Source organism: Panicum hallii, chromosome 3 (assembly GCF_002211085.1).
Source record: "Panicum hallii strain FIL2 chromosome 3, PHallii_v3.1, whole genome shotgun sequence".
In the NCBI taxonomy this organism is placed as follows: Eukaryota; Viridiplantae; Streptophyta; class Magnoliopsida; order Poales; family Poaceae; genus Panicum; species Panicum hallii.
The window spans coordinates 6,057,110-6,191,705 of NC_038044.1; the positions used below are offsets into that span (position 1 = coordinate 6,057,110).

At 46.5% G+C, this 134,596-nt stretch overlaps 20 protein-coding genes, 1 non-coding gene and 1 pseudogene across 35 annotated transcripts; 16 read left to right on the forward strand and 6 right to left on the reverse strand.

Moving 5' to 3' along the window:
• Positions 1-11,251: 11,251 nt before the first annotated feature.
• Positions 11,252-13,720, forward strand: LOC112886575. 2 transcript variants are annotated; one of them, XM_025952522.1, is made up of 2 exons: positions 11,252-11,543; positions 12,464-13,720. In XM_025952522.1, the coding sequence occupies exons 1-2, from the start codon at positions 11,436-11,438 to the stop codon at positions 13,226-13,228; spliced, it is 873 nt and encodes a 290-aa protein (XP_025808307.1). In that variant the 5' UTR covers positions 11,252-11,435; the 3' UTR covers positions 13,229-13,720. The 2 variants fall into 2 exon arrangements, with proteins under 2 accessions (XP_025808307.1, XP_025808306.1); XM_025952521.1 differs by lacking the exon at positions 11,252-11,543 and adding an exon at positions 12,053-12,306.
• A 3,670-nt stretch (positions 13,721-17,390) lies between these two features.
• LOC112884420 lies at positions 17,391-18,679 on the forward strand. Its single transcript, XM_025949801.1, has 3 exons — positions 17,391-17,888; positions 17,979-18,279; positions 18,572-18,679. The coding sequence occupies exons 1-3, from the start codon at positions 17,391-17,393 to the stop codon at positions 18,619-18,621; spliced, it is 849 nt and encodes a 282-aa protein (XP_025805586.1). The 3' UTR covers positions 18,622-18,679.
• A 713-nt stretch (positions 18,680-19,392) lies between these two features.
• Positions 19,393-20,461, reverse strand: LOC112885076. Its single transcript, XM_025950755.1, has 2 exons — positions 19,820-20,461; positions 19,393-19,717 (listed from the first exon to the last, which is right to left on the reverse strand). Exons 1-2 carry the CDS (start codon positions 20,459-20,461, stop codon positions 19,646-19,648), a joined length of 714 nt encoding a protein of 237 aa, XP_025806540.1. The 3' UTR covers positions 19,393-19,645.
• A 1,084-nt stretch (positions 20,462-21,545) lies between these two features.
• LOC112885078 lies at positions 21,546-22,286 on the forward strand. The gene has a single exon (XM_025950756.1). It carries the CDS (start codon positions 21,546-21,548, stop codon positions 22,284-22,286), a length of 741 nt encoding a protein of 246 aa, XP_025806541.1.
• A 1,819-nt stretch (positions 22,287-24,105) lies between these two features.
• Positions 24,106-25,025, forward strand: LOC112884011. Its single transcript, XM_025949296.1, has 2 exons — positions 24,106-24,840; positions 24,951-25,025. Exons 1-2 carry the CDS (start codon positions 24,172-24,174, stop codon positions 25,023-25,025), a joined length of 744 nt encoding a protein of 247 aa, XP_025805081.1. The 5' UTR covers positions 24,106-24,171.
• A 685-nt stretch (positions 25,026-25,710) lies between these two features.
• Positions 25,711-30,630, forward strand: LOC112888105 (UDP-galactose/UDP-glucose transporter 5). The gene is made up of 11 exons (XM_025954456.1): positions 25,711-26,161; positions 27,064-27,177; positions 27,256-27,348; positions 27,437-27,502; positions 27,932-28,030; positions 28,553-28,632; positions 29,121-29,233; positions 29,386-29,474; positions 29,800-29,886; positions 29,977-30,045; positions 30,123-30,630. Exons 1-11 carry the CDS (start codon positions 25,997-25,999, stop codon positions 30,234-30,236), a joined length of 1,089 nt encoding a protein of 362 aa, XP_025810241.1. The 5' UTR covers positions 25,711-25,996; the 3' UTR covers positions 30,237-30,630.
• Positions 30,631-31,092: 462 nt separating this feature from the next.
• On the forward strand, positions 31,093-31,551 carry LOC112885079 (suppressor protein SRP40-like). Its single transcript, XM_025950757.1, has one exon. The coding sequence runs from the start codon at positions 31,093-31,095 to the stop codon at positions 31,549-31,551; it is 459 nt and encodes a 152-aa protein (XP_025806542.1).
• Positions 31,552-32,436: 885 nt separating this feature from the next.
• Positions 32,437-37,082, reverse strand: LOC112884789 (protein-tyrosine-phosphatase MKP1). 3 transcript variants are annotated; one of them, XR_003227174.1, is made up of 4 exons: positions 36,902-37,082; positions 34,543-36,817; positions 32,869-33,035; positions 32,437-32,756 (listed from the first exon to the last, which is right to left on the reverse strand). XR_003227174.1 is itself a non-coding variant. In XM_025950352.1 (4 exons), exons 2-4 carry the CDS (start codon positions 36,784-36,786, stop codon positions 32,976-32,978), a joined length of 2,196 nt encoding a protein of 731 aa, XP_025806137.1. In that variant the 5' UTR covers positions 36,787-36,817; positions 36,902-37,082; the 3' UTR covers positions 32,437-32,975. The 3 variants fall into 3 exon arrangements, 2 of the variants coding, with proteins under 2 accessions (XP_025806137.1, XP_025806136.1); XM_025950352.1 differs by having other exon boundaries at positions 32,437-33,035; positions 34,543-35,122; positions 35,231-36,817; XM_025950351.1 differs by having other exon boundaries at positions 32,437-33,035.
• A 1,632-nt stretch (positions 37,083-38,714) lies between these two features.
• On the reverse strand, positions 38,715-45,565 carry LOC112885080 (beta-hexosaminidase 1). The gene is made up of 16 exons (XM_025950758.1): positions 45,465-45,565; positions 44,171-44,717; positions 43,985-44,071; positions 43,095-43,130; positions 42,734-42,845; positions 42,550-42,620; positions 42,338-42,468; positions 42,182-42,198; positions 41,957-42,005; positions 41,496-41,596; positions 40,425-40,484; positions 39,935-39,968; positions 39,705-39,803; positions 39,545-39,604; positions 39,171-39,421; positions 38,715-39,082 (listed from the first exon to the last, which is right to left on the reverse strand). Exons 1-16 carry the CDS (start codon positions 45,563-45,565, stop codon positions 38,907-38,909), a joined length of 1,932 nt encoding a protein of 643 aa, XP_025806543.1. The 3' UTR covers positions 38,715-38,906.
• Positions 45,507-48,046, reverse strand: LOC112884534 (13S globulin seed storage protein 1-like). Its single transcript, XM_025949937.1, has 3 exons — positions 47,711-48,046; positions 46,095-46,824; positions 45,507-45,963 (listed from the first exon to the last, which is right to left on the reverse strand). Exons 1-3 carry the CDS (start codon positions 47,904-47,906, stop codon positions 45,813-45,815), a joined length of 1,077 nt encoding a protein of 358 aa, XP_025805722.1. The 5' UTR covers positions 47,907-48,046; the 3' UTR covers positions 45,507-45,812.
• Positions 48,047-49,159: 1,113 nt separating this feature from the next.
• Positions 49,160-52,272, reverse strand: LOC112887710 (probable glutathione S-transferase DHAR1, cytosolic). The gene is made up of 6 exons (XM_025953967.1): positions 52,112-52,272; positions 51,896-51,986; positions 50,811-50,957; positions 50,044-50,161; positions 49,650-49,790; positions 49,160-49,558 (listed from the first exon to the last, which is right to left on the reverse strand). The coding sequence occupies exons 1-6, from the start codon at positions 52,167-52,169 to the stop codon at positions 49,472-49,474; spliced, it is 642 nt and encodes a 213-aa protein (XP_025809752.1). The 5' UTR covers positions 52,170-52,272; the 3' UTR covers positions 49,160-49,471.
• Positions 52,273-56,260: 3,988 nt separating this feature from the next.
• LOC112883805 lies at positions 56,261-62,183 on the forward strand. The gene is made up of 6 exons (XM_025949037.1): positions 56,261-56,576; positions 56,692-56,774; positions 57,070-57,162; positions 57,273-59,150; positions 61,100-61,283; positions 61,372-62,183. Exons 1-6 carry the CDS (start codon positions 56,276-56,278, stop codon positions 61,986-61,988), a joined length of 3,156 nt encoding a protein of 1,051 aa, XP_025804822.1. The 5' UTR covers positions 56,261-56,275; the 3' UTR covers positions 61,989-62,183.
• A 1,521-nt stretch (positions 62,184-63,704) lies between these two features.
• Positions 63,705-66,384, forward strand: LOC112886788 (G-type lectin S-receptor-like serine/threonine-protein kinase At2g19130). The gene has a single exon (XM_025952785.1). It carries the CDS (start codon positions 63,760-63,762, stop codon positions 66,250-66,252), a length of 2,493 nt encoding a protein of 830 aa, XP_025808570.1. The 5' UTR covers positions 63,705-63,759; the 3' UTR covers positions 66,253-66,384.
• A 1,319-nt stretch (positions 66,385-67,703) lies between these two features.
• On the forward strand, positions 67,704-70,238 carry LOC112887450 (annotated as a pseudogene).
• Positions 70,239-71,876: 1,638 nt separating this feature from the next.
• Positions 71,877-74,548, forward strand: LOC112887057 (G-type lectin S-receptor-like serine/threonine-protein kinase At2g19130). The gene is made up of 2 exons (XM_025953137.1): positions 71,877-74,284; positions 74,377-74,548. The coding sequence occupies exons 1-2, from the start codon at positions 72,109-72,111 to the stop codon at positions 74,394-74,396; spliced, it is 2,196 nt and encodes a 731-aa protein (XP_025808922.1). The 5' UTR covers positions 71,877-72,108; the 3' UTR covers positions 74,397-74,548.
• Positions 74,549-75,913: 1,365 nt separating this feature from the next.
• On the forward strand, positions 75,914-78,521 carry LOC112886875 (G-type lectin S-receptor-like serine/threonine-protein kinase At2g19130). The gene has a single exon (XM_025952894.1). The coding sequence runs from the start codon at positions 75,914-75,916 to the stop codon at positions 78,425-78,427; it is 2,514 nt and encodes an 837-aa protein (XP_025808679.1). The 3' UTR covers positions 78,428-78,521.
• A 20,075-nt stretch (positions 78,522-98,596) lies between these two features.
• TRNAR-UCG lies at positions 98,597-98,670 on the forward strand. Its single transcript has one exon. It is a non-coding gene; the product is annotated as a tRNA-Arg (tRNA).
• A 138-nt stretch (positions 98,671-98,808) lies between these two features.
• On the forward strand, positions 98,809-102,729 carry LOC112888074 (nudix hydrolase 9). Of its 3 annotated transcripts, XM_025954425.1 has the most exons (10): positions 98,810-99,048; positions 99,461-99,535; positions 99,634-99,690; positions 100,223-100,305; positions 100,469-100,527; positions 100,884-101,032; positions 101,706-101,843; positions 102,018-102,176; positions 102,262-102,307; positions 102,396-102,729. In XM_025954425.1, the coding sequence occupies exons 1-10, from the start codon at positions 98,959-98,961 to the stop codon at positions 102,407-102,409; spliced, it is 870 nt and encodes a 289-aa protein (XP_025810210.1). In that variant the 5' UTR covers positions 98,810-98,958; the 3' UTR covers positions 102,410-102,729. The 3 variants fall into 3 exon arrangements, 2 of the variants coding, with proteins under 2 accessions (XP_025810210.1, XP_025810209.1); XR_003227712.1 differs by lacking the exon at positions 102,396-102,729 and having other exon boundaries at positions 98,809-99,048; positions 102,022-102,176; positions 102,262-102,306; XM_025954424.1 differs by having other exon boundaries at positions 102,262-102,683.
• Positions 102,730-103,557: 828 nt separating this feature from the next.
• Positions 103,558-112,048, forward strand: LOC112887171 (pre-rRNA-processing protein TSR1 homolog). Its single transcript, XM_025953279.1, has 21 exons — positions 103,558-103,869; positions 103,955-104,040; positions 104,504-104,581; positions 104,678-104,809; positions 105,139-105,189; positions 105,287-105,427; positions 105,512-105,634; positions 105,736-105,813; positions 106,620-106,709; positions 106,781-106,900; positions 107,045-107,128; positions 107,369-107,467; positions 107,551-107,739; positions 108,698-108,773; positions 109,402-109,505; positions 109,634-109,890; positions 110,617-110,703; positions 110,812-111,039; positions 111,248-111,326; positions 111,409-111,472; positions 111,584-112,048. Exons 1-21 carry the CDS (start codon positions 103,788-103,790, stop codon positions 111,691-111,693), a joined length of 2,358 nt encoding a protein of 785 aa, XP_025809064.1. The 5' UTR covers positions 103,558-103,787; the 3' UTR covers positions 111,694-112,048.
• A 1,997-nt stretch (positions 112,049-114,045) lies between these two features.
• On the forward strand, positions 114,046-122,032 carry LOC112885766 (E3 UFM1-protein ligase 1 homolog). 3 transcript variants are annotated; one of them, XM_025951405.1, is made up of 21 exons: positions 114,247-114,380; positions 114,594-114,741; positions 114,854-115,165; positions 115,568-115,834; positions 115,914-115,961; positions 116,288-116,353; positions 116,438-116,541; positions 116,930-117,023; positions 117,090-117,146; positions 117,269-117,707; positions 117,796-117,950; positions 118,203-118,268; positions 118,369-118,437; positions 118,667-118,756; positions 118,936-119,001; positions 119,847-119,893; positions 119,965-120,028; positions 120,294-120,371; positions 120,468-120,530; positions 121,269-121,361; positions 121,622-122,032. In XM_025951405.1, exons 3-21 carry the CDS (start codon positions 114,878-114,880, stop codon positions 121,724-121,726), a joined length of 2,259 nt encoding a protein of 752 aa, XP_025807190.1. In that variant the 5' UTR covers positions 114,247-114,380; positions 114,594-114,741; positions 114,854-114,877; the 3' UTR covers positions 121,727-122,032. The 3 variants fall into 3 exon arrangements, with proteins under 3 accessions (XP_025807188.1, XP_025807189.1, XP_025807190.1); XM_025951403.1 differs by lacking the exon at positions 114,594-114,741 and having other exon boundaries at positions 114,046-114,380; XM_025951404.1 differs by lacking the exons at positions 114,594-114,741; positions 120,294-120,371 and having other exon boundaries at positions 114,046-114,380.
• A 1,432-nt stretch (positions 122,033-123,464) lies between these two features.
• Positions 123,465-129,257, forward strand: LOC112887694 (cilia- and flagella-associated protein 298-like). 8 transcript variants are annotated; one of them, XM_025953943.1, is made up of 9 exons: positions 123,465-123,728; positions 123,801-123,895; positions 124,559-124,688; positions 124,962-125,059; positions 125,135-125,243; positions 126,735-127,127; positions 127,745-127,917; positions 128,020-128,391; positions 128,633-129,257. In XM_025953943.1, exons 1-5 carry the CDS (start codon positions 123,572-123,574, stop codon positions 125,171-125,173), a joined length of 519 nt encoding a protein of 172 aa, XP_025809728.1. In that variant the 5' UTR covers positions 123,465-123,571; the 3' UTR covers positions 125,174-125,243; positions 126,735-127,127; positions 127,745-127,917; positions 128,020-128,391; positions 128,633-129,257. The 8 variants fall into 8 exon arrangements, with proteins under 8 accessions (XP_025809728.1, XP_025809724.1, XP_025809727.1 ...); XM_025953939.1 differs by having other exon boundaries at positions 128,020-129,257; XM_025953942.1 differs by having other exon boundaries at positions 127,748-127,917; positions 128,020-129,257.
• Positions 129,258-129,283: 26 nt separating this feature from the next.
• On the reverse strand, positions 129,284-130,267 carry LOC112887693 (probable membrane-associated kinase regulator 3). The gene has a single exon (XM_025953937.1). It carries the CDS (start codon positions 130,233-130,235, stop codon positions 129,315-129,317), a length of 921 nt encoding a protein of 306 aa, XP_025809722.1. The 5' UTR covers positions 130,236-130,267; the 3' UTR covers positions 129,284-129,314.
• Positions 130,268-134,596: the final 4,329 nt, after the last annotated feature.

Genomic DNA, 134,596 nt, shown 5'->3' on the forward strand with positions numbered 1-134,596 from the left:
TGGAATAGCACACCAAATCAAAGATGAGAAAACATCCCCCTTTCTTCTTCCACCTGCATGTAGGTTGGTCGATCTGGACCTCCCATCCATCCACCATCTTCCTGCCTGCCTCCATTGAACAGTCGGTCAGTTTTTGGCACGAGATGCTACTAATCAGCAGCTTTGACTGCCGCGCTGCATTTGTGCTGCTGAAAGCGAGGGCATTCCATGACTGAGATTAGAAAGATGCATGAGCGGTTAATATAAACCACCAAGTTTTGGCCTGCCATTTTTTACCACCCGACAATGACCTGGATGGATGGATGGATGGCGACCTCTACCTGACATGACGCAACTTTACCCGGGATAGCAAGTTACCCTGCTGCGGCCTGCGCTGAACAGAACAGTAGCTTCTTTTCAGATTCCAAGATGCGTGGCCAGTGGTCTTGATTCTTGAACAGCAGTCTTGATTCCAACTACTACTGTGCATCAAGTTCCATACTTCCATGCAACAGACTGACTATTGTTCACCTGAAAATTTCAACAGATTTCATCAGTAGCTCAGTACTAACTCGTAGTCGACCGAGCCAAATGAATTCCTCTGCACAATCGAACATTAGGAGACCCAAATCCCGGGATAAAACTAAACCATTTCTTCTGGGGGAATACCTGAGATGTGACTTCAGAAGTGTGGGCATGCGACACATGGTGTGGATTGGATGTCCAAGCTAGCAGCAGGGATGATGTACGTAGCAATCGACCGTGTATTTGTATACGCCACAAATCTTGTGGATGGATGTGTATATCGGTGCGAGAATCCATTCGGAATGAATTTCTTGATGCAGTCCACACCAATTCCTTTTGCCTCGCTCCCGATCGACCGGCCTCCCCTGGCGTGCATGCAGTGGTCCTCCGTCCGCTGCTGATGGCCTCTGATCGACACCGTACCTGCATGCATGCGTATCATTGTATCAAGCTAACCTACCTATAGATAGCAGCAACTTTCAGGTTTGTGTCAGTGGTATTAAGTTTGTCGCCGAACAACTGCTAATTACAAGCACACGATCAAACCAAATCTCAATCGACTGAAAAATACGGCATACTTTTTCTTGAAACAAAATAAAATAAGGCATCCGACTACTCATCTTTGCCGGTGAAAATAGGCAATATCGTTAAAAAAAAAACAAAACAAGGGTTTTCGATCTGCCCAAAAAGAAACGAAATAAGATCAGCAAGGACAGCAACTCCTGTACTGTAGCGGCCGGCTGCTGGGCGGTGGTCCAGCAGTACATTGAGCAGATCGACAGGGCGACGTGCAGGAGATCGAGCAGATGAAGAAGCGAATTTAATGCATGATCGTATGGAGAGCGGGTATATCTTCGGCGCAACCCCTTATCCAAATTGAAAACAAATCCTTTAAACATGTGGCGCGCATCCCTGGTCCATGCTTATCTTCTAGTAGAGTACAAGCATCATTTGGTTCCCTGCTTCAGGCAGCAGCAACAATAGAGGAATGGATGGACCAGATGGATATATCCATTTGCATGCTGCCCCCTCTACTACTCTCTTCGCATTGCAAACTATAAGGTGATGTTTTGAAACATGCATGCAACTTTTTTGATATGTGGTACAGTATGATCATAGAAATAGGGACAGACACGCTAGTAATTAATATGGTCTAGAAAAATCAAGCTGGTAATAAGTTTCTGATTATCTAGTTAAAAATTGCAGCTCGATAAAATTTATAGACAAGCAAACAGCAAACCATGTGAGAGTAAGGCAAGGGGCAGTACATGGAAAAGAAAAACGCATCCACTTTTCAAGGGGAAAAAAGAGAGAAAAGAACCGGTAAACAAAGCTCATAAAATAAACAAATATATTATATATAGCTAGGTTTGATTTTCCCTGTCCTCTCTCTATATTATACTGTGGGGCTGAAGCTGGACGGCGACGGGCATGGCCCCTGGTCTCGGCCAGGAGGAACAGCACGCGATGCAAGCTGCAGCAGGCACCCACGTGGCCGCACACACCACCTGCAATGCGAAGCTATGAATCTGAGATACATGCATGAAATGAAATGAAACCACAACCAGGAAATTGAAATGGTAAGCTAGCTAGCACCCATGAGAATGAGAGGCCCGAAGTCGCAGCCTAAGCGGCTAGCCCTACCCCCACGGGCGTTAACTTCCTTTCAATTTTGCGCTGGTCGTTGATTTGGACGCCACGACTTGACACGAGATTAATACTTTGCCTAGAGTTAATTTGAAAAACGCAGCACGCTGTTTCAAGTGTGTAGAGTATATCTTCATGTGGATCTTCGATTACTAACTAATAACTTCATGGATCAAACATTCAAACAGATATGAGCACAATTAAGTGCTACCTCTCTTTTTTCCATGTTTGCCGGGGTACTTAATTTCTCGGTTACATCAAATCCGACACGTTGGATCTAGATCCGGCGGCTCAAAATTCAGGTGCAGTACATCAGACTAAAGGAACACTTGGTTTTTTGGACTTAATTCAGTTGAGATTAAAAAATAACATCTGTGCTATCATTGGTTATTAGCAATAGATACTCTCCTCTTCTTTTCTAATATAGAGATATTTCCCCTTTCTTCTACGACACTTATTTATATGCTCTAAGCCTCTATCAAATTGCAAAGAACCCAACGACTTGGACTATGCAGGGTTTGTTTTTGTCGAGAGCACACATAAATATACATGATATATGTGCAGATATGCATATTTTGTACAGTCCAATGGACGTATGTATCCCTGTACATAAATAAATTAAGCAAGATATCTTTTGCAATTAATGGGCTAGCTAAGCTAGCAGACTCAATGATTAGCAGCTGGCCAATCGTCGCAAGTGTCTACATGTCGATCTCCTATGTTTATCCCAATTAATTAAGGGCAAGTATGCTACGGTTATGGTGTACGAATGCGTCGGCCAGTATGCAAGTAGGGGATCCAAGTACGTGCGTGGCAGAAGGTCGTGGCTCTCATGTGAAACGGCCTTTGTTTAGCGACGGCTGCGGTTGCCGGTTCTTCGCATGTAGCCCTAGCCCCTGATCTCTCTCGGCCAACGTCCTCTTCTCATCTTTATTTTGTTCGTGTACTCTGAACGAAAATGAAAGAGGAGTGCATTGATTAAAAATTCCATCTGTATATTGAAGGGTCGACATCTTTCTTCCACTCCAAGCTTTTCTTAATTCGGGATTGTATTAGTCAAAAAGGTGCTGCCACTTTTGTTTGTTTTTTTCAAATTGGTCTGTGGATCCAGCAGGTAGCCAAGCTAGCACAAATGCAGCTGGGGCTACACTTTAATTTTCATGTCTGCCTCCTCCTATGCTCTACTTCGGAGCAAAAAGAGGAGCATTTTAGAATTCAAGACAGAACTACACTGTACACTCCCTCGGTTCAAATACTTGTATTTTAGCTCTTTTATTACAATTCTCGAAACGCTCGTCGTTATGCAACTTGTAACAATTTTTGGCCTATCTTTCCTCATTATTTCCAAGCAAAATACCCAACTCGAATGCTCGTGCGTGTTAACCCGCGGAGAGGAAAACTTGTGTTGCCGTGGTGGTGCCTGGTGTGCACCGGCGGTGGAGGTCTCCCGCCGGTCTCCAACGGCGGCGACCGCGACACGTGGTGGCGACGCCCCGACCTCCCCTGTCGTGTTGCGCGCCGCACGTGTACGAGCGGTGACACGTGGGCCAATGGGGCGCGCCAGGCCCGGGGGCAGGCCCCACCGCCACACATGGGGGCCATGTGCGCGGAGCGCGCCGCGAACACGACAACAGCGTCGGGCGCCGCGCGTGGGCCCACCACCCCCCTTCTTTTTTTTCCCTCTCACAAGCAAACGTCTCCGCAAGAAAAATGCTAAGAACGCTAATCTAATTAATTTAATTAGGAGTTCATCCTTCTCATTAGCCCTTGGTTGTTGCAGTAATTAAGACACGTGGCGGTGGTTCGTATTTCACCGGCCTGCTGTTAGGCACGCGGTATTATGACACATATCCTAATCAGCCCGGCCTCGATATGTTTACCATGTTTAATCCCCTAAGGACACAGATTGTGAGGCGGACAAAAGACATATCCCGTGTACTGTATATATTGTTTGAGCAGTGCTGTATATTTTATAAAAGAGCATCCTGAACCGCAGGGTGCGGCCCATGTTCTGAGAGGTGTGCGTGGCAGTTCGTGGAGCGTTGCTACATGTCTTAATTTTTATTCCTATTTTTTATATGTCCAGTCCAAGTGATCCGCTACATAAGAATTTGTGCTATACAACTATCCATGTTTTTTTCTCTCTCCGTATTGTTTTTCAATGAAGATACAGCCTCTACGAAGTCAATGGGACGCGCAAAAAAGAAATTACCAATATTTTCTAAAGTCCGGTGTGTTGAAGAGAACGGATCCATCGAGAGTAGAGTGGAGAAAGGAGCATAGTACCTCGATCCCAAAATATAGTTACAATTAGATTCACTAGATTTTTTTTAAAGTCAAATATTTCTAGTTTTGACCAACAATATCTTCAAAATTAATTCATTTCAAATTTAAAATAGAAAAAGGTTATATACTATGATAGTTGGTTACGTGACAAATCTTCTAACTTTATTTCTATGTTGTAAATCATAATAATATTTTTGCTATCCTTAGTTAAAATTAAAATTATTTAACTTAGAGTAAACTTAATAATGCAGCTATATTTTACAACGAATGGAGTACCGTGCTAACTTAAACCTCCCCAAGGATGATGAGTCACTTTGCTTATAACTATGCCACATCATTGTTTTTACCCATGTGGAAGAGAGAGAAACAAGGGCTATCTCTTGTTTAAGAGATAGTCTTAGGCCAGTCTCAGTGTACAGTTCAGGGCACAGTTATCAAGACTGGAAACTAGATAATTATGCTAGATGAGTTTCATGGTGATGAATATAGATAGCCAAATGGGCCGCCCGACTCAGCACGACACGGGCCCGTCTTGGCACGGTACGTTCGCTACGGCCCAGTCCGGCACAAAAACGTTAAATGGCCACGTCGGGCCGCCCAACGTGCCGCTACAATGGCCCAGGCACGACCCAAAGGCAAGTCAATCTTGTTGGGCCGGGCTAGCGAGCACGACGGGCCGGCAACGACCTGTGCCCCCATGGGAGGCCTGTGAGCGGCGGCATGGGGAGGCCACGGCGCGAGGAGGTTGGAGGGGCGGCGCGAAGAGGCCGGAAGGGCGGCAGCTGGAGGTGCAGAGGGCGAGCGGCCGGAGGGGCGGCGCGGGAAGGCCGCCGGTCATCAGACCAGGTGCGTGTGAAGAGAGAAGAAAGAGAGAGGAGGCAGGTGGCAACCACCGGCTGGGGAGGTTGAGAGAGAGGAAGCTGAAAATTAGGGTTGAGGGAGAGAATAGAGTATATGACAACTTGTGGGCTGTTAATGGGCCGTTATCGAGCCTGAACCTTAGTCGGGCCGGACCCAGGTTGGTACTACGGGCTAAAGTGGCGGTCCAGGCACGGCCCGCTTGATCGTGCCGTGCCGGCCCGGATACTATGGAAATCGTGCCAGGCCGTGCCTGGGCCGTGTTTTTTCGAGCTGTTTTTCGGGCTGCCCATTTAGCTCGGCCCATCTGGCCATCTATAGTGACGAAGCTCCTCTCACATCCTATGAGACTCTCGCCTTCTCTCTCCTCATCATGTCAGCAAAATTGATGATGTGGTATAGAATTTAATACCATAAAAATCTTCGTGAAACTTCCATTGAGACTGGCTTTATTCATGCACACCAAGATTGATATGAGTACCTAGAAGGTGTACGAGGTTCTGACTGTTGGAAGATATATCTTTTACCTTATCTCTTAAGTACATAAGCTAGCGGCTGGCTCTAACGTTTGGAGGAGGCCTTGTTTACACAATTGAGCACATATACGTATTCTACGTCTAAAGATAAACCTAGTGGCTAATGGTAGCTGGTACTAGCAGCTAGGCAGGTAGCTGGAACTGAAATCTTGGAGGCGAGTGGAGGGGCATTAATGGCGGTGGGGTTTTGCGCCGGGCAGTATGGCCGCCGCCCGCCGCACATGATTCGTTTTGACGGGTAAAGCCGTTGGCCGGAGGGCGTCGTCGTCGTTGGAGTAAAACCACGGGAAAATAAAAGCGAGCACTAGCAGGGCCACATTCCCTGGTCGCCTTGTTCCCCGACGAGCTCCGGGTTTCCTTCGGCGATCGTCGCCGCTGCTGCCTTTTTCCTTGGTTCAATTATACAATTTGTTTCGTCAAACGCAGGGATACTGTATTGAAAATATATTATTTTCCGCCTCCATCCATCCCGTCTGGTCGCTCGGTCTCCCCATGGATCGATCTCGACCGCTAGCCTACGACGGCGTACATGTAGCATGCACGAGCCTAGGTGTACGTGAACGTTATCTTATCTGCGTATGTACGTACACGCACATGTGACATGTACGTATGGGTAGTCCTACGTTGCGACTCCTATCCTACGTGGCCAGGGATGATCCATCCCTGTGGAACACAATTTGATTGTCGTCGTCGTCAGCTCGTCATCGCTGACGACAGAGATGATAGCACGGTTCTTAATTATTTGCACGAGAATTTCCCGTATCTTTTTGTACATTGGTCAGGTTTTACATGGCAAGAGCGAATGGAATTAATAAGTCACGCACGCATCGGCAGGGCATGCATCCACGTCGCATCGGAGGCAGTAACGCGTACCCATCACCGCGCCCTTTAGTCCTCTGGTCCAGCGCTTGACGTGCTCCAGCATGGAAATGCTGCTTACATGGTGTACCGCCTCCACTGCTCAACTTGTAGCTAGGTTAGCTTTCGTGTCGTTGAACCTCGAGATCACACAGGAAGCTCGAAATAAAGAGCTGGAAAGAAGATGGCATGAGACAAGAGCAAGATAGGAACTAGCAAAAGACCCCACAAGTGTAAGTTAAGCATATATATTGAGGGGGTGCTAGCTTCAGCTACGCCTTTTCTTCCCTTGTTGATGGCTTGATCTTGATGCACACACACAGTGCCCTAGCTAATGCAAGAAAAGGCAAAGCATGTAGGAGCCGACGGGGGCCAGGGAGGCCACTACCTGCTGGCCATGCCCCCATAATTGCATCGCGCTGCCTTGCCATGGGATGGGTCCCGGAGCCCCAGCAAACAAGTCCCAATGCAAGAACCCTAGACATGCTAGCAACCCACGCAGACAGAGAGAGAGAGAGAGAGAGAGAGAAGATGCATGGAGAAAAAGAGCGCATGCACGCGGCGGCAAGGTTGAAAGAAAAGGCGATCGCTTTATCACTGTGCATCGCCCAAAGCCTAGAAAAAACCCAAAGAAAGAGACGGACGGACGGATGGATGGATGGATGGGGTGGGGAGATCCAAGGTACATGACCCCTCCGGATTGTGTCCCCCACGGCCATTGTCTTCTTCCTCCTCCCTCTCCTCTCTCTTGCAGGTGGAGGTGCCGCCACAGGTGAGCACAGGGAGATTGAATATAGCCATGGTGGCCCTCCTTCCTCCTACCAACTATATTACATGTGTGCTCTTGTTAGTTGTGTGCATTGACTTGCTACCGGACGATTTGTGTAGCAGTTATTATATATAGATAGCTACTCCACGGCCCCTGAAGCTACTCAGCCGTCCTATGTGGCTATGCCTGAGTATGGGTTGTGTGTGTCATTTGGCTCATCTTCTGTCTCGATCCAGCTTAATGGCGCTCCCCGTCGTTTAGCTCGCTCGTTAACTAAGCCTTGATTCGGAGCATGAGGTTGGTATCTGTGTTCGCCAAAGTGCAAGGGTCCATTGCACGTGAAAACTAGCTTAGCGATCGAGAGTGCGACTGGCTATGGTAAGCCTTGTGCTCCCATTTATACACCTGAAAAAAAAACCTCCTGCCGTTCAAAAAAAAAATTCCTCCTGGGATTGCCAGCCGCGAGGCAACCCTAGCGGCACTGCGCGGCAGCGGCCGCTTGGGCGCATGCATGCTAGTCGTAGGTGGCGGGGAAGAAGGGAGAGATCCGGAAGCAAACAAGCAAGCTCGTCTCGTCTGGTAGCCGCCGCAAGAAGCAGCAGCGCCGGCGAAGCAATAAAAACTCGGCACCGCACCGCACCGCACCGCCGCGCTGGAGACGCGTAGCCGATGGAGCCCGGCGCTACAAACAAACGAGGGGAGGTTGCATCGGTTAGTTGCATTGCTTGCCGGCGCGGCGCGAACAGGACTTACGTAGTTTTTTCTTTCTAGGCGCGGCGCGGCCACCGCCGCGGCGCATAGCGTAGCGCGTAGCATAGTTTTTTGTTTGGGCAGCTCGCCCTTCCGGCGGGTACGTTTGGAGTGGACTTGCGGTTGCGGCTGAACCCACCGAGGCGAGGCGAGGGCGAGGCCGCGGCCGCCGCATCGATCGCGTGCAGCCGGAGCCAGTAAAGAAAGGCAAAGGTCCACCGCACCACATGGCGCCCTTCCCCATGCAAACTTTTGTCGCCTCCCCTCCCTTTTCCTCCTCCCTCCCTCCCTCCCTCTCTCTCTCTCTCTCTCTCTGAATCTCTCTCCTCCTCCACATCAAGCTCAGACTGTCAAAACACAAACAAGGATCTTACCAACAAAAAGAAACACACAAACAAGGAAACAAAACACCTACCATTTTTACCGCGCATGCACTCCGTAGACTCGCATTGCAGTGCATGCATGCACGGTTGTCAACGTCAACTGTTCATACATGCACCGTACCACGCCGAGCATTGATCTTTTTTCTACATTACTTTGATTTGTTTGTGGCCATTGATCGATCCTCCCCTCCACCTCAGCTTACTGCTGGCGTACGCGCTGCCTTGTGTTGTTGGGTTAAACGTACGTACGTACGAGTATTGGCTGGTCAAGGTCAACTCTGCCCGGCCCTGCATGCGCCCGCCCGTGAACTGAAAACGAGCTGCAACTGGCGTCTCAGTCCCTCGGGCCTCAGCTCAGAAAAACCACAGCTTCTCTCGATCACATTGCTCCTGCTGGCCAGGGTTTCCTACTTTCCTTTGTCGTTTCTTCTCCTAGTAGTGCCGCCCTATTTATTTTCATTTTTTTCTGCTCGCTGGACCCATTGACCAGTTACAATACATAGTGTATGGCATATATGTACACGTCGAGGTACCGGTAACCTTGGATCAGCTCATCTGATCCCTTGTTTTCTTTTCCCACTGGAACAGCCATGCCCTGACAAAGCTCCGCGGCCGCGAGGACACGAGGCAGGCCATGGCAACCCCATCATCATTGTCCTCACCTCAATCTCCAACTCTATTATAATAATACGGTATTATTCTACCTCAGACGCATACCTTAACTTCTTTTTTCTCCCGTGCATGGACGTTAAGCGTACCTGGACATGAACATATAGTAGTATTATGTTACTAATTTATCTTCAGATTCATGGTTGGTTTCTTTATGTAACCGGCCGGGAATGGACAGCGACACCATGTCGAGTGTGCATGTGTGCACCAGGTGTCCACCTTTATTCTACAAGAATATACAAAAATATGTCATGTCAAGCCATAAACACCACCAAATAGATGCAAAGATGCACAAAAAAGCATGTATAATTGTATACGAATCAAAACCATTATTCTACATTGAAATATGACCACCGTATATGTACAAATACAGATAGATATAAAAGCATGTTTCACGGCCTGTTTGGAAACAACGTAGAAATAATAGCAATGTTCATTATGTACATGGTAATACATGCAAGTTGTGCTCAACGCTTCTATATGTGTGTACTGGCTTGAGATATGCCTCCTAGATAAAGCTACGAGCATCTCTAAGAGCCTCTTTATCTTTAATAAATTAGCTAAAAAGGAGAAACTCCACCAAAAACTAGATCCAACAGCATCAGTATCCTCCTCGCTAATCTATCCCGCTAGCTATCCCATCGACCTCGCTCAGTAACTATACCGAGCCCATCCGCCTCGCCATCCTGCGCCCCCTGCTCCCTCCCTTTGTCGCCCTCCCGCTCTCCCGGCCCCACCCTCCCGTGCTCCCCTCGCCGACGCCGCCGAGCGCCTCTCCTCCCTTCCCGAGCTGCACTGCGCCCCCTCAGGCCTCCACCGCCCCGCAACAGCGCACCGCAGCAGCTCCTCGCTAGTGGCCATGACCGCTGCCGCCATTCCCCACGTGCGCCCCTACCTGTGCCGCTCACCCACGCCCGCCGAGGATCCCACCGGGTTCACGCTCTCCTCCTCTTCGCGGTGGTGCCGGCCCCACTGGCAGCCGCCGCCGTACCTGCCGCGCGGTGGCCGGCGACCACCGGTTGGTCTTGTTGCATTGGCCCTGCCCCACCTGCAGAGAGGGAAAAGAAGGAAAAGAAGGGGGTTAGGATAGGGCTGGGTGAAAAAAAAGAAAAAACCAAAGGAGAGGTCCTACATGTCAGGTGTACCAAGAGTCTAATTTGACTAGATTGTTAGAGTGTACTAAAATATAGAGAATAAATTTATTTTTTCCCTTCCAAAAAAAGGGGAAAGGAAACAGGCCGGGCACATATAAATCAATAACTTAACCATTTGAATAAAATACGGTTTCTCTGAACCGATTAGAGATTAGTAATTCTCAACAAGCCTGTACCGCCACAGATCAAAGCCACCAAAATTATGGTCGCCAACCAGGCATTCATTGTGCATGGAACCTAAATGGGAAGGAACAGATGATTCATTCCAGCAGGGGACCCAACTCATTGCCTAATGATGGTGGTGGTGTAATTAGCTAGTCCGGTCAAATTAACATTTGAAACGAGCCCATATTGAACTCAATTTTGGAGGGAAGAGGAGGCCACCGGGTGATGAGTTAATCGGTAGAGTAATTACTACTACTCAAATTGTTTTTGTACTGTATCCTGTACTCCACTAGCCTTGAAGATAAAATGCTCCAAGTTTTATCTTTTCCATCAAAGCTTTAATGAAACACTACTCACAAAAAAGAGGTTATGCGCATGGACTTGGACATTTGGTTTGTCACGATTTGTGCCGACTGAATGAACCCCGGAGGCTTGAAGAAACGAAACGAAAAGAAAAAGAAAAAAGGCAGAGACTTTGTCCAAGGGAGCGAAGGCCAAGGTACACAAGAGGACACAAAAGTGGTTGGACCCACGAGAGAGAGAAGAGAGAAGGCCGTGATTTGTTTTCAAATGTTTTTCCAACCGGTGGGTGGCCACACCAGATGGCAGGAGATCATAGGCCACTGCACATTCCATATAATTAATCCCTAATTTCCTCCCCCTTCCCCCTCAACACTCCCAAGTTTCCATATTATTTAGCGTCCAGCAATCTGCCATCCTCCTCTCCCTTGCAGCCTTCGCTATATATATTTCTCTTTCCCCCTCGGAGATTTCCCCTCCCCTCTCCCCTCTACATACACAAGACGCCAGAAGCAGCAGCAGCAGCGATCAAGCCACAGCCGAAGCAAAAGCAGCCATGGCAATGGAACCACTCCCTCTCTTCATGGGGGACGGCACGGACGCCGCGCTCTTCTCCGCCTTCTGGTCCTCCTTCCCGGACGATCTGCAGCAGCCCCCGCAAGAGGTAAATTTAGCCAATCTCTTTCTCCCCCAACCGAATCGAACTCGATTATTGATTTGCTTCTCCCATTCGCGCCTTCCTCCTGCTCCGAACCACAACTCCCTCTGCTCCCGCCGCCGCTGCATTTTTCTTCTTGGCTGGCCGCCACGGCAGGGGAGGCGGCAATGGCCTCCGCCGTGTGCGCTGTTGCGGGCCCCCGCACGGGATCTCCCTGCCCGCGTGACATTTACTACCGTGGTCAAGGGGGGTTAGGCAGCCAGCGAATTAGAGAGGGTTCCATCCAGACGCCTTGACACTTCTCTAGCGTGGTGGAATTCTTCTCCCTCCCCTCCCTAATCTCAAGGTCCTGCATGTTCGGCTTGCCTCGTGGAAAATTTAACTTCGCTACTAGACGTGTCTTCAGACTTCTCCTTCCGTTTGGTCCGGTTTGGTTCACATTTCTTTTCAACCAGAAAGCTTGCCACTGTAGCGAGATGCTGTTCAATGATGGTGCTGTTCTGTAATGCCCCCCCCCTTTTTTTCCTTTCCCTTTTCGATGTATGTCCAATTGTCTTTGATGAAGAAAAAGCTTTGGTTTTTGGAGGAGCCCAGCATGGGCTCCCAGGTTCCAACTGACATGAGTAGTAGTGGTTGTATGATGCAATCATTTGCAGGAATCCAAATCATTTGCCCTCTAGATCGTGCTGCCATGTCCCTGTCCAGCCATCACCTTGTGTCTCGCGACCGTTCTTGCATCCAGCCGTACAGTAAAATTAACCAGATTATCGTTAGTGATAGTATCAGTTTTAATTCTGAATTTCTGATACTGTTTTTTTTTTGCATCCCAACTTTTTCTGCACCGGTGATTCTTGAATCTTGCACACATCAACAGGAAGAAAGAAAAAGGAGAACTAATCATCTTTGATTTCTTGCTGATGCCGCAGAGCGTGGCGGAGCTGAAGCAGAGCCTGGTGGCCACCACGCTGGAGCTGGAGGCGGCCAAGGAGGAGCTCAAGAAGAAGGAACAGAGCATCGCCAAGCTCGCCGACCTCGTCCGCCAGGTGGCCAAGGAGCGCGATGACGCGCGCGACCAGCTGCAGCAACTCCGCCTACTCGCCGCCGCCGCGCCGGCCCCCGCCGCCCCGCCGCAGCCGCTCGTCACGTCCAGCGTCACCGACTCCGACTGCAGCCTCGTCTCCTCCCCCGTCGACCCCTTCTTCGACCCCGTCACCTCCGCCGACAGGCGCTGCAAGCACAGCCCCGCCACGCCGCCGCCCCCGTCGGCTGCCGCCAAGCAGCAGTGCCAACCCGGCCCCAACGTCGTCGGGTCGGCTGCCGACGCCGTGCTCGATATGCTCGCCAGCAAGAGGACGCTGCCGCAGAAGGGGCGCCTCCTGGCAGCCGTCATGGAGGCCGGGCCGCTGCTGCAGAACCTGCTCGTCGCCGGGCAGCTCCCGCGGTGGCGCAACCCGCCCACGGTGCACGCCCCGGACACGCTGCCCCTCGGCGCCCGCGCCGGCTACGTCAGTGCGCCCATGGCTGCTGGCGGCGCCAACGCCGTGGCGGCCGCCACGACGCTGGGCTACGCCGGCTCCAACGCCTGCATGAAGCGGCCAATGATGACGGCGATGCCCATGCTGCCGCTGACGCCCATGGCCGCCGGCAACAGCTCGTCGGGGTTCATCGCCAAGCGGCAGAGGCTGCATTGACCGCAACCCAGCTGCGCGGTGGTTGTACGCCTGATTGCCTATGGGTGGGTCCACTTGTCAGCGACAGGGGATTCACCATTCTCCATTGATTGTTCAGCAAAACGTTTCAACAAGTAATGGTGGTTTAGCTGCTAACTGCATAGTAGTGTTATGAGTCATAGAAGTAACTTACTAGAAGTATAGTCAGGTGCTTATGATAATGTGAATAGCAGGGTTTCACAGTTCCTTCTGCTGCTGCTTTTTTGTTTTCTCTTCCATTTTTGAGCATTTGAGTGTCTTAGAATGAGGCTGTTCTGTTAATAGCTTGACATGGGAGTATCAGAGCCAACTTCTCTTGCTTTGTGGTGAGGATCTTGGTTCTTCTGATTCCATGTCACAGCCCATGGCTTGGCTTTGGAGTTGCAATTTACCTATATATCCTTCAGCGGAGAGCTGCTTCTTGATATGTTCTCTGCACATCAATATATGCTACAATATCTTTTGGTGTCAAAATGTCCAGATATGACTTTTAACTTGTTCAATGTTTGAGATAAACAAGCAATTAGTCTAGGTGAAAAACTGGACAGTAGCATCTTCAGAGTTCCCTGTCAGACTTGACGGAAAAACTTAATTATGCCTTGTTCATCAGACTAGCAATGTCACAGACTCGCAGTACGTGCCAAAGTTTGGCTGGAGTATTCCGTCCATTAGCAAAAGAATATTCTAAGCAGAGGAAACAAGTGTTTATCCTTTGCTAATGTTTGTCCTCGAGACACGAAACTTGTTCTCGTCCCGTTACTTTATTTATTATGTAATTGGGCAGAACATGGGTGACGAACCTGCGCCGAATTTAGGAGGCGTTGAGCGGCTAAATGCATTGCATATCCCAACACCACCTTTTCAACACTAAGAACACCCTCCAAGGAACCCACACTTCTTGACTGTGCCAATTCTTTTTTCGAGAGCCACCTCTACTAACTGCTCTCTTAGATTACTAGTATAGTTCTTAATCTTGGTCGATTAGCCTGGTAGGTCTCACATGAGCAGATAGAGAAGGGGGTTCTTGCTTCCTACTCATCATGACCAAATGCAAGTAAACTCTTGAGAGTATACTATGACAAATTTCATCCAACGTGACTGCACTACAGAACAGAATGCCGATATCTTCACAGAGCACATACAGTACACGAACGGAGAAGCAATAGCTCATTCACAAAATACCTGGAATTGGGAGTGCAGTGCACTGCAAACAAGTAGCATACTGCAAGCTCCAGAATTTTTCTTCTTCCCTGAAACTTGAAATGAGAAAAGCATATTCCATTTCACTAGAGGCAAACTTAACTGATTTGCTTCAGTACATAGATCATGAGCCTTTTCATATGAAAAGCAATATGAACATAGAAGGAATCTACTTACAAGTTATTATGTCGCCACTAAATGCTACTTTCTTCAGTAACCTTTAAAAGAGTCTCCTATGTAATGATCTGCATGCCTGCAGCATCTGAAGAACAATCATGGCAAAGCAACATCAGCAAGAGCATGCTGCTCCCTGTGACTGTGAGTAGAGACTGAGTAGAGTGTAAAAATAACTGTTGCTTGTATTGGTTAGATATTTGCATCAATTCTATTGCCATTTTCACTGTGTTGGGGATCCCCACCCAAGAGGAGGCGTCGCCGAAGGTTATGCCCAAGGTTTCGAGTAACCTTCGGGCAGTACAAAAGGCACCTTGATTTGATTTGCAGGACTAACCCTCTCAGTGATGCAGTGACGGTCGATTTCAGTGATAGTTGAAGGTTTGCTTCTAGCCGAACGAGCAAAGGTTACACCGTGACTTTTGTGTTAGGATGAACCACTCGCCTGGGGTCATGATCAGCACATCGGGGTTAAGACCAACCTCCGACGATGACAAAGGAGTCGGTTGTACAATCTTCGACAACGCCAAGACCTCAGGCGGAGGATCGAAGGTTGCTCGGATCTTTCGCCATCACATGTGTAGCGTGATCACCCTGTAGTGAACAATTTATATACGCCAACATCCGGAAATGACTCAGGAACCGAAATAATATTCCGGGTAGGTAGGGGCGTAACTGGAACTATGTAACGAAGGTAGGAGGTATAAATACCCTCGCTTTTATTATAACTGGGATGATTTTTTAAGATCTTGAGAGTGCATATAAGATTATTCCGTTAAGTCAGAGTACCATTTTCTACTTTTCTATTTGGAAAAATATCATTCGGATTCCAACGCACTGGTCTCGCAGGCACGAGACCAAGTTGGAAGAAGCAAAAAAAAAAAAGAATTGTGGAGCTAGTCTACGTGAAGCACCCCTCTGTTCCAGAGTATGTGAATGGCTAACCGACCAAGCTTGTGAGTTTCGAGGTGACTAGTTGCTAAACAGAAAACTTTCATCAAAACCAGCTGGTGCAACTGCATATTTACACTAATGTAGCATGTAAAACACTATAAGAAACTATTGCTGACTAACTTCACAGACAAAAATGGTGCATGCTATTTCTAGCAGCGTTGGCAATTTTGGAGGGCAAGTAGAAAAATGATGAAGAGTTGGTCCATACAAAGAAAGAGGCAATGCGTTTCCTTCCTGTTCGGTATTGAATGTACCGGTTTTATTTTTCTTTTAAAAGATGCACGGACGGAAGAATGTTTGCTGCAGTAGTGATGGTGACAGCACCAACTAGAACAGATAGTAGTACAGCAGCATAAGTAATTCAGCATCGTTAAATCTGAATATGATGGTATGCACTGACAAAAATAAGTGTTTGTGTATATACAGTCCCAATACCCATATACTGACAGTTCACCACTATTCATGTCAGAACGTAAATATTGAGACTCCATGTTTACTGAAGCATTCAGTGTAGCCAGGTGATGCGGATTGAAGGAATGTATCACTGTAAAAATTGTCACAAGTAAATGCTCCTGGAAAGAAATATCTAAACTTTCTCAAGTGCATTCATTTTTAATTTTTTTAATGATCAACGTATCCCCACCTGAATTGTATTAAAACGGTATGGCAGATTACAGATCAACGACCCCAATTTTTAGGGGAAACGGGGCAAAATCCTACACCGCTCAGTTAATATAATGGTCAAAAAGGTCATTTGTGGTCTTCGAACTACTGCTGGTTTGTAAACACTTCAGTTCCACCTAAGTTAAACAGCATTTTAAACAATTGCATGGTGAATCTCGCCTAGAACCATTGAGGTGACAGAAGGGATATGAGCCTGTAGTAAGTGACAGATAAGTATGGTCGTTCCTGTCAGAGAAAAGAAATCATTTTAACTTTGCAACCTTCAAATCCCTATTTTAACTAGAGACTGCATGATACTAACGAATGGCGTGACTGCCACTAAAATACACTACGTAAATTTTGGAGAAATCAAACTAGCAACAGAAGCATTTGTAAAATGCACATATGCTACTCTGACAATGCACAGAACAGGAACTGTAAGTCTGTAACGCCTGATGATTATAATATTATATTTTTGGCAATCATGTATACTGTGTCTGTATGTAGTAGGACTCAAAACGTACTAAAGAGAACAGGAACTGTACATTGAGGAATGAGGATCTTCAGTCAGGTCTTTCCACGAGTAACAGAACGGAGAAGGATTCAGGGTTCGCGTCAGCTTACCGCGCGTGCGGGCCCGCTCCTCGGCTCCACCGCCCGCCGTCGGAGGCGAGGCTGCTCCTGTGGCATCGGCGTCGAGACGCACCCTCCTCGTTCTCCCCGGCGGCGAGGTCACCGCGGTCGCGTAGGGTTACGGCGACCGACCAGGCAGCCAGCGTCAGAGACTCGGAGTCTGGAAAGGAACAGCGGTTATCGTCGTCTCGCTTCTGGAGTCCTGTCAGGACGTGGGCCCGCTCCCGTGCACCCAAGGAGGGCCCACCTTGTCAGCGGCCTTCAAATATACTCGCGCCTTGGCGCCGACCACCCTGGGGTAACCATCTCAACGAACTCGCCCTCCCTCCCGGCCCGGCCTCTCCACTCCACGCGGCGAGGGACCCAAGAGCCCGACGGGTTCTCTCCCCACCCTCACGATCGCCGGCCGCCGCGAGGAAACCAGGGGAAGAGGGAGGAAGCCTAGCGCGAGAGAGACACCCCGGGCGGGCGGGCGCGCGTGCGGTCGCGCCTCCCGAATCGGGGCGCGATCGGACGATCCATGGACGTGTTCAACGGGGTGCGCTTCGTGCGGCTGCGGTGCTGCGCGCGGCGCGGCAAGTACCTCGCGGCGGACGTCGACGGGCTCAACGTCTGCCTCTCCGGCCAGCGCGGCGTGCACAACGTCGTGTGGGCGGTCCACCACGCGGCGGGCCCCGACGGCGGGCCCTGCGTCCTCCTCCGCGGCGCCTACGGCCGCTACCTCCTCTCCACCAGCGTCCAGGCGGGCACGGGCCCCTCCCACGGCGTCCTCACCACGCAGGACGACCTCGGCCACAACCCGCCGCCGCCCGGGATGCTGTGGCAGGCGATTCCCAGGCGGAGCACCTTCGTCATCCGGAGCGGCACGGGCCGGTACCTCCGCGCCAACGGCCGCTACCTCAGGTGGCGCAGGGCCGTCACCTCCGCCGGCGACAACGGCAGCACCATGATGCAGTGGGACATCGAGAACGTCCCCATCAGGATGACGCGGCCCTGCATCCTTGATCCAACCTACCAGGTAAATTGGTGACCTTGTTTTCGAGAAACGATGAGGATTCCGTAATCCGTCCTTGCTGACAAGTTACTGCGTATGATCGGCGATGAACAGCTGACGCATGCGCGGCGTCGCCCGCTGACGGAGAGCGAGGTGGCTCGGCAGATCCGGTTCGTGCGCGGCGAGACCAACGGGACCGTCAACGAGGGAGCCTGGAGGACGATGCGGCTCAACACGAACAACCTGATGCAGCTGCGGCTCACGCTGGCGTGCCGCCTGGGCGCCAGCAGGGACGTCACCCGCACCACCCTCTGCATCCGGGCCGGCCGCTACGGGCACCTCAGCCCTCTGCTCGTCGACCTGCCCATCGGCACCAACCGCATCGACATTGTCATCCTAAACCACGGGACACAAGGTGAGGTTCACCTCAGCTGAGATCAGGGTTTCTCCATCTTTTCCTTTCCTTCTTCCAAGTGCTCTCTGCTAAGTACTTGACTGAAATTGTTCGTCCAAATGTCTCATATGTTGCATGTGCCATCGCTCTTATTACCAAATGCTTTCTGAATACTTGGCTGAGACTGTTCAAATATGTCACAACCTACATGTCATTGTTCTTATAAGTACATAATAGATCGTGCAAATGGTTCAGAAGAAGCTTTGTGTCAATGCTCTTATTACCAAATGCTAACTTATCTCTCTATTTTCAGCGGACAATGATTTGCGGTACCCAGATTTGAATGCTCCATCCATAGAATAGCAGCAAGGTCTCCTGAGAAAAGGACATCAGACAATGATCTGGGCATCTTGCAGAAGTGATATGCCAAGGAATTTTTCAGTTCTCTTGAATAAGAGTAGAGGAAGTAGATCAGTTCTCACACGTCCTCAACTAGGTGTCCTGAACTCGGTTCTATTCTTCGGAGTCCATTTGCTCTGCTCAGAGTCCTGGAAGCAGGTAGAAACTAGTTACTGAAGATACTCGTAGAACACAGGTAGAACATGGTTTTGACAGAGGATACTGGCTGAAAAGTACCAATCACTTGCAATGTGATTCTTCTGCTGCAGATATGTTACTCTATCAAGTGATCTGTAAAAATACAATTTTGCTGAGTTCTGACAGAGAATGTCTTTGTGAAAAATGTGAAACGGCACTCAGTACTTGTGATAAGTAACTTTTGCTTTTTCTAATGTTCTAATGAAACGAAAGATGTTTTTTTAGTAGCAATTTCCTAATGTATTTCCAGCTGACAGTAATAGGCTCCTTGCGTAGTTGTGATTTCCTGCAAAATATCTGTGCACAGACTTAATGGCGATTTCTAATAGCGAAATTGGTTTACATCTGTTATCTGCAATGCATTGGGATGGAATTATCTTTCAGAAGAAACAATTTTTTTGCGATATTCTGTAAGGTAATTGTCTGTAGAAGGTAGCATGCGCAAATACAAGTTTGTTCAGCATCAGTTCTCTTTTTGGAGAATTTGACGTGCATCTAAATGACGGAACAAATTGCTAGTAGCATGGCACATGATCATTGGAACACATACGCTTTCGATAACCAAACTCTGAACATGGCATTCATATAACAGAACGTCTGATCAATTAAACAAGCCTTCGTCCATCTGAGCAGACAATGACCAGTATTAAACTAGAGGAAGCACAGGCAGAAACTGAAACACGATACGGTAGTAAAACACGATAAGCAGAATGGTAGCCCAAGGACACAAGGAAACTGAAGCAGCAGAATATCGTCCAAGCATCGACTTGGTGCGTCGCCCAGTTGGGCATCACTTCTTCCTGAGGAACACGTCGGAGAGCACGGTGTCCGACCGCAGCGCTGCCTTGAGAAGAGCCAGCCCCTGACGGACGTTGGGCGGAACGACACAAAAACGATACAATGTCAGAAGAGGGCTGCTCAGAAACAAGATGGTTCGATATTGAAGGGAGAACGACGCAAGAACCTCGGCCGTGCCGACAGTGACGAACTTCTCGGCGAGCTCGACGTCCTTGCCGGCGAACTTGTTTATCATCGTGATGCTGGAGATGGCCGACATGGGCGTCACCTCCAGCCCGTCCGTCACCATGTAGGTGACCACCCCCTTGACGTACCCGCCGCTCTCGTCCGAGGATGAGGACGACCCCGCGGCCGCCGGCGCCGCGAACGGCAGCACGAAGGCCACCTCCGTGGACATGGCCAGCTTGCACTGCGGGCACGTGGCCTTCGCCTCCATGGTCGCCGTGGCGCAGTACCCGGCGCAGGTGTACAGCCTGAACCTGGCCAGCGCCGGCTCGCCGTCGCCGTCGGCGCCGCCGCCCTGCAGCAGCAGCAGCTCGCGGGCGTCCGGGTGCAGCACCTTGGGCTGGAGGAGGTCCGACTTGTCGGTGCCGGGCTGCAGGTAGGACGTGCCGATGAGCTCGACGCTCTGGTACAGGCGGCCCACGCTGCCGTGCATGGTGCCGGCCGAGACGAGCTTCGCCACGGCCCCGATCGGCAGCGTCAGGAGGCTGAAGACGAAGTCGACGAACTCCTTCCCGGCCTCCGCGAACAGCACGGTCTTCGTCTTGGCGTTGACCAGCAGCTTGAGGGAGATCTTGGAAGCCATGGGTCGATTTGGCTGTGCTCCTGTCTCGAGGAAGTGGTTCTGGAACCGGTATTGGGAATTTGGGATGACGACGTGGTCGTGTATTTGTGGATTTATAGTCGTGGGAAGGTGAATCGTTTGCGTTGGTAATTAAATTAATTGCAGTCTCCTTGGCTTCTGATGAAAAAATCAATGCAATGTGGAAACAACAGCGACAATTGAGAACCAGCCGTGCCCCGTGCTAGTGGAGTACACAGAGCTTTTCGTCTTCTCAACGCTCTGTCCCAAGGAAGCGCAACATTATTAATGGCCCACGTTCTCCATTTCTTCGAGCGGATGAGTATTTTTTTTATTTGTAGCTTACATATATATATATATATATATATATATATATATATATATATATTCCTAGGGTGAAAAATAATTTATTAATAAAAAGTCACGGTAGAGTAGCCAATGTTGTCCCTCATCTCTTGCCCTGTGGGATGTTAGTTCCTGTGAAAATTACCGTTTTCCTAGAAAGTTCCTAAACCAGGGGGCATGGCCACCTCTGACCGAAATTACTTTTTAGATGCTGGTATAATTTAGGGTTAATTTATCTATTCTAATAATAGTGGATGTAGGTAATTTAGATGCAAATATAGGGTTAATTTATATTTTTTATAATTTCATAGATGGGCAAGTTAAATTAAGACTTAGGGGGTTATTTGCATAATCACAAAGGTGGATGATTTAAATATAGACTTAGTGGTTGCTTAATAATATTTTTCATAATGAGAGAGGTTGGTAATTTTGTAAAAAATGGAATAAATTCAATACGGATTATTATTACCAGGTTCACACGGTTGCGTCATTTCGTGAGTTCGAAGTATTGCAAGGCTGCTGGCTGTCACAATCGCCACAGTGCACTGCATGTTCAGAAGCCAATGATACTGCAGTTGAAAATGCAATCGATTCAGCTGTTGCATGAGAAACTGATGGAACCTCTCCATCTTACCCACCATCTGTTCATCTGGCATCTGCTCCTTGCATAAAACCACCGCACGCAAGCATCGCCAAGCACCTGACCCGATCGCTCACGCTCAGTCGAACCATCGATCCACCCATGGCTTCCAAGATCTCGCTGAAGCTGCTGGTCGAGACCAACTCGAAGAAGGTGCTCTTCGCGGAAGCCGGCAAGGAGTTCGTGGACTTCGTGTTCAGCCTGCTGACGCTGCCGATCGGCGCCGTGGCGAAGCTCGTCTCCGCCGGCACCATGCACGGCAGCGTCGGGCGGCTGTACCAGAGCGTGGACCACATGGGCGCGTCCTACCTGCTGCCCGGCGCGAACAAGTCGGAGCTGGTGCAGCCCGGGGTGCTGCACCCGGACGCGCGCGAGCTCCTGCTGCTGCCGCACGCCGGCGGCGGCGACGGCGAGGCCGAGGAGCAGCCGCGGCTGCCCAAGTTCAAGCTGTACACGTGCCCGGGCCAGTGCGTGACGGTGACCATGGAGCGGGAGGCCGCGTGCCCGCAGTGCAAGCAGGCGATGGCGACCGAGATGGCCTTCGTGCTGCCCTCGGCCGCGCCGCGGTCCGCCGCCGGCGCCAAGGGCGGCGGCGCGGCGGGGGAGGAGAGCAGCGGGTACGTGAAGGGGCTGGTCACGTACATGGTCACTGACGGGCTGGAGGTGACGCCCATGTCGGCGATCTCCAGTATCACGCTCATCAACAAGTTCAGCGTCGGCAACGACGTGGAGCTCGCGGAGAAGTTTGTCAATGTGGGGATGGATGAGGGGCTGGGCCTGCTGAGGGCGGCGCTGAGATCCGACACGGTGCTCTCCGACGTGTTCCTGACGAGGAAGAAGTGAAGTGAACGAGATCCTGATCCATGCTCTTCAGAGTTACTGATGGTAGCTCTGCAGTTTCGCTGCCAATATATGCGAGTCCACGTTTCTTGTGTTCAGCTTGACAGTTCAAGTGTGTGCTGACACGCTGTGTCCGTGTCCGTCTCGAGCCAAAGTCCAGTTTAGTTGCCACTGCAGTGCTGCATATCCTGTTCAGCGTAGTGTGGACTGTGGACATCACCAGTGTCCCGCATCCACTGGAGTATAAAATAAATCAATAAACTTTTTTTTTACTAATTCAGCTACAACATTAGAGAAGGCAAGGCATTCAGTTCAGAACTTCTGAATATTAGGCCTGATTCTGAATTTGACAGAGAGAACTAAAGAAGGAAATCGGCTCTCTTTGACAGAACCTTGCTCTACCTGTAAATGTTACTCTAAGGGCAACTCCAACATGAAGTTCTAAATCTGGATCCTAAAATTTGTATTAGAGTCTGATTTGTTTAGTTTAGGACCCAAAAAAATTATTGATCTCCAACCCTCGGGTCTCAAATCCCATCATTTCCAACTAATTCAGTTTTGTTGTTGCCTCCCGCGTTGTTTCCCGCCTACATTTTCACTCCCGCTCATTTTTCCTTCCTCTCCCGCTCAAGTTTGCTCCACAATTCTATTCCCACACCGATGCCATCCATGCATACGGCACCAGGTACCTGTCCCGGGTAGCCGGCACCACCGTCGGCCCTTCCGGCAGCACGTCGCCGTCCTCCGCGCAACCGACCGGCGCCGCGTTGATTCTGCCGGGAGCACATCCGCGTCCTCCGTGCAGCCGGCCGGTGTCGCCATCGATCGACGTCGTGGGTCCTCCGGCAGCAGCTCATCCCTGTCCTCCGTCCAATCGAATTTATTGACATAAACAGAAAGAATTGTACCTATAACCACCCATCGGTGCCAAGGGTTCTTGGTACATTGCCGGCGCCACCGAGGAACGAAAATCACCACCGAGGAATGAAAATCGATGTTGTCTGCCGTCGTTCGATGTCGAATAGCTCCTGCTTCCAAAGCTTGGGGATCTGCAGCAGCTCCGGGGACCAAGAGAAACCTTCGCGCATCTGGGCGAGCAGAGGCAACCGTCGACCTTCCAATGGCATCTAGGGCCGTCGCCATGGAATTCCGTCTGGGTTTAGCTGCCGAGCGTAAACGAGAAAGAGAGGGTGGCCTTCCATCTATCTCCACGGTCGTGCTTCGGTGGAGGCGCGGCGAGGCGAGAGAGGCGGCGACTTGGGGAGAGGAAAAGTTCGGGAGGTTGCGCGGGCGTGTGAACATATATAGGACCGCTGGTTTCGAGTCCTTGATTTGGGGCCAGTTCCGTCCGGGTCAAAAAAATTTGATGATTGTTTATAAAATAGGACCTCCGCTGGATCAGTTATTTTAATGTTGAGTTCTATATTTTAATTTACAACTCATTTTAAGACTCCTGTTGGAGTTGCTCTAACAAACTTTGTTCAGACAGAGAGGAAATGGAAATTGGACGGCAACGGGTGGTTTCAGTACTCCTGACAGAACCAAACTAATTTAAATCAACTTTTTTCTTTTTCCATGACAACATTAATTTCGCTCTGAATGACCCCTTAATTTTGCGCATCTTCCCGATGCAAGTGTTGAGAAGATCAATGGTTGTTACGGTTGGCAAATAATGCATTGATTTCTCGCACATCTTCAAGCCAAGGAGACCTCCTGCACATCTTCAAGTCAAACGATTCAGCTTCCCAAAACCGAAAGCACTCCAGCCACCATGGCTAACTGGTCACTGCTATAAAAAGCACAGGCGACCGTGGGCACCCACTGCTCATTCGAATCAAGAAACCCACAAACCAAAGAAGCACCAGCCAGACCGAGAGCAGCTACAGCAATGGCTTCCAAGATCTCGCTGAAGCTCCTCGTTGACAACAAGACGAAGAAGGTGTTGTTCGCCGAGGCCGGCAAGGAGTTCGTGGACTTCGTCTTCAGCCTCCTCACGCTGCCGATCGGCGCGGTGGTGAAGCTCATCTCCGCGGGCACCATGCATGGCAGCATCGGCCGGCTGTACCAGAGCGTCGACAACATCAGCGCCTCCTACCTCCTCCCGAACACGGACAAGAAGGGCCTGCTCCAGCCCAAGGTGCTGCAGCCGGACGGCGGCGAGCTGCTGCTCCTGCAGGGCGCCGCCGGCAGCGACGGCGCCGACGGGTCGCCGCTGGGCAGGTTCAGGATGTACACCTGCCCGGGTCAGTGCGTGACGGTGGCGATGGAGGCCAGGGCCGTGTGCCCCCAGTGTAGGCAGGCGATGACCACGGAGATGGCCTTCGTGCTGCCGTCCGCGGCGCCCAAGGCCAGCGTAGGCAAGGGCGGCGCGGCGGGGGCGTCCGACGCGGAGGAGCGCGGCGGGTACGTGAAGGGCCTGGTGACCTACATGGTGACCGACGGGCTGGAGGTGACGCCCATGTCGGCCATCTCCAGCATCACGCTCATCAACAGGTTCAGCATCGGCAAGGGCGACGTCGACCTCGCCGAGAAGTTCGTCACCGTCGGCATGGACGAGGTTCGTTCTTGCACCGGATGGATTTCCTCCCTGGAGCTATTGATCACTTGTGCTGCTGGTGCTAACATTCGTCTTGTCTTCTCGTTGCCGTGTGTCGTCGGCCGTGTCAGGGTCTGTCTCTTCTCAAAGCGGCGCTGCGCTCCGACACCGTGCTGTCCGACGTCTTCCTGGCGAGGAAGAAGTGAAGCGATCGAGATGCTGGATCGGTGGCGCTGGGTTTGCTGGAGGCGTCGATCGGTCGTTTTGTCTTCAGCTCCAAGAACTCGGATGTCGTTTGTCTGTCTCGTCTTGTTACTGTTGGTGGATTGTTTCGCTGAATTGCTGATTCGAATTGGTTCAGTTCCATGTTCTTTGGACGAACACTTGTAGTAACGGTTGGTCCGAAGCTTCATTTGAACCTTTTTATGCAGAATGTGCTGTTTTACGATAAGAAAAGCAGCGATACTCCATTTAAGCTCTATGTTCAGAATGTTCCGAGCTCTTGCATTCAGAGGAAATAAGCTGGCATGCTTATTTTGCTTGGTTCAGTTGCAGTGGACTAGCGATGGAATCATTATCTGTACTTGGATCTCATGTGCATCATCGACATGCTCTCCTGTTGTAGTGGACTACTGTATGATGGAACGACGTATTAGTATGTTGCTATGTTCTACGTTCCCGTAATGCAGTACAGGTGAACAATGCAAAATGGTTGCTCCCGAAGTACGCTCTAGAAGCCTTGCAATCCCTTCTGCACGGACAGACAGACAGAAGGCTACGTTTTTCACTGATGGCGGCGAGAGTACTCGATCTGTCTACTGATATTTGCCGTCTTCTAGGTTGCTGATGGAGTAGATAATTCATTTCAATCAGTTTAAGCCTTAATCTAACCTCACGGCTGCCCTCCTGCCCGGGGAGAGGAGGGAGCAGCGAGGCCGTACCGTCCCCGTAAAGGCGGCCGTACCGCGGCGCACGCCTCTGTGGCTCTGTCGCGCTCGGCCCGGCCCCGGCCTGCCTTTCCACCGGCGTCCCACTGATCTTTACGTCTCTCTGCCGCGCGGGGCCCACCCCGCCGCGCGTGCGCCCGCCCGCCCCCGCGTCCACTACCAGCCGAGCCCCGAGCTCCGCGCCGTTGCCGTTTCGATTCACCTGTCAGGGCGGAGCAGAGGCGGGGGCCATGGCGGACGCGGCGGGGGTGGAGGCGACGGCGGCGCCCGGGCTGCCCGTGGCGGCGGGCAGGGACAGGGACAAGGACAAGGACGACCGCCGCCGCTGGGCGGCCCGCTGCGGCTTCGCCGTGCTCGGCATCATGAGCACGCTCCTCGTCTACGGCGTCCTCCAGGTAGCTGCCGCCGCCCTGCGCCTCTCCCTCCCCTCCCCATTTCTCCGCTCCGGCCGTTACGCCGGCCAGAAATTTTCCCCACCGGGAGGGGTAGCCTGCCAAGCGAGTCGATCGGGGGGGGGGGGGGGGGGTCAGTGGGTGTTGATCTGTTGCGGCCCGTCTCCATGTCGTCCCTCCGCCGCCGAAATTTACGGCAGCAACAGGACGGCTCGGCGGCGCCGTGTGCTCTGATCTCGGTCGGATTTGTACGTGTGTTCCCCTTCCCCCTTGCGTCCCGTCGATGCCGGGCTGCCGCTTGCTGCGTCAAGCACCAGTACGGCACACTCCAAGCGGATCCGTATGTTCGTCCTGTCTGATTCCGGTCACCGTGCTGTGGCTTCCGGGAGGACAACACGATGTGGCTGATTGGTTTTTACTCCCCCTAAGATGCTTATGGGGTCGGTTACATTTGCTGATACCCTGTGCTTTTAGTTGCTTCCTATCATAACTCGGGTTCACCTAAAGAGTACTCAACCATCAGTGAATTCGTTGGTGCAGTGACTTTTAGTGATCAGCTTCATACCGAATTTTGTTATGGTGTTGTACAATATAAGATGAGAGACCACAATCTTCTGATGTGATTCTTATGACCACAAAGGTTTTCATGCCCGTGATGTAGCATAAAGCCCAAGGTCCCCTTAGCTTAAACCATGCACTGTTTATTCTCTCGTTTCTCCAAGCTCTCAAACCAATGAGAAGAGTGTGTATCCTTTTGTCAAACAAGTGTTTCTTCCTTCCTTGGGTTGTCCTTTACCAAAATTACGGTTGTCATTTAAACAACCTGAAACATTCTGATTCCTGTTCACACTGCATGCATGGCCATCACAATTTACTGAACATGTTTTGATCTCAATGTCATCTAGGAAAAGATCATGAGAATTCCCTATGGAGCAGAGAAAGAGTTCTTCAGATACTCACTTTTTCTTGTTTTCTGTAACCGCATCACCACATCCATGGTGTCTGGAATGGTCTTACTGGTATGAGTTCCTCTCACAGATTACCTCTCCAACTTATTTCTATCTGTAAGGCTGTTAAAATTCTTTATAATCATGCAGGCAAGTAAGAAATCCTTGGACCCTGTGGCTCCATTGCACAAATATGGTGTTGTCTCTATATCAAATATACTGACGACAACCTGCCAGTATGAGGTTGGATTTGTTCTGGTCCTTTATTTATTTTGTCATCTGTGTTGCTTTGTGTTACTTATTTACTGAATTTGCAACGTGATCATTTCAGGCCCTCAAGTATGTCAGTTTCCCTGTCCAAACGCTTGCCAAATGTGCGAAGATGATACCTGTGATGGTAATATCTGCTATACACTAACCAGTGCTGTAAAGTCTAACCACCTTTCCATACACCTTCAGTATGTAGATAGTCTAGTTTGGTGCCAATCATTGGTGGAACTCATATGCGTGCATCAGATGCTAAATAAATGAAATATTGTTTGATAATATGCATGTGAATATTCTTGATTAAGTAATGTTTGGTTGATTGAAGCAATTATACTGTCCGTCTACATAGTCTATTTTGCTGCCAATATTTACTAGAAGTCTAGAACCAATATGTATCATTCAGATGTTAAATACATGAACAAAAATGTTTAGTAAGGTGCATTTAAGAATTATTGTGCAAGATGTCTCAGTGATCTGCATATTACATCTTTTGATATATTTCCTGGATAATCAGGATCCATGCCTTCTTATAAATATTTTCTTTTTTTAATGCTTGTAGATCTGGGGCACAATAATAATGAGAAAGAAGTATGGTGGAAAAGATTACTTCTTTGCTGTCATCGTGACCCTGGGTTGCTCATTGTTCATTCTATATCCGGTAATTCACATGTCCAACTCTCTCCTCTTCGTTATTTGGCATCACATGGTTGCATTCTGGTATGAATTTTGCACTGCTATAGAAAAAGTATTTGAGATCATAGACCAAGTTTGATTACTGCCAATACTGTGTTGCATTGCAAGTAGAGCTGGCATAGGACATGTGCTAGGATTGTAACTAGTTGCAGGATGGAGATGGGGGTTCGATCTTCCAAAAATTTCTTGCAAGCAGAGTATTGCACTGCCATCTTCTTGACTTCTATTGGTCCATTATCCTTTCTTAATATGATGGCACACAGCTCTCCTGTGTTTGAGAAAAAAAATGTATTAATCAGTTGACATTTTTTGACATGGACTTATGGAAACTGCTGGTAACCAACTAGTTACTTCTGGGTCTATTAGCCAATGCATCTATGACCAGTACCCATATATATTCATGAAGGTTCTTGTAAATTATACAGAGTACTGAGCGATTGGTATTCTTTTCTGAAGTGATTCCTTTTCCTTGCCTCCATGGATGCAGGCATCAATGGATGTCAGCCCATTCAACAAAGGCAGAGAAAGCACTATTTGGGGTGTTTCACTCATGCTTGGTTATCTTGGGTATGACTTCTGTCCTCTACTTCTTTCCACGCTAAAGAAAATAAGAAATAACATTTGGAGCCATGATGCAGCTCATGAAATTCTGTAATAGCTCCGATTTATGAATCTTTACGATTTCTCTGATTCATTCAACACAGAAACCTGCATCTATTTTCCAGTATAACATTGCACTGAACTAGTCCAGATGGATTATGTAGCCAGAGCTCTACTTTGAATCTTAGACACACCTAATAGATGTATTGGCGATTTGGCACGAAGCATTAAAAATGATTTGATAGCTAACTTAATTTCAAAATTTTGCTACCATGTGATTGATTTATCTAGTAAAATAGTTGAAAATTCCCAACAATGACTTGCATTACAGATACAGATTGTATAGAGCACTATTGGCTTATAAAACTCACTGGTTTGCTGCTTTCTTTATGCTATCTTTGACACTGAGGCTGCTAACTAATTTGACCCCATGGTTTTGTTTTCTGGATGTGTAGTTTTGATGGGTTCACAAGCACATTCCAAGATAAACTCTTCAAAGGGTATGACATGGAAATACACAACCAAATATTCTACACGACAATGTGCTCCTGTCTTCTTAGTTTAACTGGTAATTGCCCGATGACCTGTACTAACATGTTGGAATTTGATTAGCAGTTCTGTACATCCAATTATTCTACCAATGTTTTGCTAAATTATATTAGTACATGTTAACAGTTGCGATGATTGTGCCTATACATCTCTTTTACTTTCTTTTTACAGGTCTGATTGTCCAGAATCATCTGATTCCAGCTGTGGACTTTATGTTTCGCCATCCAGATTGCTTCTCTGACGTCATAATCCTATCCAGTGTAAGGCTTACGTCTTCATTTTTAATTCTGCACTGTTGCTTGCTCCTCCTTTCCAAGTGACCAAGTGAACCATTGTAGGTAAATCCACTTGAGTATAGATGGATAAATGTAATGGAGAGTTAGCATGGTGAATGGAGATGAAATAAATCGATGAATAGACATCGTGAAATTTTCAGTGCCATGGAAAAATATATCAACAAAACAGTGTCAATTTTTAAAATTTTCCTCTCCCACACCTAAAAAGAAAAAGCTATGCTGTTTTTCGTTTGAATACCTAAGACAGCTTATCCTTTTTCTCTGGGATTTACATTCTGTATTTTTCCAGGTTGCGACGGCTAGTCAGTTCTTCATATCCTACACCATCCGAACATTTGGTGCTCTCACATTTGCTACCATAATGACAACTAGACAGGTAGGTATTGATCTCATCTGTGTGGTATTCTTGCATTCCTATTACTCAACGTTTTTTGTTCCAACAATAGTTGTCCATACATTGTTGTAGCTGGTGAGCATATTGCTGTCCTGCGTCTGGTTTGTACATCCCCTCAGCTGGATGCAGTGGGTTGGTGCAGTAAGTCATCTACCTGTTTCTCACCAATCATCTTACCTGTTTCTGCTTCAACCATGAATAACATTCTCTATTACCAGGCAATTGTATTCGGAGCCCTGTACACAAAGAGCTTCTTGAGAAGTAAACCACAGAAGCCAGCAGTCGCAAGCCTGCCACGCGGTTCTAGCCCGAATCCTCCTAACAACAGTTGACAAAATAATATAGGAAAAATTTGACTTGTTGCTGTACCGGAACAAAGTCTGTGTCCGAGATCAACAGCGTCATGACAAGTTAACTGGGCAGATAGATTCCAGATCTAGTTGTGTTACTACTCCCTGACCTGGAGGAGATGAAGGTGGTCCTAGTGTTAGTTTAGCATCCAGACACCAATTGTTCAGGCAGTCCATGTCCAGCCAGTGTTATGTGAGCTGGGCTGCCAATTTTGTAGTTCAGCTGTTCTCTACTAGCTGCATCGCTATCCCAACAGTTTCTTGGACCATTGTATTTTTGGTCTGTAGAAAATTTTTATACACTCAGCATAAGCGTTGTGTATATCGATCTATTTTTATTTTTGAGAAAACATTATTTGTCTGTCAGCACTAGACATATTTGTAGTGTTCTTTTTTTTTTATCCTAGATTTGTAATGTTCTGGTTTGGAGAAAAGTTTCAACAGAGAGATTAAATGTTCTTGGTAAAGAAATAACATGTTCTAAAATTCGTGATCAGCTGATTTTTTTTGGATAAAAATGTACCAAACTTGGCAATGTTTTATTCTAAGAAATAGACCATATTATGATCGTGAAATAAGATATTCCAGGTAAAGAAATAAAATGTTATATTATAAGATTACGTGTAACTTTATCTCTCTTTTTTCTGCCACAGGTGAACAATTAGAGGTGGGTAATACTCTGTCAACAGAATCTGGTTTGCTAACGTGTAAAGCGGAACAGACTACGATTCCACGTTTGGTTTCCAACAAGAGGTCTACTTCTCACGTATAAATAGAGGCATCCTTATCTACGTCTACCACGTTTTATTCTACGAGGACGAGGACGACTACCTACATCATGGTGTTCACGAGCGTGCCACCATCGACGTCACCCCACGGTGCCGGCGCTGCCACGAGCTCCTCGTCGACGTCGTCACCGAGTGTTCACGCGGAGGAGGAACAGATGCCGCCGCCGTCAGCGAGCTCCTCGTCGTCGACGTCGTCACCGAGCGTTCACGCGGAGGGGGAACAGATGCCGCCGCTGTCAGCGAGCTCCTCGTCGTCGTCACTGAACGTTCATGCGGAGGAGGAACAGATGCCGTCGCCGTCAAGTTCTAGCGGCGCCGCGTCGTCGGCGTGTGATGAACACGATGTCATAGTCGAGATGGCGGACGCGGCGGCGGATGTCGACGCAGCACCGGCGCCGCAGCAGGACGTTCGCGCCGCGGCCGCTCCTCCTCCACGAGCTGCAGCAAGCAACAAGCAAGGCGCGCGCGGTTGGGCAGACGCCGGGGAGGACGAGGTGGATGACGACTAGGTCACCGACGAGGACGAGGACGACTACATGTACCAGGCGCACTACGACCGCGCCGACCGCGGAAGATCACGGCACGTGAAGCGCAGCAGCGGCAGGAGGGGGAGGACCAAGAAGGCGTCGACGATCGGGCGGCCACCTCTCGCATGTCGCCGGTGCTCTCTGCACGTAGGGGGAAGCCGCATCGACCTGCTCGAATTTAGTTGAAATTCATTCATATGCCTTGTAGCCGGATGAATTCCTTGTCAGATTATACGAGACGAACTTGATTAGATTTGTTATCTTTTTTAGACATACATATATTTTGTCCGTAGTTTGTTTTTATTGTTGTTATATCTGGCATATATGAATTATAATAGAAAGACGTACATGTCCTAGGGCGAGATGTTAGTTAAGTACTATCCTCACACGAATCACACTTCTTGCTGGCAGATGACGCATACCAGTAAGCATATTAACTGTGTCTCTGTCACGCTAATGTCATTCAAAAGCACTCCTAAAAGATCACCTTCTATGCAACAAAGCACAGCTTAAGAATTTATATCCTCTTTTCAGAAACTTCCTTCGATGACCACACAGATAAGCAATAATGATTATGATTGTTGAAGTTCTCCACGAAACGGCCAGGAATACTTTGCAATTTGCACAAAATGTTATTACCTCCTAACAAATTGCAAGAAAACATCTGCTCTGACCCATCCAAATAAGTAATCACAAATAGACTCATCCAACAAAATGAGTAAGCACATGCAAGTCTTGTGATCAGCTTCAAGTGCTGCTCACATGAGCAGCACAGCTAAATTAATACAGGAGTTTTGGGTATACTCCCACAGACATCAATGCATATCACTTACAGTAATGGGTATATGAGTTTTAGCTGACAGCAGATTAATGTGCAAAATTATCAATAGTAGCCAGAAATACATTGCAATTCGCAAGAAACACGAGACTACCAGCTAACAACCTTGTCTTAATTTAAAGTTAAGTTATGACCAATGGAGCCACTTAAAAGCCAAGAGGATTACATATCTGTTCCTTTCAAAGATGTACAAGAATGTTTGGGGTGAAAGTAACTGTTGACATAGCATCTCCCGGTATCTGATCTTACATTACAGGGGAGGGGATAATATACATCCAATTGGCAGATTGCGCCAACACCCAGTCCATGAGTGTTAATTCACAACAGATACAACATTCTTGGCAGCCTCCTGCCATTTGGAAAAAGATAGATCATGAGGCACAGTTGCCGATCCATCCGTTCTACTAAAATGGAATCTGTTTGTAGCCTATTATGTTCAGGGTAATGGTTGTGGCTTATACCTCGCTGACAATCATCGGTGCTGACTGATGCTGGAGGAAATGCCTTCGGTGAATGATAATTTGCGGCTGAGTTTGTTAAGCAACTAGAATGTCCTGATAGCTACAGCCTAATGTTTACTAACATTCAGTACTTCCAAAAGATTCTCAGTTTCATGCTCCTTGAAAACCTGTATTGTCAAAATCCAATGAGTCAGTTAAATTCTCAATCAGAATAAAGGATATAGCACTAAGTAATAATAAACTCAATGGGAAAATCAAACATGTTACACAGGTCCACGAATAGCACTGATGTTAGCAAACAGACAAACAGTAACCTAACGGCTCAGTTTACACTATAAACAGGACAAACATGAATGAGAAACAACTGATAGCACTAGTACATTATCCTTGTTTTATGGTGTCACACCAATTCCTCTTATTGCAAAAACACAACTGCTGAACTGACATTAATCACATGGGAAATATTTACTTTCATCAGGAAGATAGAATGTAAAGAAAAGAAATTGTTTCCTCGGAGAAGCTTAAGCAAATAGAAACTACTATTTTATATCACAAAAGGATTTTGGCATTCACAGCATGATAACTCTTAACTAGGGACACACAATAGGTTAGCGCAAACTCATTCGGTACTTTACTTTTCACTTAACTAGTAGCTGATTTTCTTCAAGTTGTCAAACAAGAGCTAGAACAGGTAAAAGAGTGATCTAGCCTCATCCATATTTTAGTAATCGCAACTAGAACTAAAGTCACCCTGATGCTAAATTGTTCCTGTTTACTAGTCAACCAATCATCATCAGATGTCATTGGTTCTTGACTATATAAGCATGTCACATTACAAAAATGAAGATAAATACTCTAAGATAACAATATACTCAATAGCACATCCTATCTGGTCAAACATGTCTGCACTATAAACTATACATATTAGGTAAAGAAGCTTTGTCACCCACAGGGTTTTTCCTACCTAAGATGGGCTAATATTCTATACGATCTTGTCACCCACCATACATGAAAACAACCAAAGCTTTGTCTCAAAATTGATTTTTGACCTACCAGTTTCAATGATCAAACCGCGCAATCTTAGACTCAAAACACTAGATAGTATCAAAATGATATCTACAGTGAAACGGTTGACATGGTGTGAAAGCAAATGAACGGTAAAATATACAGACTGTTTGGCTTTCCAGCATCCATAAATTTCAAGATCATGTTAGATCATTATCCTTCAGTCATAGAAATTCACCAAGTATCAATTTTCATATGTAAGTTTAGAAAATCTGAAGCCACCTAGAAATACATATATGCAAGCCATGAACGCCTATGTGCAGTCCTATGACACATCAATGGCACAATATATAGTCCATTTTTTTTTCTTGATGACAGAATACAAACTAACAAACTGCCAATTTGCGTTGAGCCAATGAAAAATAACTATAATTGCAAAGGGTGACTAAGAGAAGAATGCAAGAGTTTGAGTTCGCTGAATTTCACTTTCTATTTTGTAATGTAAAAACTGTTTGGGTGCTATTGGGGAAAAAAACTCATCACCCTATGCTAGAAATTAGCGATCTTCCAAATTTTGAGTTCCACGCTGTTTATATAGCTTAAATGGCAGCTAAGCTAAGGAACAAAACAAAGTGCAAAATAAAGAGGTGGCCTCTGGCATGCAAGTACCTTGACAGGAAGAGCATCGCTGAGGCCTTTTAGATGAAGAAAATCACCAGTAACCTGCTGCCAATCAACAGCATCAACACTCTTGCTGCTTTCATTTTCACCTCCTACCCATACATAAACCATCTTAACTGCTTCTCTTTTGCTGGCATTTAAAGCAACAAAAATCAAAACTGACTTTGGGTCAAGATCCTTGCGTGCAAATGTAGTTAGCTTTTCCATGCTGGGCCACTGGTAGACTAATAGTTGTGCATTACTGCAAGCTTCTGAGTTACCATCACTACGCTCAATCAATCTAGTTTCAGAATGTGAGCTCGAACTATTACCAGTGCACTTTTCTGAGCAAGATACGCCAGTCAGCTGTTTAACACCATTTGTACTACTCTTATCTGTGGCTTCCTCAGTCCTGCGAATACTAGACGGTACTCTTGGCGGCAATACTAGTTCCTTTTGGAGAGATGGTAGCTTTAGAAGTGTGAAGCCTCCTCTTCTTTCTGCTATAGATGAGGTCTTGGAAGGAGAGCGCGTTGATTCCAGGCCAGGCTTTGAAGTTTCCTCATTAGATGATTGAGAAAGGGGAGACCTGGACGATGGCACCAAAGCATGAGGCAGATTAGATGAAGCAGGCGAGAGACCAAATGATGGCGGTGAGCTATTTGAAGGTGATAGGGAGGGTGAGTCCGAACTATACTTAGAGCTAACGCTTGAATCTGATGATAAAGAACTTGGAGAAAGGAAAGGGGGTGAGGTTGAAGCTTCTGCAGCCAAGTGCTGTACACGGTCTACCCGTGGATCAAAATCCCTGATTAGAGCAGAATCTGAATAAACACGAGCCAGCGACCTGGAGATAAACTTGTGCCTCAATAAACTCCAGCTACTTTCTCTAGCTGGAAGATGGGTCTCATCCCCAGCCCCAGAAGTTGAGAATGCTGGAACTACACCCCCAGTGATTGCTTTGTAAACAAGCTCAAAATCAGCATCATAAGACTCCACTTTCCGGCTTCCTGGGTTATTCTTGGATGCTGAATCAATCTGGTCCTTGCTAACCTTTGTGTTACTATCTGAATTAAGGGGCGTACTCGAAAAGGAATCCCAAAACTCCTGCGGCTCCAGACCTTCTCTCACAACCTTGATGTGCCCCTGCACCTTCTCATACCTCACTACCTGAAAGGCTGCAGCTCTTGCATCCTTCTCCATTACCGGATGACACTTCATTCCAACCCAGACATAGATCGAAGACAGAACATGTACAATGAACGCACCTCTAGAGTCCAGGGCGGCAGGGGATGGTTCATTGAGCATTTTGGGCACTAAATGCAGAGGGGCATACTGCGAGTGAGGTGCCATACGGTACATCCTGAGCACTGAATTTGGGGACAACGGAATCGCATGCACCCGCTTCTGGCACTGGAGGAGCTGACAGGCAAACCCCATGTTTGGATTTGCAATCCCACGGGCAGCCTTCACAAACTGGAACGCATCGTCGAAGCTCTGCCCTTCCCTCCACATCAAGTAGGCGATCACCAACGATGTTGACCGTGACACACCCTGGCAGCAATGCACGAACACGCGTCCTCCCTGCTCCCTCACATCCTCAAAGTAATCAAACACGTCATACAAGATGCTGGTGATGTCCTCCGTGGGGCTGTCCTGCAGCCAAAGAGTGCGGTAGACGAGGTCTGACTTGAAGTACTCCGGGCACACGAATCCCACGCAGTTGAGTACATGGGTGATCCCGTTCTTCCGAAGGATGTCACGGTTCTTGGCGACAGCATCGCCTCCGAGGTAGACATGCTCGGCGACCTTAGAGCACTCCTTGTCGAAGAAAGCGATCTGGTCCTTGCGGCCCTGCGACCTGAGCGAGGAAAGGTCCAGCCGGAGGCCCTCCCCGGGCTTGGCCGAGGCCGGGCCCCCGTCCACCTTGGACGCGCCGGGCGTGGTGGGGTTGGGCCACTCCCCGACGTCGTCGGAGCCAGCCTTGGGCCACTCGTCCAGGCTGCGGCGGGTGATGGCGAGCGGCTGCAGCGGCGGGAGGCAGGACCGGGCCTTGGCGCTCATCGACCGCGGGGTCAGCGGCGGCGGCGGAGGGACGCGGCGGGCCTGTCCGCCGGCCCCCGGCGCCGCGGCCGCATCCGGCGGCGGCTCGGCGGCCGCCCTGGACGCGGACCACGACGCGGAGCGCCAGAACTTGCGGCCCGCGCCGACGCCTCCCCCGGCCGCTGCCGGGCCGTCGTCGGGGGTGGCCATGGCCACGAATCGGAGACACCAATCGGCGACGCTGCGCGGAGACGCACCAAAAGGGCGGGACGGTTAAGCCATTCCGGCTCCGAAAACTCCGAAAAAAAATGGGGGAGATTCGAACCTGATCCGCCCAAGACGAGCCCCGGGCTCAAATCTAGGTCGGGCGCAGCCGTCCGCGGCGAATCGGGGCGCTCGCGGGCGACCAGATCGGGAGATCGAGGCGCGGCGAGGCGGGGCACCACCAGCCCGTCGTCCTCTCGAGGAAGGGGAAGCGAAGCGAAGGGGAACGGAAGGGGAGGAAGTGGCACAAGTGGGTGAGGGTTTTCAGGAGGCGCCGACGCGATCTGGGCCGTCGGGTGCGCGCCGTGATGCGTGCGGGTGGGATCGGACGGGTGGCTGCGCGGTGGGGCCCGGGTTTGACGGGGGTGGTGTTGACTGGTTTACATGGAAGGCAGGCGCAGGAAGGGAGGAGGAAAGAAAAACTGCGTGTCGCCCCAAAATGTTAGGTGCACCTGCTCTTCGGGCACCTTGCAAGAACATTGTGGGATCATCGAGTCTCCGGTAATGGTTGTCTGCGGTAATTTTATTGCAAGAACTGATTGGTGAGTGGTGATGCTAGCTTTGTGTTGGTGGAGCAAAGGTGGTATTGGTTGGTTGGTTGGTTTGTTTTGTGACACCGTAATTTAAATAAAGTGAAGATAAAGTTTAACCCAAAAGTGATGTAAATTACTACTACTGCTACTAAAAAGGGATTCCAATTGCTACAAAATGCCAAAGGAATATTAGGTGCGAGGGATTCTGTTTTGTTGATGCGGTTATCCTGTTGGGTACTTCTTGCCTAATTTTCTATAGTATTAATACCGATCAAGGTCTAAAACTTCAAATCGATGTTCTTGTCCCCTTGCGTAGAAGAGTATGAATTCCGTAGAAATGCAAACCCAGACTGTCCTACTCAAAGTACGAGAATTTAAGATTTTTTTTTCCCATCGGAGTCCCCCATTCAATCGTGTAATTTTAGCAACGAATCAGATACTTGTAGGATTGATACTCTTGCGTTGGCTCACATCGTAGCAGATAGCAGGTATGCGTCAGTGTCACAACAGTGGCATCGGGTCCAAAAACCGGTGGCCCAAGTATTACCGGTCCAAGTAAATTCTGCAGCAGCACGTCGGCACGATAAAACCAGAGGCGCAACATCGCATTCACATAGGCAAAAGTGAAAAACATGGAAGTATTTATACGTATTAAATACCTCATGACACGTAACATCACATTCAGACAGGTAAACATGTAACATGGAGGAGCCACTCTCCAGTCCACCTCACAGTCACTGTCCAGTCACCACAAGTCTTGGGTTCCAACCTGTCTTTCCAATACAAAGTTTCACACATCTTTTCAATGAATTCAGCAGAATTTAGGATAGGGCATAGTAGGGCTGTAGGAGTATGGTATTCCATCCTTCACCTTCACTGCACTGCTGCTCACCATAGGAAAAAACTGGGCAATGGAATGATGGATAGAGCAAAAGGCTACAGATATGTGGCCAATGAAGGTGACATGGGAGGGATAGTGACCTATAACAAGGGGCCAAGCCCCATTCTCATCAGTCTAGATCACCAAGCACAACAGGTGGTCGTAAATTACACGCGCCATGAATGCACGCTTGGACCAGCAAGTTTCCGGTCAAGGCCAAACTAAGGAAAGGAAGGCGTCTGACGGCGACGGCTTCCAAAAATCCATATGCTGTCGAGTAAGCAAGGCAGGAGTTGAAATATCCACAATGAGATCACCACTCTCTTACCAGTTCAAAGGAGGCTGCCCAATTGTCCAGTTGCTGATCTTGGTTCCGATACACATGCGAGGAATTCAGGGACAAGGCTGTTAAAAAGCAGCTGAATTTACTGTTATACCGATGACTGGCTTCTCCCCGGTCAGATTTGAATGATGCAGTTTTTATTTCAGTTTCAGAGTGGAATACACAAAGGCAGATTATTAAATTGTTATCGTGAATGACAAACAGATATGGTACAGTGCAAGGGACAATATAACGTTCTTTGTTGCAAGTATCATTGGCAGGTGTATGAAGGCTGAGCACCTCGTGGATATCTTCACTCTGAAGGGCCTGCTTACTGAACAAAGCATGAGCCTGGCCCAATCGGGGGCCTCCGAGCATAGTAGTTTGTGACTGGAGCCGCAGCAATTCCACGGTGATTCAGCAGGCATCTGAAATAATGCAGCCGAGACAAGACGGTCGTCTCTAGGTCTTGGGCAGATATAGCCTCCAATTGACTCCACAGGCGCTCTACAGTAATTCAATAGAGACAAGTGAGTTCTCATGGGAAAAAAATTATAGAAAATGCTCAAAGCTCTATGATTTGTGTCTTTCGTACCAGCAGCTGCTGCTGCTCGGGGCCACACTGTTTGTAGAACATCAGACGTGTCTGCTGTCTCACCCCACATGCAAACTTCCCCACCAAGTACTAGCTTTTGCTGGTCTTTATTACTAATCCCTGCGAGTGGCTCGCCACTATAGACATCTTCCCAGGGAACATCAAGATGATCAAGGTACCACACACCTTGATTACTCATTATACATCTGAAACCCTTTGCCACAACCTTAGGACAGACTCCAGGACCCAGCCTACAGTGTTTCAATAGTTAAACTTATGTACTGTGCATTGGCCATTAGCTTAGATATGGAAGATATGATTGTCAAGAAATGAAAGAAACAGATCCAGTAGCATAAAGCAGATTTGTGGTTTACCAGTTGTGCACAACTGTTAGAGGATTGAGGTTTTCTTTGAATGAATTGAAGGTTTCTTCCCTGCAGGGGGGAAAAAAGAGAAGCATGCGGCAAGTCAAAATCAAAGCTCATCTACCCTCCCTCCCTCCTCCCTCCAAAAGCAAGGATGTAAGGAACAGACCAATTCACAGGAATCCAGTTTAGCTTAATTGCCAACTCTTGGGCCTTCAGAACAAAGTATTTGTAAGCATCCTTTGTGGTCATGTTGCGCTCATTAAGCCTGGAATTGGGGATTTTCAACAATTAAATAAAATCAACAGCTAGCAACAGATATTTTTTTCTCTCAAACAATCTAGCAACAGAGATTGATAAATCATAGATGAAACCTAGTTTGCGGATAAGATTCCATACCACTGCCTCACATGAGGTGTTACATTCCAGCACCCTGTCATGGATATTAGAATTGAGTCTGGGAAAAATTTTAGGGGAAAAAAGGCGGTCCAGTAACACTAAGATATTTTACATATCACCATCTATTTAGGCATGATAGTGTTACTGTATCGGTGGCCATTCTGCTGAATAGACAACACATGGAGAAAAATTACACAAGATCCATTTGAACATCGGAAGTAATATGCCAACGGACACACCATCTTTTTTTCTATCAATAGAAAAAAACTATGAAGATGGTATTAATTAATCTGTTCAGCAGTTGGGCAGGGTGTTTCTGTAGTATAGAATCAAAATTGTAGTTGAACTTGATACAGCAAATAAACAGAAATGACAGTATGGCATCTTATTTTGGCAAAAAAAGCATTATTGGAAACACATAGAACTACCTTCCTTAGAACAGGGTCTTACACTCTTAAATAGAAGTTAAGTTGCAACAGAAATCAGCTACCTGTATATACTTCATCACCACCCAGGTGAAACAGTCCAAATGGAAAGATTTTCCTCATATCTGAGAAGATAAAAAGGTCCATGGTGATGTCAACTATTTTGTTATAATGCAGCCATGCACAAGTTGATATCTACAGAAGTCTGCAGAGAAATAATAATGGTCGTTTTCAATATTTGGTGGAGAAATTTTGAACAGGGGGATGGTCCAGTCCAACTGTCGCTGGATGATATTTTGTGCACAATTATCTGCTCTTATCATTGCCTGCACATGCTTCTGAAGCAATCTACAAGTTCAGTCCAATCTAAGAAAAAATAAGGTTTCATTTTTTTACTTGGTAGTCGTAAGGCAGGCCATGAATTTCTGAACTATAGTTCTTCGATGTAATGTAATTGGTTAATTATTTATATCCATTTTATGAGTTGTGGAAAAGCACATTTCAGTAAAACAAAACCCAATTTTGAGCTAGCAGTCCATATTTGTAATTGATTTGTGGAAGACAACTTCTAGATAAAGCACTAAGGGGCCGTTTGGATCCCCAGGCTAAACTTTAGTCCTTGTCAAATCAGATATTTGGACACTAATTAGAAGTATTAAATATAGGTTAATTACAAAACCAATTGCATAAATGAAGACTAATTCGTGAGATGAATCCATTAAGCCTAATTAGTCCATGATTTGACAATGTTGTGCTACAGTAAACATGTGCTGATGATGGATTAATTAGGCTTAATATATTCGTCTCGTGAATTAGTCTCCATTTATGCAATTAGTTTTATAGTTAGCTCATATTTAGTCCCTCTAATTGGCATCCAAACATTTGATGTGACCCGGACTAAAAATTAGTCCCTGGATCCAAACACCTCCTAAGTACATTTTTGAAAAGAGATTCATATGCCAGGTGACAAAAATAATCCACGCGCCACATTGCATAACGTCAATGTCTTCTTTCACTTTCTTAGAAAAATAACATATGATGTGCAAATGGTATGAAAGGGATGAACATTTTTCAATCAGTATTCAAGTCCTCGTATGAGTTAACCAGATTGAGAAAGAAGTGTCAGAGGAACTAACCAGACAGAATTCCAGAAATTACTTCAAATGTGAAATTACTAGAGACATCTAATGGCTCTGTACAATTGGGAGAAGGCCAGAGCTTTGGGTATCCATTTCCCCTGCAATTAAAATTTGCGCACAAAGTTTCAAGAGCAGAAAACAGACAAATATCATAACAATTGGAAATGTTTGGACTCCTAACCAGATAACACAGTTAGAAATATGTTGGCATGTATGCATTATTTTAAGTTAAAATGTAAATCCATGGATCAATTAAGGAAAGTAATGATAATTTTTTTTGTGGGTATCACAAGACATATGCTGCACCTAGGAGCAACGAACTGCTTGATCAATCAATACTTGTAACACTAAGTGACACTAAAAAAAATAAAAATCCTCAACTTATGTAAGCAGAGGGAGAAGGCTTCATGTGACTCTGTCTCTCTGAACATGATAAGAAACATCACAGGTAAACTCACCATGATTCTGCATGACCAGGCACGTCAATTTCTGCCATGACATTGATACCTGTAAAAAGTATTGAATAGTAAAAACGCCAAATCCTTTTAGAGCATTCCATGACATATATAAGCAACCTATGACATAGTTTCTGACTAAATTAGTTAAATCATACAGTCAATAGGATGAAAGATTCATATGCATGGGTTCTCTATGTGCTGTAAGGGGCAAGCGACTGAACGTACCTCTTTTTTTAGCGTAGCTTTACCGTGGTGAAGTATGAGATGAGGTATTGCAAAAGAAATGATCAGAGAACATCAGTCAACAAAAGAAGAAAAAAAATACATCTTACAATATAGAGGATGAGGAAAATGCCAAAGCCAAATGATAGAATAACATACTTGACAATATCATGAGCATCTTCCACGGTGTAGCGCTCCCATTTGGAGTATGAACCTTTCCAAAGGTTTGGATATGATGGAACCTCCAAGGGGAAGGATTGTTCATCGATGATATGCCAATGAAGAACATTCTACTGGACACAACTCCAGGTTTCAGTACATGGAGAGTTCTGGGAGCATAACTAGCACAACCCAAAAGACGGTAGTATTACCAGCTTAGCAAATGACATAGAGTCGATCACTTGCTTAATCACATCAACTGGAAGGTAATGCCGTGAGGTGTCTGCAATGCACGAGATAGAGGCAAATTTAACCATTTCGCATTTTATGTTTTGTTTCTTGCGATAACTGATAGTGATCTCTGCTTTTAGTATAAGCATTAAGTTATAATTTTACCTAGGAGTAGCCCACGGAAGGCGAAGCGGGGCTCATCTTGAATATGCCATGGGGCATGCCGCACCTCAACATTTTTAGTGTCATAGTTAAAAACACAAAGTTGACTGAATGTCTGCCAATCAATCAAACAAGAAATGTTAACGTGCATGCTCCAAAATTGTAAAACACCAAAATTTACACCCTTTGTTTTTAAATAAACTAAGTAGATTGTCCCAAGCGTCACATTTTTACAAATGGAGGGAGTGGTATTAACTAGCCCTTCAAATATCATGCAAGACATGTTTACCATCAACAGCCTGAGACAATTAAAATGAGAAAAATGAAAAGCTGAAAAGGTGTTATTTGCACACTCAGTTCATACCTCCAGTCCACGAATAGCTCCATATATTGTGTTCGCCTACAAGGACAGATAAACTATGGCTTCAGTTACAACATTCCTTGCACACAAAAGTGGAAGGCAAACAATTTTTTGCAAACCAAGAATTTACTTGGTAAAACAGAAAAAAAACACATAAACAGAATACCAATACAAATGTGATTATGGCAGCATATGTTCACACAGTCATTGCCTTAGTGCATATGGATTAGAAAGGCACCTTTGATGCAATCATCCCCTCAGGACTGCTTGCTCAAAATATTAAGCAGTGAGCCAGTGGTGCTTAATAGTTTGTCTCAACTACCTTATTAACTTCAATCACTAACCATTATTTAATTCATTCTGATAAAAAACTAACAACTAGGACAATTCCAGTGAAAATTGCCAGTAGCACAAAGGAGTAACAGCAGCGAGCAACAGAGAACTAGTTCCTCCAATTTTACAGTTAGATGCAATAACCAACTATACATTCACAATATGAAACCAGTAAAGATTACTTAAGTGTGTTGTACGTCTGTGCCAGACATCTACATCTTTACTAAAACCACTTTACTAATGTGTGCAGGAAAATTCCCTATTCCTTGTAAATAACCACTTTTGGTGAATTTACTGCAGTTCTGCTCCCTAAAGCTCCACAATATGAAACCAGTAAAGATTACTTAAGTGTGTTGTACGTCTGTGCCAGACATCTACATCTTTACTAAAACCACTTTACTAATGTGTGCAGGAAAATTCCCTATTCCTTGTAAATAACTAGTACTCGACAGCTCACTCTAAAAGCTTCGCAATTCGCAGGCGATCAAGGAGCGAGGGAGCAGAACTGCAGTAAATTCACCAAAAGATAGACATCAGAGTCATGGAGAAAGAGCTCAGACCTCTATGGTTCCTCCCCCGACGATGGAGTTGACGCCGGCCGCCGCCCCCACGTAGATCGTGTAGCTCTCGTCCACCCCCAGAGCCAGCTACATGAAACAAAAAACGCGCAAAATTTTCACACCCCGCGCACTGATCCAGACGAAACCAGCGACACTCTCAGCAGCATGCGGCCAGCAGGTGCCTACCGTCTCGTTGGCGGAGGCGACGACGACTGTGAGCCTGGCAACGTCGTACCCGCCGCCGCCCGCGCGGGCAGCGTGCGCCCACGGCGCGAACACGTGCCCCCGGTACCGCTCGAACGCCTCGGCCACGGCGGGCGAGGCCCCGCCGGGGCCCCTCGGGTCGAGCGCGAGGTCCGGGTCGACCGTGAGGGTCCGGGACCCGGACGCGACGCTCTTGGGCAGCGGCCAGAGGTAGACGGGCTCGCCGGCCGAGGTGGCGTTCGCCGGCCGCGGGCGGAGCCGCGTGGCTGAGGCGGCGGTGCCGGCGAGGAGGAGGAGGGGGGCGAGGAGGAGATAAGCGGGGGAGTTGGGGGGCATTTTGGGAAGACGCGGGTTTAGGATTTTAATCGCGGATTTGGTGGGAGGTTTTTGGTCAGTTGAGAGTCGCGGGGCTATATACACGGGGCACATGGCGGGAGAAGCTGCGGCGTTTATGAAGAAAGAACCCCCTGAATATTCATGTATTACTTTTGCAGCCCCGTTCGACACACGACACATCTGTTCCCCTGAACTTCATGGAAAGAAAGAGCTATGGGTTGCGCATACAGGTAGTTATGGGGGCTTATGTAGAAAATATACTTGCGAAATCCGGACGGCAACGTGGCTCTCACATGGCGACAGCAATGATGAGCAGCAGCTTGGGCGGGGCCCGGCTGCCAGGGACGGATCCGGGACGGCGGGCCGAGCTGTTTTTGGCGTCTGGTTGGTGCGACGCGGCACCGATGGATGGAGAGCCCGTGACCGCCGGCCTGCACCGTCTGTGGATAGGCATTCGCGCGGTCGTGGGGATCGGTGTGCGTGCCGAAAAGCTGATAAGTTCATTGTAGCCGGTCGGCCGTTCAGTACAAACCAAGAGTTGGTACATTCTTTGGAGTGAAGAGTGAAGGCTAGCACCGTATCATGTTAGGTGGCACGCACTTGTCCTATAGTACTAGTATTGTGTTAGAAAAACCTTTACGCCAATGCAACATCATGAGAGGGCATTTTTTTTTCCTTTGTTCAAAAAACTATCAGGGTTGACGCTCATGCGGAACACGACAATCTTTATTTAGCTCACCAACATACTCCATAGATAGGCGCTGTCATTTGTAGGTGGTTCAGGAGGGGGGAGGCGCCGCTGGCTCGTCAAACTTCCGCCCACAAGCAACGAGGCAGGCTTCATTAGTTATGCTAAATGGCCACGTAGTTAAGCATTCGGCTAAAGGCCAAGAGAGTAGGCCCACGGCCTTTGCATCCATCCTGAACGACATCCAGTGACGAGGCAACTTCGAGCAGAGCATTAAAGACAAAACAGAGTATAGAGAGCAACGATAATCTGACCATCATCATAAACGAAAGAAGCATGAGATTTGTATTCATCTCGCAAGTTTCACCAACCGGACACGCACGACCAGACCATGACGCAGAGCGCTCAAAGCTCTCTCCCCCTTGGCGACCCTAAGACTGCTGACTGACTGACACTGGCACTGACTGACGAAGCATGCAAGGCGCCACCGACAGACTCCACTGCTCTCTCTCTTATTCTTATAGAGCTAAGCTAACGACAACCGACGACGACGACACCGAGACCGCTGGTGGATCGGGCGGCAATGGTGGCGGGGGCTCCTCAGTTGGGGGCGAAGAAGATCTCGGAGTCCAGCCTCTTGGACCGGAACAGCTTCTCCATCTCCGGCGTCGTGTTGAACGACGCCTCCAGCACTTCCGACGAGATCGCCTTCCACACCGACGTCCTCCCCGCCAGGTGGCTGAAGATCGGGCTGTTGCACATTCCAACGACAATTGAATTAGCTCATGGATTCACGCAACACGTATTGACGTACACAATGTCATGTTCAGTGCACAGAGCTGAATAAAGCAAATGCATCAGAGGATCAGTGCCGCGAATTACTTAGGGGTGGTGATGATGGAGAACCACTCCAAGCCGGAGGCGTCAGCAATCTTAGAGACGACGAAGAAGCGGGGAACGATGAAGAGGTAGCCGCCCTCGACCTGGGTCTCCAGCACGCGCTTGCCGTCGGTCCCCACGACCTGCACGCGGCCGCTGCCGCGGACGATGTACGTCACCTGGTACGCCGAGTCGCACGAGAACCCCGGGGAGCACATGGAGTGGGCGTCGATGCGGACCAGGTCGGCGCCGAGCCCGACCTCCTTCACCAGCGGCAGGTTCTGGGTGTTGAGCACAACCACGCGCCCGCCGTTCTTGATGTCCACGTCCAGCGGCGCCTCCAGGCAGTTCAGGGCCATGCCCTTGCGGTCCTCCGCCGAGGGGGCGGGGAGCTTCTGCCCGGCGCCGAGCTTGACGATGCCCGAGGCGGGCTGGCTGGAGACGAGCTTGGCGGCGTCATCCTGGGTGAGGTCCCAGGCGCGGCCCACGAACTCGGTGGAGAAGCCGGTGAAGATGCCGTTGGCGCCCGTGAGCTGGAAGTTGGTGAACTGGCCGGCCTTGTGTCCCTTGGAGGTGTCGCCGAGGAAGAGGACGATGAGCTCCGTGGTGGCATCAGGGGCGTTGTGCCACCAGGTCACCACGCCGAAGGGGAGCGCCAGGGCGTCGCCCTCCTTAACGCCGACGACCTTCTCCTTGGTCGCCTCGGGCAGGACAATGCCGCAGGTGCCCCTGCCTGTACCAAGCATCAATCAAAATAAAAAACCAAAGCATGAACAAATTCTCTGCAACGAATGAATTTCCAAAACAGAAAACAGCTAGGGATCATTTATTTCTCGTGCCAGTAGACATGAACAAATCACCATAACAAACTAGTGATGTCATTGCGAAATTGAACTGCATGGGTGTCAGGTTTTAGTTCTCAGATGCGTGATGGGATAATCATGATAACGGCGCCTTTAAACTAAGACATCATAATCGTCAAAATAGCAACCACTAGCTAGAACAGTACAGTGTGCAATTTTAATTAAATTTATATTAAACAAAATAGAGATCTGATGCGCGAATCTAATCTGGTAAAACTAAAATAAAACAGCAACAAACTGATCGGATCACATAGCCTCCACCAGGATCGAATAAGTTCTGTTCAGCTTTCACATAGTACGTTACCAATCTGAATTCCACACACATGCAAAACAAACTAGAACAACCTCCAACCTCATGCTATGATGCTAACCAAAAGTTTTTAGTTGACAAACGAGATGCCATACAATTTTTTCAAACTAAAAGAGAGATCGAGATCTGACAGACGAATCTAACTGACAAATTAGTGCTGAAAAACTAGGGACCGATCTCATCGCATAGTTGCAAAATTAGTAGTAGTAATGCGGCAGTGTTACTTTTCAATCATCATCCCACACTCCTAATCAGGTAGTGGAAGTTTGGCAGCACTGACAACTCATCCAACACGCCCAATTACCCGAAATTCGAATCCGAACAAGTCAACCACGAACGCACGCCACGTCAGCAACAAACCATATTCGCTCTGCTCTGCGCTGCTCCACGAGACTACGAGCGGACCGATCAGAGCAAGCGAGGAGGGAGGCGGGTGGTGCGCGTACCTTGGAGCACGTAGGCGACCTTGGCGGAGTCGGAGTAGCTGGGGAGCGAGAGGCCGCCGGCGGCGAGCGAGAGCTTGGCCGCGCCGATGGAGGCGACGCCGAGCATGGGCAGGTCGGCGGGGCTCCACTCGTAGTAGGAGCCGCCCTCGCCGCCGTACGCCTTCTTCGGCTGCCTCGGGGTCAGATCCACCGCCATCGCGCCGAAGGACGAGCGAGCTTCGCTTCGAGAAGGTTCGGAAAAAAGGGCGGTGGATGGAAGAAGAGGTTGTGATCGGGGTTTTGGTGTGAGGACGGCGACGGGGGCTCGGGGCTATTTATAGCGGCCAGACGCGGCGGATGGGATAATGGCTATTAAGCGGGGCTAATCCTGTATTAACGGGTGGATTAGGATGCGGGTTTATCTCCAGTGAACAGACGGGAGCGGGGTTATTGGCTGGCTAATCAGGTTTCAACCTCTTTCCCCTTCCCCTACGGCGATGGCAGGGGGAGCGCGCGACGAGGCGTGCCGTGCGGCTCGCTGACCCGGAGGGCCCACCGTGGCGGTTTGTTGGGTGCCTTTTCGTGGTGAGCTGGCGCGGGGCCCATCTGCCATTGGGCGAGGGAGCTGTTCAAACGATCCGGGCCTTTCTCTTTCTTGCGAGACGGGAGATGAACTGTGTCCAGGGCTCCGGGCCTAGCTGGATTTGGTTAGCCGTATATGGATGAGTCCCACGGGTTTGAATTTGGAAAGTGGGTGGATAAGTATTACTAGTACTGGGCTGTTTAAATTTTGGATTAGATCTTTAACCCTTTTTAGATAAGATTTGAGGGTTGGAAATTCGGACGCGCACGTACGTATCCGGGTCAGGCGTTTTGTGCGTGCGGAACCCTGAGGTGTGAAGGACGGCAGCGTCACACGAACTCGGTGCACGCTGTAGCCTGTGCTGCCGTGTCGTACTGTCGTGTCGAGGGGTCACGGCCTCACGGGTGCACACAGAAAGAAGAGGATCCGTTGGGCGGAGAATCGTGGCGCCGGTATTCTGATGAGGACGAGATGCGCTGAATGCCTGAATCCTCCGACTTCGGAAACTTTTCCTCCATTCTGACGAGGAACGATTGAGAGGAAGAGGAACCCATCTGATTAGACAGTTTGGAATATGTTCTCAACCTCCACGATAAAGTTTTTAAAATTTTATTTTGAAATAAAAAGGAAGGGGAGAGGATATCTGCAAACATCCCTATCGTAACACCACGAGACGCACGAGGCAATGCATCGTGCGCACAACATAATGCGCGCTTACTTGGCACCAAACAATATGAGATGAACGTGTGCTTAAGAAAAAAGTTTCCAGCTCAGAAATGTGCCCGAGGAGAACATACCCTACTACTGCTTCCAGGCTATCACGGAATCACCGTGGATAGGAGGATAGGAGAGAAACAGATACCATGAATGCAAGGTACAACAAGACAGGCAGCACGAGCATAGAAGCGGCTCCATTATTTGATACTATAGTTAACATTGCAGTAGATGCACGCTCTCATACATACGACCAAGAGATGCCCATGGTGTCGAACCAAACCGGTAAGGGAAGGTCCATATAAAAGGCGCACACTTGCAACAACCAGAACTAAGTACTCGGAACATGGTGGTGGTGGTGCTGCATTATTCAAGTCCAATCACGCGTTCAAGCTACAGACGCCTACCCACACCACTGACAGCGACTGGTCAGATAAACGCATGGTGTCCACAAGGTAGCACCAAAGCACAAGAGGGACGGGCGCTTACGCGTTCACCTTGGGTGCCCATCCCGCAATCAGGTGCTCCTTGGCTGGCTTAGTCTTCACAAAAGATTCGCGGCTGAAAAGTGCCTGCACAAAGACAAACGTGATCTTGATTATTTGATTCTCGACAGATTTATGGAACTGATAGTGAAATGTGATCAGTTGAGCACTTGTGTACCTTGGTGTATGCATGGACGCTGGTCAGGTTTTCTGGGATCTTCCAGCCCTTGAAATGCTCCAGTGCGACCTGGAGGTGGAAGAGCTTCGGCCCCAGGCTAAGATCAGCAGCTGATACATTCTCCCCGTTGATGTAGGGGCCCTGCAAAACATGAGAATGTTGATAATGGCATCACAAAAGGTCCGGTTCAATCAAACAAGATGGTCAGACTAAGCAAGGCCCACGCAACAAGGCTCTTAATCAAACCAAAATGATTGTGTTTCGTCATATAAGTGCAAAGAAATGTAGCAAGTGGGTATGACTGAAATGATCATGGATGTGTGTGCTATGTCTACTCCCTTGACGAAAGCAGCAGCCATATGAATCACTTAAAGACCTCACGCCTGCAACTTACATGAGCTTTCAGATGCTCGTCTAGTGCCTGCAGCTCATCAAGAAGTGCCTTCTCTGAACCATCACTAGCATCTTTGCTCTTCAGGAACTTGACAAAGGATGGGAAAATCTTTGATCCCCTGTCATCACAGCCATACATAGACAACAGTAAGACAACTGCCAAAGCTCAACTAAAATGCAGCAACACAAGAAACCGTGATGATGCTTCAGAAGAACTTGGTAAAGGCGATGACAATCTTGAAAGTTGTTAGTATTTCAAAAGCTATCAAATCAGTGCTTGATAGATCCTACTGCAGGATGAAGCTCATGAAAGTATTCAGTTGTATTCATATCCTTAACAAATAAATTACTTCCTTCTTTAGTAGGATATTAGTCACCAATGCCCATGAAAAAAAGAAAACTACAAATTTCTAATCCAAAAGCCACAAGAATTGTGATGCATCAGGCTCATGGATTGTGAGGTGACAACTATTTAAACACAACACTTCTCTGAAATGAATGCGGATTTTACTGATTCTCAACATTTTAACAAAAAACTCTTACAGGACTAAATATAGAACAAGGATCTTCAGAGCAAAGCAATAGTTAAACTTAGGCTCCATATGGAACATGGAAATTTCACATTGAAATGTTTAATTCCTGTAGGAATTAAGAAAATCTCCCATGCTCAAAAGTGGCTCAGCTACTTCGCTATGAAGATGGAGATGTGAAAAGCTAAATACAGAATTTTCCTAAACTAAAAGACAGGACATGAGGAAGACAACTTACACTGATGCATATTCTGGAGGGGTGACCAGAGATGGAGTTGGGAACTTCTCCTCAATGACTTGAGTGATCACATCAGAGTCAGCAATCCATTTGCCATCACCACTGTTAAACACAGGCACCTTACCCTCTGGACTGATCTTCAGAAACCTGAAAGAGCCATTACAGTAGATTAGATATGAAGATTACAGACGGATAAGACCACAGAGTACTAGGGGCTAAATTATACCCTTGGGTCACTGAAAATTTTAGAAGCTGCAAAATATTAAATCCTCTTCATCTTCAAATTTAGAAAGTCATTGTAAATTAACATGAAAAGGTTGTGTGATTCCAAGAGTGTCAGCATAAATTGAGAAGCTCGTTTTGGTAATTTCAGTATTTTGGTAATTGATGGCTCCTATGGTAAAAACTACATGCCTTCTCTAAGGCCCCCTAAACTGGCATCCAAGTATACTAGAATTCAATGCATTGGAAAAGGCATATGCAACTCTACTAGACAAGGAACAAGAATGTTCACTGTCGAACAGTGGTCCGAGGTTTATGTCTTTTGATAGATTTTAAGTTCCAAAAGAAAAATGCACAAGTATTCCAAGAACACTTTAGTAGGCTACAGCTAGTTCCTGAAAGGTACAGAAGAATTCCCAGATGAGATGATGAGGTCAACTTTGTAGGATAGATGGACTTTGAAGCACGAGTAATCCCCATGTATGAGGAGAAAAAAGATTCCTCGAGTCATGTCCTTCAGCAGTCCTATTGATTAATCGATCCAAGACAAAGCAGTGTGGATTTCAGTTCCCATCCAGGCTACAGTTCAGTGGGATCAAGAAGAATATACCATATCCAACTTATGCAATAAGTCAAATATCATTTCTACAGCAAACAAGCTGACAGAACATAACTCCGTTTCGCACTGCTCTTAGTCCACTGAACCTCTGAAAATGAAGTCAACACAGTAGAGAAATTTTGGCTCCAAAACAACTGTAGCAGGAAATACTAAGGCACTGCCTACATAGCACTCTATCCATCAGTCGTCAGACACTGTGGAACTTTTTTAAAAAAAGTAAACGGGAAAGGGAAATGAGACGAACCATTCGGGCTTGTTGCTGAGGTCGACGAGCTTCATCTCGTAGGGGACCTTCTTCTCCTCCAGCGTGAGCAGCACCCTCTGCGAGAAGGGGCCTGCCAGCAAGTTCCAAGCACGGATCAGAGAAACCGCTAGGGTTTTTGGGTCGAACCGGGCGCGGAAATGGGAGCGCAAGGATGCGAATCGGATGAGATGAGAAGCGGAGAACGGGAGCACTCACAGTCGCCGAGGGTGTCGGGGGCCCCGACGGCGCCCTTCACGCATACCTCCACGGTCATGGTGGCTGGCGACGGCGAGGTGCTTCGGATTTCTCTCTGTTTAATCGAATCGAGGCGAGGTTTTTGCTAGTGATGAGGAGACCCCGGCAGAGGTTTCAGTGCGCGGTTATAGGAGGCCAGAGATCACACCGGACAAGGACGGGGATGGGCACTGCGGGTCGCTGACGTGTGGGCCACCGGGCGGTCCCGCCGTGGATGCGGTTCTGGAGGCTTCGGGAGTCGCACCGTGTGGTTGAGGTAGGTAGCGTAACGTGGGCGGGGGGCCGCGTGTTTATTTGCTGATCATCTTGTCGCTCTGTGCTTTTATGAAAGGGTGAACGCGAGTGCGTGATCGTTTCCTGCCCTCTAAATTTTAGATCCATCACATCAAATAAAATATTATTATTTAAAAGTATTAAATAAAGTCTAATTATAAAACTTTTTGCACAGATGGGTGCTAATTCGCGAGACAAATTTAATGAGCCTAATTAATCCATAATTTGCCACAGTGATGCTACAGTAATCATCCGCTAATCATGGACTAATATACCTCATTAGATTCGTCTCGCGAATTAGCACTGGGCTTCTGCAATTAGTTTTATAATTAGACTTTATTTAATACTTCTAAATGACAAGATTCTTTTTGATGTGACCCCTCTAAACTTTAGAACCTAGAAAACGAACGCACCTTTTTCGATTCGGGGCGGCACTGCACTGCTGCTGCTTTTTGTCAGTTTGTCCTCGACGTATCTTCCTCATGTGACAGTAATTGTTGCCCCCTTTTTTCAAAAATAGTAATGTTGCCCCGTAGACAGTAGTCATGGTAGTAATCGAGGATTTTCGTTTTATATTCTAAGTTAAATCTCTTTTAACTTTAACTAAGTTCACAAAAATATATTCTTACCATAATACCAAACAAATAAAGTTAATATAATGGTGTAGTATTTGTCATGAATTTTTATATTTGATCAAAGTTAAAAAAATATTTGATTTAGAACAAATATAGAGCACTTTCCAACGGATAAGGTGGCGACCGACGCATCAAAGAAGGAGGTGATCTCCTTCGTCCTTCTTCATCTCTCCAATTCTTTTCTTTTCTCACCTTTTCTTCTCTCTCATTCTCTCCATTTGTCTTCATTGATGCACCAGCCCCCGCCCCCCTAAATTTGCCACTGGGTTGAAGTATACCTCTAACTTAAAGGCATCGTCAGTTTGAGGCAAATTTGGGCTGAGTCAATTTTGAGTAATAACACCTCGTGCTTGGTTGGCAATTTGTCTTTTTATTTTGCATGATAGCATGATTAGAGGAATCAATTGATCTAGGCCATCATAGTGTGGTTAGATATGTACATACTAGGATAAAAGTGTCCTCCAAGCATACAAATTTGTTCGATTCTAAATTATGAAATTCTAAAATATTGTGAGGTCCCTCCTCCTAGAAATCAAAACCATAGTTTGTAAACCCTAACCCATCCACCTTCTATATTAGATATAGGGCCCACATGCTACTATCTTCATCTTTCTTATTCCTCCATCTCATTAGAGAAATGGTTTAAAAAGGAGAATGAGAGATTAGACCAATAGTTTTTTTGCTAGATAACACATGAGAAGATCTTTTTATTTACCTTGCTTTCGTTATTTATCTCTTAGCATCTGCAATAGTATTATATCTACTACTGTAAACTTGCGAACTATTTTGGTTATATATGGAACTCTCATTTTTTCCTTCTTAAAGTTTCCTAAATGCTAAATAAGAAACCCGAGTAGGCTGGGACTAATTCACAAAAGTGCTAAAATTTCGACCAGGCGAGGGATGGGTATGCAAGAAAAGGCCATCGAGAAAATTTCGAATGGGCAACTACACACCTTCCATTTAAAGCTTGGAGTTTTAGGTTCAAAGTTCATGATTCAAGATCGATTCTTGTAGGCAGAGATGTAGATTTTGATTTTAAAGTTAAGATTCATGCTTTGACTAGTGCTTGTGTTTCAAAGATGTGTTGCCGGTTCAAGAAATTTCAAATTGGATCCTGTGAATTAAATGATTTCATTAATTTGCAAGTTTCTTCTATTATTTGTTTTCCAGGAAATTGCATATTCTATCTCTTTCAATCATTGCATGCATATCTTTTCAATCAATGGGATATTGGGATGCATATCTTTCTACTTCTTTCTACCAAAATGCATATCTAAATTATATCCTTTCAATCAATGGTATGGATATCTAACTTTCTATATCTCCTTCAATCAATGGTATGCATATCTAACTTTCTATCTCTTTCATTAATAATATTTATCTACCATATCAACTTTTGTTTTATTGGGGGTTGGAGTTGTTGATTCTGAATTGAACCTTCTGCCTTCGGAAATAATATTTAAGTTTGAATTCTTAACTCAAGTAAGTCCATGGTGTGATAGTAGATATGCATTATTAGTTGCAAGAGATAGAATGATGCTTTTTTAACAATAGAGAGTGTCGGTTCCGAAAATGGCCGGCAACTAAACCAACTCGAAGTGTGCATCGCACGTTGTGATCGGAGATGACCTAGCATACAGTGACTCAAGATTTATACTGGTTCAGACAATCGTGCCCTACCTCTAGTCAGGGGTTAGTCGGTTGTATTGCTTGAGCCCGAATGCTCGTGAAAGTTAGGAGAGTTACAACCTTGCGAGTGGATGATGTGGTATGATCGAGATCTGTGCAGGCTATCTTTCCTAGGCGGATGATCCTCCCTTCCATAGTCTAAAGGGGGGTCTTCGTTATAGGGGAACTAAAGGTAGAAAGAATGAGGTAGGAAGACAGAGTGTTCCTTATTTCGTTTGTCGGAGTCGCCAGCTCTGTCAGTCAGACCGCAAACTCTATCAGCCGGGGCCTTCCGATGACCACCGTCCAAGCCCCACGTCGTGGGGTGGCCGTCTTGTCTTTTCCCTGTTCGTCATGCTGCGTAGGTTGGGGGACGAGCGTGCGATGATAAGTACAGTACGATAGTCACGTCCGTCCCTAGCGCTACGCCCCGTCACTCTGTTGTGATGGAGGCGTGTCCGCCACGTTGTGATGACGTTGCGTCCCGTCCATTTGTAAGGACCGGTAGGAGGAATAGTGTTCCCCCACTGTGGCAACAGAGGAGACTGTAACTCCCGTGGAGGGGGTGGTTAGCCTGTACGGCATGTTGACTACGGCGTGTCCGTCCTTATCCTCAGCATCTGACCCCGGGGACGGTTAGTGTGCTAGGCCCGACCGGCCCCAGACCTCGTCAGTTGGGGAAAGTAACATGTGTAAGGCGGAGCCTGGTCGGGGAATCTCAGTTGGAGCCGTGGTACTGAGCGAGTTCCCGATCATCTTCTAGGTCGGGGACACGAGCCATGTTTTTCTTGACCGGCCGGTCGGTCGGAATCACAGGCCTAGACGGATTGGACAAAGCCGCGGCCTGCGAAGGTGGACGTTGGTTCCGAATGCTGTATTTAAGCTAGTCTGAATATGAATGGGAGGCCGGTCGGTTGAGGATCCCGGGTCCCTGAACCCGTGAGAGAGAGAAAGGTGATTTGCAAGCTATTGCAAGAGTTTTTTTTTTGAAAGAGAAGCGATTAAATGCAATAAAAAGACGTGGAGCAGATTTTTGAAGGTACCTAGTCCCCCTCAACTACCCTCTCTCTCCATGAAAAATGCATCGTGCTCTCTTGCCCTAATTTGCCCCACGTCTTTCAATCTTCCTCTTGAAAATCTATCGTTATATCTCCTTCAGTTAATAATGTACATCTCTAGCATATCTTAATCATTTTAACATGGTGTAATCAATGACAACAAGATCAATGCAGATTCGCTCATTGTACACACGCGTGCATCCAATTTACCAACGCCTATAAAAACAGCACGCTCGTTCCACGACCAGCACCGCAGAAAATCCATGGCCGCAGAGTGGGAGTAGCCTTCTCCTTCCTCGGATGCTCTTTTCCTCGGCGAGTTCGTGAGAGAGAGGGGAGAGAGAAGGGGTGGCCTTGGCCTTCTCCTTCCTGGGCTTTCGCGCCTCGTGCCCCACCACACCTTTTCGAACTCGAGCACCCACGCGCCCGTGCCTCAGCCCAAGCTCCCTCTCGCACGCGCTCCTCGCCCTTCCACCGTCACTGACACCATGCCCCGCATCACGCTGTGGCCCAGGTGCAGGCAGGTGGACGTGGTGCTCGCAGGTCCACAGCCCCCTGCAGGCACCGCACTTTCATGTGGGGCCCAGCCGGATGAGTGCCCCACAGTTCAAAATCTGAATTCGTCAGGAGAGAGAAAAGGTCACCAAAGCTTGGAGGAGGAGAGAGGAGCAGAATCGGAGGCGGAAGCGGAAGAGATGCTGCGAGGCGGCGGGTCGCGTGCTTCGGCGAAGCCCCGACGTCCCCACTCCCGCCAGCGGCCGCCGTCCCCGCCCGCCCCGTCGCGCCGAGGTGCGTGGTTTCGTCCCAAGAACAGAGCGAGTTTTGCCTCCATGCCCTCTTCGTTTCCACATTCCATTTCTAACCAAAGTTTTTTTGTTTGCTTTCTCATGTTGTGGTTGCGTAGCAAGCGGGGCTGCCGGTGCGCCCGAATCGAAGGAGCCGTCGGCGTTGGAGGCTCCGGCGGTGTCTTCCGTGGAAGAAACATCAGTAAGCAGACCATTCCCCGTCTCTTGTTTTTACTTTTCACCAAGGTTAGATTATTACAGCTGCTGCTCTTAACTCTTACTGTACCACTGCATGTTTAATTTTGCCCATCCAGCTTTCAAACGCACGCACCTATTTAATTATGCTTCGTGGTTTCAAAAAAATAATTAATTAGTTATGCTTTGAATTTATATTTTATCCCAAAGATTCAATTCTCTTGCGGTCTTGCCAGTCATTATTTCGGCATGATTGTGTACCTTGATTCTTAGTAATTTTAACTTTTGCTTGACTACACCAGTTCACTTTTGAATTCGAGCGAGGATTTAAAAGGGCAAAGAAGGCAATGCTGCCGTCCATGGATGCACCAAGTGGAGAGGACTACATAAGAGAGGTACATAATGCAGTACTGTTGTCATCAAATGCATTTCTACATACATTAAAAGATGGCTGCTTAGTGAACTACCAGCTGAAGAAATGTAAATATCCTCTCTTTGTTTCCAGGGCTTCTCTAATAAGTCAAATGCTGTTCCTGCAAAGAAAGAGGCACCGAAGCATGTGGAGTTCACCCATTGCTCGCCTGGCATCGTTGCTAGGCTGATGGGCCTTGACACCGTGCCTCGCCCCAAAAAGGTTCTTGACCGGTGCCAGAGTGACACCCAAGCTAATCTGCAACGACACTTGTCTGGGGTTGTTCAAGAAGTGGCCTGTGCTTCATCTGGAGATCAGCCATGTAACGTCAGTTCTGATGAGCTACCAGAATTGAAGGATGTTTTTGAGGTGACAGAGATGGAGAACATGGTGATGCATGAGCTTTCGCAGCCTCGAAATGAGGAGCAGTATCTGAGGAACTTGGAGGCTGATCTGGAGTTTGTGAGGCAAAAGTTCTTGGATGCGAAGCGTCTTGCCACTGATGAAGGGCATAGGAATTCTAAAGAGTTCAGTGAAGCACTTGAGATACTCCACTCCAAAAAGGATGCTTTCCTTGAAATCCTTGAGGAGAACAGAACTGCAGTTTCAGGATTCTCAGGACACATCCTTAGACACAGTGGGTTGCAGTGCTCTCCTCATACAAGTAATACTGCTGCTTCAGAATTGTCTGATCAGGAAATCCTTTGCAGCATGGCAGGTATGTGTGATGAGATGTTTGACAGACCAAAGGAGTTTGAGAAACTCATTCCTAGTATGCTGCTCAAAGAAACTTCAGTTGCGTCAGTGGAGCCGTTGGCACCAAATGGTTACAAGAGTAAAGGTTCAAGGCATCGCTCTCAAATCGTAGTTCTGAAGCCAAACCTTCAAAGGAAAAGTTTCACACCTGTTGTGTCAAGCCAAGAAGCATCAAAATATAAGCAGAGGAGGGGTACACAACATTCAAAGCCTCCGCACCATAGTAAACAATATTCTGTGCAACAAAAGAATGAAGTTCTGGAAGGAGAAGAGGGTATAGCAACACAGAAGCTTAGAAAACAAACAGCTAAAAGTGGCAGCAGGAGGAGACAGTCCAAGGAGGAATATAACCTTGCTGTGGACATTGAGAGGGCAAAAGTTGCTTCTACCTTTCATGATGACACCATGCCCATTTATTCAAGCATGCATTTTTCTGGACCGTCAGTGAGTAGGAAGGCCAGAAAGCACCTCTCTGAAAGGTGGCAAATGGCCTGCCAATCTGTTTCAGAAAATTCTATTCCTAAAGGAATAACAACATTAGGTGAAATGCTCGGACTGTCTGCTGGAGATGCACCAGAAGAATCTTCCCACAAAGGATCATCAGATCCAAACTTCAGTCGCTCGAATGTGAGAGAGGTGCCAGCCAGCCCCCTTGGTATTAGCAGTAAAGATGGGTGGAAGCCAGGGATTTACTGTGAAGATGATTCAAGGGGTGGTATGTCAAGGAATTTTCCCAGGTCCAAGTCTCTTCCAGCCTCATCGACCACCTCTTCAAAATTATCAGGCAGAAGGCAGGCGGCACCAACCTGTAGGTTGCCCATTCTGAAAGATATACTGAATACACCCACTGATGAATCTGAAAATACACCTGTCAGGAAGAGATCACCTATCAGAAATGCAAAACAGAGAAACGAAAGCACAATTGTTCATCTAGGAAAGGAAAATATGCTACCTGAGAAAGAGATTCATGTAACTTTGGAAAAAGCAAGGCATAGCGTCTGCATCTCTGATCTGTCTTGGGCAAGCAATATATATAGTGAAAAATTCCCTGATGACGCTATCAGAACTGAGGATATACAAAAATCTGATTCTGATGTTCAACATGATGACAAGAAAAATTCGGAAGGTCATATGGGGTGGACATACCAGACACTAGCAACATCTTTTCCAAAGACAAAAGAAGTTCTAATGAACCAGGATATCATAGCATTGGAGGTATGTTGCAACAGTATTATTGTTGTTAAGCAGTTTAATATTTTCTTTGTCAAAGCGATGGGTCCTGATGGCATCCCCATTGAGGTGTGGAGATGCCTGGGCGAGAGGGCGGTAGTATGGTTAACTAAGCTTTTTAACCTAATTTTCCGGTCAAACTAGATGCCGGAGGAATGGAGCAGAAGTATATTAGTACCGATCTTCAAGAACAAGGGAGATGTTCAAAGTTGTACTAACTACCGGGGGATTAAGCTGATGAGCCATATGATGAAGTTTTGGGAGAGGGTTATCGAGCATCGCCTAAGAAGATTGACAAGGGTGACCCAAAACCAGTTTGGGTTCATGCCTGGGAGGTCGACCATGGAGGCGATTTTCTTAGTACGACAGTTGATGGGGAGATATAGAGAGGAGAAGAAGGACTTACACATGGTCTTTATTGACCTAAAGAAGGCGTATGACAAAGTACCGAGAGACGTCATGTGGTGGGCCTTGGAAAAACACAAAGTCCCAACTAAGTATATTACCCTCATCAAGGATATGTACAAGGATGCGATGACTTATGTTCGAACATGTGATGGCGATACCAGTGACTTTCCAATTAAAATAGGACTACATCAGGGGTCAGCATTGAGCCCTTATCTATTTGCTTTGGTGATGGATGAGGTCACAAGGGACATACATGGTGATATCCCTTGGCGTATGCTCTTTGCTGATGATTTGGTGCTAGTTGACGAGAGTAGGGCAGGGGTTAATATGAAGTTAGAGCTGTGGAGACACACGTTAGAGTCGAGGGGGTTCAGACTGAGTAGGACCAAGACCGAGTATATGACGACTTTAGCCCGACTAGGCATGAGGATGGGGACGTTAGCCTCGAAGGTCAAGTAGTGGCCAAGAAGGATACTTTTCGGTATTTAGAATCAATGCTTCAGAAAGGTGGAGACATTGATGAAGATGTTAGGCATAGAATTTTAGCCGGTTGGTTGAAGTGGCGGCAGGCTTCTGGCGTCCTCTGTGACAAGAAGGTGCCACAGAGGCTAAAAGGTAAGTTCTATAGGACGGCGATTCGCCCAGCGATGCTATACGGTGCTGAATGTTGGCCTACAAAAAGGCGACATGTCCAGCAACCGAGTGTAGCAGAGATGCGTATGCTGCGTTGGTTCTGCGGGCATACAAGAAGGGATAGAGTCCGAAACGAAGAGATTCGAGATAGGGTCGGAGTGGCACCTATCGAGGAGAAGTTGATTCAACATCGGTTGAGATGGTTTGGACATGTACGACGGAGGCCTTCCGAGGCGCCGGTGCGTAGTGGAGTTTTAAAGCGGGGCGATAATGTAAAGAGAGGTAGAGGTAGACCTAGACTAACTTGGGACGAGACGGTTAAGAGAGACCTTAAGGAGTGGAATATCGCTAAGGAATTAGTTATGGATAGGAGCGCTTGGAGATTAGCAATTAATGTACCTGAACCGTGACCTTTGTTACTTTTTGTTTAACCTCTAACTCTTCCTTTGGCTTGTGCCCTTTTTGTATTTTTTATTCTTGTTTCTGTGGGTTTCATCTCTAGGCTACCCCAACTTGCTTGGGACAAAAGGCTAAGTTGTTGTTGTTATTTGTAACGCTAGTTGGTTAACATGCACAAACAATTGGTTGGCTACATATTAGACTGTAATCCTATAAAAAAAAGATTTTAAAGAACTGGAGTTACCTTTTGGTGTTGACATTAAAGGTCATTGCCTCATTTCTGCCGAGGAAGAAATGCGCATGACCTGAGTTGGGTGGTTTAGGGGGTGGACAGTCAACCTTAATTTACTGGCCCAGATAAAATTCTACTGATTATTTATTTTGCCTGTACAATTTATGAATATGCAACCATCTCAATTATTATTTTTTTGTTCTGATAGAAAAATCTAGCTCCAAATCGAATAATTGCATTCTCATTTAACATCTGGTTCTAGGAGGGAAGAAACCCATCACTGGAGATTGACATTGCTCAAGTTGACACTCGAGGAACACAATCAGTGAGTATTGCAAGTGGGGAGAGTTGTGAATGCTCAAGTCCAACTACTTCATCACCACGAAGTTCTGGTGAAGGGACTTCTTATTCTGGAATCTTCAAAAGCATTAACGTTGGTATTGAAGGTTAGTACATCAAAGCCAATTCAAATTTTCTTCATTTCATATTGGTTAATATACTGAATATTATCCCTGTCTCTTCTACAAAATGCAGGACTCAGAGCGCAACTGAAGATGTTGAAGATGGAAGACCAAGATGACACCTGTGGAGACTATTCAGATACGCAGTCAACTGGTGAGTGCAACAATGTGGACATCTTAACCTACCAAGCGACAGAAGAGCAGTTACCTATATTCAAGGATGATGAGGACAGGGATTTATGTTATGTTCAGGACATGCTTGCAAGCGTGTGTGAATTACCAGACTACACAGAAGGTTGGCAAGTGGGCTCAGATGTGTTTCTTTGGCTTGAAAACAAGTATAGCAAGCTGCTTCTGTGGTCGAAATCGGAAAGGAAACTTCTATTTGATCTTGTAAACTCTATCTTGGCTGACATGACAACTCCTGACAACAGTTTGCACTCAAAGATTATGATGAAGTACTGGCCTGAAATAGATCACGAACAGTTAGCTGAAAATGTCTGGCAAGTGGTGAAGAAGCGAAGTAAGTATGATCCATTTGCTTTGGAGGACGTTCAGCCTTTGCCACTGGATCACCGTTCTGAGCTAGAAGTGATTGGAATGAAGGTTTCCAGGATGATCCATGATGACATTATAAAAGATTCTATTGTCGAATTCCTGTCGCAGGAGAGCTACCTTGTTAACAACTGAAGTTTAGGGTAGTAGTGGTTAGAGTTGTTGACCTAATGAATAGCATAACCTGCTGCAAACCACTAGTTTGCGAGATGGTTTACTATGTAATATGTGGAGGGTCAACATTTGATTGCCTTGAATATGGTGGATCCTTGTAAAAATATATGGAGCTATGGGAGCAATGCACCTCTGGGTCCAAACTTATCTCATTTATTTGCGGTGTCTCCTTTGCATCTAGTGCAACTTATGCCAGTTTTGTGAATAAACCATGGTAACTCAAGTCCACGAGATCTGGTTGAACTACTGCAAGGGAGCCTGGAGGTCTGGACTACTGTAAGATTCAATTGCTTGCTGGATATCTTTGTAGGTCAGGAACGACATGATCTTCCAAGGTGAGGCTTGAAAACTGTACACTACACTACTACAGGTCTATAAAGCAGAGGAATTGTTATTGTTCGATCAGATTTGCCTAGCAGGTTGCTCGTCCTCTCTTCTCGATTGAGAGGGATATCTTGCAGCCAAATTGACCCCTGTATTTTTTCGAAATATTTTTCTTCTAGGGTTAAAATATGAAAAAAGACACCTGCACGATATTTTTTTACGTTGTTTTTGACACACAGAGGCAGAGCTGGGCCTAGAGAAACAAACCGCGGCCCAAGCCCAGTAGCCTACCATGTTGACCACCTTCCACGGCGGCGCCGGCTCGGACAGTCGGACCTCAATTCCGCCGCTCAGCTCGACAGTCCCTGCCGGCTGCCGGCGTTCTGCATTAGCCCTCCGGGCTCCGCTAGGCGCTGCCCCGCCCGACTTCAGCGCGCGGACGGCCAGTGTCCGTGCGGCCGCGCCGCCGTCCGCCTCACTCTGCGCTCCGTTGCCCGCGGTCCGGTCCGGTCCGGTGTGCAGTGCGAAGGGATCACCGCGGTGCCATGGCATTGCAGCCATGCTGGGGTCTTTCACCAAAGGCCTAGGTAACTACCCGCTGTTTAATTTGAGAAACTTTTTTAAGTAGGTAGATCCAAAGGTGAAATCGCTGGAATTAGCGGATCGAGAATCATTTGCAGACCGCATGCAATCTGAAACCATTTCAACCGCATCCTGTAGGATTTCTCGACGAATCGTGCGTTTGTGCTCCTGTCAGTGGTAGTATGATCAAGTCTGCACAGTTTGAGCCGCGTGGCTTTGACCCCGGCCTCGGTCGAGTCCTCTGCATTCCTGCCCCGCCACTCTGCACCGTGCATCGGTCGGTAAGGGCGTCAGCAAACCAGTGGCTCGTTGTTGACTTCACCACAGGCACGTTGGAATGGAATCCTCACTGAAAGTCCCGCGTTGGTTATGATGCCGCGGCACGCGTGCTGGGGAGGGGCCGAACGAGAATGCGCTTCTCTTCTACCTGCGGGAGCTTGATTGTAGCCTGCACAGACTACTCAGAGTCTCAGACCAGAGTTGACCTGAGGCTGGACCCGGGAGAGTAGCCCGTGGTTTTTGTGGTAATACCGCCATTTTACTGGTCTAAGGAGGGCGCGCGTGGGTGCCCCGTGCCCATGGTTGCACTTCCACTACCGAGTAGTACACATGGTTTTCTGTAGTGCTGTCTCGATCAGCAATCTGAATTAACAATCTGTCCTGCGCGTGTTCTGCTCAACCTCATTCTTCCTCTCTCTCTATCCTCTTCATAACTTCGTTCTTCTCCGAACACCGGAGCGAGGCACCAGATCACACATATTTGCACATCCTTCCATCCATCGTCAGTCAGCCATAGTTCCTCTTTCTTGTCCAATTCAGCTTCATCATGGCTACCCTGAACATATTGCTGTTTTGCCTTCTTGCAATCTTCTCTTCCTTGCACACTCCCGCTCCATGCTCCGCTGCAAGTGGGAATAATGATACTCTCACTGCAGGCCAAGCGCTCGCTGTCGGTGACAAGCTCGTCTCGAGAAACGGCAAGTTCGCGCTCGGTTTCTTCCAGCCAGGCTCAGGCATCACCAGTAAGTACACAGACATTAACACCACCAACTCCCCTGGCTGGTACCTCGGCATATGGTTTAATAGGATCCCTGTTTTTACCGTTGTATGGGTTGCTAATAGGGACAAGCCAATCAGCAATCCCAAGCTCAACCAAACACAGCTGAAAATCTCAGGAGATGGCAATCTTGTCATCTTAAACCATGCCACTGAATCCATAATCTGGTCCACTAACATTGTCAATAGGACACAAACCAGCATCATAAACACCACCGCCATTCTCTTCAACAATGGAAACTTTGCCCTCATGGGAAGCCCATCTAGTGCGGTACCACCGTTGTGGCAGAGCTTTGACTACCCAACAGATGTTTTTCTTCCTGGCGCCAAGTTTGGCCGGAATAAGGTCACCGGTTTGAATCGCCAATACATCTCGAGCAAGAACCTGATTGATCCTGGTCTTGGCTCATACTGCATTGAACTTGACACTAATGGGGCAATGCTCCTAAGGAGCCGTAACCCCTCTGTAGTGTATTGGTCTTGGTCATCAGGAAGTTCATTACTTGTACCACTATTCAAGACGATGCTAAACATGAATCCACAAACCAAAGGGTTGATTAGCCCCGCATATATTGATAACAATGAAGAGGAGTACTACACATACACCTTAGTGGATGAATCATCTTTGATATTCGCCTTACTAGACATGTCTGGTCAGATCAAGATGAATGTTTGGTCACAAGCCAGACAGTCTTGGCAAACATTATATGCCCAACCTGCTGTTCCCTGCACTGCGTATGCTACCTGTGGACCTTTCACAGTCTGTAACAGCAATTCAGACCCATTCTGTGACTGTATGAAAAGCTTCTCTCTGAAATCGCCTCTGGATTGGGAGCTTGATGACCACACAGGCGGGTGTGTCAGAAATACTCCCTTAGATTGCAGTGTTAAGGAAAACACAACAAGTTCAACAGATATGTTCCAGCCCATAACTCGTGTTACAGTGCCCTATGACCCCCAAAGCATAGAAGATGCTACCACCGAAAGCAAATGTGCAGAAGCTTGTCTCGGTGACTGCTCCTGCACTGCTTATTCCTATAACAGCAGCAGATGTTATACCTGGCATGGGGAATTGCTTAATGTAAAACAGAATGATAACATTGACAACACCTCAGAAGATGTTCTTTACCTTCGCCTTGCCGCCAAAGATGTGCAAAGTGTGAGAAAAAACAAAAGGAAACCAATTGTTGGAGTTGTTAGTGCTGCAAGCATTATTAGTTTTGGGTTACTAATGCTCATTCTGCTGTCAATGATTTGGAGGAAGAAATTCAAATGTTGCGGTGCACAATTAGACAGCAGTCAAGGTACTGGTGGCGGAATTATAGCCTTTAGATACACCGACTTAGGCCATGCTACTAAAATTTTTTCAGAAATACTGGGAGGAGGTGGTTTTGGTTCTGTGTTCAAGGGGGTGTTAAGTGATTCGACTGCTGTAGCAGTGAAAAGGCTTGATGGTGCCCGTCAAGGAGAGAAACAATTCAGGGCTGAGGTGAGCTCAATTGGATTGATCCAACATATTAACCTTGTCAAATTGATTGGTTTCTGCAGCGAAGGTGATAAGAGGCTACTTGTGTATGAACACATGGTAAATGGGTCTCTTGATGCACGTCTATTTCAGAGCAATGCTACCATCCTAAATTGGAGCACTAGGTATCAGATAGCAATAGGAGTTGCTAGAGGATTGTCCTACTTGCATCAGAGTTGCTGTGAGTGCATCATACATTGTGATGTTAAGCCAGAAAACATACTTCTCAGTGCATCGTTTGTTCCAAAGATTGCGGACTTTGGGATGGCAGCAATTGTAGGAAGGGATTTTAGCAAGGTTCTGACTACATCAAGAGGAACTATAGGGTATCTTGCTCCAGAGTGGCTTAGTGGAGTTGCTGTTACACCGAAAGTTGATGTCTACAGCTTTGGTATGGTATTGTTGGAAATCATTTCAGGAAGGAGGAACTCACCTAACCAAGTATACACTAGCAGCAGCTACCATGTTGCTTTTTTCCCTGTACGAGCTGTCAGCAAGCTTCATGAGGGAGATGTGCAGAGTTTAGTGGATCCACAATTACATGGCGACTTTAATTTGGAAGAGGCTGAAAGGTTTTGCAAAGTTGCATGTTGGTGCATCCAAGATAATGAGTGTGATCGGCCGACAATGATTGAAGTGGTCCGGGCTCTTGAGGGCCTACATGGGCTTGATATGCCCCCGATGCCAAGACTACTTGCAGCTATAACAGAATGCTCTGATGGAGCTTCAATGTTGTAATTTGCAAATACTTCGTAGTTAGCAGCAATGTTCAAATTTCTAATGTGGATTGGAAGGAATAAAGCAAGGTAGACTTTCACTTGTTAAATTGTGCATATGATGGGTCTCTTTTTTTTTATTTTTGAATGACCCCAATTATGGAAGGACTAGAATTATGTGTTTATTCTGTCGATGGGGCAGTTGACGTATATCAATCCTAAAGCTGGAGGACGAAGGTTTACACCACTACTTACCATTTTCTTTAGAGATATGTCACTTCTAAGTTTCTTGTTGACATATGCTATTACTAAGATTGTCTGATGTATGACATTACGGAGGACTACTGTCCATTTTTTTTCCTGATGCGCTCCCTTCATCTGGTTCCATATTTTCATATGTATCAGTGCTGCTACCAAATTCTTGATTCCAATTGGCTCGACCCAGCAAAAATTAGAAGCATCAGCTCATTGGATTCATTCTCCCTACCTTCTCACCATTTACCTTTGAAGGAAAAGTTTCATGCCTATTCTTCTATCAAGCCAATGAAGCATCAAAACTTGAGCAGAGGTGTGGTACACAATACTTGAAGTCCCACAGTAGCAGTATATATGATCCAAGTTCTTATGCATTCTGTGCCACCTAACAATGAAGTTTATTCCGTTGACCCATCAGTGAGAAGAAAGGCCAGATGCACCTGTATATCTGAATGATGACAAATTGCCTGCCAATCTTGTTCAGAAGTTCAATTCCTAAAGACATAAAAACATTAGGTGAAAAATGCTTTAATTGTCTAATAGAGATGCACCCAAAGTGATTGTTTCTCTTGTTACTAGCAGTAAAAATGGTTGAAGATGTCGAGCTACTGTGAAGATTATTCAAGTGGGTACAAACAAGTGGCTACAAGGTAGACTATAATACTATGAACAAAAGGAAAATGGAGTTAGTTTCTAATGTTGGCATTAAGAATCATTGCCTGCTATATGAAATACAAGTTGTTTTAGGATTCTTGCCGGTTAAACTTTTATGCCTTTGATTTTGATTATCACTAAATAAAAATTATTGCAGATTGGGCACATAAGGTTGATGTATTAACCATGAAAAATACTTTCATAATTTTTTTTATAGAAACTGCTAGCCAAAGTATCACCACGTTGACCATATCGATGTGTCTAAACACCTACTTATATTTTGGGTTAGTGGTACATACTATATACCCCCATTGCCTTGTGGACTTGTGGTTGTACCATCTAGTTAGTACAAGTGGCAGCCAGGCCAAGTGGGCAGTGCTGAACATGCATGCAGTTGACATGCAGCGTTCCTTGCTGTTCCTTCCCCGTAAGCTGAACATGCATGCAATTCAAGTTGCATCCTCTTCCTATATATCTTGTCTTCTTCTCCAAATAGCAGATCTGGAGCAGCAAGCATCCATCCATCGCCAGTCACCAGTTCATGTTCTCTCCCCCAATTCAGCCATGCCACCCCTGTACATATTCCTCGGAGGGCTTCTTATAATCTCTTCCCTGTACACTCCACCATGTTCCGCTGCAACTGCTAATGGTGATACTCTTGCGGGTAGCAAGGCGCTTGCCATCGGCAACAAGCTCATCTCAAGAAACGGAAAGTTCGCGATTGGCTTCTTCCAACCAGGCTCAGGTGTTAGTAAGTCAGTCTACAACACCAAAACCCCCGGTTGGTACCTTGGCATATGGTTCAATAAGATCCCAGTTTTTACTGTTGTATGGGTTGCTAATTGGGAGAAGCCAATCACTGACCCTAACATCAGCCTAACACACCTCAAAATCTCTAGAGATGGCAACCTTGTCATCATAAACCATGCCATTGAGTTCATAATCTGGTCCACTCACATTACTGTCGAAAATAGGACACAAACCAGCATAGACAATACTAGTGCAGTTCTCCTGAACAATGGAAACCTTGCTCTCATAGCATAAATCCCATCTAATGCAACGCTGTGGCAGAGCTTTGACCACCCAACAAATGTTTTGCTAGCGGGTGCCAAGTTTGGCCGAAACAAGGTCACCGGTTTCTATCACCAGGCCATCACAAACAGGAGCCTGATCGATCCTGGTCTTGGCTCATACAGCATTCAACTGGACACCAACGGGGTGGTGCTCCTCAGTCACCGCAAGCCCCCATCTGTAGTGTACTAATCTTGGTCATCTGGAAAATCATCACCATATAAACTTATAACAATACTCAAGTCAGTGCTTGACATGGATCCACAAACTAGAGGTTTGATTAACCCTGCATATGTTGAGAACAGTGAAGAGGAGTACTACACGTATACATCATTGGATGAGTCATCTTCCACATTTGCCTTACTAGACATCTCTGGTCAGATCAAGATGATGGTTTGGTCCCAAGCCACAGAGTCTTGGCAAAGCTTGTATGCCCAACCTGCTGATCCCTGCACTTCGTATGCTACCTGTGGACCTTTCACCGTATGCAACGGAAATTCCCATCCATTTTGTGACTGTATGGAGAGTTTCTCTCAGAAGTCAACATTGGATTGGGATCTTGGCGATCGAACAGGAGGATGTGTTAGAAATACACCACTAGATTGCACTAGCAAGAACAACACGGCAGTCTCAGCGGACATGTTCCATCCAATAGCTCATGTTGCATTACCCTATGATCCCCAGAGCATAGCAGGCGCTACAACTCAGAGCGAATGTGCAGAAGCTTGCCTCAATGACTGCTCCTGCACCGCTTATTCATATAACAATAGCAGGTGCTCCATTTGGCATGGGGAATTACTTCATGTAAACGAGAATGATGGAATTGATAATACTTCTGAAGATGTTGTTTACATTCGCCTTTCTGCAAAAGGTTTGCAAAGTTTTGGGCTAAACAACAGACGAAAACTAACCCTTGGAGTTATTGTTACTACTGCAAGCATTATCAGTTGTTTGATACTAGTGCTCATGATGTTGTTACATATTTGGAGGAACAAATCCAAGTGGTGTGGGGTGCTTTTACACGACAGTCAAGGCAGGACTGGAATTACAACCTTCAGATACACTGATTTAAGTCATGCTACTAAAAATTTCTCGCAAATGCTTGGAGGTGGTGGTTTTAGTTCTGTATTCAAGGGGGAGTTAAGTGGTTCGATTTCTATAGCAGTGAAAAGGCTTGACGGTGCCCGTCAAGGAGAGAAGCAATTCAGGGCTGAGGTGAGCTCGATTGGATTGATCCAACATATCAACCTAGTCAGATTGATTGGATTCTGCTGTGAACGTGATAAAAGACTACTTGTGTATGAAGTATGAACACATGTCAAACGGGTCTCTAGATTCCCATCTATTTAAGAGCAATGCTTCTGTCCTTAATTGGAGCACCAGGTATCAAATAGCCATAGGAGTTGCTAGAGGATTGTGCTACTTGCATCAAGAGTTGCCGTGAATGCATCATACATTGTGACAGTAAACCAGAAAACATACTTCTCGATGCATCATTTGTTCCTAAAATTGCAGACTTTGGGATGGCGGCATTTGTAGGAAGGGATTTTAGCCGAGTTCTTACTACATTTAGAGGAACTGTTGGGTATCTTGCCCCGGAGTGGCTTAGTGGAGTTGCTATTACACCAAAAGTTGATGTTTACAACTTTGGCATGGTACTGATGGAAATCCTATCAGGAAGGAGGAATTCACCTGAAGTTTACACCAGCAATAGTTATCACGTTGCTTATTTCCCTGTGCAAGCCATCAGCAAGCTTCATGGGGGAGATGTAGAGTTTGGTGGATCCGCTGTTACATGGTTGCTTTGATTTGGAGGAGGCTGAAAGGGTTTGAAAAGTTGCATGCTGGTGCATCCAAGATAATGAGTTTGATCGGCCAACAATTGGTGAAGTGGTCCGTGTTCTTGAGGGTCTGCAGGAGCTTGATATGCCCCCGATGCCAAGACTACTTGCAGCTATAACAGAGCACTCTGATGAAGCTTCAGTATAAGAATTCATAAGTACTTCGTTGTTGGTGTTAGTAAACTTTGTTTCAGCAAATTTGGAAGTTGTAGCGTTGATTGGACAGAATTAAGGAAGGCAAGGTTGTAAGTTGTGTATGTTGTATGTGGTCTACCTACTCTCTTATTTATGTTTCTTAGCTACTGTTATGGTAAGCAAGCAAATATTTGTAGCAAAATATGGCCAGTGTGTTTTGCTGAGATGGGACAGCTGACATGTATTCTTAAATTGAAGATGACAATCTGATATTTGCCACTATTTATTTGGAAAAACTGATATATCACGGCCAGGCCACTACGTGCTGCTTGGTTTAGAGATTTATCACTTCGAAGTTAACTGTTGAAGTATGACATTACAGAGAGTTTGGGTTTTTTTCCCCCTGCAGTGCGCTCCTTTTATGGTATGAATTGCATCAGCAATCGTGAAAGTACCTGCGCCTGCCATTTTCTAGAGTATCTTCTTTTGTGCAGATGTCAGGCTTCAGATTTTGTTCTACTGGGAGTTCGGGAGCAATTCTCGTGGCTGTGCTGTTTGCTTCTGCTGCATCGTTGCTGTCTTTATACGCTCCTGATCGCCTCAGGAAGACGTCGTCTGAATTTTACTGTGAGTTGATTTGGTCAGTTTCTGGCTAACGATCTTCATTCTCATCGCTCTTCTCTGTGACCATGATGGAATGATCTTTAAGCGGCTCAAGTAAGAGGACAAGGACCAGTTGATTGGCGGAGACGAGGACTCAGCAGGAGTCACCGAGTGAGGTGATCTTCGTTCATTTGAGGTGAGCATGGTGAACTCTGGAGTCTGGATGCTGCACTATAGTACAACTGTGCTCCATGCCCACCTTGTTTGGCAGTGTCTGTACCAAATGAATGCGATGATTGAGGTTGTACAGCAGCAGCGCATTTCATTTCTTGGGACTGGAGCCAAGACGTGGGGCCCTGTAACCTGTGGTCTGTAGCTATACTAGCAGCCGGGACCTGCCTGCTCGAAGTTGACTCGAGGGAGACTAGAATTGCCCGGCAAATGTTCTTGGTGACTGATGAGCCACCTCGCCGAGCTATCTGCGGCCTGCGCGACGCCACACATACCCGCCGAGACCTCCCGCCCGAGTGCGCCAGCCACCGAAGGGGTTTGCCGAGTGCCCGACATATAGCACTCGGCAAACCTTTTTGACACTCAGGCAAAGCTGGTCTCTCCGGTAGCAATTGCCCAGAAAATTTTCAGGCCGTCGGAGGCGTGACATCGGAATGGCCCCGTTGAGAAGTCTGCGGTGCCAATCGCTCACCAATCTGCTGACCACCACCACGCTATCCTGATAACGGAGAGCGCGTGTCTGATCGCTCAGTGCTGGAATTTTCGTAGCCTTGGTCGTCGCGTCGTACGGAGCAGTGTCCCGTACACTCATCTGAGATAGACGTCTCTGCCGACGGGCGGCCTACGTCGTCGTCCTCTCTATACCTCGCCGGGCCGCGACGCGACAGCACCGGTGGACAGCGTCGGCGACCCGGTCGCCGGGTCCTCCACGGCGTGCCGCCCCACCCTGGACTCGAGGCAATGAGACTGTTGAGTAGGACGGCCAGTCACCCGTCGCCGTCATGTTCGATCGACGCAAGTGACTGCTAGTAGCTGCGGCGGCTTCAGCTGGGCATGCACGCGGTCTTCGTCGCGTCGCAACTTGCGTTTCCATGGAGTTCTCTCATTCACATCCTTCCATGGCGTGTCAAGTATACGAATACCCTTCAGCTAGCTAAAACCTTCAATTTTTCTCTGAACACATTAGCCGCCTCCTCCCAGCAGCACATCCTCAGCACATGCCGCGATGCATGCGTGCTCCTAGGTCTTAGCTCCTCTCTGCCACCTCTGCTTGGCACAGCCACATACTCTCTCTGCGGCCACCGGCCATGGCTCCCCTCCACGTAGTCCTGGCTGGGCTCGTCTTCTTCTCCTCGCTGCACACCGCCGCCCCATGCTCCACCGCAACCGCAACTGGCGACACGCTCGCGGCAGGCCGGGCGCTCGCCGCCGGTAACAAGCTCGTCTCGAGGAACGGCAAGTTCGCGCTCGGCTTCTTCCGGTTCCGGCAAAGCATAGCCGCCGCCGCCGGCACCGCCGGTAACTCCACCGGCGGAACCACCACCACCGTCTCCTCCTCCCCCGGCTGGTATCTCGGGATATGGTTCAACAAGATCCCGGTCTGCACCACCGTCTGGATCGCTAACCGGGAGAGGCCAATCGCCGAGTCCGAGCTCAACACGACGCAGCTCAGGATCTCGACAGATGGCAACCTCGTCATCGTCTCCTCGAACACCACCACTGAGTCCAAGCTATGGTCCACTGAAGTTGTCAACAGCACAGACAGTGTCAGCGCCCTTCTCAACAGCACCGGGAACCTTGCCCTCCTACCAGAAACCCCATCCAACGGAGCGCCGCTGTGGCAGAGCTTCGACTACCCGACGGATGTCGGGCTCCCTACAGCAAAGATCGGCCGGAACAAGCTCACCGGCTTCAACCGGTCCTTCGTCTCGAAGAAGAGCCTGATCGACCCGGGGTTCGGCTCGTACTCCATTGACGTCGGCATCGACGGGGCGATGCGCCTGACAAGTCGCAGCTCCCCTCCCGTGGTGTACTGGCCTTGGCCGGCCGGAAGGTTAGCAGAGCTCGTGCAGGCACTCGATGGGCTGATGGACTCGGATCCACGGACCAAGGGTTTGCTGAAGCCCACGTTCAAGGATGACGATGAGGAGGTGTACTTCTCCTACACCATCACGGACGACTCGGCTTCCGTGTTCGTCCCGATAGACATCTCCGGTCAGCTCAAGCTGAATGTTTGGTCGAAGGCCAAAGAATCTTGGGAGACTGTGTACGCCCAGCCTTCTGATTTCTGCATAGCGCACGGTGTCTGTGGACCTTTCACGGTTTGCAACGGCAATTCAGCCCCGTTGTTCTGCGACTGCCTGGAGACCTTCTCCCGGAAATCGCCTCGGGATTGGGATCTCGGTGATCGAACGGGAGGGTGTGCAAGAAACACTCCCTTAGATTGCAGCAACAGAAGCAAGACAGGCTCGACAGATGTGTTTCACCCTGTATCTCGTGTCAAGCTGCCCTTCAATGCCCAGAGCATAGAGGATGCTACCACGCCAAGCAACTGCGCTGGAGCCTGCCTCAATGACTGCTCCTGCACCGCTTACTCCTATAGCAATAGCAAATGCTCTGTCTGGCACGGGGAATTGCTTGATGTAAGTATGGACGATGGCATTGGCATTACTGGTCAAGATGTCCTCTACCTTCGCCTGGCCGCAAGAGATTTTCAGAGCTTGGAGAAGAAGAAGAAGAAGAAACAAAGACCAGGAGCTATTGTTGCTGCAACTGCAAGCATTGTTAGTTTTGGGTTAATGGTGCTCATACTGTTGGTGGTGGTTTGGAGGAAGAGATTCAAATGGTTCAATGTGCCGCTACACGACACTCGAGGTAGTGGTGGAATTATAGCCTTCAGATACATTGATTTGGTCCGTGCTACTAAGAATTTCTCAGAAAGGCTAGGAGGCGGTGGTTTTGGTTCTGTATTCAAGGGAGTGTTAAACGAGTCAACTACTATTGCAGCGAAAAGGCTTGATGGTGCCCGCCAGGGAGAGAAGCAATTCAGAGCTGAGGTGAGCTCAATCGGGTTAATCCAACATATCAACCTAGTGAAACTGATTGGCTTCTGCTGTGAAGGTGACAACAGGCTACTTGTGTATGAGCACATGTCAAATGGGTCTCTTGATGCCCATCTATTTCAGAGCAATGCAACCATCCTGAACTGGAGCACAAGGTATCAAATAGCCATAGGAGTTGCTAGAGGATTATGCTACTTGCATCAGAGTTGCCGCGAATGCATCATACACTGTGATATTAAGCCAGAAAACATACTTCTCGATGCATCATTTGCTCCTAAAATTGCAGACTTTGGGATGGCTGCATTTGTAGGAAGGGATTTTAGCCGAGTCATGACTACATTCCGAGGAACCGCAGGGTATCTTGCCCCGGAGTGGCTTAGCGGAGTTGCTATTACACCGAAAGTTGATGTTTACAGTTTTGGTATGGTATTGTTGGAAATCATATCAGGAAAGAGGAACACACCAGAAGTAAATAGTAAGAGCAGTTATCAAGTTGTGTTTTTCCCGGTGCAGGCCGTCAGCAAGCTTCGTGAGGGAGATCTGCAGAGTTTGGTGGATCCACAATTACATGGTGACTTCGATTTTGAAGAGGCTGAAAGGGTTTGCAAAGTTGCATTTTGGTGTATCCAAGATAATGAATGTGATCGGCCGACAATGGGTGAAGTAGTTCGTGTTCTTGAGGGTCTTCAGGAGCTTGATATGCCCCCAATGCCAAGACTGCTTGCAGCTATAACGGAACGCTCTCATGCAGCCTTATTGTAGTAATTCGTCCTGCAGTCGGTATTTATTTGTGTTTTAGCAAATTTGAAAGTTTTACTATTGTGGAGCTGAAGGAATAAAAGGGCAAGCTTGCAATTTCTAATGCAGTTTTATTTTGCATGTGGGCTCCCATTTGCCTATTTCTAATTCAGCAAAATGCGGCAAAGCTAGAATATTGTTTATTTTCATTGATGGAAGAGTCGACGCATCCTTAAATTTAAGGAAAAATTGATGCATGCCACCACTGACTGCTTGCCTTAGAGATATGATATTCCACTTACTTGCAGGGTATGTGTGCGCTGGCTGAGTTGTTCAGCTCTGTTATCTAGGGCAGAGCTTCTTGGAGCAGTTCCTTTTTTATAAAAAAAATTCAGAGGTCAAAGTGTCCAAGTTCGGCTCTTTCTGGTGAAGGAGAGCTTCAGCAATTTGGGGGGCTTTTCTTCTTGCTGTCTCTGTACGTTCTTCTGCCTCAGGAGGAAACTCTGTTTGTTACTTTGGGTTGCCTTGAACATTCAGAATTAGAATTCTCTTCCCCATAGCATGGCATGAACGGAAGCTAGCTGTACTATTGCATTGCACGCATGTACCATGTGCAGCATCTCGCTCCATGTATTGGGCCCTGGGCGAGCCAGGAGGCATCAACTCCACCTTGGGAAGCCTCGTGAATCGTGATTGAACTTGGCTGGCAGCCAGCCTGGTCAAGTTGAGGGAGACTAGAATATCTAGGGCGGCTAAGCCCAAGTATTTTTTTCCCCTGCAAGACTCCCTTTGATCTAAAATTTAAGCCAGCTTTTTGGGCGGATTTTATGGTTTTATGATCAATTATAATTTTTTGAAAAAAATGTAGATTGGTAACATAAAGTTAATGTTGCTATAATCATCTGGAGAATTAGTTTCATAACATATAATCCTTATATTTGAAAGAAGTGTCATTTCCATAGAAATTGGTAACCAAAGCATAGCTTTGTAGATCAGGTCAATGCCTATTTTTGGTTAAGGAGTATATGTACCTCGTGGCCTGGTTGTACCAATTAGCTTGTACAACTGGCAGGCAGTTCAGGTGTGGGTAGTGCTGATCTTCGCCACAATTGAAAAAGGTAGTGCAGAGAATGCAGGCAGTTGGAGCTCCAGGGTCGTTGCTGATTCTTCAGCGTTAGCTGAAAATGGATCATGCATGCAGTCGAAGCTGCATTACATTGGATGCATCCACTTTCTATATATCCTCTTCTTCTCAGAATAGCAGCCTATACTATACATCCATCGTCAGTCACCACTCAGCTTTTCTCCGGCCATGCCACCCCTGTACATATTACTCGGAGGGTTTCTTCTCTTCTCTTCCTTGCACACTACAAGTCTCGCTGCAACTGCGAGAGGTGATACTCTTGCAGCAGGTGAGGCCCTTGCTGCTAGCGACAAGCTCATATCAAGAAATGGCAAGTTCGCGCTCGGCTTCTTCCAGTTCCAGCAGAGCCCTGGTACCACCAGTAAGTCTCCCAACACCAACACCAACACCACCACCACTTCCTCCTCCCTTGGCTGGTACCTTGGCATATGGTTCAATAAGATACCAGTTTTTACCACTGTCTGGGTCGCCAATAGGGAGAAGCCCATCACTGACCGTGAGCTGAAGCTGGCACAGCTCAAAATTTCAGGAGATGGCAATCTCGTCATCATGTTAAGCAATGCCAGTACTGAATCCATAATCTGGTCCACTACTGGCATTGTTTTCACTAGCACAAACAACACCAGTGTCGTCCTCATGAACAATGGAAACCTTGCCCTCAAACCAGAAACCTCATCTAATGAAGTACCGCTGTGGCAGAGCTTTGACTACCCAACGGATGTCGGGCTACCTGGTGCCAAGATAGGACGAAATAAGGTCACTGGTTTCAACCATCAGTTCATCTCAAAGAAGAGCCTGATTGATCCAGGTCTTGGCTCATACTCCGTCCAGATAGACACCAACGGGGTGTTGCTCCTCAGAAGTCGGAAGCCCCCCTTTGTAGTGTACTGGTCTTGGCCATCTGGAAAATTAGCAGAACTTGTATCGGCCCTGAATGCTCTGCTAGACATGGATCCAAGGACCAAAGGTTTACTTAAGCCCACGTATGCCGATAACGACAAAGAGGTGTACTTCACATACACCTTACTGGATGAATCAGCTTCTGTATTCGTTCCAATAGACATCACTGGTCAGCTTAAGCTGAAAGTTTGGTCACAAGCCACGGAGTCTTGGCAGAACATATATGCCCAGCCTTCTTATTTCTGCACAACGTATGCCGTCTGTGGACCTTTCACGGTCTGCAATGGCAATGCGAGTCCATTTTGTAGCTGTATGGAGAGCTTCTACCAAAAGTCACCTCGGGATTGGGAGCTTGATGATCGGACAGGAGGGTGTGCCAGAAATACTCCCTTAGACTGCACTACTAGCAACAAAAGCACAAGAAGTTCCACAGATGTGTTCCACCCTATAGCTCGCGTTTCGTTGCCCTATGATCCCCGGAGATTAGAAGATGCTACCACACAAAGCAGTTGCGCAAAGGCTTGTCTTAATGACTGCTCCTGCACTGCTTATGCCTATACCAATAGTATATGCTCTGTCTGGCATGGAGAATTGCTTAATGTAAATCAGGCTGATGGAAATGGTATCACTTCTCAAGACGTTCTTTACATTCGCCTTGCTGCAAGAGATTTGAAAAGTTTTACAAGAGACAACAAAAGAATACCAATAGTTGTTATTGTAGTAACATGCTCAGCTAGTTTGGGGTTCCTAATAATGCTCGTGCTGCTGTTGATGATATGGAGGAACAGATTTAAGTTGTGTGGTGCGCCATTACACGGCATTCAAGGTACTGGTGGTGGAATTGTAGCTTTTAGATACACTGATTTATGCCATGCTACTAAAAATTTCTCCGAGAGGCTTGGAGGTGGTGGCTTTGGTTCTGTATTCAAGGGGGTGTTAAGTGACTCGACTACTATAGCAGTGAAAAGGCTTGATGGTGCCCGCCAGGGAGAGAAGCAATTCAGGGCTGAGGTGAGCTCAATCGGATTGATCCAACATATCAACCTAGTTAAATTGATTGGTTTCTGTTGTGGAGGTGATAAGAGGCTACTTGTGTATGAGCACATGCTAAATGGGTCTCTTGATGGCCATCTATTTCAGAGCAATGCTGCCGTCCTTAGTTGGAGCACCAGGTATCAAATAGCCATAGGAGTTGCTAGAGGATTGCTGTACCTGCATAAGAGTTGCCGCGAATGCATCATACACTGTGACATTAAGCCAGAAAACATACTTCTGGACGCATCATTTGTTCCTAAAATTGCAGACTTCGGGATGGCAGCGTTTGTCGGAAGGGATTTCAGCCGAGTTCTAACTACATTCAGAGGCACTGCAGGGTATCTTGCCCCTGAGTGGCTTAGTGGTGTTGCTATTACACCAAAGGTTGATGTCTATAGCTTTGGTATGGTACTGCTGGAAATCATATCAGGAAGGAGGAACTCACCAGAAGTGCACAGTAGTAGCGGTTATCATGTTACTTATTTCCCTGTGCAAGCCATCAGCAAGCTTCATGACGGAGACCTGCAGAGTTTGATGGACCCACAGTTACAAGGTGATTTCAATTTGCATGAGGCTGAAAGGGTTTGCAAAGTTGCATGCTGGTGCATCCAAGATAATGAGTTTGATCGGCCGGAAATGGTTGAAGTGGTCCGGGCTCTTGAGGGTCTCCAGGAGTTTGGTATACCCCCAATGCCAAGACTACTTGCAGCTATAACACAATCCTCTGATGCGGCTTCATTGCAATGATTCATAAGTACTTCGTCGTATAGTCTATCCATCAGCCGGCCGGTGGGAGCTTTCATGTAAAAACATTGTTTCAGCAAATTTGAAAGATGTAATGTGGAGCTGTGCTATTTGTGTTTTATGGTGCATGTGGTCTCCCTTTTGCCTATTGATCTTCTTATGATTGAGCTAAATACAGCAAAACTAGAAATATGTGTATGCTTTATTGATGGGAGGGCCGACATATAACCTTAAACTGAAGGAAATTTTGATGTCTGCCGCTACTTGCTGCTCACGTGAGATACGTCACTTCTTTGCCGGGCATGTGTGCTGGCCGAGTTGTTCGGCGATGTTATCTAGAGCAGGGTTTTCTGTTTGTTCAGGTCTGTTATCTAGGGCAGAGTTTCCTGGAGCAGGTGTTTTCAGAATGTCAAAGGGTGTGATTGGTTTCATAGCCAGCCAGCTTGGCCGACCCCAAAATCATGCCACAGCAAACCTGTCTCCACCAATGCAATTGCTTCGTGCTTGGTTCTTGGTTAGCATTCAGGTTGGTGTAGGAAGCAGGTGTTTGGTACCCTGCAGTCAAGGACGAAATTAGATTAGCTAAATGCAGGAACTGGTGTTTGACCATCTCTCTACCAGTCGTTGCGGTCACCATGTACCCTCTTCTTTGCTGTGACTGCAGACATTAGGAGACATGATACGCATGAATGCAGAATTGATTTGTTTCGCAGGGCATCCATAACCAAGATGTCTTTTGCATATTACTTGTTCATCTATTTGTAACTGAATGAAGAAAACTGCAATGCAAGTCAGCAAACAGAACACAATGGGCAGTAGCATAATTTAGTATCATCTCTGCAATGTCAGTTGGGCTTGCTGGGACCTAGGCCCATTCGGGGCCTGGTTGGCTGCTTTTTGGGCTGCAAAATTCCATTTCCATGGGCCATCCCATCCCCGCGTCCACCTCCCTCTGGGCCCTAGCGGTGGCGGGCCTGGCTTCTGGCCCGCCAAGCGGATTAGAGTCTCAGCTAATCGTATGCTGGGATAAGCATGCTGTTACTCGCCAGCAGAGAGTTAAGCCGCACAATCTCACAGCTCATCTCGATCACTGGCTAGCAGCACAACATGATAACGATAGTAATTTGCTCGATCAGCCACAGCTAATGGTTTCAGTGACGACCAAATCTGCCATTGACAGCACAGCTCCACACTGCACCCAGCAGAGGCGATCCAGGCCCTACAAATATCGAAGCAAGGCAGCCACGGTACTCGCAGTACAAGCAGAAGAGGACAGTGGTAGTGGACTAGCAGATCACAACAGCCAGTTGCTATGGCCGCCAACAAGAACGTCGCGGCGGCGCTGCTGGTGCTCCTTCCGCTGATGATGCTGATGTGCACGGCGTTGGCGGCGCGCCACTCGCCGGTGGGGGCGGTCCGCCTGAACCTGACACCGCCCTTCTTAGCCAGGGCCCCCCCTCCGCCGGCGACGGCGAGCGCAGGCGCCGGCGACGACTCGCCGCTGAGGAAGGTTCCCAGGGGACCCGGCCACAGCCCGAACGACCCCTCGCCGCCGCCGCCATCGGCGGCCCTCGTCACCGAGAAGCTCCCGCTGCTGATCGGCGAGGAGGTCGCGTCGGAGCATCCTACAGGGTACATGAGACCACCGGCCAAAGACCCAATCAACGCACCGGAGCCGCCGGCGAAAAACTAGCCAGCTTCCCGGTGCCGGACAAGGCGGTAGAGCGTTGCTAGAATAAAGAAATGAATGTATATAAGATAAGATTGTTCGAGAAAAGAAATGGAGATCATGGAGTTATCGTATCGTGAGGTGTTTAGGATGCATGCGCCACTGCCATTGTTTGTTCCTCCATGCTTCGTGCTTCGTGCAGAAACTGCGTTTGTGTACTGGCGTTTGTCGATTCACGGAAATAATTTGCTCCGCCTAAATGACTTAAATCTTACAAACCACAAGGCAAAAAAATTCAAAAAAAATATTGGAATTCGGTTGGCCTTTTCTTTTCTGTTCCAGGCCATAAATATGGTTGCAGAAGCCTTAAGCCTTAACCGACAAGATGTGCCCTCACTGTCCAAGTCATTGCCCAATACATCACTATGGCATTACATTCAAACGGTAAACAAACGGTGTGGCAATAGTCCTCCTTTCCTGCCATACTCTGCCAGATCAGCGTATACAAGATGTTCTTCCATGGCTCGATCAGGTTTGCCGGAGCAAAGCTGATCTAGAAGCCATGGGCACCATTTGAAGTCAAATTCTTCATGTGGCTTGCAGGCACAAAAGTAGATTGCAGGATGATCATAACAACTGTATTCTGTTGTTCGAAAACAATAGAATTTTTTGTTAAAATATATCAACTGTATTCTATACTTTCCATGTGAACAAGAACATGGTAGCATTGAGCTGGTTGAGCAGAATGCCCATGCATGGTTAGAGGAATCAACAGAGAATATATATGTATATACAGCCTTGGTTCTGTCGGTAGCTCTTGTTCCTTGGTTGTAACAGTATTTAGCATAAAGTCCCATTTTTGAAGATCATATAAGCATGGACCTCATGAGCCATGGCCCACATTGTAATCTCGGAAAAAAGGAATTCTGCCTATTGAAATGTGTCTCGCCGTCTGTCTTGAGAGGTGCTCGACTTAAAATGAACTTGCCATACGAGATGTGTGAGTGACATGAGAAGCCAATGCTATCATGGCGCTATGGTTCAAAGATTTGCATACCCCAAAAATACGCATGAGTTTATTAGCTCCGATGGCTCCATTCCGGATATTCTAATACTGTATTTCTTTTTTTTTTGAGAAACTAATACTGTATTTCCGATTACCTGCTCATTTCGGGCATTAGCTGATATGGTCAAAAGAAAAAAAAACTTCCTTGTCATACGTGGCCTCATTTATATTCGGCCCGCATTCCTCGTTTTAATCAAGGCCCAACGAAGGTATAGATCGACCATGTTTCAGATGCCACCAGGCAGAGCACAGAAACAAAATCATTCTGAAATTTGGTCTGGTTTGAATAATTGAATTGATACGTTGCAGAAAAATGGAAAGCAAAAAGGGGCCCAGAGGAGAAAAATTAGCAGGAGTGAATGAGTGGATTAATTGGCGGTAATTATTTTACGTAACCCAGCAAATTTTTCGCATCAGTTTACTGAATTTACTGCTAGGAAACCGTTTCAGTGTTCAGCAATCTATCATCCTGCCATTTCTTCAGCGCCAGAGGCCCCCTATAAATACGTGCCCATGGAGCGCTGCTGCGACACCCACAAGCACAACTTCCAGTAGCTAGCGATGGCCGGGCACATGAACGCCGCCATGGCACTGCTGCCGCTGCTCCTCCTGCTGCCGATGGTGATGCTCTCTTCCACGGCGTCGGCCGCGCCCCGCTCCCCGGCGGCTCCGGCGAGCGGGGAGGACTTCCCGGTGCTGCGAAGGTTCCCACTGGACCGAACCGCATGACCAGCGACCCGCCGCCGCCGCCGCCAGTGTCCACGAGCTCCGTCGTCGACTTCCCAGTGCTGCGGAAGGTTCCCACTGGACCCAACCGCATGACCAGCGACCCGCCGCCGCCGCCAGCAGTGGCCACGAGCACCGACGTCGACTTCCCGGTGCTGCTTAAGGTTCCCACTGGACCCAACCGCATGACCAGCGACCCGCCCCCGCCGCCACTAGTGTCCACGAGCTCCGCCGTCGACTTCCCTGTGCTGCGGAAGGTTCCCACTGGACCCAACCGCATGACCAGCGACCCGCCCCCACCGCCGCCAGTGAACGCCGACATCGGCTTCCCGGTTCTAAGGAAGGTCCCCAGTGGACCAGTGGCGGAGGAACCAATGTGGCAGGGTATGGCGGCTGCCATACCTACGCACCGAAAATCCAAAATACCGATTCGTCACAAAAAATTTTGGCCGCCCGCCCGCCCGTGCCCAGCTCCCCCCGCGCCGCCGCCCTGCTCCCCCCGAGAGCCGCCGCCCGCTGCTCCTGCTCCCGCAGGTCCCCCCGCGCGCCGCCCCCCCCCCCCCCCCCCCCCCCCGCTCCTCCCGTGCCGCCCCGGCGCCCCCTGCTCCTCCCGCGCGCCGCCCCGGCGCCCCCCCGCCGCGCCGCCCGCTGCTCGGCTGCTCCCGCAGCTCCCCCCGCGGCGCGCGCCACCCCCCGCTCAGTCCCCGCGCCGCCGCCGCCCCCTGCTCCTCCCCGCGCTGCCGCCGCTGCCCCTGCGCGCTGCTGCAGTGCCGAATTGCCGCCCCCCCCCCCTGCAGCAGGCTGCAGCCCTGCTCCACGCAGACCACGCCTCCACACTTCCACAGCCACAGCCCAGAGGGCCGCCACCGCCCCTTGCAGCAGGCTGCAGGCCTGCAGGCTGCAGCCCTGCTCGACGCCTCCACAGCCACAGGGCGTCAAGGCCGCCGCCGCCCCTTGCAGCAGGCTGCACTGCTGCAGCCCTGCTCCACGTCTCCATCCACAGCCACAGAGTACAAAGTGAGGTAATCTTTTCATATTATTCTGGTACTTAAACTGTTGAATTAATTGCACACTCATTGGTCAATTAGTTACTCTATAATACAAAGCATGTGCATTTATGACTATGGACACACACGATCCATGGATCCATGTTATAGCCCTAGATATCGAGTGAATCTAATTTTTTTTATGCAATAGTTCCGGGAGCTTACAGGATACAGGTGCTCTTTACCTAATGAATGACAACTACATTTGAGTCTTGAGATGTGCATGCTGGTTATTATAATTATCCACCTGTTGCCAAGTTTAAGAACTGCTACTTAATGAACATTATGTTCTTTGATTTTGTTCGGTTAAAAACATGTGTATACTGGTCTAGAAGATTGGATATCAACAAAAGATATAAACGGGCATGTAGCTGGTTCTCTATGTTTTGGGAAATAAATAAAATACATGGGCTGTTGCAGTGTTGGTTACTTGGTTGTGTTGCAATTTTGCAAAGCTTCGAGAACTTAAATTGCTGTTGATATATCTGCTTTAACAGAACTACAGAAGAAAGAACTCCAGTAAGAGATGGCTGGTAATGGAAAGGGAAAAGGAAAGATATCTCAAAAAGGTATTATTGTGATTTGCAAAAATTGATTGATTCATTTTACTTTTACATTGACTGATAATTGATTTTATTTTTACAAGTTTAAAAAGTTATTTTGGCACTGGTTCCAGTGGTTCAATTAGACAACCAAGTACTCATGGTAGTGGAATTGCTCAACAAAAGGTTGAAGATGGGCAAGATCATTTTGCGCTTGTAACAACCGGTGTAGAAGATGAATTTGCTCAAGCAACAACTGGTGTAGAAGATGAAGTTGCTCAAGCAGAGCTTCAAGAAGGTATAACCGAGTTCAACCCGGACTATATCATATTGGATCCAGGACTTCGTATTTCAATTGATCGTTTTGCCCCTAATATTAGAGATGAAGTTAGAAGGGCTTTTATAGCTAAAGGTCCTTTTCAACCAATGGATCATAAGTTTCCTACCTCGAATGATAGTAGGATTTTTCAAAAGAAATGGTTTAAGCAATATAATTGGTTGGAATATAGTGTGGAGAAGAATAAAGCTTATTGCTTCTATTGCTATCTTTTTAGACATGATCGAATAGAAGAGAGATTTGGTCATGATGCTTTTACAAAAGCCGGGTTCTCGCAATGGAAGAATGGTTATTTAGCACTTCCAAAACATGTTGGTGGGCCTAGTAGCATTCATAACTTTGCAGCAATATCATATCATGATTTTGATAACTAAAGATCAAGTGTAAGAAATAAGGTGTCAACTCATACGAAAGATGCATTGGTCAAATATGAAACCCGAGTGGAAGCTTCCTTGAGTATTGTTGCTTATCTTGCATTGCAAGTTGTGTCCGCAAAATGCAAAAATGACTTCCGGCACGATTCAAAAAGACCTTGCAAACTCTTGTGCACAAGCAATCACAAAGGCAATAAAGGAAGAAATGGGGGATTGTCTATTCTCTATTCTTATTGATGAATCACGCGATATATCTATCAAAGAGCAAATGGCCATAGTTGTTAGATTTGTGAACAAAAATGGGGAAGTCATAGAAAGATTTTTGGGTATCAAGCATGTCAAGGATACAACATCGGAATCATTGAAGAAAGCATTACTTGAAGTGTTAAATGATCATGGTTTAGTTGTTGCAAATATACGAGGGCAAGGGTATGATGGTGCTTCCAATATGAGAGGAGAATTTAATGGTCTTCAGAAATTGATTAGAGATGAGAACCCTTTTGCTTTCTATATCCATTGTTTTGCTCATCAATTGCAATTGGTAGTTGTTGCTGTCTCAAAATGCGCCTCATCTATTGAAGATTTTTTTGAGTATGTGACACTAATTGTGAGCAGCACTTCCACTTCATGTAAAAAGAAGGATTTATTGCTTGATAGACATCGATTGAATCTCTTGTCTAAATTAGAGAGTGGAGAAATATCATCTGCGAGAGGTAAACAACAAGAAACATCATTGGCAAGATCTGGAGATACAAGATGGGGATCTCATTATAAGACTTTACTTCGTATTGAGTCAATGTGGGATTCAGTAATAGAAGTGCTTGAAATTGTGAATCAAGATGAGCGCAATCCATCTAGGGCAGGAGGATTGGTACAAATAATGAAGTCTTTCAGCTTTGTATTTATCATGAAGATGATGTTGCAAATCCTTCGTATTACAAATGAGCTCTCACTCATCTTGCAAAGGAAGGATCAAAATATTGTTCAAGCTATGTCTTTGATTATTGATGTCACGACACGTTTGAATAATTTGAGAAGTGAAGGTTGGGAACCATTGTTTGAAGAAACAAAAGCCTTCTGCCTTGCAAAATGTATCCCAATACCAAATATGAGTGATCAAGTACCACGATTTGGTCGAGAAACAATATCACTCAAGATCATTATTTTCGTGTTGATATCTTCTATGCTGCAATTGATGCTCTTACCACGGAGTTTGATCACCGCTTAAATGAGCGGTCCTCAGAATTGCTTGTTGGATTTTCTTATCTTGACCCTAGAGATTCATTCTCTAAGTTTGATGTTGAGAAACTTGCTCGTATTGCGGATATCTATTATGATGACTTCTCTTTTGATGACCGCAAGACCATAAAAGATCAACTTCAAACTTTCATCATTCATGTGCGGCGACTTGAAGAATTCAAAGTTTGTTATGATCTTGCAAGCCTTTCAAAAACAATGGTTAGACCTGAGAGACATATTGTTTTTCCATTGGTTTATCGTCTCATTGAGTTGGCATTGATATTACCGGTGGCGACAGCAACAGTTGAAAGGGCATTCTCAGCTATGAAGATTATTAAAACTGAATTGCGCAACAAGATGACCGATGAGTGGTTAAATGATTTGATGCTGTGTTACATCGAAAGAGAAATATTCAAAGATCTTGATCTTCAACAAATTAAAAAGGTATTTTAAAAAAAGAAAGACAGGAAAATGCAATTTCCTATATCTTAATTGGTATGCATATTCTAGTTTTGTTATGAATTTTTTCTATACAGGTTAAATTAGTTTTGATCACTAACTATGTCTTAAATTTGCAGGTTCATCATTTATTGATATGTTTATGTGGATTGTATTGCTCGCAAGTAATTTTAATGCATCATATAATAGGTAACATCTATCTCTATGGTGCTTTTGATTTATGTCTTGCGTTTTAGTTTGTGTCGTGCACTCGCGGACTCGCCAAATCGCCTTACCATAAATTTGTCGCTGGCTCCGCCGCTGCAGTGGACCAAACAACATGACCAGCGATCCCCCGCCACCGCAACCTGTGGCCACGAGCACCGACGACGTCGTCGTTTTCCCGGTGCTGAGGAAGGTCCCCAGTGGGCCAAACAACATGACCAGTGACCACGAGCACCGTGCGTGCGAGGTTAAGATGACGAACCGTGCGTGCGAGGTGATTTTGATGCGTGTGCCTCCATGTCTTGCGTTGAGCCTTCATCACGCAAAACGTACTTTGTAATATGGATAATGCTTTATTTTTGTTTTTTATTCTTCTGGATCGATCGGGGCAATAAACAACGGTTACTAATGAAGTTCTTGAGTTTATGTTGTGAATTGGCAGGTTCCTATGTTTTGTTGTTTCGCAGCACTTACAATTCTTTTTCCTTTTCTTTAAAAAACTTGCTGATGTTCATTTGATTTTAAGAGGAGAATTTCACATCCTCCTCCTTGTTTGCCTAAAAATAAAATGGGTTTTCTTGCTTTTTTAAGATGAATCCTTTTTTGTTCTCCTCTTGTTTTTTTAATAATGGTTCTCCTCTTGTTGAAGATGGCATACAAGGAATAAGGAGATTATTAGCGGCGACTGGGCCGGCATTTCTCCATTTGCTTTCGGGCCTCAGGTCTCAAGCCCGTAAGGCCATAAACATGTCGGAGCAAGGCCGGGCCGGGAGAGGAGCCCTCAGGATTCATCAAGGTCGTACGCTGATTTTTTTTAATCGGAGAAGAGGCAATTTTCTTTTGAAAAAATTTCTTATTTGATATTTACAAAGTTACTTATTCCTTCTCTGGCACTCGAAAAATAAATCTTTCCTATGTGGTACTAGGTTTGAATTTGGTTCCTAATTTGACACTACCGACCATTTTCAGCAATCACGATGTTAGGCCATCTCCAGTGGCCATGGGCTGATGTGGCACCCAGATGAATCTATTCATCCGCTCGAGAGAGCTAAATTTTAGGATGAGAGAGAAGATTCAACTCGTCATTGGGAGTCAACTTCTACCGGAAGAAAAAGAGATCAAAGCTATCTTTCTTGTACTGTACACAGGAACTAACAAGGAGGAGGAAGTTGGTATTTTATTTACAGTAGACCTTTTGATCATAATTGTATTAAATAAATCGGAGGAGAGAGAAAATCTATATTAATTTGGAGCATACGTGGCGTCCATGAACTGATGCCGAAAACCATCATGGTTGATAGAGCCCTTTTGAAGCTGCACTGCAAAAGGACCGATTTTTATCCTTTTGGTCTGTCTCACCCGTGGCTCTGTCCTCATCATCAATTTCTTCCTTTCTCCCGCTCCTGTTGGCGACGGGCTGGCTGGGGAGATAGGCCGCCCGCCACGTACGGCGGTGCCCCAAGGCGGGATGGGCGGCAGCGAGGCGCGGGCAGGTGGTTTGATGCAATTCGAAAACGGCCAGAAATGGAAAAAGTCCGCGGTTTTAACGCGTGTGCGTATACGTTTAGGTGTCATACCATTCATGATGATTTTCACAGGCCTTACACCCGTTTTTTATTAGAAACTTGTTGGATTGATCGGAGAAATGCCTGCGTACGTTCACGCATGTGCACGCGTGCGTACGTGCCTGCGCGATCTGTCTACACGCGCATGCGTACGTGACGGGCGGCGGCAAGGCGCGCGCAGGCCGCGGCGCCCCCGCGCGGGACTGGCTCTGGCGACGCGCGAGCAGAGGCGGCACCCCCGCGTGCGATGAGCTGCAGCGAGAGGCAGGTAGGAGGCGCGTCGACGCAGGACGGCCGGCATCGAGGCGCGAGCAGGAGGCGGCGCCACCGCGCGGGACAGGCTGTGGCAACGTGCGAGCAGAGGCGGCACCCCACCCCCGCGAGAGGCAGGCAGGAGGCGGGAGGTCTACAGTTTACGGCTACTTTTTCAAAAATCACAGATTAACCAAACATATCCTTAATCCGCCTTTTACCCACCACACCCACCACATCTCAATGTATATGGAAATCAAATGGTAATACATCCCAATCCAAAAGCTAAACTAAATAACTCACCCTGTCCGGCTCCGTTTGATGCTTAAACCTATAGGTACAGCTAGATCTACTAATTAAACGCACCCCAACCCATATTTAACTATACATATAAATATATAAATTTAGTGGCTTCGCTCTTTACGTGTGGTCCACGTGTAGGTCTAGCCACACCGCTTTGTATAGTTGCTGGTCATACTGAGTCATCTCCAATAAATTTCGGTCAATTTCAATAAAATTTAATAGTGTGAAAGGGAGGTTTTATTTTCAAAGTCCGCTCTTAACTGGGGGCCACGTGTAGGTTTGGCCACACCGCTTTGCATAGAGTAGCTGTGTGTCATACTGAGTCATCTCTCCAACAAATTTCAATCAATTTCAATAAAATTTTATAGTGTGAACACGAGATTTTATTTGTAGGATCCGGCCTCTCGATGTGGGGCCCACGTGTGGTCTAGACACAATGCTTTGTGGAGTGTAGTTACCAGTCATACTGAGTCATCTCCAATAAATCTCAATCAATTTCAATAAAATTTTGTGGTGGTTTTTAATTTTAGGGTCCGGCCCTCAACGCAGGATTCATATTAGTTTGACCCCAATCCGTTCCAAGTTCCAACCCGCATTTACGTACAATCTGTTCCGTCCCATCCAATTACCTAATACAATCCATTTTAACATATTCAAACACACTCCACGTCAAAACCCACCGTATAAAACTCATTTCAATGCACCCCACTAGCAGGCCTAGGCCTCACGCAGTCACGCTGCCGGGCAACAGCGCCACCGCGTGAGACGGGCAGTGGTGCGACCGAGCAGCGGCACCGCGGGACGGACTCGTGGCCCCAAGCGCCGCTGAGCAAGGGACGGGCGCCGGTACTGGGCATGGAAGGAGCAAAATAGTCTTTTTAGCCTTATCTTAACACCGTTATGATTGAAAATAGACAGTAGTGTAAAATTGGGAACTAATTTCGAATCTGGTGTCAGATAGGGAAGATTTAATTTTCAAGAGTCAAAGAAGAAATAAGTAACTCTCTCTTAGCAAAATAACCAATGTCACCTTTTTCCTGGCCACGGTCGCGTGCCACGTAAGGAGCCAACTTATTGCCTTTTCATCAAATCATAACGTTTTGATATGAGTTCTGATGGAAAGAAAATAAGTTTGTACACTTCAGACAAATCAACGGTTGAATTCACATTTTTGTAAAAGCAGATCATCTTGATTTTCATTTGGTTTTACCGTCGGATGTTGGAGATGCCGCAAAATAATCGAACATGCATATTGTGTACGACGCCATAATCCGGCTTTAGTGATTGATACTTGGACTCTTGGACATAGGTTTTCTAGCGACTGTGTTTGAGCGCGTTTTTCATTAAGAGAAGAGAAGAATAAGTAGCATTACAACACCACGTGAGAGATCACAACAAACCAAAAAGATACAGCAACTATTGCACAGGAACCAATTCGCGACCTAGCGTAGGTACCCCTCCCGTACCAGCGGTATTAAGGCATTAAGCGCCAACCAAGGAAACAGCTGAGGAAGGTGTTTCTAACCGGCTTAGTACCACAACTTTCCCTCGTCCAAAATTAGATCCGGCAGTTCAGATGTCAGCTTCACCTTTTGGAAGACACGCTGGTTAGTTCCTTCCAAATCGACCAGCTTACTTAGTATTACATACCAACGAGTCAAAAGCTTTCCTCCCGTCCTTTCTAATTTGTTTTCGTGATGAGAGCCACCTGTCAAAGAAATCTTGAAGTGTGCCAATAGACTCTCGGACATACGCGCATCGCATACGTGCCGAAAACCATCATTGCCAACGGAAACAAATAAAGCTGGACGATTTTGTAGTGAGCTTGTACTAAGCACGTTGGCTGGCAATTGCGTACTATCAGTAGCGGCTAGCTCTACATTTCCTCGCATTCAAGAATATGATTCTCTATTCATGTAGCCGATGCAAATCCTTGCTCAATGAAGCACTGCATGCCGCCATCATAGCATAGTGATGGAGAATTAATCCTTCCGGAGTTATTGACTCTCAACTAACCCAGACCGCAATATAAAAAGGCCGATGCACGCAGCTAGCGTTTCTTTAAAATTCTAAACCTTGCGGTTGAGCGTATATTAATAAGAAGAGAATTGACAAAGTTTATAGGTAAGCCGGACCCGAAAACAGTACAACACCTACAACATTACAACAACACTACAGAGCAACACCGGCCGGCTGGATTGGAGCATCAGCACGTGCCACACAACGCTATCGAACTACTCAAACTTAACATTAGCCGGATGGATTGGGATATCAACATGCGCCGAACTCAATTCATCTCCAACAACCATGGCCGATCGGATTCGGATATGGACAGACACCGCACACTAGTCGGCTGGATTGGGGCATCAACCTGACCGCACCACTCAAATTCAAGAACAACGACCAGCGACCACCACCCACGCACCACCGCCAACCCATCCATAACCGCTCCAGCAAGCAGACACTGGAACTACCACCGACGGATCCTCCAAAGTGATGCCTCCAACGAGGGAAATGTCGTCCTCATTGCCGCTCCGACCGGAGCACAGTTCTAACGAGGGAAATATCGTCCTCATTGCCGCTCCGACCGGAGCACAGTTCTCACCTAGAGGACCTCCCATCGGAGGGAGGGGAACACAGGCGCAGGACCCCCACAAGCCGCTTCCGCGCCAACATGCAGCCGCCGCACAACCTCCTCCAAGCCCCTCCCGCGCAGGCCCCTATTGGGCGCCTCCGTGCTAGCACGCGGCCGCCGCATAGGACCTTCACGCGCCCGCGCTCGCACCTCCACAGTGCCTCCCGCCGGCACAACCTTTTCCATGCCCCCAGGACCGCCACGCGCCCAGGCCTCCTGCCTTGCGACCACCTCCTGCCTAGCCGACCTCCTTGCGCTCCCGCCGGCCACGCTGTCCTGCCAACGCCGTCACCGGCCGTGCCTCCGCCGGCGGCCTCCTCATCGTGTCGAATCTAGCACCGCGGCCACCGGATCCGGCTGCGAAGGCCCCGGATCCGACCTCACCGGAGCTGCCGGCACCGCCACCGCCCGCTCAGCAGCGGGCCCCTCCGGCACTTGTAGCGGTCGCGCCCGCCAGGCGAAGGAGAGGAGAAGGGCTGCATGTCGCCGCTGTCCTCGGGGGCCGTGCAAGCTTCGGGCGGCCGGCTCCAGCGGCGGCGCGGCGGTGTCGGGTGGGTGGGGGCGAATTCGTCCATGCATGAAGCTAGCATTGCAGCACACATCCAAGATGAAGCACCCAGAGGCAGCTCAGCAGTCAGCAGGCCGCAATGGCAGAGCGCAAGAAGACCGCCGCAGCCTCCGCCGTGGCGGCGGCACTCCTCCTGTTGCTCCTGCTGCTGATGCTTTCCTCCTCCACAACCACGGCGTCGGCGGCGCGCCTGCCGGCCAGACCTCTCCCTTCCCCTACGATCCCATTGTCATTTACCCCCCGACCCCGACCCCAGCGGCGGAGGCGCCCGTTATTATTCACGTGCCCTCCAGCCGGTCACACCCCAGCGTGCTCGTCAGCGTGCCACTCCTGCATGGCCACTAGCCGTCGGTGCCGAGGAAACACATTTTCATCTGATGAATAAGCTTTTTAGTGGCAAATTTGTTCATGTAAAATTTTGATGTTTTCACCTTGGAACATGCAGCAAGATCTTTGTTTCATACAGATTTGTCATGTGGCCAACTTAGTTTTCAACTTTTGATTGGTAAGTACATGATGATGTCCGGACAAACTCGCACTAATACAGAATGGGTCTTTTATCTTTTATATTTATCCAGAATGGGTCTTTTATCTTTTATATTTATCCCGGCTGATGCAATGGGTCTTTTATCTTTTATATTTATCCCGGCTGATGTTGATCTCGGGATGCAATTAGTCCCGGGTCCAAAGGAATGGGCCAACCAGGACTAAAGGATCTTTTAGTCCCCGTCATCCACTGGTTAGTTCAAAAGAAAAGCATCCCAACTAAAGTCATGTGCACTATGTAGGTGGGTTGCATGGAAGCTACGCATGAGGCGAGAGGTCTTGGGTTCAAATCTCGCAGACCATAGAATTTTTTTAGTGACCCTACAATTAGGACTAAAGGCCGGGATCTTTAGTCCCGGATTCTTCATTACAATCGGAACTAAAGGAGTTGCAACGTGCTTAGCATAGGTTCCGATTTTTTTTTTTGCCTCAAGTGCTAAGCCTTGAAGCAAGGCATCCTTAGACGAAAGAGTGGTCTTTCAGGATTGGTCGGGGCTTGGCGGGAGTAGTGAGCAGAATTTCCAATCAAGCCTTCTTTTTTTCCAAGTCAGAGCACGGTTTATTTTTGGGTTAATTGTATCCATGCCATTAAAAATTTGCAACTTTCGAGTTATACCATTACAATTTGCCTATTCAGAACGATACCATTTTACAATTCGTTCAAACCCTAAAACTTGCCATTTTCTACGTCTCCGACGACCTAGAGCCCACGTCCAGACGTCCATATTACCGTATAGACCAAAATATCCCTGCTATGATCCTCCCTCTCCGCTCACTTACATATGGCCCACATGCCATCCCCTTCCTCCGTCCTTTTTTCTCTTCTCCTCTGCTCTTCTTCATCCGGCGACCATATCCATGCGCACTGCCCGGCGCTGTGGCGATGGCGGCACCGCTGTCATGGAGGAGCGGTGCGCCGGGGATGGGAACGAGCGCCTGCGTTTCTACCGCCTTTAGCTCCTTCGACCGTCCGCTCCCGCTCCGCCTCCACAATCTCCATTGCCAGGGTAGCAGCGCCTCCTCCTTGCCCTCAGCCCCCACCTCCGCGCCCTCCGCCTCCGCTGCTTCTCCTTCCTGCCCTCGTCCCTATGCTCCTTCATTTCCCTTCCGACACTGCCACGCGGCCCTGCTCCTCCACTTCTCTTCCGCCGCCGAAGGATGGGGGATGCCACACGTCCATGACGGCAGGCGAGTCCCTGTGGCAGCACGGTACGAAGCGCTTGTAGAACTGGATGTAGAGGAAGAGGAGCAAGTCGCGGGGGTCGGCCTCCTGAGCGCGAGCGCCGCCTGCTCGGCGGGGATCTGAAGCGCCTCCGCAAGCAAACCACCCCCCCCCCTCCCCCCCCCCGGTGTGAGCCTGTCCTTCAGCCGGGCTAGGGGCCATCCACACGGCGTTGGGCCACGGAATCATGTGGTTGGCGCTGCCGTCGGGGCTGCCAGCGGCTAGGTCCGTGAAGACCAGGACGAGCCCCTAGGGCGCCCCGGATGCGGCGGTGATGGGGGCGAGGCCGCTCAGGTCGGCGATGACGGGGTAGTAGGTCGCGGTGGCGAGCGGGGACGCTCCTGCCGTGCGCGCGCGTGGGCTACATCTTCCGGTGACGCTTGGTGGAGGACTCCTCGTCGTCGACCATGGTGAGGGACGAGGGGCTGGAGTAGGAGGATGACTGCATGGGGATGCGGAGGACACCGTCGACGGTTGTCGCGACCAACTGCTGGGTTAGGGTTTGCCCTCATCCCCGTGCCACATCGGCGATGATGATGGAGGATTGTAGTAGAGGAGAAGAGAAGAAAGGATGGAGGAAGAGGATGACATATGGGGCCGTATGTAAGTGAGTAGGGAGGGAGGATCGTAGCAGGGGCATTTTGTTCTATACGGTAATACAGACGTCTGCACGTGGGCCCGAGGTCGTCAGAGACGTAGAAAATGGCACGTTTCAAGGTTCTAACGAGCATCGTTCCGAATAGGCGAATTGTAATGGTATAACTCGGAAGTTGCAAATTTGTAATAGCACGATCCAATTAACCCATTCCTTTATTTTTAGGCAGCAGCAGCCGCCGCATTGTCTTCGAGCCATCTAGCAAGCGTACACTATGCTATACATAGCCGGCGCCATGCCGCCATGCAACACAACCAAGCACCGAGAGATCCAGACTCCAGAGAAGCTCAGCCACAGGTAGCTAGCTCGCTCCAACAATGGCCATGCACAAGTCCTCCGCGGCGCCCACCGCCGCTGCACTCCTCCTCCTCCTCTTGATGTGCTCCACGACGGCATCGGCAGCGCGGCAGTTAGGTGGAAGCGCCGTCGTCGTTCAACCCTTCCCCGACGACCCTCCGCCATCGGCGCCGCGGAGGAAACGCGAAGCGTCGTCGCCTCCTCCTCCACCGCGAGTGACGCCGGCAGCTCCGTCGCCGTACCTTATCCAAGTGCCCTCCGGGCGCCCTAGCGTGACCTACATCGATGCACCGCCGCCGCTGACCTACTGGCCGTCGGTGCCCGGGAATTAAGCCGTAGGATGACTGAATGTTCTGATCGAGGAATAATTAAGCTTTTAGGTTCATGCTTATATGGTATGATTATTATGGTGCGAAAGTGACATTGTTATGAAGTATAGGACGTATGATTTAAGCATGCAATTCATTAATTCAAGCGCACAAAAGAAATATGATTGCTGTTTGTCTCATCAGTTTCTATTCTTTGATCGGAGAAATCTGAAAGTTCATGACAAAATGTGATTTTCATCGGTGACTGCTAATAATTTTTTTTTGAGGGGGCGGTGACTGCTAATTGTTGGAGATGAGTGAGTAGGCTGGACCTTTATTGTGCAAGTGGGCCAAAATAAAGACGTTCTAGGGCCAGAATGGTGCAAGCCCAAAATTAGCTGCCATGTGTGGGCTTAAACCATGATCACACTGCCTCGTCTTGCTTCCATGTACGTTTTTGGGCCACAGGTGTAGGCTGGAACGGCCCGTACATTTTCGCGGTCGGGCCGTGAACTTTTTTATTTTTGTGATATCATATCATACCGAATATTTAAAACAGAGAATAGCTCATATATTGATATTAATTAAAGCACAGGCCAAGACTTGATCTTATGTTTGAAAGCTAAGGGAGAAATTTAACAAAGGCCAAACAGAAAGATGGATAAAGCCGGCCAAGTTTAAACGAGCATTAATTCATTCCAAAATAATCGATCATCCTGCTAGTATTAGCATCTCGCTCAAAGCAAACACTAAATAGCCTCCTAGTTTAGCCGACGCGAATCGATCCATGCAGTTAAACACTGTATATAGCTGCCCCCCTGCTAGCGTTTGCACACAGCGCATTGCCCAAGAAAGCAAGCACCGATATCGATAGAGAGGAGCTCGGGCTAGCTAGTAGCTACCAACAATGGCGGCGGCCGGGGACAAGAGCAACACGACGGCGACGGCGGCGCTCGTCCTGCTGCTGCTGCCGCTGATGCTCTCCTCCACGGTGTCGGACGCGGCGCGCCAATTACCTGGTCAGGGCAAATGGGAAGCCCCGATCATCTACCCGAGGCCGCAGACCCCGTGGAACCCGCCGATCATCTACCCGACGCCGCAAACCCCGTGGAACCCGCCGGTCGTCTACCCGTCGCCGATCAAACCTCCTCCACACTCCGGCGGGCACCTGGACGTGAACTCGCCCTCCGTGGATGAGCGGGTTGCCTGAAGACGCTGCCGACTGGTCGCCGGCGCCGAGGAAGCCGTAGGGTGACGTAATATTATATGGTTTTTCAGGAATAATTTTTTCAGCTTTAATCTGAGCTTCTTCACGTGTAAGATGTGCTGTTTTCATCCGAAGATGATCAGGGCAGTGATTTAGCGTTTGATCTGTTACTGTGGACGAGAAGTGTTTCCCGTAGAGTTGGTTCGTTGCTACGGAAAGATCTGAATCGCGTGCAAGTGGGCCGAGTCGTAACGATCTTGGGCCGCAACGATGTCTTGCCATTTATTCGACTAGGCCTAGTAGGTTCGTTTGAATTTGTTCAGCTCTGTCTACCATGCGAGTTAAGCAGGCGTGCCAGCCGTGAGCCCGTGATGTCATGGCTGGGAGCAGCGGTTGATCCTGATCTCTCAGTTCATCCAGCGTAAGCAGGCCCATGTACCAGAAACAAGCCAACAAGTACCGTTGATCCTATCTCAGTAGTTTCTCTAATTTTCACCCCTTTTTGCGAGGATTTTTAACCATTTTTGGTTCCTGCGCGGATCTCTCTCCAGAGCCCACCATACATCCAACTAAATGAACGTCGAAAGCAAAGATCTATCAATCTATCATGGTATAGGACGGTGCACATGTATATATATTTACACATTTATATCATTCATTAATTAACTGTAGCCACTATACCTCGTATTTACTTGTATCCATATAAACTGGGAGAGCAGATCGAGAACAATATATATATATACTAGAACTGCCTCTATATATTGATACGAGCAGGAGCAGCTGACCAGCATTAGCAAGACTTGCAGCGTCCTGCCAACAAGCTAGCCAGCTGCGTGCCACACCAAAATGGGCACCCGCAACACGAGCGCCGCCAGAATACCAGCAGCGCTGCTGCTTCTGCTGCTTCTACTACCGGCGAATCCCGTCTCGCCGGCGTCGGGGGCATCTGCCCCACCAGCGCCGGCGACTGGTGGCGTCGAGCTGCACGAGGTGTCGTCCGTCGCCGGCGGCGTGCTGGTGACGAGCAAGGTTTCTTCTTCGGATGCGCCAGACGCCGCGACGTCCGGCGGCTCCAGGCCGTTGCCGCCAAGTTCGGTGATGAGCCGGCGCGCCTTGGCGGCGGCCAAGGTCATCCCTCCCTCCGGGCCTAGCGAGGGGAGCAACGGGTACACACTCCGGCCGCCGGCTGCCCGCCAGCCGTGATGCTTGCACTGCTTGAGTACTCGTGCATGCGTGAGCCGAGAGAGGCGGGTTTCTCAGCGTGCGTTTTTGCATCCTAGGCTAGCCTGTTGATGTTGATGAGCTTGTAAGATTCTTGCGTTGTCATCTCTTGATCATGGCAAGTTGGCAACGGGCAATTCGAAATAAAAATTCCAAAACTGCCGTGACGTTTTCCTCCCGAGCAGAAGCCGGCGAGTTGTCAATTTGTCATTCATAGTGATGATTTGTCGCACGCCAATCAAATGGTGTGTCCTTGTCTTTTGAGTTCGGAAAAAAGAAGAAGAGGTGAGATATGCGAAATATTTTTCATCACAAAACCATTGATATTGTTTTTGCGCTAAATTACAATAGTTCTAGGATGCTGGTTAGTGTCAAAGTTATATTGAGCGCACCTGTTCTGCATCTACATTAACTGTTTGAGAACAGGAGGAGGATAGTCGCCTCTCGCAGTTCTTTTCTGGAAATCGCGGATTCAGATATACTAATAAAGATATTTGCAGCCATACAGCCGTTTTTGTGATGGTTCCGTCCGTCACCATTAATATCGTGCTGGATTAAACTCACTTGCCATCCATAGCAACCTCAGCAAATTCCAGCATTGCATACAGCTTAACTTACACTGCTTACAAAACAAAGCAATCCATAAATGAGTGCGAAACATACATAGCTCGGCCATATATAAATCGGTCCAGATCTTCGTCCAACATTGTACTCTCCACTCCTCCACAAAGATCACACAGAAAAGAAGCCATGATTAGCAGCAAGAACACCATGACCAAGGCCGCCGCACCCTCGGCTGCGCCTGCGGCGACGGTGCTGCTGGTACTACTAGCGACGGCGCTCCTAACGACGGTGGCAGATGCACGGCCTTCTTTAGATATGTACCCCCAACCATTGCAGTCTCGCACCCACTCCATGCTGTCGAGCCCCGAAACGCCCAATGATCCGTCGGATCTGTCAGCAAAATTGGACGTGGTTAGAAAGATCTTGCCACGGAAGATCATACCGCCCTCCGGACCTAGCAACGGCAGCTCCGGCGATTGGCCACCTTATCTGTCGACGGCGCAGGATGTCGTTGGAAAGATCTTGCCACCAAAGATCATACCGCCCTCTGGGCCTAGCAATGGCAGCTCCGATGATGACTCGCCACCTCCATCGACGGCGCAGGACGTGGTTGGGAAGCCCTTGCCACGGAAGATCATACCACCCTCCGACCCAGCTACGGCAGCTCCGGCAACGCCGCCGCAGCCGAATGCCATGTAACTTCAGGCAGGATCATGAATAATAAAATCATGATGATAGTTTTCTCTCCCTTCTTTTTTCTGTGTTGTCTACTCGTCTACTCTGAAAATTAAGCATACTTATCGGAAACCAGGCCAAAGGTGCCTCTTATGATTTATGAACATGAGTTGTTGAGGCTTTATTCTTCCTCTCGGAGAAGCGTCTCATTTTATTTTATATTTTTTCTAAATTGACAACGCCAAATATCATGGACCTTTTGCCGATGTGGCGCAAGTTGGCGAGAAGTTGCAGTGGAGGTTCGCAAGAGCAGGGAGGAAGAGGCCCCCAAAGCCAAGCGATTCGTCTCCATTGGATTTGGAGCTTTGGATACAAAACGTTGACCCTGAATGTCTACGGGGTATTTTTGAGAGGGAAAGCTTAGACTCAATTAAATATATTTGAGAGAGAATACTTAGGAGATATATTTGCAAATCAAAGTGCACTCATTGTGACCGCATAGCGCAGTGGATTAGCGCGTCTGACTTCGGATCAGAAGGTCGTGGGTTCGACTCCCACTGTGGTCGCTCCGTTTTTTTCCTTCTTTTCCTTTCCTCTCTTTTTGTTTTTTAACATTTTTTTTATGTGCAATTTTCCTCTTCTGAAATCCAATGCGCTGGATTTTCGATCGGACGGTAAAAATACTCGCGTTGCTCTTGCTTTCCCTGGCTGCAGGCAGTCTTGCAGAGCGGAGCATTGGTTACGCGGCGCCTCCTTCCTGAACCTGCCGCTGCCCGCCGAAGCTGCGCGCCGGCGAACCCGGTGGCCGCGCGTCTCCTGCGCCTCCATCACCCGCCACCCGCATCAGTAGCCGTATGGCCGCCACCGCCTCCGCCTCCGCCGCAGATCCGGGGACGGCGTTCAAGCTCCTCCTCTCCTGCCCCGCCGGCCTCCCTCGCTCCCGCGTGAGCACACTCTCTCTCGTCCCCTCCTCCCCCTCCCCCTCTCCCTCCCGATTGCATGATACATCTGATGGTGTGACGTCGCGCCTCCGTTTCCCCATTTGGACCATCTCACGGCGTCGAGCCCGACTTTTGGTTGACGGGTCGTGTGCTTGTCCCGTACTTGTCTGTGCACGCCATTTCCCCAAATCCCAAATGATGTATTTCGGCTATACCATTCTGAACAATAAAAAATGATGGACTAAGCCTCAGGTGTTTGGATTTGCGCTGCAATTGCCATGAGCAGCCGTGGCGATTGCTTTAGATTGTTGCTAACTGCGTGGAGTGCTATCTCTGTGAGATTGCCATGAGTATCTGGTTGCTAGTAGTACTGCACCGTTCTGAGGACTGATGGAGCTCATGTTGTGAACTCAAGGTTTCGGTTAAGTTTGGCCAGTCATTCGACAGGATTCCCCATCCGGATGCAGCCTTAGAGGAATCTATAAGTGAGGTAATGGGGCCTATCTATATGCCTTCTCTCAATTGTATTCTATCTTATGCCTGGATGCAAGCATACATGGTCATCCTTCGCATTTGTTGATCTTTCAGATATGGAACCAAAGGCTTCAGTGGAACCCATCTCTATATAACGGTACAAAGTTTCGGGTATGCATCTGTAGCTCTGTCTTGGTATGCTGTTTTTGCTGCTCCACTGATACTCGGAGATGCTGCCATTTAGTGATAAAGCACATCGTATTAAACTCAGAAAACTGAAAGTTTCTTCCATGTTAAGTGATTTACATGCTCTATGCAAATATGGCTTATAGAATAATGTGTTCATTTGGACTGGACACAGCATGTTTAACGTAGGTGTTCCAGGCTTTGCTGAAGTATAGGGGTTTTCTATGCTCGCTTCTGAATCCAAAGGGAAATTCCTAGTCAGTTCCAGGAATTATTTCATCCAAAATGCACTTGCATCTTCACTTTTCTTGTCTCTACAAAACTGCCAAGCAATGTTTGTTTAGTCATGACTCATTACTTGTCCTAGCTTGTGTTGGTATTTCTTTTATAGCTAAAGCCTAAAGATATATCATTACAACAGTCCATGTACACGTTTTTTTTAATGATCTCTGGTATCTGCTTTACTGCACTCATCGAGTATGAGAATACAAGCTTTGATCATGATCACAAATTTCAGTACGGAGGACATGCTGTGCACTACAAAGATGACTCCAAGAAGGAGTACTGTGTCTTACTTCATTTGGGTCTCACAGACTACAGGTTGGTTTGATCATCTGTAATCATTTCAACAGATCTTCTTTTAAGAAAATAAAATTCTGGCAGCCTATATTTCTTCAACTTTTCTCTCTCCCACTATATCTTTCTTTGTGGTATTTCAATGTAATGCCACTATTTAACAACTGTGTTTGCTTACACAAAACAGGACATTTGTGGGAACAAATCTCAATCCATTGTGGGAGAATTTTTTGGTCCCATCTGAAGGTAATTTGTAATCTTAGACAACTTAATCACAGCCAGCCATGTGCCTTTCACATCTTAAACTTTGAAGTCTTCTAGTTTCATGACTTTACTACCTAGTACCTAGTATCTATCTGTTTCTTCCATCGCTTCACCTTTCAGAAATCCAAATCCTTGATAAGTATATTCCTGTCCCTCTGTTACACCTTCCATTTACCAATATGTTTTTTCTAACACACACGAGTCCCTTATAAGGATGAACATCTATCTGGTCTGTAAATGACTATTCATTAGATAGTTTGCCATAGTACATTGTTTTCTCAGACAATATGGTATCAGTCTTGACCAAAACAATTCCTCTTTCAATCTGATCGGGTCAGATGATTCTGTACGTTGCCAATACATGTCAAATCCACTGGGCAATGGTGCAATTGTTGAAACATCTGATCAAAAGATTATTGTATTGCAAAGGAGCCACAATGTCGGGGAGTTTCCAGGATATTATGTTTTCCCTGGAGGACACTCAGAGGTAAATTCTTAAGATTCCTTGACAATATTAAGTATAGTTGATGTAAGCCAAGATTTATGTAGATATTAATGTACATCTTAGATTTGCTTGAAGAACTAATATACAGATATAGCTCTAGGTGTAGTTCCTTTATTCGTTGAAATGATGAAGACAATGACAATACTACTGCGGGCTGCAGCACAGACTGATCTGGTGGCTTCTTCTACCAGTGAACATGCTGACATTTAATTTTTGAGGTAGCATGCTGACTTGGAGTTACTTTTGAGAAGGAGCCTTTACATCATTATTAAGGAATTAGAAATGTGTAGATCAGGCATTACTCTGCCTTATTTATGGCTTAAACTGTTGTTTCTCCCCTGGCAGTCAGTGTGCTGAGTCTGAAGTGACTGTAGGATTTTGGATCAAATTTAGAACTTGGAAAAAGCCTCTTCTCATTTTTGAGTTGTGAGGGGTGGCACCTACCTGTTTGTCATTTAATTTAGAAAATTGAAGCGAAAACAAAGAGGGCTAGAGAGGGCGCACTAGGAAAACTTTCATCTGAGACAATAATCTAAGTGTAATTCTGGAAGTCGACAGTATTTTTGTTTTTATAGCCTGGAAAAAAAATCATGGACTGAGTGTCAAATCTGTAAAATGCATGTCATATCACTGAACTTCAAATTGCTTAGACCAGCCAGAAGAAATCGGCATTGTGGGCCATCAAACTGATGAAGAAAACCTGGCTCCTCTCACTGAACGAGTTTCACAAGAGATGTTTGATGGAATCATCCGTGAAGTGGTTGAGGAAACTGGAGTTCCTGCTAGTTCCCTGGTAAGTACAGACCTACGATGCATGCCATTTTGTGTAATATAGTGGTTTGCATGCACGAACAGGACCCAATAGATAGGATGTTGTTTAGTTGTTTCTAATTGCCATGCAAGAAAGATTTCTTTACTTCAGGATCTTCTTGGTATGTTCATTAACTGTTGATGTTTAATTTTTTAGACAGATCCTGTCTTCATTGGAGTTTCTTGCCGAGAAATGAATGTTAGACCAACTGCATTCTTTTTTACAAAATGTGGCATCGATTCCACTGGCGTAAATGAACTTTATTCTAAAGCTCAAGATGGCTATGAATCGACTAAACTTTATGCAGTCACAATGGTGAGTTTAGCTGCGCTAGCACCTCTCTTATCCTTAGCTTGCCTTTAGCTGCTTTCAAATCACTGAAGTTGTTTTTGAATTACAGGAAGAGCTACGAGGAATGAGTCAGCGAATGCCTGGCTGCCACAATGGTGGTTTTGCTCTTTATGAATTGATGAGGAATGAGGCCAAGAGTTTGTGAAGATTCCGAGTTAAACTTAAACAGTCTTTCTTTTGCAGGGTTGACTTGCTGATTGCATGAATACATCAGAAAATAAGTGTAGAGATATTCACAGCTGACACAGACACAGTGCGGAGCACCGCATATGCACACCCATCACATTGCTGGTCTCTATAGTAGATGTGCCATTTCCATCTTTGTCGGGCCGATGGTCTCTCTGTACCCTTGCAGAAGCTCCGAAAGAAATAAAAGCACGAAGCTTGAATTTTCCTCTGAGACTGTAACAGAAATTAAATCTCCTGTTGTTTCGCCAACTGAGGCACCCATGAGCAGCATTACAATGCTAACTCACATGGAGGGACGACTCGTATATCGTAATGATCTTTTAGGTCTTGATCCACGGCCATCGCCGATGCCTGAGTCAATTCATTTGGATATGTAGAAATATAATGTAAGGCTAATATAACATCATCCTATGCAAGGGCCTGTCTGTGTTATCTTCCAACGGAAGAGATCCTATGCAAGGACCCTATGTTATACTTCACGTGTGAAAAAAAAGAGATAGCTTTCAGCTAAAATTAATGGAAGTGCATGGGTTTTAAATTCTACTAATGTTATGTGACGGTTTTATTTGTCGCTAGAATTGTTTCCATTGATTTAAAACCTATGCACTTCCATTGATTTAAAACCACCACATAACATTAGTAGAATTGAAAACATGTGCGAGGAAACACTTCTGCAGATCAGCTCGGTAGTGCGCGGTGGTGGGCCGCCCATTTCGACATCTCAATTGGACTTGTTCATGTTTGAAAACAAATATAAGAATTTGGTTCGCAATCTGACCGTCTAATCTAAAGTGGATTTAGAGCCACCCAAACTGATAGCAGCTTCCTGCTTACGAATCAGAACACAAAGTTAAATATCTAAAATGGATTGTGGGATCGTGGCCCGCAATTCAAGAACCGGATGTTGCACCACAATCCGGAGAATCATGGCTCTCCTTTTGAACCACAATTCAAATATCAAATAACGAATTTCACAAGGAATCATGGCTTATACAATTCAATAACCTATACAAGATTTCAACGCCAAGTCAGGAGTTGCTCAATTCGGAAAGCCGCCAGCCGGACGGGGTATCTCGCCCCACCCGATTCTGGGACGTCGAGTCGGTATCCGACGGCCACAAGCAGCTGTTCCCCCCAAATATTTGTTTTGCAAGGGAAGAAAATTTTGCCCGCGACGAAGCCCTAAACCCACGGGTTCTCTCCTCCCTCTCCCGCCGCCGGCTGAAACCCCAAAGCCCCTCCGAGCTTGCCCGCGCCGTCGCTCCCCTCCTCTCCACTTCCCCTGGCCGCCGCCGACCCCGACGCCCTCGAGCTCTGCCAGCTCTCCAACGACCCCGAGCTGACCCACCCAGCAAAGCAGCCGGACCTCCCGCCGCCGCCGCCGAGATGGGCGGGGGCCGCGCGCAGGTAAACAAGGCTCACAAGACCCGCTTCGCGTCCAAGGCGTCCCGCCACGCGCACAAGATCGGTACAGTCTCTCCCCTCCCTCTGCGTCCATCCCTTAACCCCCTGTCCGCGGCTCCTCATCTCACTGGTTGCATCTGCTTCCGCAGACAAGGTCAGGAGCGGGAAGCCAGAGAGCAGCCACCGCTCCGCCGTCAAGGGTGCCCGCGCCGCGCGCATCCAGCAGAGCAAGGCGGTCGGTTTTCAATTCAACACCGTGCCCATTTGTTTTTTTTCCTTTTTAGGCGCTCTATATACAGCTGACCAATATATGGTTTGCGCGATTTTTTAGTTCTAGTAGTGCTGGTCGAAACGACATAAGTACAGCACATATACATATGAAAAGAACACTAGCCAGAAAAAAGAAACACTGTTTGTTAGTTTGCAAATTGAGGTCAAGTTTGAAGTTTGCATGTCTCTATTTTTTTCAGTAACTTACTAGTGTTAATAAAAGGTGCTCAGTATTTTTGACATGGTGAGAGATGTTAAAATGTCTCAGCTTTGTCCTCACATTTGGATGAAGAAATGTCTCTCAGAGCAACAATCTGATGTATACCGTCTTTCTGATTGAGTGCTATGAATGCAAAATATACCACAATTTTCCCATCCCTGTTTATAATTTTGATCCTGCTGTCTGAAACATTTTTCTGTGTGTACAGATCCGTGATAAAAAACGTGCTGCTTTGCTGAAGGAGAAACGGTCATCTATAGGATCTTCAGGCGCACCACGTGTCATTGTTAGTGTTCTAGGATTTTCTCTGAGATTCCGTTTGGCCACTCTTGTTCTTTCTTGTGGTCAGGCTAGTTATTCTTTTAAAGTTAATTATTTTCAGGTTCTTGTTGGCCTATCTTCATCAGCAAATGTTGGATCACTTGCAAAAGACCTTTTAACATTTGCGGAAGGATGTGATGGGAAACTGAGATCCTCTACTGTTGCTTCTCCTACTTATAAGCTTCGAACCACGGTAAGTTCGAAATAAACATGGTTATGGTATTTTGATTGATGCCACAATTAGTTCACAATGGGTCTAGTTTTAAGATTCTTTGGTATTATGATGCCTGCAGCGTATGTATCCATTGCCATAAAAGTATACATTATGACTGTTATGGTAGGCTGTACCCTTTCCTGTCCATGTTTATAGCTGGGGTAGACATTGTTCTCTATCTCAGGTTCTACTGATTGTTTCTTGACTTATTAACCATCATGTTTTATTAATGTATTTGTTTCCATTTATTTAATCTAGATAGTCAATTTCACATATACCATTGTTTTATTTTTACAATATTTGTGAAGGTACTGCAAGCACCATATGGTGATCTTACCTCATGCATGGAACTTGCAAAGGTACACCTTTCAACCATACTCAATTTGTGGCAATTTACGCTTTATTTTAATTTCTTAGCTCTAATCTGGAACCTGCAAATGTACCTGTCCTACATAGGTTGCTGATTTGTTGGCGTTCGTTCTACCAGCAAATTCATTGTACAGTAATGATTCGAGCAGTCCAGTTGATGAGTTCGGGTCGCAATGTCTATCGGTATTTCGGGCCATGGGTTTACCTAGTACAGCTGTTTTCATTCGAGTAAGCTCCAGCCATGACCATGTCTCATTAAGATACCGTGCTACGATTTTCTGGTGACTTACCTGTTTAGTTCAACATAATCAGGATCTACCAGAGGACAATAAAAGTAGGCAAGAATTGAAGAAAGCAGCAACTTCTTTCCTTTCTGCAGAGCTGCCTGAGGACTGCAAGTTTTACTTAGCGGACACAAATGATGATTTGCATAAGGTTAGTATTCTTTTGAATATTTAATATTAGAACCTTCGGTTACCTTTATGTTCGTTCTTTCCAGTTTCCTGTTTTGATCATGTATTCTTAATATGGTCCAGTTCATGTGGCTTTTCAAGGAGCAGCATCTTTCATCACCACATTGGAGAAACCAGAGACCATATGTTATGTCTGAACAGGTTTTCTTACTTGCTATGCTTCACTGTGTTGCTTTTCTAGAACAGTTGTTAATTAATATTGTCCAAATATGAAAAATTGCCAGAAGACGTAAATTGATTTTCCAGTGTTGAAAGTTTGAAGCTATACTATTTTTATGTAATAACAGGTCTTACTGCAATGTTTACACTGTTGTATGATTATATTTGGACCCACTATATGGTGCAAGACATGATTTTGTGGTGTTGCCTAGGCGATGAGTTGGGCCATGTCTCCTTACGGCAAGGTGCCACCCCGTTGCCATACGCACATGCCATGGCCAGCTTGTTTCTGTTGCTGCCCTCTTGAGTCTCGATTCTGTCATCTCCTGCTCGCACTGTTGCTCTCTCGGGGTGTCGGCCACTGTTGCCTGCTATCTGGGAGGGCCCATGAGGCTGCTGCTGTGGATGGGAGCAGAGAGGCTGCATTTTCCTTTTCTTGTTTGTTGAATATATGTTTGTAAGGTGTGTGTCATCTCGTGACTTGGGTGCCTAGATGGTGAGTCATACTGGGGCTGCCATAGCTCGTTTTACCGCCTTAAGAACCATGGCGCAAAGCTTTATTAAAGCATGTGGCCAGAGTATAAAAAGAAAAAGCGTGTGGCCACATGCTTTCAGGCGTTATGGATCTGGATTGGGCTTGACATTGGTGCATTTTTGCATCAAAGGTTTCTCAAGTGATCTTATGCCAGTTTATTTTTTATTGTGCAATATAACAACTTCAGTTCTTGCAATGTTATTGCACTTCTCATTTTACTATCATTGGTACCAACACATGATTTCTGCTTCAGGTCTGCATAAAACCTGATGACAATACGGGATTGTGCACACTACTTGTGTCTGGATATTTGCGGGCCCATAATCTTTCAGTGAATCAGCCTGTAGGTGTCTGTTCAATTTTTGCTTAGATTATTTTTTCATTTCCTTTTCTAATATCTTTTCCATCCAAAAGGTCCATGTTTCAGGTGCTGGTGATTTTCAGTTAAGCCAAATTGATGTCCTCAAGGATCCATGTCCTCTTAATGAGCGGAAAAGCTCTGATGTAATGGAAACAGAAGATAATGGAATTCAGGTTTGTTATATTGAACTTCAAAGCTTTAGAAATTGAATAATGCTAATGTTCTTTTGCTAGGCACTTTTCACATATTAAGGCATCTGTTTTCAGTGTCATAGTTTAACTCACTATTTTAATCTCCAATATTTTGTTTTGTTTCAGATTGTTAACACCTTTGTTCCAGACTCTTCGAATCAGGAACCCTTACTTGTCGAAAATGTACCAGATCCTCTTGCCGGGGAGCAGGTGAGTATTTTTCCCAATCCTGCCCCACGACTCGTAATTTGTACAATTATTTGTTTATAATTAGCATCTGTATAAATGTAATCTTGTTTGTAGATTTTCATGAATTATGTCTTTCCTCCGTATCATTTCAACTATGTGATCACCCATTCAAATTTTGTGTTAAGATGCTTATGTTTTGTAAGGAAAAAGTTTAGTTGATCTTTTTAAGTACTTATTGTTATAATATCTATATGTAATTAGACTTGGCCAACGGAAGAAGATATGGAAGAGGCCAACATAAACAACAAACAGAAAAAATTAGTAAAGAGGAAGCTTCCCAGAGGCACTTCAGAATATCAGGTTTGCACTTCTATTGAACTTTGAAGTACCTCAGTTTGATTATATTTACATATTTACTAATCATCCTCAAATGCTATTGCCAGGCTGCTTGGATTGTTGATGATACAGATGATGAAGATAATGACTCCGATAATGACAACCAGGCTGGTTCTGGAATGGTCATTGATGAGCAAGGTCATGCAGATCAAGGAAGTGATGGTTCAGACATAGATGCAGTTTCTCACTTCACGGAAAAGTTTGATGAAGAAACTGTTGGGGATACTGAGATGGCAGTAAGTTTCTCTGTCTTCATTTGATAATTTTATGCATTCTAAAGCACTTGCTTCCAATATTAGAGTTTAGGGTTTCACTGGGAACTAGCTGTTCTTTATCAGTCTTCTATTGTTTTGGCTAAGTCAGGCCAATATGACCCCCTGCGTGGTCTGTATTCTGTTGCAGTATGTTAGGCACACACAATAACAATATGTGATTTCTATTCTGTAGCTGCAGTGTTTATGGGCCCACAGGGCCCAAAAGAGGACCACGATTTCTTGACCATTATGTTAGCCAGGTATTAGATTAAAAAGCTGGAGAATCTTCTAAGCATGGATTTTTAGGATTAGCTTGAACCGATGTATTAGGTTCAGTTACTAGTTGTTAGAGGGCAAGAAGGAATTAGAAGGGGACATTTTAACCAGCTCTTATCATCCAGTATAAGGCTGCTGGCCGTGCTTTTTTTCCTCAAACACACAGGAGACCTGCGTATCTTTGAATTAAAGAAGGAAAGGTAGAAACTAAGTACCTATATCAACACCCTAAGTGGTGGCTGTCTTCTTCTCCCACAGTCCATAATGTTCCGTCAGACCCCTAAACACATAACAGTAACAAGCAGACAGCTACTCTTACAACGTTGGGAGCATATCGGTACTGGCGTTGACTGAATGGTTGGCGATAGTGAGCTGGATCCTAGCCTCCTGTTGTGGCCTCAGAACCACTTTGTTATTTGGCTACAGCCTTGGTCCATAGTTTTCTTGCCCTGTTTTTTCTCGACTGAGGTGAGTTGGAGGGTAAAATTGGACTCATGAAAAAGATGTAGGGGGTGAATTGAGCATATTCCTTATATTTTCTACTTGTTACTCCTGTTCTATTTGGTTCAGTAAATTCTGACTTTTCCACCCTCTTATTTTTTGAATTGTGTGCATGGCCATCTTAAGCTGTCTCAAGATTTAAAATGTCGTTCTTCATTTGCAGGATGAAGAAAATTTGACTAAAGAACAGATAGAAGCAGAGATTAAGAAAATCAAAGAAGCTAATGCTGAAGATGAAGGTATGGGCTTGCTATTACCTTGTGATGTTGACATGCCATTATTTGAGCATGATCTATGAACGGACTTAACACTTATTTCCTTAGCAGTTCCTATTGGCTGCTTGTTACATATTTCTATCTTATTATGACTGCCCATTATGTATGGAACACAGTTTCATTGCAATAATGGTAACGTTTCAAGAGTTATGTTTTATATGTTACCGAGAGGATAAAACACATATCCCTCAACAGATGTGGTCACTCCCACGATGAGGGGTTGTGATGGGCCCCTGATCAATAATCCCCAACAATCAGTTTCCAATTTTCTAGTAGGTTTTGGTATTTCTGTCGTATAAGACGATTCCAAAAATCAGCCAGGAATATTAATTTATTACCTAAGTCAACATTGAAGGCCAGTGTTCTTTTCACATTGCCCGTGCTGATTTAGTGTCTCAACAGAGTATGGTATTTGAGAAATGATATATGGCCTTGTTGGTCAAGCTTGAAGCTAATCAAAGTTTCTAATGTAATATGATCTGACCAAAGTCAATATCAGTGTGGACTTTTAGCTTCAGTAAATTTTAGCAGTTTTTACCTTTTGGTTAAGGGATTGACAAAGCTCACATTCATATATCATGTAATATCGCAGAATTTCCTGATGAGGTGGAAACGCCGTTGGATGTTCCAGCAAAAAAACGGTTTGCAAAATACAGAGGACTAAAGTCATTTAGGACGTCATCCTGGGATCCTAAGGTGTCTATTATTTAATTGTTGACAATTAATTTGAATCTTAAAAACTATCACTAATTACTGCTATTTCATCGGAGAATTTATTCTTTTCATGTGACTTTTTTTTTCTCTCTCTGTCCTGGTAATTTTAGGAATCGTTGCCACCTGATTATGCAAGAATATTTGCATTTGATAACTTCACACGTACTCAAAAGCATGTCCTTGCAAAAATTGCCGAGCTAGATGGGGAAACAAAGGATTGTGCTCTTGTGGGATCATACGTAAGACTCCATGTGACAAACATTCCTACTGATGTTGCTTCCAAACTTTGTGATCCATCAAGAAGAATACCTGTGGTGGTTTCTGGTCTTCTTCAACATGAGTCGAAAATGTCAGTTCTTCACTTCAGGTAGACATCCTGTACTAAAAAACAAATTTCATTTGCTCCAATATTCTAGCAGTATGGCATATCTCCAATGGTCTGTAGCTCAATTTGTATGTCATTTGCTCTTAGTGTGCGTGCACACGCCCGCCCTAAGTTCCCTCCTGAAAAAAGATCTTTTTTTTTGAAATAAACCTCCTGAAAAATGATCATGTCTATTGTATGCGGGTGTTGTTTGGTTTGCTTAGAAAAATTTTAGCTGGCAAAAGCATGGCCGCCATCACCAAAAGATTGGCTATCCAAAAAATTGCATCTCTTGGGAGTGACCATACTGAAAAGTAGCACTAGTATTGTTTTTTGTGATTTCTAAATTTTAGTTGTAATTATTTCTTGTGGGTAGATTTTTGACAGAGACAGAAGGGGGGATTAGAGGGAGGAATTGTAAACTGAAACATAAATCCCTGAACTAAACAGAAGAAAACTCATGATTCTGTACAAATGGTGTTTTGCCCTATGGCAGACCAGAGCCAAACAGAAGAAAACTCAGGATAGCCTGTTTCCAAGAGTGAAAAGAAAGCTCCATTTGTGGGCAAGTTTTTTTAATATGATGACATAATGCAGATGTAGACACAGCTAATATGCTTCTTAAATACAAGCAAATATAAATGATTGAATGGTTTCAGCTTGTGTCCTTGTCTGCTGTACTATATTGCTGCAATACTGTGCTTAATCTTAGCATCCCTGTTTTTGCAGCATAAAGAAACATGACTCATATGAAGCTCCTATCAAATCTAAGGAGACTTTGATTTTCAATGTTGGATTCAGGCAATTTACAGCAAGGTAATGGAGGTTTCAATTTTACTGTTAGGAATTATATACTTTCTTTTTCCCTTTGTTTACCTTTGCATTTCACCTTGAAAGTTATCTCACTGTTCTTTTGTATATTAGGCCATTGTTTTCATCCGACAATATCAACTGCAATAAACATAAGATGGAGAGATTTCTACATCATGGACGGTTTTCTGTTGCCTCTGTATATGCTCCAATTTGCTTCCCTCCACTTCCTCTAATTGTTCTGAAGAACAGAGATGGCGAGCAACCTGCCATTGCTGCTGTAGGTTCACTAAAAAGTGTGGATCCCGATCGAATCATCCTGAAGAAAATTGTTTTGACAGGGTATGCTGAGGCATCCAATTTTTAGTTCTGCAAAATTCCTTTTATTTTTTTCGTTTCTATGGAAGGTTTTGGTATTGGATATTTGCACACTGTTAGTGCTGCATTTTCAATTCATTGTTTTTGCTCACTTTTCCTATTAAAGATGCAGAGTACTCACCTACAATGCTCTTGTTTAGATGCCATCTAATTTGACATGTTATTTATGCAGGTATCCACAGAGAGTCTCGAAACTGAAAGCAATTGTGCGGTACATGTTCCACAATCCTGAAGATGTCAAATGGTTCAAGGCAAGTATATATTTGTCCATGTTCTATTGATACTGTAGTATAATTCAATGGGTCAATAACCAGGGGGTCATTTTGGTTGCAGCCTGTTGAGTTGTGGACAAAACATGGACGCCGTGGCCGGATCAAGGAGACTGTTGGCACTCATGGTACGTCGGTTGACTAATAATCCTTTTGACAATACAGGTTTGATTGTTGTAGAATATCCCTGCTATTTGAATGGTTCTGCTAACTTTTTGTTTCCACAATTCACTGACCAGGTGCTATGAAGTGTATATTCAACAGCAGCATACAACAGCATGATACCGTGTGCATGAGCTTGTTCAAACGCGCGTACCCAAAATGGCCTGAACAGCTGTACCAGGTGTAGGATGGATTACACTTGGACGTTTCAGCAGCGTGTCAGGTTGGTGGCACTTTGTTTGATACAGCAGCTCCTACCAACAAGATGGAATCCAATTTCCTGTAACGTGTTGCTGTTACAGGGTAACTTGGTTGTTTTTACTGTTATAGTGTTAGCCGTACCGTTTGTGCCATGAGGAGGCGAAGTTTTGGTCATGTCATTAGTACCACTGGATAATCAGTTTTATTTTGTTTCTTCTTGTGAGGCCGGTGCAGGCCATTGTGGATGAACCTGTATATGTTTGCTGTCTTATTTATTTAAGAGCTAAATCTGCGGAGGAAAACTATGGGTGCATTTTTGGTGGAATACAAATGTGTTGTTATTTCAGGTGCCCCATGTTTATGGGCATGCAAAAAGCAAGGTGCTAATGGAATCCTTTGGGTGCTAAACACAAGAGGTTCCATTGTTAGGTCCCGGCGTTCTGAATAGAGGTTGGCGCCTGGTGTTCTGGACAATAGTTCATTGCCAAACGAGAGTATTCAATGCATTTTAATAGTAAAGCCCAGCGTAAATGTTCCATTATGGCTTTACCTGCTCCTAATACAGTTTGCACATATATTTCTCGCATAAGAAAAGATATAGAAATAAACCGACGTTTGGCAGCAATTCTTATACTGCACATGGTGCTGAAAAGGCTTACTTTTCAGCCTTTCCTTTCCTTGAGATCTGTTTTCACCTTTGAAGCAAAGAGTAATGTAAGAAAAAGAACCTAGCAAGATCATTAATGATTTTAGTGATTATGTGATAACATAAACTGTTTAGACTAACGTTATTTGCTAGTATATAAGGTTTAGTCTAATGGATGCAAGATGATGAACTTGGAAAATCAAATCACCTCAGAGCATGGTCAAATGAACGTTGGTGGGAGATTTGGAATTCTAGTGGTAATTTGGTATATTTAACATTCAGAGACGTAGGTGGTGATTGGTTCTTTGGTCTAATCTAAACGTGAGTACAAGATATGTAAGACCATCTCCAGTTAGGTTAGCGCAGACCTTTTAACTTATGTTTGGTTGGTTGGTTAAGCTAAGCCTGCACTGAGATGATTGTGATTGGTTATCTGGATTGCCTTGAATACACTCCTCATCTTATTTTGGTAAGTGTACTAAATTTCACGTGTATAAAGCTGGTGACAACATCTAGAAGAAGTTAAATGAAAAAATTATAATTTGGCAAAATGTAGAAGAAGCAAATGGATCATCATGCTAAGGTAAAAGATCTGCACAGCACCAATCTTTGATGATAATAAGCATTTTTGTCAGGCTAAATTGCTCTCTTGCATTTTCGTAACCTGACTTAGTATATAATGCAGCCAACCAAATAATTCCAACCTGTATGTTTAGGTACCGATCAGAATCGTAGTCATATCTCTAACATGGTTCTTAAGGCGCTATGCCCACTCGTGGCGACCTACTCCCTTCACAACGCCTAGACGTATGAGGCGCACGGTGAGGTTAAGCTATAGACACATCCTATATATACTATGACATTAAAATTTAGTAGCATTAGTTTAATACATCAGTCCACAAGCTTAAAGTCTAGTGGACATGATTAATAAGTCCTAGTCCACAGTTTTGGAACACATTACAGAATATAAAACAAAAGGCAGTGCACAAGATAAAAGCAGCATGCATTAGTCTAAATCCCTCCTCTCTCATCTCTCAATTCTCAGTATCCATTATCAAAAAATAGCAGACAGAGCTACGAACTACTCGAGCAAGCAGTAGAGGCATAGAGCAGAGCAAGCACAAGCACTGTAAGAGTTGAGGAAACGATCAACAGAGCAGAGGAGGCGTGGCTGCACGGGTTCTTGCGGACAGGCGAAGATGCGCAGAGCCACACAGGTCCTCGCGGACAGGCAAATGCGCGAGGCTACATGACTGTCGTCACCTCGTCGAGGATCCATCCGGCACCGTGAGTTTTTCTTCTGCCTCTCTTCTCTCTATTTGCCTCTCTCGATTAAGCCTGGAATGAGCTTTCGCCACTGGATTAATTTTGCCCGTCGTTGATTTTCTGTCTGCCCTGCTCCCCATGTGTGGACGCGTAGGCCTGCCAGGCTGCGAGAATTGTTGATTGCAGCCTGGCTGGGGGTAGCACTCATTCCATCCTACCAAGTTGCATTCAAAAAGTTAAATTTAGGCATCCAAATATGATCCTAGCCGTTTAGGCGACAAACATTTATCTCTAATATTTTAGTTTTATAAAAACCTTTGCTAGTAATTTATTTATTTTTCGTGTCCGCTTTCGACCTCGGAATGCAAACAGGATCGCTTACGCAGTAACGCAGCCGTCTTCCGCAAGGGCCCACTTGCCAGCGAGCATTTTCCCCCGGCCCCGCAGTTCGATCTCGTCGTTCTTCGGAATCGGCACCCGCCGCCGTCCCGTCTCGCTCGCTCGTTCTCTCTTTCGTCTTCTCCGCGTCTCCGGCGAGGCTGCGCCGACATCACACCTTGTACTCACGCAAATTGAGGGGGAAGGAGATGGATCCAGAGCTTTTGGAGCTGCAGCGGCAGCTGGAGGCGGCGCAGAGCGCGCGGTCGAGCGTTCGACTGTCGGAGCGGAACGTGGTAGAGCTGGTGCAGAAGCTGCAGGAGCGCGGCATCATCGATTTCGACCTCCTCCACACCACCTCCGGGAAGGAGTACATCACATCCGTACGTCATCCGCCGCCCTCATCTGTCTCGTTGGAATCAGATTTACCTCAACCATTAGCCTCTAATTTTGGGGGGAGTAAATAACCTTGTCTGAGATTTGGGGGGGTTAACGATGTGAACCATGGCGCCAAGGGAGAATTTCTTTCCTCTCCACTTTCTCGGTTTATAGCCAAGTAGTTTCCGAAGTAGTGAAGCCCATGAGAACTTGTTCAGGTGGAATTGGTGTTTCCGACTGGGCATTGAGTAATATGGAGCAAACCTTCTAGCGTTCACCAGGAAGATTTATTCTCTGGCATATTTTGACTGGGGTAGCAGGCATAAGAGATTCCTATCAAGTAGCATATTTGGATGTCTCTAGCAGGTTAAGAGTCCTTGTTGAATATTAATCTTCTTCAGTTCAGTTCAAAGAACCCGCTCGATTGACAATTCATTGTTTTTAGCTGATGAATGAAAGGTCATATATTGTGTGGCAGGACCATTTGAAACATGAGATAAAGATGGAGCTCAAGAAGCAAGGCCGTGCATCCCTAGTTGACCTATCAGATACCCTGGGTGTAGATCTTTACCATGTCGAGAGGCAATCACAGAAGGTTGTCTCGGACGATCCCACTCTAATGTTGATAAATGGTGAGATCATGTCACAATCTTACTGGGACACTGTGACAGAAGAGATAAATGAAAAGCTGCAGGAGCGCAGCCAGATTGCCTTGGCTGAGATTGCTGCTCAGCTGCATATTGGATCAGAGCTTGTTATCAGTATCCTCGAGTCTCGGCTTGGAACTATTGTAAGCTTCTCATGGTTTTTCTTGTAGCTGTAGTTCATTTGTCGCTGTTCTGTAATTTGAATTTGATAATCTTGATACAATCTGCAATTTCAAGAATTATGAATTGGCTGCTTTAAATGGATCAGCTCTGAGAAGAACCATAACATGCTTTCAGGCAGTACTGTATGTGTTTAGTCTCTGCTATTTCTGGTGCTTCATTTCATGGGTCATTGGCATTTGTCTTCCCAAATCTGATGCTTAGCATCAGAATGTTTAGTCAATTCTCCCATGTTGTAAATTTGACTATAAGATAATTTAATCTCCCTGTTGCGATATGCCATTTTCCAATTTTACATGTATGCCAATTTTTTTTAAAAAAACTTTTACATATGTGTTGTACTATTATTATTGCCCTCTTTCCAGGTGAAAGGAAGGCTAGAAGGTGGACAGCTATATACTCCAGCTTACGTCTCACGAATTACTGCCATGGTCCGTGGTGCGGCAAGGGGTATAACAGTCCCAACAAACTTGCCATCTGTTTGGAACTCCTTACAGCAACAGCTTCAAGAGATGCATGGTGCTAGTGGAGTTTCTGTGGAAGGTTCATTCTTCCAGTCCATTTTCAATGGTTTGCTAAAAGAAGGTTCTGTACTGGGATCAATCCGCGCAGGAGGACAGTGGACACCAGCTGTAAGATCTGCAATTGTTTACTTGATATTCTTAATTCTTAAACTGTGTTTAACATTCTTGTTTTTCTCTTCTCTTTTAGGTTTTTGCCCATGCTCAAAAGGAGAGTGTTGATGCTTTTTTCTCACAGGTTGAGATATTTGTAACTTACATTTTACTTCCTACATTTCAGTATATGTTAGGTCAGAGTATTTTGAGCTAGAGGCACAACCAGACTATACAGAACAAAATGTGTATGGACCTAGACACGACCTAAACTAAGTGTGTATGGCATTTTTGCATTTACATGCACACTCACCCATGCATGCCCACCTGACACACAGGTGGTTTCTTGTTAGTACTACTCAAATCTCTATGTCTAGTATTTAACACAATCACCTTTATTTATATCACGTACTCTGCATTATTGTCATGTATCATCTCTCTTTGTATTGACTTGTTCGTTTTTTTGTACAGAACTCTTATATTGGGTATGACGTGCTTCAGAAACTTGCAATCCCTCAGCCTAAACAGTACCTGGAGGTACTTGAGTTTACATGCACTTTCTGTCCCAGACATCTTTATTTGCCTATACCGTTTAAGTGTTTATCTAATTATTTACTTTAGGCCCGATATCCAGATGGTATTGCACTGGATGCTGTTTTTGTTCATCCTTCTGTGGTTGATATGCTCGATACTGCTGTTGGTGATGCAATTGATAATGGACACTGGTATTGATAAGTTTCATATCTCAAAAGTTAATTGTGATTTTTAACTTCTATCTACTGCAAGCACCTAACTATGCACATACAAGAAAAAAATTAAGCGTCTCAGTTCTCTCCTATGCACATGGTGTTGAACTATTACAAAAATGCTTTGATATTTCATCATAGTAGAGGATCAAAGGATGTAAACTGATCAAATGATAACTAGCTACAGAAACAAATTATCTAGTAAATTTAGTTCACACTTTGCAGTAATTAACAAAGTTATGTTCATGGAAGCAGCTGGAAGTGTATCAACAATTTTGAGTAGCACAATTATATCTTCTGCAGCATTTTCCTATTTGAGTGCAATTACACTGTTTTGCTGCTATGCCAACTACTTTTGTGGTTTCAGGATTGATTCTCTTTCAGTTCTTCCCTCATATATTACTGGCCCTGATGCAACCAGAATTTTGTCCATCTGTCCATCCCTGCAGAAGGCTATCAAGGTGGGTGCCCTTAAGTAGTACTAGTTGTAGATTTCTCATGATGACCAAACATGTTTTTTTTTGCAGTCTTCTAAAGCAGTGGTATTTGGAGAATCATGCGTCTTCAGTAACGTGTTTATTAAGGTGAGTCCTCAAGGCTTCATGATCTTGCAATAACCTTTGTTGCAGTTGTTATGCTCTTTGTATTTTATGCCATTACAATTTCTGAATTAATGCAATGTCCCAACTTTTCTGAACAATATCAGGGTATTTTTGATCGACTTGAGAAAGATATGGACTCTTTTGGTATTGGACATACTGTTGGTCAAGGAAGGCCTGTGAATATGAATCTGGGTAGTGAGCACAAAACAGGATCTGGTCAGTACTCGGACACAAAAGATCTTGGTGATAATGATGCTAGCAGTACTGGTGTTTCATCAGACAGAGGGTCAAAGAAGAAAAGGGGGAAAGGGACAGGGTCTGCCAAAGGTGGTTCACTTGAAAAGGATGACGACAACGAAGAAAGTATTCCTGTTAAGGGAAAGAAAGCTCATAGGAAAAACAAGGATGCTGGTTCGTCAGGCGATGTAAAACACGGTGGTAAAAAAGCTTCAGAGAAAATGAAAGAGAGTACAAATGTCTTTCCTGATGAATTGATAGAGCAGAAGGTTTTGGCTGTTGCTCCAGAATTAGAGGAGCTGGGAGGTCAGGAATTAGATCAATATTTAGATGATAGTTTCTGTTGACTTGAAGTGATTCTAAAAGATTTTCTAATTGTTTAAATGAATATTAGGCTCTGATGACTCAAATGTCCCCCTTAAATTGTTGTCTTCTCACCTGAGGCCAATGCTTGTTGACTCATGGATGAAGAAACGGAACACTATGCTGTCAGGAAATGCTGAAAGGAGGCGGCGCTTGCTTGATAATCTGCAGAAGCAGATAGATGAGGTAATCAGCTCACTTATCCCATTGGTTTCATTTTGTACTGTCCCTGCTTCTTTATTTTCCTAGGTATCTGTCTTGGAATTGTTGATCTTATTCAATATATGCATTGCTTCACGATTTTATGTCATTGCTGCTCTATTCTAATTTATAAATTGCTTTTCTGCACCCTTTTATGTCATGTGACCATTTCAATGATATTGTCATATATTCTTTATCTGCTGTTTTTTAGTGTAATTCTTTGTCTTCTGTGATCAGGCTGTCCTGGATATGCAACTCTATGAAAAAGCTTTGGATGTATTTGAGGATGATCCAGCTACTTCCGTAAGCTACCATAGGCATCATTCTCACAAGATTGCTTGCTTCTCAATTAGTTATGAGCATTTTACTTATGGTCCTTTTGATCTTTTTTCCCTGGTTGCAGGGTATCCTACACAAGCATCTGCTAAAAAGTATGGGCACTCCAATAGTTGACAAAGTTTTGCTTACATTGGTAAGCTTTATACTCCTGCTCATGCACACATATTTTTTCAGCAAGATTGTAATTTACGAATAGTTTTGTTGCCATATTATGGTTTTGTGTCCACAGTTTATGCTGCTCTACCTGTTTTACTCTGCCTTTTGTGGTGTTTCATTGTTTGATGAACGAGAGAAATGTAACTATTTTTTAGCTTCTTTAGTTCCCTGACCATTGCATATACTTTGCACTGAACTACCAATAGGATAAGGACAGAAAATTGAAGAATGGAATGGAGGTTGAGGATAGTGAAGACGAGCACATTCAATTAAGCACTGCTGACCGAACCTCTCTGGTATAGTTAACCTATTTAAGTTCTGCCATGTATCATGTAGCGATTCCTGCATCAGTCCTGAATGAAAACTTCATTTGGTCTGTCATGTAGTGATTCCTGCATCAGTCCTGAATGAAAACTTCATTTGATCTAACTTTTATGGACTTACTCTCTGTTGTAAATGCAAAATAATTCATCAGGTAAAGGATCTTCCTGGTGCGCTATCATTGAAGGCTCAAGCTTTAATTGAAGCACTGGAGGGAAAGGTTTAACTTTGATTATTGAATACAATTTTGCATATTTCTTGAAGTCCTGAATTTCGTATTTCTTTTACATCTTCTGTAATGTGTAACAGCTAAAAAATTCTAGTAATGTGTTAGCAGTTGCGTGGTAGCACCTATCAGTTGTGGTATGGATAGGATTTGGACAATTAACATGAGAAAAAAATTCTTGAAGCAATGAAGCTATTTCTTAAGAAATTCTTCAGTAAAGCTTCTGCATTGTTAAGATGTTCATTTGTGGTAGATCCTGGAGGCCAAACAGGATCTTGGCCCTCTGCTTGAGCTAAAAGTTTCTTAAGAACAATACTAGCCTACTAGGTTTTTCCTTCTATGTGCTAACTGGATACTAGGTTTGTGTCAGTTCACCCCTCCCATTAACTATAAGCTCCACCACTGGATATGGTTCTGCGCCATACTTTCAAGATGCCATATGCCAATGTCGTACAATACGCTAGTGAATCCTTAGTTGCTTGTATTGTGCCTATATCCTTTAAAATGTCCTGACATTATACCAGTGAGGTAGAATGAATATGAAAAAAGTATCCAGAAAAATATCCATACACAAAGATAAGTGTTTAAATTTGTTCTTGTCTAATTCAAAACATGATTTTAGATTTTATGAGATCATACTTATGAGAAGTTTAGCATACCTAACAACTAAAATGTCATATATGGTTACTTCACCAAATATACACATTTTCAAGCATGTAATTGTAGTTCTATCGTTTCACACTGATAGCAAATTGCCATGTTTGATGTATAAAAGAAGCTGCTTAAAATATGAGCTGGAATTTATGTTCCTTTCTAACCAAATGAATAATTCGTGGCAGAGATTCAATTCATTTATGGATGCCTTAAGAGATATACTGGAGGAAAGGTAATGTTTAATGTTTGCAACTGTAACCCACATTTTTTCTTAATTATCAAAGGGTTTTTTTTTGGAAGCAGTGGCTTGACATTTAAGAAGCTTGATAAAAGATTAGAGAGGACAATGCTGCATTCTTATCGCAAGGTATGTTCTTTGGCTTTCTCGACTCCACAACAGGTTTCAGAGAACTGCCATGAACCAGTTGATTCTTTGTAATCAATCCAAGACCAGGTTTCTAAATTTTGGCATATCATGTCCTAAACCACATCCATCTCATTTGATCTGCAAATTCATGAGGAATGTGTACATTATTACTCGGAATTTGGTATTTGCCTGACATGTTGATTATTTTTATTTCCAAATTTCAATATCTAATTATTTGACACCTTAACTGGTATATGCAATGAAGGACTTGACAGCACAAGTTTCTTCAGAGAATGATCCTGTTTCCTTTCTTCCAAAAGTCGTTGCTTTACTTTTTCTGCAGGTTTGTTTCATCATGTCTGTTCTTCTTTTTATTTCTTGAATCCTCATTCTATATTCTTATATTGATCCGAGTTGCATCCTATTTTAATATTTGTAGGCATATAATAAGGCTCTTCAGGCACCAGGAAGGGCTGTCGGTGCTATTATTGCACTGCTGAAGGTAACTACTCTGACTTCCATTGTTTTTTAGATACTCTTCATGCAGTTCTGGTAGAATATGATCCTTTTTAGCAATAGTAATTACAGATGGTAGATTCATGATGTAATGGCTCGACACATTGGTCTGCATATTTGTCATTTGGCTTCCTAGAATTTTGTCCCACGTCTTATAATGATAAACTTCTTTCTTAATTTTGTACTCATCTAGCTTTGTTTACTCATGAACAAATGAGGTAAAAAATTTCCTCATTGGTAGAAGTCGCTAGACAACTATTGGTTACTTCCTGTGTTTACACGAGAGCATATGGAGGAAGGGTCAGTTCCCACAGTAGACAAGTTCATAAGACTGCAGGGCACATGTATTTCTGCTCATAGTTCATAAATGAGGATCAAATTTTAGGACTCAGCGAACATGCATTCCCTCTCTGTTTGCCAGGAATTAACTGTTTTCAAAAATTCTTCTAGCTGGTCTTTTGTAGTTCAATTTTTGTTTGTATTTTTTAAACTTTGGAATCGTCATCAATGTCCACAATCTATTGAATAGCACTACAAATACTTTAATTACCTGTGGCATGTTAGGTTCTTGTTTGTAGTGTTCAGTTTGTTAAGCTTTGAAACATTTTATAGAATCTGGATATTTGAACTTCTTATGTGGTGCTGTATTTCTCATGTTCAGATTAAATTTTGATGAAAACAATAATCTGTTTATGTGATTGTACCACTCTTCACCATTCTGCAGGATAAGCTGCCGGCTTCAACCTACAAGGTATTGGCTGATTATCACAGCACTACAGTGAAACTTCTAGCACTACAAGCTGCTGCTACTGATGATGTAAGTCCACTTAAACAACTGCAAACTTGTATCTAGTTATTCCTGTTTCTGAATTGGAGGAAAAATATTGACCATGCGCATGTACACGAGTGGCCCCCTAGCAGGTTATGGAGGTGGATCCATATATATGGACTGACTGCCAACTGTTCATTATTCTGCAAGTTTATTCATGCATGAGCATGATGTTTGAACAGTTTAACGATCTTCTAGGACGGGAACAAAGTAAAATCATGAACTTGTACCGTGTCTTTGCCCTGCAGGAAGAAGATTGCGCATCGGACCGAATGCGAGAGAAGAAGGAAGATCTAGAAGAAAGGCTGATGCCAGAACTGAAATCCCTGGTCCTTGGCACAACTAAAGAGTGACCAGCTATGTCGCGTGTATGCTGGGTGCTGTGTACGTACATACACAGAACAACCCTCAACTTAGAATCTTTCTTTGCGCTCAGCTCTTGCAATCGCCCCCCACCCCCCACCCAACCAAACAAAAAAAAAAGGAAAAGGAAACTGACTCGCTGATTGTAAGAATCCTGATTTATACTACCGTTTACATTCCTGGACTCCAGGGGTTCTATAGTGACAACAGAATTATGCTATCATGTAATGCAGAATATAGTGGATGTTCATATCAAAAAATTTAGTGGCATAAGAGATGACTTGTTTACTACTGAATCCAGATGAGTTCGGGACTAATCCGAGAAAACCATTTCGTCCATGCCCGCACATCTGAGCCTTACGGTCGAGATTTTTTTTCAGGCTCTTTAGTCGGGATCCTTTGGATTCCTGCTCACGGCTTATGTTATGGGCACATAAAAAGCTTTTCTCCAGATCAGCTTTGGTACTGCTGTGTTGAAAGTCTGAAACAGAAACACGGCAGATACAGTTGTTGAAGAAAAGGCACGCATTCGCAAAGAGTGCTACATGAAGGCATAGTTTTTCCCCAAAAAAGGCAAAGGCATAACTTCTGGAAACTGTAGCTATTGATTGTTGATGGTTTTATTTTATCATCGACATGGATTCATATCTGTTATTTTCCGAATCGTTAACATCAGGGGCGATTCCTTGGCCCTGCAAATGACAAAACACTGAAACACCGCCTGGAACTTCAGTCAACTGATGCAGTTGTTGAAGTGCAGGCTGGTGGATGCATAACTGTACTGCACTGTACAAATTCAGGTTATATGGTTCCCGGCGAAGAAATAATTAGATCAAGAACTTCGTATAAGGCAGCGGGCACGGTGCACCCTTGGGTAAATCCTGATGCTGCTGTGATAAAAAAAAAAAATCCTGACGCTGCCTTGCGAGATTTCCATATTTTCGTTCATGAATGGCAAGCACCTGCTAATTTGAACGAGCGAAGCTCTCCTCCAGCGCCGCTGGCCGCGGCAGAGGGGCGGCGCCGAACCCATGGCCGGCCGCAAAACCCCCACGCAGCTCGCCTGTTTGGCCGTCGTACAGAGGCTCCCGCGGCATCCCTCCGGCCGCCGGCGGGCGGCCTCTAGAATCCACTCGGCCACACCAGCACTGAAGCATACCGTAGCATCGGCGGCGTTGCAGCGCTTCCTTGCCGGCGTTCCAGAACAGGGGCCGGCCGATCGGATGACATGAGGGGCCGAGGTGAGGAGGAGGCTATCCGACTCCAAAGACTCCAACCTCTGCGGCTTCAGGACGGAATGGCTGACACAACCTCCGTAGATCGGCTGTGAATGAGCACGCTCAGAACATCCGAACCCGCACGCACAGCGTGCCACCACGGCACCGCCGCCGCCTGCCCGGGTGCCTCCGTCGGACTCAACATACACTGTCCCGGCCCTCTCGCGGAGCTCGCCGCCCATCACGACGGCACCGCTCGCCGGGTGTCCCGTAGGACCTACCGGAGGCCTCCAGCAGGGCGAACGAGGCGGTTCCACGCATGGAGCGGCCGGAACGCGGCGGCGTTCCGGTGCGGTGGCGACCCCGGGGGGTGGTCGGGAAATGAAACACCGTCCAGCCCGGACGGTAGTTGAAATACCGTCCACCCCCTGGGTGGTTCCCAGCCGTTGGATCGCACTTGTACGGCCTATATTAGCTTCCATCGTAATTAGAAGGGCCTCCGCTTCCCCTTCCTGGTGCCACCGCACCGTGTGAGCTTTCCGTCCCGTGCGGCCGTGCCGTCTCCCCAGCAAGCGGAAGCTTCTAGAACGTTCGCGGCGGGCCGGCGGCAGGCGCGAGATGGTGGTGCTGCACGTGAAGTCGCCGGACGCGGAAGAGGAAACGGAGTTCCTGTACGAGTGCGCCGCCTCCACGGCCGTCGCCGACGTGGCAGCCGCGCTCGGCGCGCTCGCCGGCCTCCAGACTCGCCTCCTCTCCCTCTGCCGTCGCCTCCGAGGTGAGATACTCGCGAAGACCGCGTCCTCGCTGTGGGCACGCGGATCGAATCGTACTGACGCGGCATTGCTAGTCCTGCGGTCTGCAGCGAGGTATGCGGATGCCGGTGCGGCTGCGGTGGGCGAGCTCGAGAGGGCGCTAGACGAGGCCGAGGCGTACGCCTCCAAGGTCAGCATTCCCCACGCAGTTTTCTCCCACACACACGCGAAATTTATGCTTACTTTGATTCGGGGTCACTTGAATTATTAGATGCGAATTGCCCTTGATTTTTCAAACTGTTTGGGAGAAACTGATGAAAGTATTGTAGCTTGTGGGTTTGGGAGTTCAAGTATGAGTTAGGTTGTTCGAGGATTTGAGCACTGAACTCCATATAGCCAATGCCTCCCAGTTCAGTATGAGCGCAGGCGTACACTGCTCACCAGTTCAGACGCTCGCAAAATGAAATGTGTGCTAATTTTACTGGTGGAGTGCCATGTAAATGCATTCCCTGGTTCAGTGCTGCTATGCTTGAGGCCAATTCCATTTTTCTGTACTTGCAAAAATTGAAAAATAACTGACATGTTCGTTTCAGGAGCTGAGTCCTATTCAGCATTCCTTTTGAAAAAGAAAGTTCTATCCAGTATTTCGTTAGATAACTGTTCTGTCTCTCTAAAAGTGCAGAGGCATTCTGTTCATCGTTGGTTAAACAATGCCCTGTGCAAGTAATTTGTAAAATTGTAACTTGTACACAGGATATGTCAGTCTAATCGAACACATGCACACAGGTGGAGATGAACTTTCAAAGCCTGCTTACTGCACGAGATTTTGACAGGTCTCTGAATTTTCTTACAGGAGCAAGTGCAGCACAACAGATTCCTGTCCCCTCGTGCTCTAAGGGAACATATCAAGAACATTGAGAAGAAATGTGCTACTGCTCTTCAAGAACCTCCAGAGGCATTGGATCTGCAAAAATCATCATCAGGTATCACATGTGTTTAGATACCATAGATGTAATTTTCAGGAGATAAAAAGAGAAGATTCACATTGAATAGTCCAGCATAGAAGATTAATTTGTCAATTCGTAGGTTGTTCTTTCCTTTTCTAGTTTTGTTGTACCTGTATTTGAACCCTTCATGAAGTGCATAAACCTTGATATAGTTCCAGCCTCGAAATTGAAAAAAAGAATTTTTGATGAGTAATATTACATCAATTGGCCTCTGCTTAAAATGAATTCTATCTTCTATATGATTCTCAGACAACAAGCATGAGAGGATACAGCTTTGGTGGGCTGGAAAAGAGCTAGCCATGGACCACAAGCTATGCGACTATATTGGTATTAATGATAAATCAAAGGTAACATTGCATCCGCAGTGCAAGAATGATTGCTTCACTTAGTTACTGTCTTTTACATCTTTGTAATCTATGCAGATTGTTGTCAAGCTAACGCGAGCCCATGATGACCATTGATTGTGCTTCTGCCCCTTCAATGCAATCACAGTGTTGGTTACCTCTTGGATATTATATGGAAGCTGTCCATGTAAGATAATATTTTATTTTTATGAGCACCCATCATCTTCATCTGTATAAATACTCGACAGCTTAATGCAGTTGCTTGTACGATTTACCGTCACATAGTTTGTTTCCTTGTGGGTGCTATGTGCCAGTTATACCCTTCTAAGATGTTTTAAAACCTACATGAAAGCTTCATGTTCATCTGCAGTGCTGCCAAGTGTACAAACTGACAACAAAGACCATAATACTAGTGTAGTTGCTTATGATGACTTCATCTGCACGACTTGATGTTTCCTAATGCAAATATACAGAAGTTGTTAAATAGGAAAATGGTTCGTGCATTGCTCTTTGAATTGTTATACTTTGGGGATGAGATGTTTACTGATTGACGGAATACTGTGTGTTAGAGCCCAAATTACTCAGGCTTGCCTCCTTGCACAAACTTAGAGGTGCATACTAATGGCTAGGTACAATCATTTGAATCACTTTGAAGCTGTTATTTCCTTTGGATGGAGATGATGTTGAATTTGACAGCACAGCAGGAATGGAACTCAGATTACTTTAGCGGACAAAGTGTCATCATGTTCCACGAGATGAGAACAATTAGTCCAGAACTTACTGGAGCTGGAGGAATACAAATTTGTAGTATATAAAATCAGAAGAGGAAACCACCTAGGGCATAACCAGTGTCCGCACTTAAGCTCAGATTATAGATCTGAATCTAGTAACTATTTAATAGGAAATTAGGAGGGGACATTGTTAAACGGAATGGCCTCCCATTCACATTATAACCGGATAGGCTGTAGATTGGATTCAGTGAAAGCTTGACTTCAGATTTTGTTTTCTGTATGGAGAACTGAGCCTCAGAATATGTTACCAGTGACAGATTGTTAGTTGTATTTGTAAGTTTCTAACTGTGAAGGAGACACTGGAAGATCATTCAATCTCTTATATATTATATATCCATCAGATTAGCCAATAAAATAACACATTTTTTGCCACATAATGCCCCCTGCTATTTCCCTTCAAAGAAAGTAGCCTACCTATTCCGTGATATAGTTTCTTTATTCATGATGATGTTCTATGTGATTCTGTTTTTTTCACAAACTAGAGTCTAGAGAGTCGTGCTGAGAAAAGTAGTCCAGTGTGTGTAGCCTTGCAGCCTACATACGGGGCCCTTCTGTGTTTGATCTGGCTCAACTTTGTATGTTGTATTTAGTTCTCTACCGAGGCTTGCTTGTCCTGTTATGCATGTCTGTGATTTACCATGAACAAACACTCGCTGCAGAGCGGAAAGTGTGCTAACCTCATTTGGGCATACTATGTCGGTACATGACTTTACCCCACTAGAGTCAGAGGTTGCAGACATATACAACTCATTCTTTACCTGTGTCTCTCTTTAAACACTAGACAAAATTTAAGTCAATTATATATTTGCGAAGAAAAATCCTTGATCATGGCAACAGTCAAGATTTTGCTTCATGGATCTCAGTTTATTTCTGGATGGTTATTTTAGAAGGAAAAATCTTTCTCGATGGCCAGCTTTGAGCAGAGTGTTTTGAGTTCCTGCAACAGACCATCCAGCTTAACACTGTGAAAACCTGCACGTGACATGTGGTCGGGTCGGCAGCTGAAAGGAATTCTTGGTGCTTTGGTTGAAGAACCGGCAAATGTTCTCCGAGGGAACTAACACTGTTCATGGTGTCATCGCGAGTTCAGGAACCGGCCAAGCAGTGGTTTTGGCATGTCTCACCAAGGATAAACCCTGTCCCAATTACTTTAAACTAACCTACTGTTGAGTTTTGGAGCCACCTCCTAACAAAATTTTATCAATATTCTTATGTCTGGCAGCTTGGATCCAGGAATCAAACAAACGATGAAGTTGGTGCCTCCTGCCTGCAAACTACAGGTACAAATCCTTTTTGTCAGATTTCTTGTCTTTGAACGGTGGAAGAAAAATGCAATTGTACTTGGTATTTTTTTCCTCTATTAATAGTTTGCTTATGTGGCAATGTGGCATGAAGCATTGATGCATATCCTGCTGCCATGCTGTCGTATTTCTGCAAACAAATAAAATACAGTACAGTACCATACCTTGGTCGATTTTTAATCAGTGAAACCTGTCTGATACTGTATGCATTTTTTATACTTCCATCTTTGACCTGCCAGTCAAACCATCTTCTGCTCTTTTCTGGCGTCTGCCGCTGCAATGCTCCCAGATGGTAGCGGAAAATCCAATGCTCTTCTGCTCCATCTGCCGACTTCTTGGTCCTTGTCTTGCAAAAAACTTTGTTGTTTTTTTTTAACAATGGTTAATTGTAATTCGTGGCCAACTTTGATGTCTAACTACAGATTCGCCCTGTTTTTCAGCTTTGTATGATTACCCTTGTTTTCGTTAGGAATCAAAATAAATGTACTATGCTGTCCATCCTTCGAACAATTGGGTGGCCCTTTGTCGGCTTGGCCCATTTCTGAATTTGCTCTGCATTCGGTCTGAGGTTTTTTATGTTCCATGTTCTTGTCCAGAAGACGACAGTCATGCTCCATGATGATGACCTAGTTATTCGCTAAGGACGCACACGAACCAAAGTGTTGCTGCCAGTACAACAGGCTTTTGTCCCTTTTTCCAGTTTGTTGTGATTGCAAATCTCTCTCATTCACCTTTCTTCTCCCTCATCCTGAACACCAGAAGCAGAAAGGTGAAGCCTTTTCTCAGTGGCTGGACACTTTAACAGGGCCAGCTTGCTTGCCTTTTCCTCACCTCCTCTGAGAAGATTCTTTGGTTTGTTACGTTGTTGCAGGCAGATGGTTTGCTCCATTCCGTCCATCCATCTGGTGCTACTGTTGCTCAAGCCTGTGGGCTGTTGCTGTGGCTTTTTTAACAGCTGCCACAACCACAAGGAAGGATGGATGGTGAAGGAATCTCTGTTCGTTTGTATTGTGCTCTGCTCGCTGACCCTCTCTGTGGCTCTTATCTGTGCGTGCTCATGATCTGGGGGCCTCTTGTGCTTGTTGGATTGCATGACCCATCCCAATCAGATCCGAAGACAAGCCATGGTGGGGGGAGGAGAGCTGAGAACTGGCGATCATTCAGCTCAAAGGTGCTCGCCTTTTCAGTGCCCAACGCAACTCGGCTTGCAGCTGTTCCAGGCACACCCCACAAATACAAAAAGGTGCACCTCCAAACTCACAGGCAGTGGTAAATCTAACAAGAGCACATACATTCAAATGGTTTGCCTTCTTTCAGAATGAAAAAGAAAAAACATTCTAAGTGCCAGAATGGCATTCCTATTCTATTCCGGATTTCTTCCAAAAAATATATTCCGGATTTGCCTATCACTGATGTGCTTTTGCTGATCTGGTTGCGGACGCATCATTTGGATGATCTGATGGGACCGTAATCTTGTCCGGCAGAGTTCCTGGAAAGCATCATGTTGGCAAAAGCCCAAGCATCCGCAAACGATTTCATGGACTGTCCAAAGCTTTGTTTCGAAGCCAAGGGAACGGGGAGATCATCTCAGAGGTGCGCCGTAGCGTGGAAGAAGATGGCATGGTTGGTAGTGCTACGTGCAGAGAGCTCTGCTTTTGCTTAATAAGGAGTTAGGCTTGGAGTTGGAGACCTGGAGTGGTCTACGCTCCAGACTCCAGAGGTAGGTGGAAGCTCTGGATCCCATTCACTACAACAATCAGACTGATTTGTACACAGAAGTATGGTATGGTCAAGCGGCGTACTTGGGGGTGGAATCAAATCTGCCACCAAGTCAGTGCCACCCTTGCACCATTTACTCACACACTGTGCCCTACCCTACCTCCCAAACAATGGAGTGAGAGCACGAGCAGCAGCAGAAGCTTTGAGATAGATTAGAGATGGAGAAGAACGGAGCAGGGAGAAGAAAAAGGAAACGAACCACCAAGATCCACAGATCAAATGAGGAAATTCTTTGCTCCAAGAAGATCACAAAGAATTTGACAGGGAAAAGAATCACGGTACATTGCGTCATCAACAGCAATCCACAGCACATTGCTCATCTTCACAAGCAAAAGAAACAAAAGAATGTTGCTTTGATCCATGGCACCGATGCCAACCCCATCGGCATCAGCCCCTGCACATCTCCTGCCTCTCATGCGCAACCTCACCGGCGGCCACGGAGGAGGCCCTGGGAGTATTCGTCACCGAGTAGAACATGACGTCGCTCACGCTCCTCCGAGCCGAGACCACCATCCCCGGCTGCAGCAGCTGGGACCGCTTGCAGTGCGCGATGGCGCCCTGGATGGCGCCTTCCTCCGACCCGGCGCTGCTGCTCCGTTTCAGCACCGGCGTCGCTGCCGCCGCCGGTGGCGGCCGGAAGAAGAATCCGTTCGCGTTGCCGCAGGACGGCGTCGATGAAGATGACGAGGACGACGAGGAGCACAGTGGCGAGGTCCCCGGCGCCTTGGTCGCCACCAGACGCACCCGCCGTATGATGCCGGAGAAGGACTTGCGGTGGTGGCACACCTCCTCCTGATCCAGGACACTGCCCCTCGCGCTGACGCTGCCGATGCCATTGCCATTGGCAGTGCCGTCGACGACGATGTCGCTCGGCGTCGGCCTGGCCAGGAAGAAGGACCTGATGTACTCCTTCGACGCCCACCGCTTCACCACCTTGAGCTTCTTGGCCCAAGACGGCCTCTTGGCAGCGCACGCCTTGCCGGCCGCGGCGGCGTCTCCCCCGTCCGCCGCCGCATCCGACTCCGCTTCCCTCTTATCGACCCCTTGCAGCGCCTGCACCGGCTGCTGCTCCTGGAGCAGCCGCTGCACGAGCTGCAGCCGCGGCGGCAGGTGGAGCGGCAGCAGGTTGCCCTTGTAGAACAGCTCGTCCGCCGGGGACGCGAACGCCGGCTCCCTGTGCTTGGCGCCGCCGGCTGCGGTGCTCTGGAACTCGAAGCGTGGCGAGGAGGGCGGCATCGGCGTGGCGGCCGGGGTGAGGTCCATGTCGATGTAGTCGTCCTGGATCACCATTGTGGGCGGCCTCGCCATTGCAGCAGGAACGGCAGTGCCAGCTTTGGAGCTTGGAGTTTGGGAGGGAGGAGAGAGGGATTTGGAATTTTAGAGGGATGAAGAAGACAGTGTGGTAGATGTCTTCAGAGAGATGGGAGATGGTTTATAGGGTTTTGGGCTGCTGTGTGCTTGTGCAGTGTGTGTGACGGTTTGTGTTGTTGGGCAGGGGAATGGAGATATGGAAACAAGCAAGTGCAAATGCAGGGAGGTTATAGTTATACGGTGATCTGGCAAGAGAGGAGTGTGTGGTGGGCTCTGTTCTGTCTCTCTTGCAAGTTATACTGAAACAGAAGTGGCTGTGATGATGATGAATCAGTCGGTCAGGATCATGTTGCTTTTGCCTGGCTCATTTTGGGCTGGCATTTGCATTAGTATTGGGTTTTGGTTTGGCAAATTGGCCCCTCATCTTTTCTCCTTTGATGGACTGTGTTGCTGTTAGGAGGCAAAAGCGTGACACGAGACCAGCTGCCTCTTATTATGAGTTCTTTATACCCATCTAATCTTGGCTCTTCTTTATTGGATGAAATTTTCAGCTTATGCACAAACAACTCTCTCATTGCTGCTGTAGCACATGTATGGTGCAGTATGCTTTATCAGGCTAATCTTCTGGTGATGGCAGTAAAACTGTGAATTGTTCCTTCTGGCAAGTCATGCCCGTCAAATCTTTCGCAGCGATAACACGGCATTCGATTCAATTCAATGCGGTGCCGGCCTTGTTGCTGACTGAACCGCGCCCATGCTACCAAGGAAAGGAGGAGCAGGAGGCTTGCAGCAAGCAAAGGCAAGGAGTGTGGCGTGGCTCAGCGTCCCAAGACGGCAGGACGCAAAGGCAGGCGGTCAAAAAAGACTCCCAACGGTTAAAGATGCAGCAGGGCAATTAGTGTTAAGACGGTACTGGTAAACATGCTGCATTATCAGTTACTAGTAACCAACAATAAGCTTTCTCAAAGTCTGCCAAACCAAATCATCACCATGGATGTTTTCTCTCACACAAACATGCAGCAATGCAAATGCAATGGTGGCCACCAACCGGAGAGAGAGAGATAGGCTTGCTTTGCTCACCTGTTTCTTATCTTTATCCCTTCCCTTGGACTGATGTTACAGTGGGGTTAAAGTTAAACATGCTTTTATCTCACTACTCTACTGTTGGGGGTGCACAGGGTGGGTGCTTATTAAAAGTTGCAGTAGGCATATTCATTCCAGTCACAAGAGGGCAGTTAAACTTTGTTTGACCAGCCTTTGGCCTTGCTCTCGTGTCTGGTCCAGTTCCAGTCCAAAAGGCAACCCTTGCCTAGCCCTAGATATCTGTGCACCTGCACCCTGCAGGAGCAGGACAAGGAGTGTGTGAATCACTACCGCACACTGTGCAAGAACCACTTGTTTTACTAGTCTGAGCCCATAATTTTTAGGATTAACAAACGCATTGTTTAAGCTGGATTAGCATCTACTAGTTAAGAGGGAGAGAGCACTAGTCCTCCTAGTACTGTTAACATATTACTAATAACCTGGATTAGTATCTACTACTTTATTTGTAAGTGAAGACTGTCAGGGAGTGAGCTTAGTATGATAATGATTCAGCCCATAAGATTGAGATTGCAATAGGATTCGAGATCCATGCCAACGCAGGCAATGGATTGTCGCGCGCGCGTGTGTGTGTGTGTTTTCTTTCAAGCCAGCAACTGTTTTATGATTCTTTTTCTTTGAAGCGAGCAATTGTTTTATGCTTAGCAGGTAGCAGCCTGTGGCTTTGGAGCCAAACAAGATATCTGGAACACTTTTGCTGCCTTCCTTTCATTTCAAGCAAAAGAAAGAGGAGATCAGTTTATGTTGTAGCGCCCAAATAAAACAAAATAGCATAATGGTTTTGCCCACTTGGCCTAGGTTGCAATTTGATTCGAGATCGACCTCAGTACTTGCTACGCTACGAACACGTACAGTTTAGGCTTTCTTGCTTTCGAAAAAAGGAGTGCAGTTTGGAGTTTTAGACCACGCCAGAACCCTCGTATTCACTTTCTTTCATGGTATCAGATCAGGTGTGTCCAGCACACTATCTGCTGATCTAGGAGCAGTCAACTGTCAAAGTACTAGCTGAAATGTTTTTTTAGAAAGTTGATAAGTACATATTGTCTTAAATATTATAAAAGAGTTATATATTATAATTTTCTCATAGTAAATCTAATAATGTCGATATCACATTGTCAATTACAACAACATTTTATATACTAATGGTCAAAGATTGAAAAGGTTGACTTATCAGGAAAAACCTAGATAGTCAGAGGAAGTGTTAAATATAGCAAAAGTGTACTTCTGTGAAAATTACGTTTTGAGACAAATTACTCCAAAGTTACGACTAAAAAACTAATAATTTATAACGACTAAGGTCGAAATGGTTAGCTTGAGACAACTTGAAGCATCACTTCTTTGTGATCAAAAGGGAGTAGTACCGAATTGAATCGAGGAGGACACGATATCGAGTTGAGAGTACACGGATCAGACGCTCGTTTAACACCACAGATCAGTGAACATCAGGTGCCATCGTATTGTCTGAAATTAGGCCTGCTCCATCGTGGATTTTCTTATGAAAAAATGTGCATCACATTTTTCTTAGTGTGTGAAAGTAGGATGGACGCAATCATCGTCTGACTGACAATGCCAAGGCTGGTTACTGCTACTACCACCAGCACGCCTGACCTCCATTTTTTAAAAAAAAAAGAAAGAAAGAAAGAAACCCTGACCTGGCCTGTACAAGCATAGGAGTCGAATTCACTGAGCAGTGAGCAGCCGCAGAACAGAGCGCCTTGGGTTGGTGTTGGTCCTCCCGTCCCTGCTGCTTCGTCCTCCGCGCAATGGATCCCTTCTTTCCTTTTCTTTTCGTTTTTTTTTTCTTTTTTGAAAAAAGGATCCGCCCTCTCTCTTCAGTCTTCAGTGCACCACGTTTCGTCCTCCGGCGCTGCACGTTACAGCCACGGATGCGAAAGAGGGCCTTGTTTCCCGTGTTGGGATTAATTGGGCCCGCGACATGGGTTGGGCCGAAAGCAGGGAGATCTCTCATAGTGGGCTTTTGCGGCGGCGGGTCTGTCCTCTTTATCCAGCCTAGTGTGGATTCGTACGTGGATTCAGACTCATATAGAAAATTTCGTTTCTGTATCACTCGTATTTTGAACCAATAGAAAAATGCCACGTAGCAAGGATAGAACATGAAAATTGGGTAACAGCACGAAGAAAATCAATCGATTCTCCAAGCAGCAAGAAACGTGCAAGATCGATTGAAGACATATACGGCAAGAATCGAAAAAGTGCCGGACAAACACATAACATTCCGAACCTCCGTAGAAAGTAGAAGCACAATCGGCGCAGACACACCAGCAGCTGGGCGAGGAGGCAGCGGTCGCTGTTGAATGCTAGTAAAAATGGGTCCGCGTTGCTGCCAGAATCGCATGCCACGGCGGCGCTGCATGCAGGCTCGATCGTGTGCGTGGTCGATCCTCGCGGGCTGAACGGCCCAAAAGCTAACAACTGATGACGGAGAAAAAAAAACACTCGACTGATCATTAGACATATCATTTTACATTTATGCTACTGTTTCAATGATTAAATTGGTACCTAGGCAAATTCTGGGAGCACGAGCGGACCAAGGGTCAAGCTCCAAGCCTCCAACACCCGTCGAAACAAATTGCATGCCAAAAGAAGCGCATATGTGCTATTGGGCCGTATTCACTAACGGGCCGGAAATAATCACAAGAAACTGGCTCGAGCTGCTCGCGCACACATCCTCTGCGGACAGGGGCCGAGTGACGAGCTGGACTGACGGAACAGGAAAATCGAGTGACAGGCAAAATAGAAAATTACTCGAGTACTAGCATTTAGGAATTCCGTTCATATATCCTCCTGCCTCAGGCACTTCGGACCCCATCGAAAAAGGAAAAGAAAATCTTTCTTCGACTGTACTGTTGCCTTTAGAAGCTCCAACATCTCACCGTCCACGCCAGAACGAACGGACCCAGTAGCGGGAAGAGGGAACCACACCACCGGAGCGGTGAAGAAACCAGAGCAGAGCAGAGGCGTGTGAAGAAATACAAGTCCCTGCAGTAGAGCCTGGCCTCCCGGGTTGCGTCCGATCCCGTCCAGCCCAACAGCCCAACAGCAACCAACAAAGGCCTCGACGCGGAGCAGACGGGTACCCACAACCATCCGATTCTGAGGTCATCGTGTCGCGCGCCGCGCTAAACTGTCTGTAGCTGGCTGTGCGTGCGTGAGCTGTCCAAGTAGACCGGACCCAACCAACCAACCGCCCCTGCCCAACTTGCTCGGCCAGGGCACTGGGCACATGCCTGCCCCTC

What these genes read in the sequence shown, in the direction of transcription:
- LOC112884534 (XM_025949937.1), bottom strand. Translation starts at nt 47,906, where the DNA reads ATGGCGGTGGATCTGACCCCGAGGCAGCCGAAGAAGGCGTACGGCGGC. An exon ending in GGTCGCCTACGTGCTCCAAG is followed by an intron (nt 46,825 to 47,710) that starts GTACGCGCACCA and finishes TGCTTGGTACAG; the next exon opens with GCAGGGGCACCTGCGGCATT. An exon ending in TCCATCATCACCACCCCTAA is followed by an intron (nt 45,964 to 46,094) that starts GTAATTCGCGGC and finishes AATGTGCAACAG; the next exon opens with CCCGATCTTCAGCCACCTGG.
- LOC112883805 (XM_025949037.1), top strand. Translation starts at nt 56,276, where the DNA reads ATGCCCCGCATCACGCTGTGGCCCAGGTGCAGGCAGGTGGACGTGGTG. An exon ending in AGGATATCATAGCATTGGAG is followed by an intron (nt 59,151 to 61,099) that starts GTATGTTGCAAC and finishes ATCTGGTTCTAG; the next exon opens with GAGGGAAGAAACCCATCACT. An exon ending in CATTAACGTTGGTATTGAAG is followed by an intron (nt 61,284 to 61,371) that starts GTTAGTACATCA and finishes TACAAAATGCAG; the next exon opens with GACTCAGAGCGCAACTGAAG.
- LOC112887693 (XM_025953937.1), bottom strand. Translation starts at nt 130,235, where the DNA reads ATGGCGAGGCCGCCCACAATGGTGATCCAGGACGACTACATCGACATG.
- LOC112887694 (XM_025953939.1), top strand. Translation starts at nt 123,572, where the DNA reads ATGGTGGTGCTGCACGTGAAGTCGCCGGACGCGGAAGAGGAAACGGAG. An exon ending in CCGAGGCGTACGCCTCCAAG is followed by an intron (nt 123,896 to 124,558) that starts GTCAGCATTCCC and finishes ATTTTCTTACAG; the next exon opens with GAGCAAGTGCAGCACAACAG. An exon ending in TCTGCAAAAATCATCATCAG is followed by an intron (nt 124,689 to 124,961) that starts GTATCACATGTG and finishes TATGATTCTCAG; the next exon opens with ACAACAAGCATGAGAGGATA.
- LOC112885766 (XM_025951403.1), top strand. Translation starts at nt 114,207, where the DNA reads ATGGATCCAGAGCTTTTGGAGCTGCAGCGGCAGCTGGAGGCGGCGCAG. An exon ending in GCAATTGATAATGGACACTG is followed by an intron (nt 116,542 to 116,929) that starts GTATTGATAAGT and finishes TTGTGGTTTCAG; the next exon opens with GATTGATTCTCTTTCAGTTC. An exon ending in TCAGTAACGTGTTTATTAAG is followed by an intron (nt 117,147 to 117,268) that starts GTGAGTCCTCAA and finishes GAACAATATCAG; the next exon opens with GGTATTTTTGATCGACTTGA.
- LOC112887057 (XM_025953137.1), top strand. Translation starts at nt 72,109, where the DNA reads ATGGCTCCCCTCCACGTAGTCCTGGCTGGGCTCGTCTTCTTCTCCTCG. An exon ending in AGTTGATGTTTACAGTTTTG is followed by an intron (nt 74,285 to 74,376) that starts GTATGGTATTGT and finishes TTCCCGGTGCAG; the next exon opens with GCCGTCAGCAAGCTTCGTGA.
- LOC112886788 (XM_025952785.1), top strand. Translation starts at nt 63,760, where the DNA reads ATGGCTACCCTGAACATATTGCTGTTTTGCCTTCTTGCAATCTTCTCT.
- LOC112888074 (XM_025954424.1), top strand. Translation starts at nt 98,959, where the DNA reads ATGGCCGCCACCGCCTCCGCCTCCGCCGCAGATCCGGGGACGGCGTTC. An exon ending in CCGGCCTCCCTCGCTCCCGC is followed by an intron (nt 99,049 to 99,460) that starts GTGAGCACACTC and finishes TGTGAACTCAAG; the next exon opens with GTTTCGGTTAAGTTTGGCCA. An exon ending in TTTTTTGGTCCCATCTGAAG is followed by an intron (nt 100,528 to 100,883) that starts GTAATTTGTAAT and finishes TGATCGGGTCAG; the next exon opens with ATGATTCTGTACGTTGCCAA.
- LOC112884420 (XM_025949801.1), top strand. Translation starts at nt 17,391, where the DNA reads ATGGACGTGTTCAACGGGGTGCGCTTCGTGCGGCTGCGGTGCTGCGCG. An exon ending in TCCTTGATCCAACCTACCAG is followed by an intron (nt 17,889 to 17,978) that starts GTAAATTGGTGA and finishes GGCGATGAACAG; the next exon opens with CTGACGCATGCGCGGCGTCG. An exon ending in CCTAAACCACGGGACACAAG is followed by an intron (nt 18,280 to 18,571) that starts GTGAGGTTCACC and finishes CTCTATTTTCAG; the next exon opens with CGGACAATGATTTGCGGTAC.
- LOC112885076 (XM_025950755.1), bottom strand. Translation starts at nt 20,461, where the DNA reads ATGGCTTCCAAGATCTCCCTCAAGCTGCTGGTCAACGCCAAGACGAAG. An exon ending in TCACTGTCGGCACGGCCGAG is followed by an intron (nt 19,718 to 19,819) that starts GTTCTTGCGTCG and finishes AACGTCCGTCAG; the next exon opens with GGGCTGGCTCTTCTCAAGGC.
- LOC112886575 (XM_025952521.1), top strand. Translation starts at nt 12,076, where the DNA reads ATGTATGTCCAATTGTCTTTGATGAAGAAAAAGCTTTGGTTTTTGGAG. An exon ending in GTAAAATTAACCAGATTATC is followed by an intron (nt 12,307 to 12,463) that starts GTTAGTGATAGT and finishes CTGATGCCGCAG; the next exon opens with AGCGTGGCGGAGCTGAAGCA.
- LOC112884011 (XM_025949296.1), top strand. Translation starts at nt 24,172, where the DNA reads ATGGCTTCCAAGATCTCGCTGAAGCTCCTCGTTGACAACAAGACGAAG. An exon ending in TCACCGTCGGCATGGACGAG is followed by an intron (nt 24,841 to 24,950) that starts GTTCGTTCTTGC and finishes CGGCCGTGTCAG; the next exon opens with GGTCTGTCTCTTCTCAAAGC.
- LOC112887710 (XM_025953967.1), bottom strand. Translation starts at nt 52,169, where the DNA reads ATGACCGTGGAGGTATGCGTGAAGGGCGCCGTCGGGGCCCCCGACACC. An exon ending in CCTCCAGAATATGCATCAGT is followed by an intron (nt 50,162 to 50,810) that starts GTAAGTTGTCTT and finishes CTGTGATGACAG; the next exon opens with GGGATCAAAGATTTTCCCAT. An exon ending in ACGAGCATCTGAAAGCTCAT is followed by an intron (nt 49,791 to 50,043) that starts GTAAGTTGCAGG and finishes CATGTTTTGCAG; the next exon opens with GGCCCCTACATCAACGGGGA.
- LOC112886875 (XM_025952894.1), top strand. Translation starts at nt 75,914, where the DNA reads ATGCCACCCCTGTACATATTACTCGGAGGGTTTCTTCTCTTCTCTTCC.
- LOC112885080 (XM_025950758.1), bottom strand. Translation starts at nt 45,565, where the DNA reads ATGAATACAAATCTCATGCTTCTTTCGTTTATGATGATGGTCAGATTA. An exon ending in TCGCCTCCGCCAACGAGACG is followed by an intron (nt 44,072 to 44,170) that starts GTAGGCACCTGC and finishes TGTTTCATGTAG; the next exon opens with CTGGCTCTGGGGGTGGACGA. An exon ending in TCGGGGGAGGAACCATAGAG is followed by an intron (nt 43,131 to 43,984) that starts GTCTGAGCTCTT and finishes CTGTCCTTGTAG; the next exon opens with GCGAACACAATATATGGAGC.
- LOC112885078 (XM_025950756.1), top strand. Translation starts at nt 21,546, where the DNA reads ATGGCTTCCAAGATCTCGCTGAAGCTGCTGGTCGAGACCAACTCGAAG.
- LOC112887171 (XM_025953279.1), top strand. Translation starts at nt 103,788, where the DNA reads ATGGGCGGGGGCCGCGCGCAGGTAAACAAGGCTCACAAGACCCGCTTC. An exon ending in CAGAAGATAATGGAATTCAG is followed by an intron (nt 106,901 to 107,044) that starts GTTTGTTATATT and finishes GTTTTGTTTCAG; the next exon opens with ATTGTTAACACCTTTGTTCC. An exon ending in TTCAGGCAATTTACAGCAAG is followed by an intron (nt 110,704 to 110,811) that starts GTAATGGAGGTT and finishes TTTGTATATTAG; the next exon opens with GCCATTGTTTTCATCCGACA.
- LOC112885079 (XM_025950757.1), top strand. Translation starts at nt 31,093, where the DNA reads ATGGTGTTCACGAGCGTGCCACCATCGACGTCACCCCACGGTGCCGGC.
- LOC112888105 (XM_025954456.1), top strand. Translation starts at nt 25,997, where the DNA reads ATGGCGGACGCGGCGGGGGTGGAGGCGACGGCGGCGCCCGGGCTGCCC. An exon ending in CGACAACCTGCCAGTATGAG is followed by an intron (nt 27,349 to 27,436) that starts GTTGGATTTGTT and finishes TGATCATTTCAG; the next exon opens with GCCCTCAAGTATGTCAGTTT. An exon ending in CTCATGCTTGGTTATCTTGG is followed by an intron (nt 28,633 to 29,120) that starts GTATGACTTCTG and finishes CTGGATGTGTAG; the next exon opens with TTTTGATGGGTTCACAAGCA.
- LOC112884789 (XM_025950351.1), bottom strand. Translation starts at nt 36,786, where the DNA reads ATGGCCACCCCCGACGACGGCCCGGCAGCGGCCGGGGGAGGCGTCGGC. An exon ending in GCGATGCTCTTCCTGTCAAG is followed by an intron (nt 33,036 to 34,542) that starts GTACTTGCATGC and finishes TTGACAATACAG; the next exon opens with GTTTTCAAGGAGCATGAAAC.